We start from the raw sequence: 139305 nt of genomic DNA on the forward strand, positions 1-139305 counted from the left end.
ATGAAAGAGGAGAGTGGAAAAGTTGGCTTAAAGCTCAACATTCAGAAAATGAAGATCATGGCATCTGGTCCCATCACTTCATGGGAAATAGATGGGGAAACAGTGGAAACAGTGTCGGACTTTATTTTGGGGGGGCTCCAAAATCACTGCGCATGGTGATTGCAGCCATGAAATTAAAAGATGCTTACTCCTTGAAAGGAAAGTTATGACCAACCTAGACAGCATATTCAAAAGCAGAGACATTACTTTGCCAACAAAGGTCCGTCTAGTCAAGGCTATGGTTTTTCCAGTGGTCATGTATGGATGTGAGAGTTGGACTGTGAAGAAAGCTGAGCACTGAAGACTTGATTTTGAACTGTGGTGTTGGAGAAGACTCTTGAGAGTCCCTTGGACTGCAAGGAGATCCAACCAGTCCATTCTAAAGGAGGTCAGTCCTGGTGTTCTTTGGAAGGACTGATGCTAAAGCTGAAACTCCAGTACTTTGGCCACCTCATGTGAAGAGTTGACTCATTGGAAAAGACTCTGATGCTGGGAGGGATTGGGGGGCAGGAGGAGAAGGGGACGACAGAGGATGAGATGGCTGGATGGCATCACTGACTCGATGGACATGAGTTTGAGTGAACTCCGGGAGTTGGTGATGGACAGGGAGGCCTGGCATGCTGCAATTCATGGGGTCGCAAAGAGTCAGACACGATTGAGCACTTGAACTGAACTGAGCCACAGGTAAGTGACTGGGAGGGGAAGAGGAAACAGACAGTGAAGATAAACTGAGTCTGTAGAGCACACTTCCTCTAATTTTACCGCACTTAAGAATTAACCAGGGAGACTGCTTAAATTCTTGATTCCCAACCTCTACCACCAAAAACTGATTTAATAGGGTAGAGCCTGATTTGGGGTAGAGCCAAAGAATACTGCATTTTTATCAAGCAATCCCATCACCACCACCCCCAAAAGGCTTCCCAAGGTGATGAGCACAGCTTTAAAAATCTAGAAACTCTGAAATTATAGGCAAAACACTCTGTGTGTGTGTGTGTGTGTGTGTGTGTGTGTGTGTGTGTGTGTGTGTGTGTGTGTGTGTGTGTGTGTGCGCGCGCGCGCGCGCACACGCGCACGCGCACACACACTTTTCTGAAGAAAGTTCATCACTATCATCAGATTCTCATGGAGTCATGCAATTCAAGATGGCTAAGACCTGTCTTGAGGAGCACAAAAAGAATTAGGGAAGCTTCATTCAGGTGTTAAGTCGGAGGGACAAGGGCAACATTAAAAAAAAAAAAAAGAACAAAAACCGTCGAACTCTTAGAAACACAGCAAAACCAAGGACTAGGGAAGTCAAAGTCAGTGAGGTGGAGGAGACTGAGGATGAACCGAAATCACTTTCACCTGTGAATCTGGATGGTTAGCAGCTTGCGTTTATTAGCCCCAGGACCGTGGTGGGTGGATGTGTGGCTTCAGGGGGTCAGGGGGACCTCAGCTACAGGGGACAGTAACGGGAGGGAAGGTCAGTGCGTTTGCCTCAGCGGAGACCCCAAGGTTGTGGAGAGCGGGGAAGAAAAGGTGGTTACCTGCTGGGTTTTACAGCCTGCAGTTCGGCTGCTGCGAGAAGCTAGAGTCCCTGCAGCAGCAGGTGTGGGGGGCACACTGAGGCAGCTCAGCCGCGAAGGGGCAGGAATGACGGAAGAGGCCGCCGTCCCCGACCCCCCGACACCATCCGTCACGGCGCACAGAGGGCCAGACCAGAGGCTGTGAGGGGAGACTTCAGCAAGGAGGCCTCCTGGAGCCCTGCTGAGAGCGGGGTCGCAGAGGGGGCCGGGGTTCCAGCCCGCACTCTAGAAGATGCTCAGAGACACCGGCTCGGTTACAAGAGGGAGCATCGTTTCCACACCCTCTTCGTGGCCCTTGGCGGCCTGGGAAATGACTATCACAAATTATTATCATAAACAGTTTGGCTCCTGGGAATCTGGGGGAGAAGGGAAACACGATGTGTGGCTGAGTCCTTTTGCTGTCCACTGAAACTATCGCAGCGTGGTTAATCGGTTATACTCCAGTATAGAATAAAAAGTTCAAAAAAAGTTTACCTCCTGGATCAAATCCTCATTAACTAAATTCCCCTGAAAACAAACTTCTCATTCCGTTTGTGATATCACAGCAGTTTCATAGCTTATTTCCCTACTTCCAGTCTTTTGCCCTAGAGCTCAAGGGATAGTCTTTAATTGTTCCCCTAATAGAGATTTTTTAAGCTTTAGAACCCTGTTTTTTTTTTTCTAATTTTATTTTATTTTTAAACTTTACATAATTGTATTAGTTTTGCCAAATATCAAAATGAATCCGCCACAGGTATACATGTGTTCCCCATGTTTTTAAAGAACCCTGTTTTTAAATGAAATTTATTAAATTGGAAGCCCCATTTAGTAAAAGTTAGAAGCAAATGTTCTTATTAAAATGCATTGGTGAGCCGATGTCCCCTCTGTTGGGCACCACTCTGCCATCCCTATAGCTACTCTGGAGGCGACACCACAGAACCCTAGGTGTCCCGGGTGGTTTGAAACCCACTGGCCCGCTTCCAGCAGCAAAAGTCCTTATAACCCAAGCATTACAGCTGTGCCTCCACCCCTCTTCCTAGTACCATTTCCTGATACCCTCTCTGCACCCCTGTGCCACAAATACCTAGAACACTTAGCTCCCAAATGGATTTTCACTACTTGTCAAAACTTCTGATTACAGGGAGTTTCAAACGTACATAAAACCCCAATCTACTATTGTAATAAACTTCCATCTACGCATAACCCAGTTTTAATGGTTATCAGCTCACAGCCAATCTTGTTTCGTTTCTACCTCCCTATCACAGCAATTAAACAATATCCACTCTTACCCCACACGACTTGGAAGTAAATTTCCTCCTCACGTTCCCTTCACTAGAACTTCATGACATCGCTTGGTTTGACAAGGAATTAATTATAACCAACAATACCAGTGTCACATCTAAAAAATAATCCCTTAGTAAAAATCAAGTGTCTAAAGTTCAAATAACACTAGATTTGAACTAGTGTTCCAGTTTCCTCATAAAAAGTTTTCATATCATGATCCAAATAAGTTTCATGCATTGTGATCGATGTGTTTTAATCTAGAGATTGTTATCTTTCAGTCTGCAGGTATGCATGCTTCTATCTTTTTCCTTCTTGCAATTAACTTATTTTAAAAATTAGGTTGTTTTGTGATTCTTACCCCATTTTGCTAATTGCATCCCCATGGTGTAGTTTTAACATTTCCCACATCCTCTGTATTTCCTATAAAATAGTAATCAGATAAAGATGGAGAAGGCAACGGCAACCCACTCCAGTGTTCTTGCCTGGAGAATCCCAGGGACAGGGAAGCTGGTGGGCTGTCGTCTATGGGGTCGCAGAGTCGGACACAACTTAAGTGACTTAGCAGCAGCAGCAGCAGCATGTAAAGAGGTTTGATTTGACTTTGGTTTTGAAAAACCACTTTGTAATACTATCTGATTCTCCTTTTGTGATGTTAGCCACGGCTGATCCTCAGTGCTCAAGATCTGTTTATTCAGGATTGCAAAAGGGCAATATCTCAATCACTCTGTTTGTTAGATGAAATGTTTTTATAAAATAAACTTCCCCTTACCTACAAAGATGCCCACACCTCAATACTTGTGCACATTATTCTGTCGGCCCGGCATGACACATCTCCTCCAGCTGACGGAATGCTAGCTGTCCTTTCAGACCGACCTAAACATCGCCTCAGTGAAGGCTTGCCTCCCTGCCAGCAGAGTTCACCCTTCTTCTAATGCTGGAAACATATCATTATAACACTTATCTCACTGACTCACAGATTTAATGCCTCTATCCCTGGGACTCAAAACAGAAACAGCCTTTGGCTCTAGCATCTGAGTATTTACTGAACAAATATGTGCAGGGTTTCACTTTAGAAAGTCATTACATAGGTGACATTATATGAAATGCAAGTCACAGAGCAGCTCACAATGAGATGACCATCACTAGAATGGGGAGCCTGGGGGGCTGCCGTCCGTGGGTCGCACAGAGTCGGACGCGACTGAAGCGACTTAGCAGCAGCAGCAGAATAAGAGCAGAATTCAAGACACATTACAAGTAAAGGCGGAGTAGAGCTGAGATACCAAGTGGCCACCATCAAACTTTAACCTGACTGCGGGGAGACCTTGGGGCCTACCTTTTAAAAAATACAAAGAAGATATGGCGAGAATCAGGTTGAACTGGGTTTCTTCCTGGGAATTCCATCAGCAACAAGTCAGAAGCAAGCTAAATCTGAACCCTGGTGGTACATCAGTATTTAAAAAGGGAAAGTAGTCCTGAAAGTGGACAAGAAGAACTAGAGAATTCATTTCCTAGCATGCTGGTGATGAAACTAGAGAACTCTCTGGCTGGTAAGCATTTTTTTTTTTTTTTAAGAAGCTGCATGGTTTCTTAAGGCAAAGAGAAATAACGAGCCTCAGAGAGTAGGCTTTGCCTTGATGTTTCATTTTTGGATTTATTTTTTCCTTCTGATCCTCTATGCTATTTATTTGAGTCTTGCTCTGGGGTTTGGAAACACGGAGGGTACAGATTCAATTTTCTTTTTTTTTTTTTTTAATTCCAATTCATTTTAACTGTTCTTCCTTTGATGTAAAACTAAGGTTCCAAATCCTGAAGAACTCCAGGAGTCAGCAGTTCAGTCAGCAAGGTATAAAAATATTCTGTCCTCAACTTCTTGTCTTTAAATCAGGTTGACCAATCTACACACAAGACAGCAAATAATTTTTATTTAAATTTTAACTTTGCTTTGTTGGAGATTTCTCGGCCCTGATCTCTGCCTCTTCTTCCACGTCATTGGCTGTTCTTGTTCTGAACACGCTCTGTCCCAGAACTGTTCTAGAGGAAGGCTCCTCACCGCCCCTGACCTGTATTATAGAGAAGGCTCCTCACCGCCCCTGAACTGTATTATAGAGAAGGCTCCTCACCTCCCCTGAACTGTATTATAGAGAAGACTCCTCACCACCCCTAACCTGTATTATAGAGAAGACTCCTCACCGCCCCTGAACTGTATTATAGAGAAGACTCCTCACCGCCCCTGAACTGTATTATAGAGAAGACTCCTCACCACCCCTAACCTGTATTATAGAGAAGACTCCTCACCGCCCCTGAACTGTATTATAGAGAAGACTCCTCACCACCCCTGAACTGTATTATAGAGAAGACTCCTCACCACCCCTAACCTGTATTATAGAGAAGACTCCTCACCGCCCCTGAACTGTATTATAGAGAAGACTCCTCACCGCCCCTGAACTGTATTATAGAGAAGACTCCTCACCGCCCCTGAACTGTATTATAGAGAAGACTCCTCACCACCCCTAACCTGTATTATAGAGAAGACTCCTCACCGCCCCTGAACTGTATTATAGAGAAGACTCCTCACCACCCCAACCTGTATTATAGAGAAGACTCCTCACCACCCCTAACCTGTATTATAGAGAAGACTCCTCACCGCCCCTGAACTGTATTATAGAGAAGACTCCTCACCGCCCCTGAACTGTATTATAGAGAAGACTCCTCACCGCCCCTGAACTGTATTATAGAGAAGACTCACCGCCCCTGAACTGTATTATAGAGAAGACTCCTCACCACCCCTGACCTGTATTATAGAGAAGACTCCTCACCGCCCCTAACCTGTATTATAGAGAAGACATAGAGAAGACTCCTCACCGCCCCTGAACTGTATTATAGAGAAGACTCCTCACCACCCCTAACCTGTATTATAGAGAAGACTCCTCACCACCCCTGAACTGTATTATAGAGAAGACTCCTCACCACCCCTAACCTGTATTATAGAGAAGACTCCTCACCACCCCTGAACTGTATTATAGAGAAGACTCCTCACCACCCCTAACCTGTATTATAGAGAAGACTCCTCACCGCCCCTAACCTGTATTATAGAGGAAGGCTCCTCACCGCCCCTAACCTGTATTATAGAGAAGACTCCTCACCACCCCTGAACTGTATTATAGAGAAGACTCCTCACCACCCCTAACCTGTATTATAGAGAAGACTCCTCACCGCCCCTAACCTGTATTATAGAGGAAGGCTCCTCACCGCCCCTAACCTGTATTATAGAGAAGACTCCTCACCACCCCTGAACTGTATTATAGAGAAGACTCCTCACCACCCCTAACCTGTATTATAGAGAAGGCTCCTCACCGCCCCTGAACTCTATTATAGAGGAAGGGTCCTTACCGCCCCTGAACTCTATTATAGAGGAAGGGTCCTCACCGCCCCTGAACTCTATTACAGAGAAGGCTCCTCACCGCCCCTGAGCTGTACTGTAGAGGAATGCTCTTCTCCCCTCCCTGTATCCCCTTCCCTGGAAGCTGAGATTGTTCTATCAGAGGAAGGGCCAGATCTGAAACCCCATCTGCTTCTTGCCTTCTTCCTTCTCTACTTGTTTTAAGGTGATAATCTCTATTTTTTTAGTGGTTATTCTAGCTAATACATGTTTCACAAAAGTCGTAGTTACTCAGTACCCTCATTTTCCTCCTGAATATGAAAACATGGAAATTAGTTTCTGGTATCCCCAAGTTACGTGCTATTGTCCAGTACTTTAATCTTGTCCATATATCCCTTCCACAAACTATATATATTTTTTTAGTTAATGGTAACTTACCAACGTTATTCACCACTTTCTGTGTTCCTTTTTGCCTCTAATTTTCCACATAAGATCATTTTCCTCTGCCTCCTGAATCCTGTATTATTACCACCTGTGCAAACTCTGCTTTTGTCTGAAAACGTTTCTAATTAGCCCTCTTAAAAAATAAAAAGTTTTAATAAGTGTCAGCTTCCGTGATAACCATTCTTTTGTTAATAGGATGCAGTGTAAGAACTCCAGTGTTTTCCGGCATTTACTGTTGATGTTAGCAAGTCACCCAGCTGGGCTGCTTTCTAATGTCTATCTGCATTTTACCTCTAGCTGCTCAAGAGAGAATTTCACCTCAGTCTCTAGATATGAGTTGCTTTATATCTTGCTTGGAATTCACTGGGATTCCGTGCTTTTCATCAAACCTGAAAATGTACCAACGGTTACCTCCTTGGATATCACCTCGTCTCCTCCTGGAGCTCCAGATACCACACTAGATCTTATTCTTGTCTGCTTCTCAACGTTGTCGCCGTTTCCCGTGCTTCCTTTCCGTCTCTTTGGACAGCGTTCTGTATAATTTCTTGAGATCTTCCAATTCAGTAGAACCCCAACTGCTCCAATCAACTTAATCTTCATCTTTATTTCAAATTTGTCACTTCTCCTGCAGAACAACTTTTCCCAAAAACATCTGCTGGGTTGTCTTTCGCCATTTCTTACCGTCAGACTTTAGTTCATGAGTCAAAAAGTTTTCTTTGGCCCCTTGTCCACTCATGGTGTCTTACTTCTTATGCACCTTATAATTTTTAAGCAGGGCCATTCGTGTGTTTTGGGAGTTTATATACAGGATTTGAGGCCTTCAAGGGATTGCATCTGCTTCTGAAAATCACCTGAAGGCACAAGCAACTGTAAGATAGAGTCGGGGCGGCGGCGGCAGGGTCCAGAAAAGAACCAGATATAGCTTTTGGACATTAAAGAAGCCATTTCAGGCCTAAGCCATTTGGTGACCCACGCCTGGCCACTATGCTTACCCTTAAACAGGCCACAGTAATAAAGGTCTAAAGGGAACAGACGAACAAATTGTTACCCTGCAAGAGAAGTAACAGTAACAAAAGTAATTCATCCGTTGTAGAGACTTCCCAGTTCTAATAGTCTGAAGCTCTTTCTTGAGCTGTTTTTCAGAATTTAGCCCTCCTCCCCTTTCAGGGTACTCAACTACCAGAGCAACTGGAAACCAAAGGATGATGAAGTTGACTTTAACTGGCTTCAATCAACTAAAGCTTGGACTCTGTCGATCCTAGCCCCAATCCTAGGAATCCTCATGCTCAAACCCCTTCGTGAAGATGTACCCTTAGCTTAAAACTTCCCCAGTTTTGCTGTTCAGAGAGGCATTACTTTGGGAAAGATCTCTGGTGTTCTCCTCCCTTTTCTGATCTTTAACTTGGCTGTGTCTTTTGGCCGGGCTCCCACCAAGAGGCGAGTCCAGTTTTAGGGTAATACCATCAAGGTTGAGACAAATTCAGTTCCTTGCTGCCTTCTATATCTTGTTCACCTTTACACTGAGGGTATCCGTTTTACCTGGAGTCACCTTCTAGATTCATTTCCTGTTTCCCATACTCTCCACTGTTATTGTTCACAGGTGGTACTAGTGGTAAAGAATCTGTCTGCCAATGCAGGAGATGCAAGAGACACGGGTCTGACCCCTGGGTCGGGAAGATTCCCTGGAGTAGGAAATGGCAACCCAGTCCAGTAGTCTCGACTGGAAAATTTCATGGACAGAGTCTGGTGGTCTACAGTCCACAGGGTCACAAAGAGTCAGACATGACTGACTGAGCACAATACAGTATTTTGTCCATAGTAACTAAAATGGGTAGTAAAACCTGCTGAGCTTGGCAAAAGCTAGCTCCAGTTGTCACGTACTTCCTACAGTTTCCCCTGCATTTTGGAGATCTATGAATTTCTTACTTTTGTGCTTATTCAGCAATGTTTATAATTATTTTTTTTTAACAAATACATTTTACCCAGTATCTTGTTTTTGCTGAAAGTCTTCCCAGGGTATTCAGTCCACAATGCCAAAAAACAGAAGCCTGAATTGGTTCCAGCTATACACGGAGAAGGCAGTGGCACCCCACTCCAGTACTCTTGCCTGGAAAATCCCATGGACAGAGGAGCCTGGTGGGCTGCAGTCCATGGGGTCGCTAAGAGTCGGACACAACTGAGCGACTTCACTTTCACTTTTCAGTTTCATGCATTGGAGAAGGAAATGGAAACCCATTCCAGTGTTCTTGCCTGGAAAATCCCAGGGGCGGGGGGGGGGGGCGCGGGGGGGGGGGGCCTGGTGGGCTGCCGTCTATGGGGTCGCACAGAGTCAGACGTGACTGAAGTGACTTAGCAGCATACACACTACATTCTCCTGACCCTTGAGTCTGACAAGAGTGGGCTGTAAAAAGGCCCAGAGTGCCAAGTTCGCAAAAGGCCAGTGCTAACTTTGCCTTAAAGATGGAGCAAAGGAAGAAGACTAGAGCAGTGAGGTGCCCAGCACATTACCATGAATATCTCGTATTTCTCTTTCTCGGGCACAAATGCCTATGGCATTCAAACTACTGTCCATTAACACTAGAAATACCTGGGGAGAGACAGCAAGATAGTAACCCTTCTGTATCCTAAATAAAACTGGAAGCAGCTGTCTTTTCAAACAATAAAGACAGAAACATACACGGTGAGAAGCATGGCATTTTGCCTCAGCTAAGTAGCTAGTTGCCACATGCTCACACTATTGGTGGCTCCCGCAACTGCACTGACACTCGCAAGGCTCTTGACTCAACCCACTCGTGGGTAGTGGGCCCTGATCGTTTCTAGAGGTCAGGAGTCCAGTCTTTCACCGTCACTGACTGGGTTAAATTCTCTGCGGAACTAAGATTCCGAGAGTCACGTGGTGCAGCCAAAAACACTTTGCTCCTACAATGTTTTTTCTGTTTTCTTTAGATAGGTTGTCCTTGGGAGTGATTTTCTTTGGATAGGTTGTCCTTAGAAGTGATCTAAATTTCCAGACACATCTCCCTGGTTTTGGTCAATGGGGCCACTTGCTCCCCAGTTGGGATACTCTATTTGTAGCCAAAAATGACATTTTTGTTAAAATTTGTTAGGGAATTCTCTACTGCTCTGGAGGGCTCCATATCAAGGGAGAAGTTCATCTCCCATCCACAGAGATGGCATGATTTTGCAAAAGACGTTTCTCCTACCTACATGCCTGTCACCAGTATCTTAAATTCTACAGTCAATTCATACCTTTGAGACAAACGTTGTTTCCTCAATGAACTCTTTTTTTGTGTGGCTGTCACCACACCCACCATGAAACTAGTATTACTGCCAGTGGTGCTGAAGCCAGTCATCCTGGATTCTATTATAGCCTGAGGCTGAAATCTTAAGCAAGTCTTCAGATCAGTGTCTCAAGTTGCAATTAACTCACCACAGGTATTTGAATAACCTAGGTTACTTAAGATTTCAGGATTCCTGAGTCCCACCTATTGAAGCAATTTTTGGAAAAGCAGCATGGAAATCTGCATTTTTAACAAGCTTCCCAGGTAATTCCTGTGTACTTGCTCCAATCTGTAAGACTACCTGTAGGTGGTCTACAACTATCTATGAAAATACCAAGATGAATCTTTACTATCCAGTACTTCAGAAATAAACAGTGAAAAATAATGGTCTAGATGGTCTAGAATAACTGGTTCTTAGCTCTTCCTGGCAGAGAAGGCAATGGCACCCCACTCCAGTACTCTTGCCTGGAAAATCCCAGGGACAGGGGAGCCTGGTGGGCTGCCGTCTATGGGGTCGCACAGAGTCGGACACGACTGAAGCGACTTAGCAGCAGCAGCAGCAGCTCTTCCTGGGTGAGCTATTTCTAATTTGTAACAAAGCACATTAGTTCAGGAAGAAACCAGTGGCTAAGTGAGGTCACAGCTCTGAGCTCAGTCACACAGTATGTCACAGTGAGACTCACTGCAGCTACTACTTCACAAACATGCTCACAAAAAAAGCATCACTGAGGCAGAAGAGTGGCTGGGCATAACCTATTACCACCTCTGCTGGGAGTGGGGAATAAAAACTCAGGCTGTAAAGATCAGGGAATAAGTTGGCAAATCTTGACAAAATACACAGGATTCCTAAAGCTGGTGTTGAGAGACACCAAGAGGCTTCAAAAGTGTTACTAAATCAGTACCAAGAAACAAGATATATGGACTCTGTAGATCCTTCTTTCTAACACCTTGTTTTAGTTAAGGGCGGAGGAATGTTTTAAAAAGAGCACATTGCTATCGATATGAGAAAGGGTCCATCCGTTTCATTCTCTCATCTAAACCTCATGTACACAACAATGCCTGATACCTGGAAGATGCTGAGGAAATATTTATTGAATGAGATAAAACAAATGGACCAATCCAGGGAGAGGAGAGTAACGTTTGTGTGTAGCTCAATGCCAGCGGATAATAAATTTAACAGAAATGAAGGCTATTCACCAATAGCCAGCATTTTCTACATTTAAAAAAGACACTCAAGCAGGGCTACCGAATCTCTCTATAAAGCAAACTCTAAGAGCTTTCCGGCTCTGCGCTTCACCTTTCTAAAACTACAACTGCCGGACACAAATCAAGCTTTGAAAGGTATCAGCTACAATGCTAAGATGTCCTGGTCTTACTAGTCCAAGAAAGTTTTCATACCTGAGACCTAGTTCAACAAAATTGAGATGTGAGCATCACCAGCAATAGCTATACATCTTTAATCTAAAGACTAGGCATACAAGAAGCGTTTTACATCCGTTCTCGTCTTAACAAGCTAACAAGGCCCCTTTCCAGAGGTCTTAATCCTTGGCCTCTACACTGTAGACAACCCCTGGTAATCTGAGTACTTGCTACCCACCCATGCTACTTGGTAGGACACGGAGGAAGCGATGGGCCTGCCCCTTACCGTCTTACTAAAGGATGGCAGACAGCCTGAGAAGCAACCTCATGGCCCAGTGAGCCTTTTAATTCTTCATTTCCGTACTTATTAGGATGACAGCTGGAGTCGGTAGCTTCTAATCTACTCATAAATATGTTCAAGAGGGTCATGTATTGCAGAGCTCTACTCAATGTTAGTTTTGACAGATGTCACAAAAGAATCCCAGTGACTAAGAAATTTATTAATTCTTTATACTTCAGTTTCCTATCTAAGTTAAGCAATAAGCTTCCCATGCTCTACATTTGATTTTTAAGAATCTTCAGAGGAAAAGTGTTTCATATATAATTAAAAGAATGTTCCTTGTTAAGAGCTGGCATTGGGCTCAAAATTAATCCATGCTGGTACAATCCCCTTCTGGGTGCTCTGGAGAGAAAAAGGACACTGATATATAATGAAGTAATCGAGATGAAAAGGAGAGAAGAGATACAAGCTTAAAGTGAAGAAATGACACAGACCCCCCACATACACACTTTAAAAACTTTATTTGTATAAAAACTCATTTGTTTTTAAAGCATTAACAAGAGAGAAAGAAAAACAGGAAAGGCCTGGCGCAGAAGACACGCCCCTCAGTGTTCGGTGGGAAGCTGGGATTTTTGGTTCTCTGAAATTGAATGTTTAGTGTTTTAATAAATGAAAATAACAGTTAAAGGTCCCCAAAAGCCTATGGCTGTTCTATTACCCACACCCCACCGACAAAAAGAGCACCAGGAAAAGAGCAGAAAAAGACGAGAGAAACCAAGAGTGGAGCCAGGGCTGGACGGGCCGTCTCCCCTGTGCAGTACGCTTAGTCAGAGAGGAAGAGGCTCCTTTTTGCCAGAAAAGGAGTGGGAAGCAATGTGAGGAGGCAAAGGGGTAAATAAGGAACTTTAATGCATAGGAGAAGGGGGGTTGGGGGGTGGGTTGTGCACTTTTCTCCTACCCCAAAGCCTCAATATATTAGGGAAGGGGGAGGGAGGAGAATAAAGATTTCCAGTTGCATTTGAACAGCGCTTTTAGATTGAGGGGAGGAGTAAAAAGTAAATAAGGGACAGGGTTTAAAAAAAAAAAAAATCAACCGCATAGCAGCCGATTCCTCTAGCCCAACCTGCAAATATACACTAACAGGAGGAGGGAAGGGGCGGGGCAGGCAGGGCGGGGCGGGAGGCGGGGATGGACACGCCTTCCCTGTCACCCCTTCAGAGGTGATGGTGATCCTGGGCAACCAACCTCATCTGGAGACTCATCAGAACAGGACTTTTGCAAAACCCCAACATATACAGTTGAGCAAAAACCTTCTATGGCTGAAGTCAGAGGCTGTTCCAATTCCCAGTGGAGAGACAGAGGGTCTCTAGGTCCCTTCTCTTCTTTCTGCTATTTGGGGCCAACAGTAGGTCAAAAAGCAACAAAGTATAATTTGCAAAATCATGAGAAATGAGACTGCAGAGGCAAAGAAAGGCACATGGAAGGGAAGGAGGAGATGCACCCCAGGCCAAAGGCACAAAGACGAGGCAGAGCCAGGGGCAAACCCCACCTTTTCAGGGTAGAGGGGGCAGGAGTATGTACATCAAGTCCTTTAGTCAGCCAGCCAGTCCAGGGTGGGGCGGGGGCAGGACGGGGCTGCAGGGGTGAGGACAGGAGACAGCAGGGCAGGGGGAGCCAGCTGGGAAGCTTCCTGCCAGTTTCGGACTAAGTGAAACATGTACATTCCTACTAGCTCCTCCCAGAGGCTCTTCTCCTCCCGGAAGACATCCTTCTGCTCCTTTGCACCCAAAAAAGTCTTCCTTGACACGTTCTCCTCTTTCTACAGCCTCTTGCAAACAGCCAGGCCGAGTCAGCAGACATTACCACGGACTGGGGGAGGAGGGTTCGGGACAGCCTCAGGGGGGCAGACGCGGCAGCCAGGGTTGGCAGGAGGCTTGGGAAAGAGATTCGGGGTGCAGGTCCTTGGGTGGTCCCGCCCCACAGAGGATCAGGGCAAGGTCTCTTACTCTCCGCTCTAGGAAACCTTCACTTAGTCAAGGGCCCTTGCCAAGTGGGATGTGCCAATGTTGCCGGCCTTCTTTGCTTCAGAAATAGTCATTAGGAATAAAAGAAGAGCTCACACTTTCCATTCTCAAAAAAAAAAAAAAAAAAAAAAGTCCCTTCCCCACCAGGAAAAGAAAAATCTTGATTAAGAATCATCAGTTTATCAGATTGCTGGACACGGCATGTATAGCATGTAACTTCCGGTTCTTTCCAAGGTTTCCAGTGAAGGTTCCCACTCTCTCCCTCCCTCCACCAAGGCCAAGAGTTCCAGGGAGAGCTGGCAAAAAGAGCTAATCTGCAGCAGTTTCTCAAGATATGTCTATAACTGAGTCAGGCTTCTCGGGAGTGACTGGAGGGGTCTGGAGGGGGGAAGAGGGACAATTAAGCTTCACTGGAAGCAGTTAGGGAGTTGATGGAAAGAAGGCAGCCACTTCAGGGCCATCAAGGCAGGAGGCAGCCTGGCAGTTGGCACAACAGTCCAGCGAAGAAAGGGAAAATCATCAGTCCATTTCACCACCAAAAAATAAAAGTACATATATTATAAGCCCGGATGTAGCGGAGAGAGTGGTGCTAAATCTTCTGCTGTAGGGGAAAAAAAAGAGAAAGACATGTTAGTAAGGTTGGCAATAAGGAGAACCAAAAGACAGAGGAACAAATCTGGAGGGAAGGAAGTGGCATAAATGGAAAATCAGATCACCAGCGGCCTCCTAAGAGGTGACAATCACAGAAGCAGCGCCCCTACACCCCACGTGGCCGAGAGCAATCAGATCCGCATGATTGGCAAACCGCTGGCACACAGAGCCTCGTTCCTCGAGGACCATCTTGGGGGTGGCTAGGACATACCATGGCAGGGCAAGACATGGGCTCCCCCTCATCCAAAAACAACACATCCAACTCCTCCTCCAGAGACTCCTGCCCCTCGTCCTGCTGTGAAACATGCCATGTGTTAGTAGGAGAGCAAGGAAACAGGAACCTCACGAATGAGTGCAGACCCAGGGAAAACCCCCACATCTGTGAGGTCAAACAGGAGGAGGCAGCAGTAGTGAGGGAACGGCAAGATAGTCCAGAAAAGTCAGGAGGAGAAAGCGAGTGCTGTGAGGGAAAATCAGCTGGCGTTAGTCACACACGCAACACATTCACAACCTTGCTTCTCCCATCTCGACCATCACAGAATTAACGGCCCAAGAAATCTCAACATGAATCAAAAGTCCTACTTTTTCCCTAAAAAAAAAAAAATGCCTCAAGAAAAGGATGCCATCTTCCACTATACCCTCTTCTCCGAATTCACAGAACATGCAGGCTTCAAAACAGAAGTGGCCTGAGAGGGCCAACAGTACATAAAGAGGATTTACCATCAGGGGTGCTCCCTTCAGTGGCTCCATTTCGCCTAGGTCTCCGGGTCGGTCCAGTGTTCTGTTGTGGTCCCCTCTTTCATTGAGTGTGGAATAGTTGTTATCTAGTTTAAAAAAAGAAAAGGAAAACTGTACACAGAGAGACGGTGTCCCCTCCAGAAGGGCATTACGGTCTGGCAGGCCTGGACATAAAAAACGTACATCTCCCTGGGAGGGCAATACATGCCGCATGTGATAATGAAGCTAAACTGAAGAGACCTGTCTATGCAGAGAACTGGGCTTAGGAGAAGACATGAGGTGAGGCGAGCTGCAATGGTAAGGCAAGACCTAACGAAGTAGCCAGGACTTCAACCAAGCCTTTGGGGAGAAGACAGCTTAGAGAGCAGTTGGGAAGGGCATTCCAACAGGAGACATCACAAGAGCAAAATAAAGAGAGTACGGAGTGAAGAGACAGGCCAGCAAGTAGACCAGGCGGGCTGCAGCAGGGAGAGCGGGCCGGCCAGCCGCTGCAGCAGGCTGTGAAGGGACACAAACGAACTTCTGCGGTGACGCAGAGGCACAGAGTGGTTTCTTTTTAGCCTCTGAACATTTGGAAATGTGGCGAAAGGTAGACAGATCAGGTTTTACTAAATCTCTTCGAACCCCTCCAGTGAACATGCAGCCAGCGCTCTTGAGGACGGCAAACAGCCAGGCTGCTGGAGAGAAGTGCGGTGCTGGACAGTCCTCGTCCCAGTGACCTGCTCCTCCACATGCTTAGGCACGGATTAATCACCTACCTAACGATTTCGTATTTGATCCCATACTGCTCATCTGAATTTCTTCCCGATCAGGTTTCTTATCTATAGGGAGTCAGAAAGTTATCCAGGTCAAAAACCGACTCTTCAAACTTTACACTCATCATAAAATCACTCTCGGTCTGTCTCTCCTTCCCCTCCCTCTCATCAAAGTTTTACTGAGCACCACCCACAACTGCCAAGCTCTAGATAAAAGAGATCCCTCTCCTACAGACTCTAATATAAGAAACCATTCACTCTATGCCAGGGGGCTTCAAACCATTAGGTCTCAAAGCTCCTTTATATTCTTAGAAATTACGAGGCTCCGAAGAGCGCTCACGGGTGCAGGTTACTTGTATTAACAGTTATGGCACTAAGAAATTTTAAATACTCATTTCATTTAAAAATAACAGTAAACCTATTCCATGTTAACATAAATCATACTTTTAATTTTTTAAAAAAGCATTATTTTACATTTTTGCACATCTTTGGAGTTGGCTTAAGAGAAGGTAGCTAGACTCCCATATTTGCCTTTGTAATTCAATCTGTTGGGATGTTATTTAGGAGAAGGCAATGGAACCCCACTCCAGTACTCTTGCCTGGAAAATCCCATGGACGTAGGAGCCTGGTAGGCTGCAGTCCATGGGGTCGCTAAGAGTCGGACATGACTGAGCGACTTCACTTTCATGCATTGGAGAAGGAAATGGCAACCCACTCCAGTGTTCTTGCCTGGAGAATCCCAGGGACGGGGGAGCCTGGTGGGCTGCCGTCTATGGGGTCGCACAGAGTTGGACACGACTGAAGCGACTTAGCAGCAGTAGCAGCAGGGATGTTATTTTGGATGAACCGTATGAAGAAAATCCAGCCTCACACAGATAAGAAGTTGGAAAAGGGAGGAGAATTTTAACAGTCCTTCAGATGATGGTGACCATTCTTTATAGGATACTAATACTCAACAAGTAGAGTTTTCTTTAAGGTCAGCACAATGTGGAATCTGAATCCAAACCAACGCTCTCTTCATCTTCTGTTAAATTAAAACCCATTTGTCTGTTTTGCACTTTGAATGGATCAATTAACCCTGTATGATTTTGAAAATCATGCATTGGTCACCTGGAAAATATACTGGTTCACAGTTATGCAGATCTTCTAAAGTTAACACATTTCATGATATATTAAAAAAAAAAAATCACACTCACTAAAATCATCAATGAGTTTATCAAAAAGTACATTAAATACTGGGATTTTACCAGGCTCACAGTGGCAGATACAAGTCTTCCAAAATTAAAATTTTCACTTGAAAATTCAGGCAGCAAGTACTTGTCAGTTACTTTTTCCCAGACTGACAAGCTCTCTGCATTCATTTTCAAGAAAAAGTCTGTCATTTTTAAGTAAAAATGGTGTTTCCAAAAAAAAAAAAAAAGGTGGCTTAGTTCACCTAGTAACTCAAACAGCACAATTCTCCCCCTCAAGATAACCGTCAGGCTCTGGTGCGCTGCGGGCGCCGTGTGAGCACTCCCTACAGCATCTACGCAGAACATCAAGGAATCCTCAAGAGTAGAACCCATAAAATCAGTAACTGTTACAGTTCATCAAGTACGGTCTGAAGTGAGACTGGCTCGTTTCCCGCCCCCCTGCCCAAACTGGCTCCTCTTGTAACAGCAAGTAAGTGGCAACAAAGACTCCAACAGCTGGCCTGGTTTGGGATCACTGCCTGGTTTGCGCTCCGCCCCCAGCAATAGAGCAAGCACCCCCCATGCTTCTGTACCGCCAGTACCATGTCAACAGATTTGATGATCCTCAGACCACATTTCAGGCAAAACCCCAGTGTCGTTAAGACAATAAGGACTATAAAAGACACAAGTGACAATCACGTCACAAAACAAGATATGTCATTTGTCTTTTGAAGAAAGTGTTTGCTCACATGGCAGTATTTAAAAGACAGAACCCAGAAGAACAGAGCTATGTCTGGAAACAAGTCGTTTTTGTTGTCCCTTTCCTGGTTTGCCTGTACTTTCTAATTTTTCAACAGTAAACGTACACTACTTGGTATTATATGAAAATTTAAAAGGGAAGAACAATCCTTTTGCAATATTCAGATCTCCCTTAGACTGATGGTAGGGTTATGTCCTGATAACCTAAGCAGAGAAACCAGAGCAGGGCTCACTATCAGCCATCTGTAGTCCACAGGCAGAGTCGGGGGTCACACCCAGGCCAACCGCCTGTCTTATCTTCTGATGCTCTCCTATTTTGTAAAGGCCCGTGCTATAATCCCAAGGTGAAGTATAACCTCCTCCACCAAAAGACAAGCTTGTTCAGAAGTAAATGCATATCTTATTCAGTTAGATGGCAGGCCCACTAGAGAACAGCAGAGGTGGAGTGAAAACAGAGAGGCGTCCCCTCACCCTTTACCTGATCTCTGGCTCCGGTCAATGAGAGGGAGCGTGCTGTCATCATAGGAGTGGCTGCTCTGGCTCCGAGAAGCATTGTTCAGGCTCACCTGGGGGCACACGCGAAACGCAGTCACGTCGCAGAGTACCGAATTCACCCACGCCCTGCTCCTCAATGGGCCCAGACTTTAGGGCCTTATTCCCAAGTACACTCCTTACCAAAAGGTGACCTGCACGGGTTAAACAAACACCTATATACTGAGACAAAGTAGGATGCGATGGCTTTGATCTGTGTTTCTGAACCAATTACAAAGGCACCAAACGCTCACACTATCCAAAGGAAATACAGTCTCAGAAAATGGCAAACTCCTTCAAAGGGCCACCGGTCAACACTGCCAGCAGCACTCACACTGCGCTATGACAGCGCAAGACCAGGACTGCTTCCGGCACCATTTGGGGGGGAAAGTAAATAAATGATTTCTTTACACAGAGACGTGGGTCAAAAGTAGACTCAGTGTGACAGAGAAACAGAAGCAGCAAAGAAAGAAGCATTACCTGAAACCAAGGGGAAGAGAGGGGAAAGCCTCAGTCCCAAGAGTCACTCTACCTGAAAGTCTGACTTCTTCCAGCCTTCCTTCTCCAGTGGCTTCCGCAGCTCCTTATACCCCCAGATCGTCTGTAACACAAGCGCGGCTGCTCGAACTTCTTTTTCTGAGCGGTTCCTTTTAGGGAAATAAAACCAGATGGAATGTGGATGTAAGACCAGGAAAGAAGCTGAGAGCATGTCCTCTCTAATACAATGTAACATAAGAATATAAGTCCCCAAATAGGCAAGACCAGGTTTTCACCAACTCCAGTATTTTAACTCAAACAGTAACAAAAAAATGTCTGACGGAAGAGTCTTATCAATTTATGGGTCAACATTAAGACAGAAAAGAGAGCAATATCTCCTTCATTCTTTACAGGTAAAAAAGGGAAAACAGCCTGCAGAATCGACAGGGCAGAGCCCCTCCCCAGCACCCTCTCCCACACTCACGTGCCCCAGCTGTGACCGTTAAGTGTTACTCTCACCCTGATTTGTTGATCAAAACCAGCTTCTCAATACCCTGGGTCTCCCGGAGCTTTTTGGCAGCCTCCAAGTTCTCAGCGATAACTTCGTTGATGGTGTTCAGAATAGAGACCACAGTGTCCTCAGAGAAATTCTGCGAAGAGCTCTGCTGCCCTCCTGGCAGATTCTTGACCAAGTTAGGAATGGCATGTTTACCTACAGCGGTAAGACGGGAGGCATGTACACAGGGAGAGCCAGCAGAGCCAGGCTCTGAGGAGCCCAACACTCACTGCACTGACCATATCAAGAGCGGGGACCACCCATGAGAATCAGCTTCATGCTCCTGTAGGACTGTCACTTCAGAAGGGCAAAGGACCAGGAACAGCCATGAATGCACTGTCCTTCCTGTCTGTCTACTTATTCTCCCCCTTCAGTCACATTAAAACAATCTGGATACTTTATGTCAAATACGCTACACGGTCCCGGCAGGTCTCTTGGTGAGAACAGCACATTGAATACTACAGTAGTTTAATACAACAATCACTGTGAATTTGAAAAAAAACAAAAACTGGGCTCTGCTTTATTAACTCTGGAGAAATTACTTAACGTCCTGACCCTCAGTTTTCTTTTTCCATTTAAAAAAAAAAGAAAAAGTACCTTTGTAAAACAGTGACATTTAAATGAGAACATACAGATATGCTTAACAATCCCTAGAAACAAAGTACATGCTCAACAAATAAGGTATGATTTTTCAACTTTTAAAGAGTCATCACCTCTTCTCTTTCCAAGAACCATTAGAATATAATCCTCTCTAATGCCCCAGATTCACAAACTATGGAGGACTAGGATTCTTCCTCAGCTGTTTCAACAAATAAACTCAGCACCTGCTGAATAGAAGGTGCGGTAGCAGATGCTGAGGTGGCGGCTAACAGCCAGCTCCTTACCAATCAACTCTTTGTTGCGCGCATCCACAGCCAGGTTTCTCAGGGCTCCAGATGCAGCTTTCACAACCCGCTCGTGTTCATTGGTCAGGAGGTCAGCAATGGTGGAAAGAGCTTTCTCTTGACGCAGAGCTGAGCGGATGTATCGACCATACTACAAGGAGCACATGGAAAGAAGCAGAACAGATTACAAACGATAGCAAAAGAGTAAGCTAAGTCCTTCCATCCCCAAATGCATCTTATACAAGGGTCTCACCGTCCAGCGCCCAGCACACAAGTTCTGGATGGCCCCAGCTGACGCTTCTAGGATGGCGGGATTCTTGCTCTCTTTGAGGAGTGAGATGTATATCCGAACCACCTCCGGCTGAAATAAAAGCTCATAACCTGCACAAGAAAGGGCAAGAAAGCAGAGGGTGCTTAGCAGTGCCTACAGAGCAGGCTCTGGCTGACTACAGACCAGTGTTAGGGTTGACTCTGGGTTGATGGGTTTATGTCCCTATACAAGCAGGCTCTCTAAACACCTTCCCCCAACCCAAGAGCAAAGTCAGATTTGACTACATGCCTCCTCAAGAATAATTCGTCCATGTCAAAAGCAGGACATGTATCAACTCATATGCAATTCCTCTCTCTCCTTCCTAGTCTCTTTTCTAGCCACAGTTTACTCTGGCCATGCCCAGCTCTCAAGGGCTTCACTTACTCATCAACGGCACTGAAGAGTTAAAGATTTCTCATCTCAAATGATGGAGAAGGAAATGGCAACCCACTCCAGTGTTATTGCCTGGAGAATCTCAGGGATGGCGGAGCCTGGTGGGCTGCCATCTATGGGGTGGCACAGAGTCAGACACAACTGAAGCGACTTAGCAGCAGCAGCATCTCAAATGAATTATCTCTAACTTAAGTGAGTCATCCTGCTCACCCTAACTATGATTAAGCCAAAGGGTCTCTCATAGATTTAACAACATCTAAATTTTAATATCCACGGAGAGCTGTGAATTTTGGACTCACCATATTGATGAACATAAAAAGTTCCTGGTCTAGACTACCATCAAGTCCTTACCCTCAAGTAATCTGAATAACTGCCATGACAAGAAGTCCTTTGAAAGTCAGTTATAATATTTCAAATTTCCAAATACTTTAATCACCACTTCAAATTCCTTAAGTCGGGGGGACAGGACAGTGAACACACTGTATAACCTAGTGGTAGGCTGCCAAACAGTTCATGCGTGGACGATGTTTACGAGAACCATGGAGCCTGAGAAGAGTAAGATAACGTACCTCGAGCAGGACTAGTTCTTTTAGGGAAGTCCACTGTATCGTTTGTTGGATCCTCTGTGGGTTTTTTCCCTTTGGAAATTTAAAAAAGAAAGTGGGGGGAGAAGGAAGTTTAAGAAAGGAAGAGTCCACTCAGTATATTCTTTATTCTTCAGTCAGAATGTTCCCATCAGAGATGCATCAAGAGGGGCATAAGACAAAACAACAAAGAAACCAAGACAGGATCCCCAAGAGCAGAACACGCGCAGCAGCCGGGTGAGCTAAGGATGGCAGCTAGTGCTGCTGCTGTCCTCCGTGCCGGGAACAGGGGCTGCTGCCCAGAAACAGGTGCCGGGAGCCGCTCGCTCAGAAGAGCGCGACCAGGCTCAGCGGCCTTCCTCCAATGAATTTTCCTACATGCATCCACAGGGAAGGGTTAGGCAAGGAAATGCCAAGAACGCTAAAACCCAAACATGCAAATTAGAGGTAGGTAAGCCGCTTAAAAGATTCCACTCACCTCTGGAGAACCACTCATCTTCCAGCGCGTCACCCAAGGTGGAAAGGAGAGGAGAGAAATGAAGGAAGAAAAACGCAGGAGAGAGTTGTCAACAGGATCACGGGAAAACAAGCAGGGAAGCACAGAGGAAAAGACAAACACAGGAAACAGAGGAGGAGGGGGAGAAGGCCCCGGGTCAGCTGGCTCTCAGCCTTCACTGCCCAACTATCGATCCTGACACCACCACCAGCACCAGCACCAGCGTGAAGCACACGGCACAGGGGACATCCCCGACTGGGCAGACTCCAGCACTGCTCAGCACGCGTTCCACACGCACAGCCAGACACCTTCCTCTCCCCGTCCTGCACGAACGAGCGGGGGAGCGGGAAGCAAGCCTCACCTTTGCCTTTCTTGGCCCCAAAGCAGCTGGCAGCATGCGGCCCGGTGCTGTTGGCGACGCTGGGAGGCGCCTCCTGGTAGCGCTCTGCTTGCGGGATCTCCCGGTGAACTTGATAGGACAGGTTCCGAAGGAGGCAGACGCAGTTCTCGACAAGCTTGGGGTCACAAAGAAAAGGCCCAGTGAGAGAGAACGACGGGGGACCTTCCAGCACGCACAGGTTTCCACGATGAGCCTCAAAAGCACAGCCCCACTCATTATCTCCCATAATGCCTCTTAAGTGCCCCCAAGCTTCTCAGATTCTTTCAGCCTCAGGCTAATAAAGGTTTATGCTACCATTTGGTGTGCAACATAAAACTCAACGTCACATTGACTTTTTCCTAATTAGAAAAAAATGGAAGTATGGCTAAACAGCTCTAAAATATGCAGGTAGAGGAAATTCCAAAGCAAACAGTTTTCCTCTAAGGTGGGGGCCGGTACAGGTATCTAACGTTATTTGAAAGCCTGAGATGATAGGTCTGTCTTACGGGTACCTGACCTACCTTGCTATCCGAATCTTTCTGTCCAATCTCAGCCTGGACAATGAAAATGAGAGCATCCACCAACCCATCGCACTCCCGAAGTTTCCGGCGTGCTTCACTCCTCTCCGAGCTGACATTCCTGAGGGGAAAGGGGAAGCTTCGAGATGCCTGAACTCCAGAAAGCCTCTCTTAGTACCCCTAGGCCCTGCAAGCCTCCTTACTGCCTTTCCGCGGTCACAAACAAAGAGTATCTGTTAGGGGAGGCACTAAAGCTGACGGAGAGCGGACGTTCCTGCTTTCAGGACACGTATGACCAGGCCAGGGGTGGGCACATAGATGGAGTAGACCAACAGCAACAACGTCAGACAGAACAGACGCTGCTCGTGGGCAAGCGCAGATGTCGAGTGGTGGCAGGGCACACAGGCACATGTCCCGAAGAGAGAACACACTGCAGCTTATAGGACACAAGACAGAGAACTCGGGAGAACGTTCTGGAAGACAAACACCTGAGTCTGGCCTCAAAACAGAAACAAGCAGCTGCGCCCTGCAGACAGGGAAGGGCTCTGCCCACTCTGTCCTTCCAGTATGCTGCACCCATGTGCTGCATGTATCGCAGTTTGACTTGAAACACAATTAAAGGCACAGACACACACAAGCCCAGGACTAGACAACAGCCTTACACCGTTGGTTTTGAACAAATTATATTAACAAAGTCAAAGAGGCACAGAAGTGAGGAAGATGTGTGGGAACCGCAAGTAAAGCATACAGTATGCCAGGGGGTAGCAATGGGCAGACGCACAGGACAGGGTCATGGACGCAACACAGACCGGCATGGAGCCTAAACGACAGACTACGGGATTTAACGTGCTTCCAAAGCAGTTTCAGTCTTTAGAAGCCCAGTCCTCCCACGCTCCCAGCCCCTCTGTTACCTGAGGCAGCCGGCGGTATTGGTGAGCACGGACTCCCACTCGACGTGGCGTGGCTTACAGTCTTCGCTAGGTTCCCGCTCCCACCCCGAATGGGGAATGATCACTTCATCCGTTAAGGCGTGCAGCGCGTGGTCCACGATCTCCATTTTTATGGAGTCATGGGATGAGAGATTCCACAGGGTTCCTGGCAGAGACCACTCATCAGACAGTTCTCCAGCACCAAGACAGTACGTCTGAAGAATGCCAAAGAGAAGCCCCTTTCCCAGCATTTCTCAGTCTTCCCCAATGACCAAATACCTTGTAACAATATTCAAGCTTTAGTTTGTTACTCATGACAACGTGTTTTACATTATGGCTCAATACAAACATACACATCATGAAGTAAGGTTTCTAAAACAATAATTACTATAAGCAATACTTTCTGGGCCCGCTATACCCATTTGTTAATCTCACCAGCACTGACATTTTGGGCCAGATAATTTTTGTTGTGGAGAGCTATCCCGCCCATCATTAAATGAGTAAATGTCAGGAGAAGGCAATGGCACCCCACTCCAGTACTCTCGCCTGGAAAATCCCATGGACGGAGGAGCCTGGTAGGCTGCAGTCCATGGGGTCGCTAGGAGTTGGACACGACTGAGCGACTTCACCTTCACTTTTCACTTTCATGCATTGGAGACGGAAATGGCAACCCACTCCAGTGTTCTTGCCTGGAGAATCCCAGGGACGGGGGAGCCTGGTGTGCCGCCGTCTATGGGGTCGCACAGAGTTGGACACGACTGATGCGACTTAGCAGCAGCACAGCAGCAGCAGGCCTTCACTCATCAGACACCGATGGCACTCTGTCCCAACCCCCAAAGCCCCAGGTTCTGACAATGCACACACTGCACACACTGCAATGTCCTCTGGGGGCAAGCTCGCCCCGACTGAGAATGATCATCTGTGCTGTTTCTCTTCCTTTCTTTCTCCTGGGCTGCTGACTGTGATCCACACAGGCTAGCGGAACACGCCCCAGTCACCTCAGAACGACTACTGGGCAGTGACACAGGTCCGCCGTCACCAGCTCCTGTGAGTTTAAAACAGGAGCCAAGGATCTGGAATTTTAAGGGAAGTCTTCTGCGTTTAACACATTAGCAAACAATGCTTTAAAATCAGACTTCCCTGGTGGCTCAGACAGTAAAGAATCTGCCTGCAGTATAGGAGACCCAAGTTCAATCCCTGGGTCAGGAAGATCACCTGGAGAAACGAATGGCAACCCACTCTGGCGTTTAAAATCTGGAAAACCTTGCACAATCTCCGACCCTAAACCTAGAGGCTCCCCCTCGGGCCTGGAACTCACCAGTAATCACTTCAGTGAGGTCCATGTCACGGGCCTTTCGGAGCAATCGCACGAGAGCAGGAACACCGTCACAGTTTTTTATAGCGATCTTGTTATCCTGGTCACGCCCAAAAGAGATATTCTTGAGAGCGCCACAGGCTCCAAGGTGCACTTCCTTTTTGGGGTGGTCTAACAATCCCACCAGCACTGGGATGCCCTTGAGCTTCCGGACGTCCGTCTTCACCTTGTCGTTGCGGTAGCACAAGTGCTGCAGGTACGCAGCCGCGTTGGACTTGACGGCGTCCAGGCGGAACCCCAGCATGGCGATCACCTCGGGCAGCTCCGGCTGTCTCCAGTTGGGGGGCGGGGGCCCGCCCTTGCGCAGGCTGTCCAAGCTTGCCAGACTCCCTCGTTCGTGCTGGGCCAGAGGCGCCCAGTAGTACTGGTCTGATGGCACCTCCTCACCAATCATGTCTTCATAGCTCCTGCGGTGTCAGAAGGACCAAGAGAGAAAAAAGAATACACCGAGGTGTCATGCATGGTTCTTTGGAGAGCTCCCATTACCCCTCATCTTCAAGGAAGGAAGAACCCCAGCTCTAGTATACTAGATCTCATGTCTCCTTTGCATAAAGAATATACTGATCGATTTTTCTTAAAGAGATAAGACAATAATTTTACAGGCATCTGCGATTAGATTAAAGCTATCATTTTTTTCTGTGACGTTTACTAGCAACAAACATTTGGACAGTTGATCACAAAAAAGAACCAAATCCTGACTGCTTAGTGCTTGAATGGTACCTGATACCTAGTAAGTTCTCCAGATAGAGACTGAAATAAACCTTCAGACAGCAGAGTTAATGAAACCAACGAACTTGGCAGCAGAGAAATCAGGGAACAACGTTTGACACCAGCTCTCGTGAGGCATTTACACACAGGAAACAGCTGATGGGATAAGGCTCTTAAACACATTTCACCTGTAAGCCTGTCCTTACCCTATTTTGGGAATTATTTTTTAAAGCGAGAAAGCGAGATTCTTACAGAGTCTCTCTTTTTTTGCAAGTAACAGCAGTAGAGGACACGAAGGACTTAGCTTTGGTACTGACGAGCTGTAAGCTTGAACGTGAGTTTGCACAGTTCATCCCAAGGTCATCTCTGCTACTCAACAAATGGGTTTGAGACAGGATTTCTAGTCTCCAATTTCTAAAGACAACACTTCCAGTTCTGCCAAAATACACTCTAATGGCCACCATCACATTTGGGATACCCAGCCACTGAGAAAAGAGCCAGAGCCAGAGCCACCGAAGGTGAAGAAGAATCTAACCCGGGACAGGCTTCCTCCTCGGTGCTACCGACCACCACTAGAGGGTGAGTCTGTCACACTGTTATTTACTCCTAACAGCCAGGAAGGAAGAGACCCATCATCTTCGAGCTCATCTCACTCAGTGGCTCCCGCAGGAGAGGGGAGAATCCATTGTGCGGAGCACTCCAAAGAAGCCTCTCGTTTACTCCACAAAACCACTGCCCCTGTCAGCAAACCCTCGAGGTTAGCCTGAGCAGAGGGCCGGCCTCAGAGCTGCCAAAGTTACGCTCAAATACAGTTCAAATGGACAAAGCAGTCAGTCAAAAAAAAAAAAAAATCACTATTTTTTAGTATCACTGAAACAAAACACACAGGTTATATAGCTAAGTGTTAAGAGTCGGCTGCTAAACAGCACATCAAGTGAGATTCCATTTCAGAAGGGAAAAATAAGGTCAGAGTGTGTTTACTTGTGTAAGGAAAAGAACACAAAAGAAAAGCATAACAATGTTAAGGGAAGTGCTTTATCAGTGGATGGTTTGATGGTTTTACTCTTATTATTATTTTAATATAAAGCAATTGCAGAACAATCACCATAACGATTTTGGTCACTTTTACAAGTGGGTCATGACATTCTTTCCTTTGTCTTACAAATAACAAAGCTGTGCCCAGAAGGATCAGATGACTCGCCTTCGGCTACGTGGCTAACGGCAAAGGCCCGGCTAGAACCCAGGCCTCAGGTCCAGAGCCTCCTCCACTCATCTCTCGGCCCCGCGGTTTTCACTTGACCTTGCAGTGCTCTCCGAGGCCGAGAACAGGAAGGAGCAAATGTTCTTGGCTAGTCGAGCAGGTTTCTAAGTCCAGTACCACCCTGAGATAAACCCAAGAACCAAGCCAAACCCTCTTTATGTCAACTGCTCCAACCAGGGACAAGTGAATGACCTAGCCACCAGCACTCACTCAACCCACTCAGTCCACTAATGAGGAAGTCAGGAAAAGCACGCCTGTCGCCAGGAGAAGGTGCCGCCACCCGAGGACGCCTCCTTTGGTGATGGCTGTACCTGGTGTGCCCCCCAGCCCCACCCCGGGAATAAAACATGAGTCACATGGGAGCTGGATTTGCTGTCCAAAAGATTCCTGAAAGGTGAGTGACTCAGGCTTAGATAATGGGGCCTCTAGCCTGGGCCCAGCCCCGTCTGCTGTTAACCAAAGCTACCTAATATGAGTAAAATGAGCACCAAGGCATCTGCTTTAGAAAGTCATGACCTCACACAGAAATTCAGCAACAGCTGGTAGGATATTCTTACCATTAAGACATCCGTAAATCTTCTCCTAGAATTCTTCTTATTTCTCTTTGCTCAGAAAACACTGCTCTCTGATTTATTCTAAAACAAGGTTGGCAGCCCATGGGCCACATCAGCCCTGAAACTAAGAACGGTTTTCACATTTTTTTGTGGTTTTTGCTCAGTCACTAAGTCATGATCGACTCTTGTTGACCCCATGGACTGCAGCATGCCAGGCTCCCCTGTCCTCCACTATTTCCCAGAGTTTGCTCAAATTCATGCCCACTGAGTTGGTCATGCTATCTAACCATATCATTTCATATTTTTAAAAGGTTGTAAAATGAACAATGACATACAACAAAAACAATATATCATTTGCAAAGCCTAAATCAGTTCCATGGTCCTTTATAAGGTTTAGGGCTTTCCTGATAGCTCAAATGGCAAAGATTCTGCCTTCAATGCAGAAGACCTGGGTTCAATCCCTAGGTCAGGAAGATCCCCTGGAGAAGGGAATGGCAACCCACTCCAGCATTCTTGCCTGGAGAATTCCATGGACAGAGGAGCCTGGTGGGCTACAGTCCATGGAGTCCTCCCACACGACTGAGCGACTAACACTTTCACTTTCAACTGTCCATCCGGCTCCTGAAAGCCTAAAATCCTTAACCTTGTTCTTAACACCAAACAAGAAGTGGAAGAAATTCACAAGAACAAGTATTCAATAGCTTCAGATATCAGGTTCCAAACGGGGGCGTCAAATCTTAGGCAGAAAATAAACCAACTCTTGACACAGAACCAAAGGCCTCTCCTCAGGACACAGACCAATTAACTGTCACAGGTTGTTTTCTATAATTAGAATATATGATATTTATAATGAAAAGGAGACCAAAAAAGTCAAGTCAGCATTTAGTAAAATCAGAAGAGGGACGATGAGGATGGTCTCCTACAGACACAGGCCGGGGAGGGGCCCAACTGCCTGCGCTCCCCGCGAGGAAGCGCGCCCCTTCCGTCTGCCAGAGGCGCCCCGCCGCCCTCCTCCCTGCCCACCTGAGGCGCCGCCGCGGGTCAGAGGGCGTCCCCGTCCGCCGGCCCGTGCCGTAATCGGACATCATGCCGTAATCCACGTCATCGTAGCCCATGCTTCGCTGGTCGTCCTCCAGCCCGTAGGGCTCCGGATGGAAGCGGTGCAGGTCCACACTGCTCCCGCCCACCCGGACCTGGGGCTGCGGCCCGTAGACGTCCTGCCGGCTGGGCGCCCGGTAACCTTCCATGCTGGGCCGGTACCGCTCCTCGATGCGGGTCACCCGCGACAGGCTGCCGTAGTTGTCGCCGCTCCCGGGATACCCGTCCTCGTAGTGGCGGCTGTATCCGTCGGGAGGGTAGTGGAAGTTCCTGGGGAGGGTGGCCGTGCCTGCTTGCCCCACGTAGGGACCAGGGCCCCCGTTGCCGTTCTTGCGGAAGTCACGCCCCAGAGTCTGGATGTAGCTGTTCGACACCGCCGAGGCGTCTACAGGCAGCCCGTCGGGCCCCATAGGGACTGGCTGCACCGTCCGCGTCGTCACCGTCTTCACCACTTTCTTGACCTTCGAGTAAGGAAACAGAAAACGAACGTTAATGACGTGAACAAATTAAGCGTAAACTCTAGACCCCTCTAAGAAATAACCCTGTGTCCCCAGCTTGCTTTCCCTAGAAATGCGGAGCAATCTCACCGCCTCCCCGTCGATCTTCCGGGAAGTCTGCCGGGAACAACACCGCACTGGCAGTCACAGTGCCTCAAGGAAAGCTGCTGAGACTCCCTTCCTCATTCCATCAGGTTTTCTCATATCTCTTCCAGCTTCCCTGTGCAGCCCGGGAGCACTTTCTCTACGCTTCACTACAGATCACTGGCACTTCTGCCACCCTAGTGAACTGCCCAGCCCTTCCCCCTGATAAAGGCCACAGGAAGACCTCCGCCCTCACCCCAGACCTCACACAAGGCTCAGCTTACTGTGGTCTCTGTGCGCCGAGTGGTTCCGTCGTCCGAGGTCTCCACGGAGACCACAGACATGGCACCCTCGGGGTCCTCTTCCGTGTAGGTCTCCACAATCTGCCCCGGCTCCTGCATCCTGGGGACAGTGCTGTACAGAAGGTGGCTGTGATCCTACACGGCAGAGAGAAGAAGGAAAGAGCCACTCCTAAGCCATATACACTAATGATCCATCCCAAGGGGCAGCACAGTCTCCCTGAAGACAACACATCTTCTGTGGGCCCAGAATTTTTAGGAGTGACTGTTCCCACTTTCCCAACTTGTACAAAAGGGCAGAAGATATAAGTTCCCAGTCCCATTCACCTAACAAACAGGAACTGAGTTAACTACAGCTACATCAGCACCCCCAGTGGCAGAGGCAGCAGACAGCACCCCAGGTCTAGTCATCCAAGTGAGCATGAACTGTGTAAAAAGCAGCTGTATCTGTATCTGAGTGATCCTTCAAATAAAACAAAGTTTACCCAATAAGAACCTTTAAGATGAACCAGAAAACCTCAGTAAGAGCCATCTTCTGAATGGCTCAATGTGATTTTTCAGATATGCCTAAGGCTCAAGACCAGCTAGATTTCAGGTAGGGATTTCTGCAAAGTAGAACCACACCCACTCTAGAAAAGGGATGCAGTAATGGAGGGATCAAACACTAAATCAATGGCCAATATAAGTCCAAAATAAAACCATATATATACTTTGAAGCTCCACTTTTTTTCATTTTTTTCCACTAAATGAAACTAATTAACGAGAGTTTACAACGTGCCAGGTAATTTAGAAGACACCAATATGCTCTCAAGCTGGGAAAGTAAAAAAGATATGAACAAGCAACCCAGACCTTGAACCAAAAGAGGTACCTGGGGTCCGTTGAGGCTTAGATCTGAAAATTTCTGTCGCTCAAGGTCAGCATCGCCCACAAAGCGGCCGTTCTGAAACAGAGCCCACAAGAAGACAATTCACTTTGTGGCCTTCTTCTGCTCCATCAAACACAAACGACCTTTTTCCAAACAGGAAAAGGGCTTTCAAGAAGGCATTTGTGGCCCAGAGTCCGTCTGTCAGTACAGATAAAAGAACCACATCGTGCCTTAGACTCAGCACCTCAGACGCGCAACTGGGCCTGGAGCTCAGGTGGCCTGGGCCTCTGGAACTTACGATGGTGAGGGCTCTGAGGCAGAGGTGTTTGTGCACGTTGGTCAGTTTTGTTCAGCGCCTCCCTAGCACCCTCAACAGTGCCTGCACATACTAGGCACTCAAAACTCTTTTCTGAATAAGGTAAGTTCCCTGTGAAATCTTTTTGGAAAGCCATAAGAACATAGGAAAGTTGGAAAAGCTAGGGTGGGGGGTTTCCAAAAGCCTTTACTGTTTCATGCATCTTCATGCTCTACAACCATGGGAAACGCCCACACCAGGCGGCTTTCTACAGAAAGAAGCAAGAGGTACGAGTTTCTCTTTTCAAGCAGGAAGAAAATAAGCATCTCAGCCCCCTTCAAGCAAACAAATGTCTCAGTATCTTCATCACCAATTATAAGATCCACAGAACACATTCAAAAATGCCATTCTTAAGTTGCTCCATCTGAAGCAGCAGGAAATAATCTAACGACCGTATACTATGTAAAAACACATTTGACTACTCCCCTTCACAAAGCCTACAGTGAGATCAGCCACCTTGAGAGACTCTTCCCCTACCCTACTCGCATTACGTAGGTCATGTAATGCTGTAGGGAAAGGAAGTTAAACATTATTTTCAGGAAGAAGGAAGGGTGTGGTTTCACTGCTGAGCAGAAGTTAAAAATAAAAGAGAGAGACTCCATGTACTAAATCCTGGAATTCCCCACCACCTCCAAGGCTGAGCGCTCCTGCTCTCCTTTGCAATATATACCCCTCCAACCCTCAGCCTCTATTCTTGTTCCTGTAAAAATCCTAGAAGCCCTGCAAACACATGGCTTCCAAATTCCTGATCGTCCCCAATTGAAATTACATCCTCTCACTCAACAAGCTCCGTAGCCTGAGGGACCTTCTCCATTTCAAACATTAATAAGCAATCGTGAGCATGAGCGTTGCTCTTGATTCCCATCAGGATCTCCTAAGATGAACTCTATCAGGCAATGCCTATTACACACGCACACACACACGCACACACACAGACAAAACCTCAGACAGATTACATCACAGCAAAGTCAGACTACAGAAACCATAGGAAACACAAGATACTTCTCGTTTCGAACACCAACTCACTTCAGAGTCACATCCGAGTCAGCCAACCCAGAGACCACTGGCTCCTGCGGTCATCTGGCTTAAATAGCAGCATGATGCTCCCTCGCCAACTCTAACCAAAAGAATTAACAATGACCCCCTTCTCCAAAAAATGACTTGAACAGCCAACAAAAAAAGTGTGGAGCGGGAATACACAATTTACCAACACTGCCACGCCTCTGAGCAAACTGCTCTGTGAGGGAGAATGAGAATGCAAGATGTCCAACTTCCCCAACCACGAAGCAGGCATTTAATATCCTGAATTTTTGATATGGAGGAAGAGGGAAACCAGGGGGAAAAAAAAGAAGTTAACTTGAGCACAGCTTCAAATTATATGATCTGCCACTACCAGAACGGCATCCCGACCCAGAAACCCCACTGCAGCCGACAGGAAGTCAGATGGATGCTTCGAGAGAGATGTCCACGTAACTCGGCAGAGCAGCAATGTCCTGTCTCAATCAGTACCGAGCACCCTGCGAAGGTGATCACTAGGCAGGGGCACGGGATGCCCGCCGTGCGGAGAGCAGCCTCCCCGAGGGGTCCGTGTCTGCGGGCAGGCCTGGCGGACGGAGGGTTACCTGGTGCCGGCGGGTGAGCGTGCCGTTGGCCAGGAGCGGGCTGGCGTCCTGCGGGGAGACGCGGACGCGCTCCAGCTGCGCCGAGACGTGGCGCCGCTCCTCCTCCAGCGCCCGGGTCAGCTTCTCAAATTGCGCCTCCTGCTCCTTCACGGAGGCCAGGATGCTGGCGGGCGACTCCACCTCCGAGTCGTCCATGGAGGTGAGGGCAGGGCAAGAGAAGATGGCCCACTGAGGGAGGGGGGGAGGGAGGAGGCCCCTCACTGCACACTACCGGGGAGGCGAGAGAGGGAAGAGAAGGGCACAGGTCAGAGAGGACAGGTGCACGATTCACCCCAGAGCCAGAGATGCCCCTCGCGGTCTGCCTGCAGCGCAGAGAGAGAGCCGCCACCAAGCCTGGGCCCGCCACCGGCGCCTGCACAAGCAGGGTCCTCTGCCCACGACCCTCTGTAACAGCGCCTGGGACCGCCGCTGAAAGCGAAGGTGCGACCAGCCCCGTGCCCTGCACGGTCAGTAAGAGAGGACGGGGCTCAGGACTGCTCACACAGGAGATTCAAGTCAGGCTCCTTTTCTCAGCGAAGCTGCAACTCCGCACCACAGACAAGCATTCAGGGTCCGGCGGGACAAGCCGCCTCTCGAGACAGAGGGGCAGGACAGATCTTAGTTCACGTCTCCCAGATCCGAACACCGAAACTGCGGCAGTGGTGACAAAACATACTAAAGGAACTTGCCAAGTCATAATACCAAGAAGGGGGAGAAGTGAAAAAATATTCCCACCGTCAAAGGCAGGAAATACAACTAAGGCCCTCAAATTGAGTACATACATAAAGGGGCTTTTCTACTCTTCAAAACTGTACTACAATATTGAAGGCAGAATGTGTGCCTTGGCTAATGGACAAGAAAGCAGCAGAATAAAAAAGACTACGTGCAAACAGGAGCCATTTTCAGTTGCCTCCACATCTCTTTGTGGAGTAGGAAAAGGAGCCATCATATGAAACTATAATCAAGTTATCCCTTCTAGCAGTTCGTAGACTAACCTTTAGTCGATGGCTGGGACTTCCTACATCCCTGTCATCCTGAAGAAAGCTCTAAATAGGCTCCATTTTTACATCTTTACTTATTCCAACTAAAGGCAAACATCCAAGCACCTAGAGAGGATTTGTGTGTAACTACCACCACAAATGACAGTTACTCAGAACTGAAGAGTGCCCCATACCCTGTGACGTGAACTACCGAGTTGGCTAATAGGTGGAGGGGCACCGCAGTTACACTGTTGGATTGATTAGGGATTCTCTCTTACAAGTTGGCAGTGGGAGACTTTCTGGGGGAGTCCCAGATGTACTATGTTGAAAGGTGGGTTTCAGAATAAACCCTCTATTTCCCACCCTCTCATCAACACCTCCAGAAAAAAAGCACTTAATTTTTTATTGTTAATAAACATATTTATATACACACCTGTTAAGAGAAGGTCGCAACTGATTGGTTTAACAGAAAACAGCCCAGGCTAGATCCAAAGTGTCATGGGAGAAGCATCCCAGCCACCACAGCAAGGAGGAAGCAGGAAGGAGAGAGCTGTAGGAATACGTGGAGGAAAAACAGGAGTGAGAGGAAAATAAAATATATCTAATGTATTAAAAAAAAAAAAAACGAGCAAGGGCAGATATGGGGGGAAAAACAATCTAGGAATGGGGGTAATTTAAAACATGACCTAGAATTGCTTAATGTGACAGATGCCCTTTGGACTTTACTGTTTTCAAATACACGGACCCTGAATGTAGTTTTCAATAAAACTGGATTCTGCGGTCATGTCAGAGTTTCCCCACCTGTACTTCTGCAGAGCACTAGGAGCAGGTTATAATACGGATAGAAATTCATTTACCCCCTGTTCCCAGCAACCAAATTGGGAAGAAAGAGAAAACTGCTTTTGGAACGCCCTTCCGCCTCCTCCCCACCCCTGAGGCAGAAACGTCCAGAGCCCAGTCCCAGCATGCCCACAAAGACGTTGGGAAACCAGTGCAATAGTCGTGCTGGGGAAGGCGTGTGGGGACTAGCCAGGCTCAGCCTTCGGCTTCAGTTCCCTTTCCCACGCTCCCCAGGGCCCTACCAAGCACAGACGCGCAGGCCTGTCTGCTTCAGTGTGCACGCAGCGTTCAGCAAGCACGAGTATCCAGAGGAACTGACAAGCAGGCGCCCAACAAACTCCTTGGGCTTCCCCGGTGGCTCAGCTGGTAAAGAATCCGCCTGCAATGCAGGAGACCTAGGTTTGATCCCTGGGTTGGGAAGATGCCCTGGAGAAGGGAACGCCTACCCACTCCAGTACTCTGGACTGGAGAAGTCCATGGACTGTATAGTCCATGGGGTCAGGAAGGGTCGGACAGGCTGAACAACTTTCACTTTTCAGACGCCTTAATTAATTCTCCATCACCCAGACTCCTCCCAGTGGACCAGGCCCTCAGTCCAGGAACGCGGTCCTCCGGCCTCTGGGCTCCCACAGCCACTTACCAACCCCGTTCTTCCTCCAAGTTCAAAGGCCGCTGTCGCTTTCTCAATCCCCTACAGAGCAACAGGCCATTCAAAAGTCTTTTTTTTTTTTAAATATTCCTCCCTTTCATTTTTATTACTTAATTTTAAATACTTGTGCTTACCCACTACATCAATGACCTACGAACCTTCCATACTGAAAGGACTCAGCTCGAGAGCTTCTCCCAGGTCGGTCTGAACTGTAGTTACTACTCGGGCAGTCTCCACCCTGTAATTTTCTTTGCTAATAAAAGACCAAACTACCACTACTATCGAGCATACAATGACAACATTCCCTGTTGCAAAGAGAAACTGTCAGTCTGCCATAAAATCGCTGCCTTTTGCCCCCATGACTTTAGGAAGGGTAAGGGGGCTCTACCCAGGGCTCCAACTTGGGAAGCAGGATCTGGAGACCCAGCCCTAACTTGGAGAAGGTGAAAACATGAAGAAAGAGAAGATCAGATTCCTAGGACTAAAAGCATGGGGGAGGCTTATCTGCCCAGAACAGAGCAGAAGCAGAGCTTTGCAGGACAGAACTGGACTCAGAAGACACACCCCGTCCCGGCTCCGCCACTAGCCACCGACGGCAGCAAGGCCTGCCACGTTCTCGTCTCTAAGGCGCCAACACCACCAGCCCAGCCTAGCCCAGAGCCGCAGCGAGGAGCAGCTGCGACGAGGTCCATTATATAAATGTGACGTATTAAGTTGTTTCAAGAGTTAGTTTTTATCTTCCAATTACATTACTTAATGATAATGCCTCAGCCTAAAACTATTTTGTGAACTAGAAGATGAAATTAACTGAGTCAAAGGCATACCTGGGTTCTAAGGAATGGATGAGCTGGTTTTCCTTCTCCAGAACTATTTACTAGGAGGTCCTACCTACACCAGTGTTTCTGGGACGTAGGGGGCTTCTCTTCAGCGCCTGGCAGCCATCACAGAATTACACATCTGCTATAATCAACTCTCAATTCCCTACTTGAGGCTTTAGCAGTTTATTAACAAGGAGAAAGGGAAGGTGAAAAGAACTAACAATCACTGAGTGTTTTAGATTTATTATCCTGGCAATCCTTCCAAGGACTCTAAGGTAAAGTTTTACTGCAAATGAGAAAAAGGGCTACAGGTGAAGAAATTACCCAAGGTCTCAGTTAATAGCAAATTTGAACTTAACTCCAATATAAAATGATAGTCCAACACCTCTCTCCTGTAACTCTTAAGAGGTTTATTCCCAAATATCAAAAGAAAGGGGGAAAAGAAAAAGTTTCTACTTATCTTTAGGTTAACGGGTTACCCATAATGTCTCCATATAAGAAATAAGTGGGAAAAAAATAAATAAATGGAAGGAAAAGGAAAGCTTATGTGGGGGAAGAGAATGAAGCAGTTAGGTAAGCTATAGAGGACAGTTTTCATTCCAATCCCAAAGAAAGGCAATGCCAAAGAATGCTCAAACTACCGCACAATTGCACTCATCTCACACACGTAAAGTAATGTTCAAAATTCTCCAAGCCAGGCTTCAGCAATATGTGAATGGTGAACTTCCTGATGTTCAAGCTGGTTTTAGAAAAGGCAGAGGAACCAGAGATCAAATTGCCAACATCCGCTGGATCATCGAAAAAGCAAGAGAGTTCCAGAAAAACATCTATTTCTGCTTTATTGACTATGCCAAAGCCTTTGACTGTGTGGATCACAATCAACTGTGGAAAATTCTGAAAGACATGGGAATACCAGACCACCTGATCTGCCTCTTTAGAAATTTGTATGTAGGTCAGGAAGCAACAGTTAGAACTGGACATGGAACAACAGACTGGTTCCAAATAGGAAAAGGAGTACGTCAAGGCTGTATATTGTCACCCTGTTTATTTAACTGCTATGCAGAGTACATCATGAGAAACACTGGGCTGGAAGAAGCACAAGCTGGAATCAAGATTGCTGGGAGAAATATCAATAACCTCAGATATGCAGATGACACCACCCTTATGGCAGAAAGTGAAGAGGAACTAAAAAGCCTCTTGATGAAAGTGAAAGTGGAGAGTGAAAAAGTTGGCTTAAAGCTCAACATTCAGAAAACGAAGATCATGGCATCCGGTCCCATCACTTCATGGGAAATAGATGGGGAAACAGTGGAAACAGTGTCAGACTTTATTTTTTTGGGCTCCAAAATCACTGCAGATGGTGACTGCAGCCATGAAATGAAAAGACGCTTACTCCTTGGAAGCAAAGTTATGACCAACCTAGATAGCATATTCAAAAGCAGAGACATTACTTTGCCAACAAAGGTCCGTCTATTCAAGGCTATGGTTTTTCCAGCGGTCATGTATGGATGTGAGAGTTGGACTATAAAGAAATCTGAGCACTGAAGAACTGATGCTTTTGAACTGTGGTGTTGGAGAAGACTCTTGAGAGTCCCTTGGACTGCAAGGACCCAACCAGTCCATTCTGAAGGAGATCAGCCCTGGGATTTCTTTGGAAGGAATGATGCTAAAGCTGAAACTCCAGTACTTTGGCCACCTCATGCGAAGAGTTGACTCATTGGAAAAGACTCTGATGCTGGGAGGGGTTGGGGGCAGGAGGAGAAGGGGACGACAGAGGATGAGATGGCTGGATGGCATCACTGACTCGATGGACGTGAGTCTGAGTGAACTCCGGGAGTTGGTGATGGACAGGGAGGCCTGGCGTGCTGCGATTCATGGGGTGGCAAAGAGTCGGACACGACTGAGCGACTGATCTGATCTGATATGATATAGGACATCACCTCACAACTTTGAGACCTGAGTCTCATGGCAAACATACACAGCATAAAAAACAAATTATCCTAGAGACCAGAATCTGCAAACCATTAACTAATTTTGGCAGTTAAGAGTCAGGAAAGCCTCAAGACTATAGGCCAACACCTTTACCGGTTTGCTACTTTTATTTTCAATAGATTACACTTGTCCTCACTAAAAAAAGATCACTGGGAATTCCCTGGTGGCCCAGTGCCAAGGCCCTGGGGCTTCACTGTCACAGCCCCACGTTCAGTCCTTGGTCAGGGAACCAAGACCCTGCAAGACATGCAGTAAACACCCCCCAAAAAAAGATCACTAAGGAATTCCCAGGGTGGGGGAGGGAAGCAAAGTGAACAGGTGAAACGTGCAACTCACCGATCACTAGACTTGCTGAGAATACCCTCTTTATTCTTAACAAGCCAAGACCTATAGACCCTGAATCTACAAGGTTCCCATATTCAAGTACGGACAACAGTAAATATCCAATCTCTTCTATAAGAATTCTAAACCAAAAAAAAAAGTTGAATTAAATCAGATACCCAGAAAGACCAAACAGTTCAACAATGTCAACCAGGTAACAGGGCAAAAAGTCACTTGCCTACAGCACAATCCCCACGATGATGTTCTACTGTAAACAGGCTGCAGAAACAGTTTGGAATTAGAATTCTTAAAGGTTAAGAATATCAACTTTGGAATCACACTGACTGTGTTCAAATCTCAACCCTGTTGCTTCTTAGCTATGTGACTTTGGGCAAATCTCTCTAATCCTCAGGTTTCTTTTCTGTAAAATGGAGAAGCAGGGAGAAACAAGACACACGGGACAGCTGCAAGGATGAAATGAGAGGCTCCATGGCAAGCACTCAGCAAACGCCCAACGCACAGAGGCCCAACACTGCTGCGAGGAGGCCAGTCCTGAAGACTCACTAGGAGGACTGATGCTGAAGCTGAAAGTCCGGTAGTTTGGCCACCTCATGTGAAGAGCTGACTCACTGGAAAAGACCCTGATGCTGGGAGGGACTGGGGGCAGGAGGAGAAGGGGACGACAGAGGATGAGATGGCTAGATGGCATCACGAACTCGACGGACATGACTTTGAGGAAACTCCGGGAGTTGGTGATGGACACGACTAACACTACTACAAACAGCTAACAGACAGGACTAAGGTTTTGGAGGTGTTGGGTTTGGGGAGGTGTTGGTTTGGGCAGGTGTTGGGTTTGGGGAGGTGTTGGGTTTGGGGAGATGTTGGTTTGGGGAGGTGTTGGGTTTGGGGAGGTGTTGGTTTGGGGAGGTGTTGGGTTTGGGGAGGTGTTGGTTTGGGGAGGTGTTGGGTTTGGGGAGATGTTGGTTTGGGAGGTGTTGGTTTGGGGAGGTGTTGGTTTGGGAGGTGTTGGTTTGGGGAGGTGCTGGTTGGGGAGGTGCTGGTTGGGGAGGTGCTGGTTTGGAGGTGTTGGTAAGGCATTTGAAGAAACCACTCGTCTCCGCAGGCTCCCCTTTGCCACTAGCTGTAGTTCTATAAACTACAGGCTACAGGAATTCTTCACACTCTTAAGGGTCGTGAAGTCACTCAGTCGTGTCCGACTCTTTGTGACCCCATGGACTGTGGCCCACCAGGCTCCTCCATCCATGGAATTTTCTAGGCAAGAGTACTGGAGTGGGTTGCCATTTCATGCTCCAGAGGTCAAAAGACCTGGAGTTCAAGACCTGGCTTTGCCAGAAACAGACTGTGAGACCTTGGAGAAGTTATAAATAACCCCACGTAAGCTTTACTTTTTGTTACTTTTCAGAGTTTAGCTTTATAAGATATGTAAAACTGAAGACAGGGTGACTCTGAACCTCTCTCCCACCTCCACACAATTCAGCGAAGTATATCCAAAAAGATGACCAAAATTAGGCACATAAATCTCTGTGGAAAGAGGAAGATTATTTGTCTTCAGATGGAAAACTCTAAACCCCACAAAACAGTCTTTGGGCTCTGGAAGAAACCAAGAAAAAAGAAATGTTATCTTCTGTAGCCAGGTTCAAAGGCAGCGCTGTTCCCTTCTATTTCTTCAGTACAGAATCAAAGATAAAGTTATGTCCTCCCTCTAAACGCAATGATTAGCAAAAACTTCATCATCCTAGGGATTCCAAACTGCTTTTTTAAAAGGTACAGACTGAGCCATCTACTGAAGAATACACCTGTATAAAACATAGCACCTGTAACACTACAGAACATAATCAAACCAAAAAGCATAGGCATTCTAAACATGTAAAGGTATTTATTTGCCTTGACTGGTATTTGCCAAGTTCAAACCAAAACAGTCCAGTTCAACCACACAAAGAGAAAATCCACACTTAATTTTTAAATCAAAAGGAATATATTTTGTCGATAGTTTTCCAGGGCTTCTTATCACAGAGTGCTTATACCAAAGTCCAAAGTCTAAGCACCCCACCCACCACTTGAAGTTCCACCATCTGAACTGAGAACAATTGAAAGCTCAGTCAGAACAATTCTAGTATTTCTCCCTGCTGGATAGACTTGCTCCTACACTAACCCAAACCCTGGACAAGATCTGCAATAAGACGGAAAGACGACTATGTTCACTTCCCAACCTCCTGCCAACTGGGCACTTCTCAGAATTACGTGGCCTGCTTTATGACCGGCCCAGCTTCTCCACTTAAGAGCACCCAGAAGGCTGACGGAAGGAGTCTCTGCAATGAAGGACTAGGTCTCACCGTGTCCACCACTGCGTGCACGCGAAGTCCCTTCAGTCATATCTAACTCTTTGCGACCCCGTGGACTGTAGCCCGCCAGGCTCCTCTGGCCATGGGATTCTCCAGGCAAGAACACTGGAGTGGGCTGCCATTTCCTCCTCCGGGGCGTCTTCCTGACCCAGGGATGGAGCCTAGTCTCCTGCCGTGGCAAGCGGGGTGGGGGTGGGGGGTTGTTACCACTAGCGCCACCTAAATCTAATGAATTAAGGGAGTCTCTGGTAAATCACCCTCCTCTTGGAAAAGAGTGATCATGCTATCTCATTGGAGTTTCTGAGGAAAAAAAAAAGGAAAATACATGAAACTTTTGGGCTTTTTGGTTTTTTTTTGTTTGTTTTTAAAGAAATACTCCTTGTTAAAAGGCAGCTGAGCTAGCAATCCCTATAGATCACTTAGGACACCTTAAATATTCTAGTTACCTGTTCCAGGATTTAAATGTTTTTTGCTGTGACTTTAAAAGAAAAAAAAAAAACAAAACACCTCCACCATCTTGACCCTAAATTCAGAAACCAGATGGAACATTCTTATTGCTCTTTTCCCCTCCCAAGTATCCTGGGAACCCCCCAAACCGTAATATACTAAAATGGCTAAATGCTAGGCTGGCTTTGAAGCAAAGTAAGGGTGCGGCTCTCGTCTACAGAGGGGGCCCAGGACTGAAATGGTATGGAAGGAAACAAAACCTGCTTCTCTGGAGGGCGTGTGACACACAGGCAGGACTGGTCTAACAAGTCCTCCCGATCTCTCAGGCCAGGCTGCCTCCTCCTCCTCCCCCACTAACCACGTGCCTCTCCAAGGCCTTCCACCGGACAGATAGCACTGAATTTTCTCTCAATCCAGAGAGTCTGAGACACACTGAGCTACTTACCTGTATCCCTGTTGCAACCCTGCCAGAGGCACCTTAGCCAGCCTTATAAGGAGAAAGCAGAGCTTCAGGGAGAGGCCGATAAGAAAACAAAGATAAGAAGGAGGGGCCAAAAAAAAAATACAGAGGGAGGTGTCAGACTGGAGGAAGGGGAGAGGCCAAATGCCTTTCTCCATTCTACAAAAAGTGGGAGAACAAGAGGGAGGTCAGCATACAAAGGGAAATTAGGAAAAGTCTACTCAAAACGGAACTTCACTTCTGTCTCATAAAAGACAAATCCTAAAATTAACTAGGACACCTTACACTCTTCACTACCACAGGCTAGGGAAAAAAAAATCCACGGGAAAAAAGCTTAACCTTAAGGTTTACTAGAGGTCACCCAACTGTTTGAGCTCACATTCCTTTTTTAAAGTGGCAGCTTCTCACCGACCCGCCTAACTTTCTATCTCTGGTATTCCCACCGACTCTTTTGCCCATTATTTGAAGATGACCTGGAAAAGCTGAAAGCATGTAACTGAATCACATCTACAGTCCAGCTTCCTCAGAAAGCCCTGAGCCCTAAAATGAGCAACAAGACACCGGTTCCATTAGGTTTAGGGTACGCCTTTTTTGACACAAGCAACAGAGAGACAAGTGTGAGTCTATGAAGACATCATGAGGTGTGAAGGTCCTATTTCAGCCACAGGGCAGATGGCTGAAGGAAATGTTTCGCTCTAAAAGAAGAAAATCTGACCTTATAGGGGGAGAGTATTTGTGAGTTATTAATTACTGACCTCTGCCTATAAATAAACACACACACTCTTCCCAACAACCTGAGGTAGCGTTGGCCCCTTCTGTAGACGAATAAACTTGCACATCAGAAGGATTCCGTCTCCTGCCCAAGATCAACACAACTAGTGAGTGGCAGAAACTTGAAAGACTGAGTGAATATGAACTTTCTATGTTTCTTGTGGTTAAAAGTCATTCTAATTCAAATACAGAAGGTGACCAAAAGTAACTTTTGGGTGGGGGGATGGAGGGGTGGTGACAGAGGATGAGGCGGAAGCATCTAGACCTTTGGGCACTACCTTCATTTTAAAGAGCAAGACTTTACTCAGTTCTGGAGAAGAATAGCCAGAATTGAAATACCTTAGATTTCTCATTTTAAAAGGAACAAGAACTCAAGAGAAAAGCTAAAAGAAACAAAAGAAGTATTACTTTGCACAAAATCACCTACTTTTCCCCTGAAAGGCCTGCTATTGAAATCTGGCTACTTGCCACATTCTCTAAGCAGAGCGCAAGAAAGAAAATCTAATCACAAATATCCCTACTACCATTTTTAATGTGACACCTCACTAAACCAATAGCAGAGATCGGAGGTGGGATAGAAAACAGAAGGAACTAGAAGCAGGGAAGACTGTGCTAGCCAGCATCAGAACAGAGGGGAGGGATTGTTCTAGTGGTATGTCAGCAATCTGCCTCTAGGGCAGCTGTCCTCCAGGGTAATCAAAGGCCGCTTGTGTGTGTCCTTAGGGACGAGCCAGCTCCGCAAGAAGTTGAAGACTCAGCCACCCAATCCACAAGTTGAGAAGAGATGCCTGATTCACAGCTAGAATGGAGGGCAGGGAAAACACAAAACAAGGGGAGCTGGGGGTGGGGAGGGGTGGGGGCGCTCCAGGTGCTGGTTAAGTCTAGACGGAGGGGGAATCCCTGACATCGACCAACCGCAGCCCACTGGAGCGCAGGGAACTGCCAGTACCTCTCCATACTGAGAAACGGGGGCGCGGGCGGGTACCTCTCCATACTGAGAAACGGGGGCGCGGGCGGGTGCTTCCCTTGGTGATCCAATGCTAAAGGCCTCACGCTACTGAAGCAGGCAGCCCAGGTTCCAGCCCTGGTCAGGGGAAACGGATCCCCCATTCACTGGCGCAGTGAAATGAATAAATACAAAGATTTTTTTTTTTTTTAAGAAGTGGGTTTCTCCAGCTCCGTATGGACTAAGGCATCAATTGGAATTGCCCCTTTCTACGATGCATGAGACACGGTGCTCGGGACTGGTGCACTGGGATGACCCAGAGGGATGGGATGGGGACGGGGGTAGGAGGGGGGTTCAGGATGGGGGACACATGTACACCCATGGCTGACTCATGTCAATGTATGGCAAAACCACTAAGTAATTAGCCTCCAATTAAGATAAATAAATTTATATTTTAAAAAAGGAATTGCCTGTTTCTATCCTTTTCACAGACTCAACAGATCTGCAATATATACCGTGAATAACATAAAATAAACATCTACCTCCTTCTAATATTCCTTCCTTAATTAAATCCGAGAGATCTATAAATAGTAGCAGCGCACATTAAAAAGTCAGTGAGATCCCAATATAAGAGACGGTAGCCATTTACTTAACTCGAGTGCTAAACGCAAAAGGCCACAGTCACAACTCGCACTCCCCGGCCCTCGGAGAAGCTCGCTGCCCCAAGACCCACTAGACACACAAAGGCTCTCTCTTCTCAGTAGAGCCCGGCAGCGGAGGGGCTCTCCAGGGACAAAGAGATTTCACAGGAGAACCACAAAGACATCGCCCCTTTCGGCTCCCCCACTCCCAGCTTTCTCACTTCCTGTCACAGTAGCACCAGACCACAGTCTCCCAGAAACAAACAAATACAAAGTGCTGGATTCTGGGCTGCAAGCCAACCGCATTCCAGGGCATCCTGTCTACCAATCGCCAGCCCGAGCTCCCACTCTGCCCCGCGCAGCTCCTTATCATGTTCAGGGAAAACAACCCTCCTCCCTGCCCCAAGCTACAGGGGACAAAGCTCGGGCCTTTCAGCATCGGCGGAGATATCCTGTGTGAGGACCTAAGGGCTCAGAGGGCCTGGGGCGATTTTCAAGGCTCCTTCTTGGCTAGTTTCTTCACCTGGGGGACTGGGGATTTTAAAGCTGCTGCTGGTGTTATACTCAGCTCAGCTGTGTGTGATATATCCCACAGAAAGCTTCATCATGGCAACCTGATCACCAATCCGCATTCAGTCAAGAGAATACTCACGCCTGGGAAAACAACTTCGGACACATCCTCTATCCTGCTCTCTATCACCCATTTCTACTGTTTAAAGTCTTTCAAACTCTTCGCCACAAGCTAAAACTGCTTTCTAAAAGGCCCCACAGAGAACAAACAAAAGGCAGCAGACTCCACCCTGTGTAGAGGCGGAACAGGCACCAGCAGATGCCAGAAGCAAAGTTCTCCCTTTCCCCAGGGAGTGAAGGGAGGTCTCCTAGGGGTTGCACAGTAGTTCTTGCAGCAAGAAAGGTCGACACTACAGCAGCTTCCCTGCTCACTGCTGCCCCTGGAGTGGGTCAGGGGCTGTATGCAGGTTTGGCACCTCATCAGGAAGGAAAATCTCCCTCCCTATAAGAGCCCTCAGCTCATACCAAGAATGGGATATATGATACATTTTTTTATTGTCTTATACAAGCCCATTGGGTGTTAGCCCTAAACTCCAGAAGCAAAGACGTAGAAAGAAGTCAAGCCCTATTAACCAGATTCTTGAAATCCAAAGTAACACCCTTTGCCCCCAGGGCTCAATTCCCCTGGCGTAAAGCACAGCACAAGGTTTAGGGCGCAGAGCTCTCAAACCAGGGGGATATTCCAGGCAATTAACGAGTGAGTAATACACAGTTATTTCTCATCTTCTCCCCTTCCTTTCTCCTTCTTGGCTCTGCTAGAAGCTCCCTATGCAGAAACCTGATTTGGATGGTACATGTTGATGCAAAAAGAGATAAGTCTAAAACAGCACAATTAGAATGAATTATTCCATATCTGGCTATGATATAACCAGATACAAGGAGGTGGAGCAGGTATAGACACAATAATCAAGTCATTCTAGGACTGGACAGAAAAAAGAATATTTAGCCGTATTCACCCTGTATTTCAGACCAGACAGAGCCTTGCCACTGCAAGCTCTATCACTGAGGCACACGCAGTTTGAAATCTCTTACACAGCGCTGAATCAAACCAACTCAGGAATAACTTTAAACGTTCGTATTAATTTAAAAGTTAGTATTCTTACCCAATTCTCCTTCATTCATACTCCAGGCCAAATACATTAGTGGGAGATGGTTATATCAAAAGCAGATAAAACAGCACAGTAGGAGAGTTTAAGATATCTTTTTTTAAAGATACTTAAAAAAACACACACCCCAGACAGAGAACCGGACACACCAGTATCTATGCTGCTGTTACTCCAAAGGGATACTCAGCAAGTTCTCTGCCTCAAATTGAGCAGGTGAGACAGAAAATGCATGCTGACTCAGAAAGACAGTCACCCCACAACGTGAGGGAAGGAAGCAGACCAGTACAGCCAACTGATCGCAGTTTAGCACAACTTCACGCTTCTACTCCTGTCCTATCTCTGGCTGTTTGCAGACAGTCAGAAAACCCAACCAAAGAAATAACAAAGAAGTAAGGAGAAAGTCAATGGAAGGGACCAAGACTTAAGCTGAATACTAAATGGTTGGGAAAGTATGAATCTGTTTTGCTATATAACTTCACACATACCCCTTTTCTCCCCGTCAGCCCAAAGCTGAAAGAATTGGAAGGAGGTGAAGCAGAGGAAAGAATGTGATTGGGAAAAGGTTTTGCTACATTCCAACTAGCCAACATCCCACATAGCATTAAAAGTGCCCAAGGATCCAATCCCACTACTGAGAGTTGCTAGGACTCAGCTAACACACACCCAATTCCTCTACCACCCTCCCCCTAACACCCTGAAAAGAAGCATAATGGAGATAGCTTGATGAAGGCACCAGCTGTTTCCCCCACCCTCCCTCCCCCCAGCCCCAGAGACCACAGTTCAAACTCACATCAAACACTTAATACAATTGACTGGCCAGTAGGAAGGAGAAGCCAGAACTAAAATAGCAGGAAGAGTGCCAACTGGCCCCACTTAGAAGGAATGCTTTCTTGGCTCAATTTAAAAATAAGAAACTTCTGTCATCCACTCCCCTCTGCCCATTTATGCTCTCCTTTCCACAACCTACCCCTCAGTATCAAATGGATTTCAGTTTCTTCCCTCCTTGATCTATTTTCAAATGTCAGGGAATACAGGGGAGGTATAAGGTTTAATGTAAAATAATGTCTTGGAGACTGGAAGGCTTCCTGGACTGCAACAGCAAGCGCAGCACAAAGCTATTAGATAATGTCAAGTAGAAAGCAGTCCACGCAGCATCCATCTCCGGGTTTTAAGAAGGGAACAAATGCTTCTGCTCCTCCACACTGATATGACCTGACCTCCCCAGGCATAATAGCCAGTTAAAGCACTACTGTGACCAGCCCCTCCCCCAGCCATTTCTAAGTGGGCCAGCATTAGCCAAGGAGGAAGGGAAGGAAGCCGGCACTTCCTTTTCAGACAGGAAGTAACATTGGCCCTTCCTGCTGAGTTTTAAACAAATTGTCCAGCTGAGTTTCAATGTTAACATCCTCTCCTGAAGTCGTTCCACAATTTCAAAATGGAGAAGGGAAATGGAGATGTGGTCTAAGTTTCCCTTCCCCCTAAGAGGCAAGTCCTCCATCCCATACTAAGCACTGGCAGAATCCCCAAATCCGACAGTGACATCAGTCATTTATTTCAAAACAACACAGGATACAGAGGTAGAAAGCTTCCAACTACCCACTGACACCATGAACTAGTCTCCTCTATTTCTCATACTAAGTCACCACCCATCTGAGAAATCATACAGATCTGTAGCTTAACTCAAAAGTTCCAATTTTGTGGTCCTCAAACCTGAGTGATCAGAATCACCTGGGAAGCTGTTTTTAGAAATATCTCCCAAATCTACATCCCCAGTCCTCACACCTTACTATCTAGGTGCCTCAGAATTCATCTTCGTAAAAAGCTCTCAAAGCGGTTCTGACAGCTGCTGGGAACCACCATCCTGGCCTATCCTGACAACCCTCTGCCCACCACATTCCTCTCCCAAAAAGGACACTGGTTGTAAAATACATTATTCGGACCTGCTTTACTGTTCATTAGACAGCTCGTTATTCAGTTTGGATTAAAGTTTCTTTGAAAGTATGGAATTAAATATATAGATGGCCAGAATGATACAATACTAAATGCTATATTCCAGGCTCAGAACCTAAAAGGAAGAACTATCTCACTACTTTGGAATCCTGAGTTGCTACAGTGGAGGATATCCCTATTTACACTGCAGATTGGAAAACCCAATTATTGTTTCAAATGACTCAGTTTAACTTTCCTCCAAGGAACAAAGAGCTATACCACATTTCCTAAGATTGGTTCCACATTCCATCCCAAAAGAAGTCTGAAGTCTTAAATCTAACATTCAAGACCCTAGATAATTTTAGCCCAGTTGACAATATAATAGAAACACCAGAAACTCTAGATTCACGTGTTACCTCTGACACTTATCCAAGTAAGTCACTTTAACTTCTGCTTTGAATAGCAAGTGAATAGTAAGATGTTTTTAGAAGGAGCATAAAGAGGAGTATTTCCACAAGGAAGCATGTCACCAGAGACTTAGGAAAGAAGAATGGCATCAAAAGACTGACTTTCAAGACAACTATAAACATCTGTAAAGCAGTGATTTAAAGCAACTCCAGAATTTGGGGAATCTGATTGCCGAGAGTATTTCCTGCAAAATGATACAGTTATCTGACCAAAGGAGAAGGGGACAGGAGGGAAAAAAAGTTTTCTGATCGAGGGCATCTCCCAAGGATGATATTAGGTAACAGAATGACAACTAGATAGGTATAATTAAAGGGAAAAGTAGATGGTAACCAGGTCAAGCTACAGGGTTAAACCCCAAACTGAGAGAGAGACCCAGAAAGAGACAGAGACAGTCTTTCACTGAAGGACAGACTAGCAAAACAAGAAATCTTGCAAGAGAAAGAAAGAATGGGTGATTCGAGACAGATTCCTCTGGGAATCACTATGCTTTTACTTTCCATTATGGGGGTGCCACAGAACACTGATGACTGCACGCTAGTGCTTCTTCAATCCCACCAAAGCCAACCAGGCCAAGGGGTTCAGCCTATGTTTTAACACCATTACTGCTTAAACATATTAATACATAAAAAGGGAAAACAGACATACAGTTAGTTATCAGGATTGATCACACCCCCTGATGTGCAAGACAGTAATATGGATACGGTGACCTATAAAATGGACCCTGAAGCTATTTAATCTCAATGATGAGGGCTGTGAGGAAGCAGGAACTTTTGGTCCAATGAGCAAAACAAAAAGCAGCAAATAAGTGGGGTAGGCATAATATTTGGTCATAAGCCAAATCAACAAATGTACTAAAAAAAAAAAAAAAAACTCAATGTACTCAAATGTACTCAAAAAGAAGGCTGTCACTTCTACTGTTCATAGAAATTTGACTCTGTAGATCAGTTGGTGGAGAAACAGATTTCTCTAGGGAAGAAAAATTTGATCTCAGTTTCCACACACACACAAGCTTGTTCAAAATAGCTGCATTACTTTTATCATTCTCCAAGACAAGGGTCATCCACCTATGCAGATTCTGCTACTTTGCGATTTCGTGCTGACTATTCTGCAATGGGACAAAGATGGAGGCTGGGCCAGGTGTTGCCTCAGCTCCTTGTAAAGCACACACAAAAACTCTCTCTCAGCTGTCGTCTTTGGGGTCTGCGGCGAGGAGACTGCCGGCGCTGCACAGTGCGGGAGTCCACACGGCCTCCCCTGACATGCGCACACTCATGGGCCTCTGAACGCGTCTGCCACCCCATCTCTCTTGCCTGCTAGTAACAACCAGTCTGTTAGGGCCTTTGCACTTTGTACCCTTATCTGTGTGACTTCATTCCGATTTCTTTTAAGTCTCTTTCAAACATTATTTGTAAGCGAGGCCCTCCCTAACTGCTCCATATTAAAACAAGCTCACTCCTGCCCTTGCACTTGCTATTCACCACTCCACATATTTGGCTTTATTTTGTTCCTCAATAGTGCTATCATACTCTGACTTACTGTGTATTTACTTGCTCACTTAATGCCTATCTTCCTCCAGCTGGAATGTGAGCTCCGTGAGTCCCAGTGGGTGCACAGCAGGCTCTCGGATCTCTTTCAAACAAAGATGTTTCACTTTTTCAGTGAACGCAAAAAATTAAACTTTGGAAAAGTAAATCAACATTATTTCATTTTTCTTTCTACAAATTTCTTTCTAATTGTGACGTTAGGCCCATCAATGGGGGTCTCAAGTAGTCTTACCTGCAGATTTGGCTGACCTTCAGCAGGGCAGACATTCAATGGTCAATTCTTCCCTGGTTTACAAAGCAGCCAACAGAGAACTAAACAGAAGAGAGGTTACAGAACTTCCCCCGTCCCAACAAAGAAACAGTGAAAAGAAATCAGATTGGCACCAATTTCTCCTTTAAAATAGATCACTCTATTTTAAAAGTGTACTGAATATACACCAGCTACTTTATTTCAATGAGATTTACTTCATTTGCAATAAAATGGAACCTGTAGGTGCTTTGATAAAAGTACTGAAAAGTTGACCTAGTTTCTATAACAATGCCTTATATCCTCAACCACCAGAATACATTTTGGGTTTTTCAAATATAAGCTCCCTAAAACAAATATCTTTACTCCACAAAGACACCTCTCAATACACGGCCGCATTCAGTACTGAACAACATGGGAAACACACACAGAACCGATAAATACCCCGTAAGTGACTTCCTTTTACTCCAGGAAAGTAAGTATCTTCTGCTCTACTGAATAAAAATGAGCAATTAATTAGTAAATGTGGGTGATATTTGAAAATGGGGGGGAAAAAACCTTAATCTGAATTAGAACTCAGTCTTCTTGAATCATAACAATTAATCCTAATATAGACCTAACTGAAATAACCAAATTCAGTATCCTAATACTCGAACCTTCACCACATGAGTACAATTTATTCTATTTTAAGAATTAGAAATTTCTTTCATATTAAGTGTTAGTGAGGCAAAGTGATGCCCATGAAGACCACCAACCTAAGGGGAAAAAGATAGGGGAGGCAAAAAGGTAAAGGAGACACCAAATAAAAAGAGGAAAGCGAACGAAAAGGAGAAACAGGAGAATCAGTAGAGGGAAATGTGGGTTTAAAAAACCACAGAGGACTTCTCTGGTGCGCAGTGAGTAAGAATCTATCTGCCAACGCAGGGGACACAGGTCTGTCTGATCCCTAGTCCGGGAAGGTCCCACAGGCTGAGGGGCAACTAAGCCACAACTACGGAGCCCATGGGCTCCATGGTCCCAAAAGAGAAGCCACATACTGAGAAGTCCACACACCGCAACTAGAGCAGCCCCCAGTTCGCTCTGTCGCAAGCAGAGAAGCCCATACGCTGCAGCAAAGACCCAGCACAGTCACAAATGAACACCTATGGGGTTAGGAGAAGTCATGATAGGAAGCTATAGAGAGCCAACAGAAACGAAGTGTAAAGGCTTTCCAGAACACTAGTTTCATGGGTTATTTGGTATGAGGGAAGGAAAAACTTAGGCTGGAAGAAACCAAAAGCTTCCAGACAAGGCTGCAGTTAACACATATGTATTTCCCACAGGCCACAGTTTAGTTTTCCACATATAAGAGCAGACAGACCACTTTGACAGAAGCACACTTCTCACAGGAAGCACTGATGAACTCAAAATCTCTATGTGTCTCAGTTTTGCAAATGTCCCATAAATAAGGGTTGGAAATAGAAAATGATGTTTCCTTAACATTAAAAAGTGAGGTTTATTTCAAGAGAAGACAGTAAAAAAACCACCTTCATCGCTGTGCAATTGCTTCCTGTACATTCAAAACTAACGTTATCCTACAAAATCCCGGTTGGACAAGTGAGACATCAAGGGAAAGAAACTGGTCCGAAATTAAGAATAATAAACCCAAACAAAGCTTTTTCAATCCACTCTCTACCAAAATTAAAGGAAGTTTACCCTTGGATGCTAGATTTCTGTCTCCTGTAGATACAAAAAGATGGGAGAAATTGTATTGCTGTTTTTTCCCCCTAAAGTATCCAAATCTCCTAAGAAATTTGCAGCTTTGGCTGCCACCAGCTTCTCTTCTCTCACTCACGCCTCAATTTATTAAGAGCTATCCATTCCCACAGCACCCGTACTTTGGACTACCCTGCCTCCACAACTTAAACTTGCCTATCGCTAAAGGCACTTTTTGTCTATTTAAAAAAAAGAAAGAAAAGCCTATTCATCCAGGATACCCATTTATTCTGTAATAAAAGCATCTATATCCACCACAGAGTCTCAGGTCTTAAGACACCTTAAAGGAAACTTAGTCAGACAAATGATGTTTGAATTCATTCAAAGTATTCATTCTAATAGCAAAAACGAGGTGTTCCCATGAGCCAGACAACAGCCTATGAATTTCGCATGTATTAAGTCACTTCATCATCACAACAATCCTATGCGACAGTTAATATCATTGTCCTCATTTCACATACAAGGAGATCGAGGCATAGAGCAATTAAACAATCTTCCCAGGGCTACTTCGCTAGTTAAGTGGTAGAAGATTTGAACACAGGTACCCGTCTATGGTCAGACACGACTGAAGCGACTTAGCAGCAGCAGCAGCAGCAGTCCAGCTCCAGCATCCACGCTCTTAGCATGCAGAGCTGCCCTGCTTCTATATTTGTGGCACATTTAGATTGGAAATTCCCTGTTTGGTCAGCATATTGATCAAAAAATACAGAATAATAAAGCATTTATGGCAAAATTTTAACAACTGGTGTTAAGGTGAATGAAGGATATACAGGAGTTATTGTACTCCTATTCCAATTTTTCTGAAAGTCTGAAATGTTTTCAAAATAAGTTTTATCATCCAAAATGGGGCATGTTTTGTGACCAAATTACCTGTAGGCCATCAGAGAAGACTTTGAGAAAAGAAAACTCTCGATCTTTATAATGTCCCCACTACATGCCTAATCTAAATGCCCACATCATTCCAATCAGGTTTAAGGACTCACTGGAGAGGAAAATGGCCTTAAAATGGAAAATACTGTCCCTGCACCAGAATAATAAATATTAAGTATTGAGAACAGGGTCCACATTTAATAATCAATAACATGCAATTCCAAGTAGAATGGGGGGTGGGGGGCGGTTACTTCCAAAAATACATTATACAATAAAACTAAATACAAATCAATCCATACCTTCATATCCCACTGGATAGTTCTAACTGAACAGTCGTTCTTCCCCGCCTTTACAATCTCCCTGCCAGGAGATATCAATGCCCTCTATTACAAACCTTGGAGGCAGCTGCGTTTAGGCAGAGCAATCCCTATTTCAGCGTCTCATAGCATTTAACCCCTTTTGCAAGGAAAGAGAACATGAAATCACATAGTAATAAGCTATGGCTCATTCCTTTAGGCAAATTTCTTGTTACTATTATTCCTAATTTCCCAGAAAATTAATTTGGGTTCTTAAACTCATAAACTTTCCAATACACTTTGTGAACAAAATCTCCTAGTTTCATAGCGAAAGCAGTGACAAAAAATGTATATATATAATGATGTCCAAACATACTTTATTTGAAGCACTAATGTTCAAACTATCATTTCAAGCTTTTTATGTTTTTATTAACGAGTATAAAAACCATTTACTTCCAACACAGCTGAAAGCAATACTTCCCTGCTGCTGCCCTAATATGTTCTGGGTAACCAGTTCCTCCCCTCTAGAAAATGGTTACATATAAGGTTTCAGTGGCTGAAGTTAACAGCTGCCTATAATATGAGATGAACTGCCTAGGATTCTTAACTATTTACACTATTATTTGTACTGCTTGCCCAGAAAAGAAACAGGATTAAAGAAAAATTCAAATTTTAAACCTTCAATTCTTTCTAAAAACTGTATTTAAAAATGGAAGGTAGGCAATGTATAAAAAGTTAAAACTACAGACTAAATTTCAAAATCACATAGCAATTTTATTCATCTTTGTTGAATTTCTTCCCATCTCAACTTCCTTTCAGCCTTCCCCACAAAAGTCCCTCACTGATTCCCATCGTGCCTTATTTAACCAAGATTTACTGAGCACCTCAATATATCACCAGGGCTTCCCTGGTGGCTCAGATGTTAAAGCGTCTGCCTGGAATGCGGGAGACCTGGGTTCGATCCCTGGGTCGGGAAGATCCTCTGGAGAAGGAAATGGCAACCCACTCCAGTAATCTTGCCTGGAGAATCCCATGGAGGGAGAGCCCTGATAGGCTACAGTCCGTGGGGTCGCAGAGTAGGACATGACTGAGCGACTTCACTTCACTCGATATATCCCAGACACTAAGACAGGCGCTAAGGGGATACAGAGATAAGACAGTATCTACACTCAAGCAGGTCAGTATAGGGGAAAAGACAAAAAAAAAAACAAACAGACAATTGTAATACAGTGTGATAAACATTATTTGAACTACCTGCTACAAACCTCTCCCTGCAAATTAGCAATTCATTCCAAACCCAAGTCAGAAAATTCTCTGGAAGAAATTTCACTGACAATCAAATAAAGTTTGAGGCATTTCCAGTAGGTTTAAGAATTACAGGACAATAATGAAAAAAAAAAAAAGAATTACAGGACAATAATGGTGTGCATATGGAAAGATCCCTGTAATAAAGTTGAGATAATATCCATTCTAACATATCTAGCTCCTTACAGCTTTATGGAAAATGGATTTTTTACATACACTACTCTACCTCGGAGCATGCAGGAACTCTAAGCAAGCACTGACCTTCCTCAGGATGAAGCACTCCTGCCTCTCAAAAGGGCTCAGTTTAGTTCTGGCTCTTGTTTCTATTCTCTCTGGAGAACGGCAGTGTTTTAGCGGTTAAATCCACTAACTTTATATAGTCAGAACAGGGTTTAATCCTGGCCTTGGTCACTTACAAGCACTGAAATTTTCAGCAAACCTCAGGTTCTCTGAGGCTCAAATTCCTTAAAAAACAAAAAAATAAACCAAAAAACAACAAACAGAAAGTTACTGTAGGAAATTAAATAAATAGTTCAGGCAAAATGGTTAGCACTCACTGAGTAAACAAGGTGGGGGCGGGAGAGGGAGGGCTGGCACTTAGGAACAGGGGCACCAGGTACCAGAGCAGAAAGCAGTGAATTACACCGAGCTAATCACTTTGGTATTCCAACTGAATAATGATCTACGCTTAATTTATTTGCATCCATCCTCTCTCACTCATCTCTAGAGATCATCTACCTCATAAACCCAAGGCTGAAATTGCAATTACTCAGAGCTTGTTTTTAAGATTTCCAACAGTCCCCATTTTTATCCTAGCTGAAAGAACGTGTTCTAACCCCTTTGACTCTCCATAAGTGAACCCTAAGAAAGGAATTAAGACTCTAGACACCCAAAGGAGGCCCCTACCTAGAACACAGACCATACCTTAGTCATATAACAAAGAAACCAACAGCATAGAGGAGTCAAACAAGGAAAGGAAAATCTGCAGGACTCATACTTACTTGTCATTTTCTACCCCCAAACCAAAATGAGGAGCAAAACAAAAAATAAAAGATCTACTTATTCACACTCTTCCTCTATTTCCTGGAAGAACTAGCAGAGGTGAGGTAAAAGACGAATCTTCCATCTTATCATTCAAAAGGCTCTAATAGCACACACCAGTCAAAACAATGCCTCAGTTCGTGGAAATAGTCCTGGACGCTTTACAACCAGGATGCTCACTGCAGTGATACAAAGCCCAGTGTTTAAAGCTGGACCCAAACCACCACCACTCAGCCACCCAGAACCTGTTTTCAAACTGCCTTTGTACTCGCTCCGACTCCCTCATCCCTCCCCCTAAAGGCTGAGTGGGAAACGGACACCCTGGCAGCAGCACGACCGATCCTCCAGAGATCCACCAAGAAACCCCCCAGGCTGCAGTCGAGGCTGAAGGGAGCTTTCGAAAATTTGGAAATGATGTGACTACAGCCCAGGAAACACACACGTCGTCCTTTCTCCTTCTTTTTAACTGCACTTGCTATAATCAGATGATCCAGACATTAAAACCTTACTGTAGCCCTTGCATAAATTAGATTAAAAGGGACAAAGTTCAGTTTCCTCTGAAGCTACAACCTCACAAGAATGAGATTATCTTTCAAGAAACAGTCTTGTCCTGGAAAAGAAATTCAAGGAAGTGTTCTAGTCTAAAAAGAATTAAGGGGCGGGGTGGCGTGGGGTGGGGGGTTCAAAATCAGAGGATTAGTATAGATACATACCAGTTTAAATCTAATAGCAGCTTACATATTAAGGACCATCCTGCTACAATTAGAGCAATGTCTATTGCAGTTATAATTTTGCAGATGATTCGCATTTTCAAAGGGAGAAGGTAGGGAACATCCAGTTTTCAGCTACCGAGGAGCCGGCTATATGCTTATCTAGTATTTTTGCAAGAATGTATGTGCAAAACAAAAACAAATCTTAAGATTAAACGTAAGATACGAAAGCACAGCCATGGGCCTTCAGTTCTTAAAAGATTTCTGATTTCACAGCAAGTTAACCAAATCAAAAATGCACCTCCAAAAAAACAACTTTCAGATTGGTTTAAAAATAAGAATTACCCCTGTTCTTTCGCAAACGCACCCTACACACTAGAGTCTATATTAAGTGTTTCAGCCTGACCTTTTTTGAATCCCAGCCTCTTTCAGAGAGCACAAAGCTGAAAATGTCTCTTGTGTGCTACTTTAACTCAGGTGAGCTAAAAGGCATGGCTAGAGGTTCCTTATCCCTTTAAGCACGGACACCAGACATCATGGTACGTGCAGACTGAACATATAATACCGCCACAAATCTTTGCCATCAAAGGTAGTTTTAGAAGGAAGGGGATGGCAATCCAGTTACCAAGGATCTATCTGTTTTCTTTTACAAGGCAAAGCAGGGAGGCTAAGTCTAGAAGGCGAAAGAGGCTCCCACCCACCACACCTGAAAAAGTAAAAGAGGGATCCACCCAGGAACAGCAGGGCTGAAACCGATCTGGGCGGTTCAAACTCTCCAGGGGGAAATATCACTATTTAAGCTGCAAAGCTCCCTGCAACTTTCTGCTTTCACAAATTTAATGACAAAAGGGAGAAAAAAAACTTTTGAAACATATTTAGAACCATCTGTATAACTAGCTTCCGACCCGGACAAATTCCTTTCCCAACCCACACACAACATGCCAAAAAAAACCAACTTTTGGTTTGGGCTCTGAAAACAGAAGTTTGTTAGCCTAACCTAGAAAAAAACACATACAATCAAAGACCACACCAAAATGTAAATTTATGGAACAGCTCTCACCCCTCTGAATCTATTCATCTCCCTATATTAGACCTAGAAGTTTGTTTCTGGGTCTTGAATATCTTCCTTTGCTTTAAATACGATAAAATACCAAAATTCCCCCAAACAAGTAGAAAGAAAAATTAATAATTGTTTAAAAGTCACTCGTCAGCATAACAGACCCTCTCGTTTTCAAATTCCCTCGGTTACCATAAGACAAAAATTCAACTTGGCTTATCCTGCTTTACCCGTCTATACACATATTTTTTAAAAAGGCACACACCTCAAATGTGGACTTCTGAAAACCACTTCTTTAAGAGAGAAAACCAAGGCTCCGTCAATGTGCTGAGAAAGACAAATCCAGCAAGGTAGTTGCTTTTTCGCCACCTCTTCCTCCTTTCAGGATCTTTCCTGCTCTTCTTTCTCTCTCTCCCCTTTTTTTTTCTCTCAGATCCAACACCTAAAATGGAAGTTGCACCCAGCCAAAGGCTAGGGAGCCTGGGTGGTGACAAACTGATCTGGCAGCCCTACCCCCTCGCTTTCCTAAGTGATGTCAGCCCCTGAGAACTTCCAATAGGAGCTGGGCATAAATCAGGGAGCTGATTTTATCCAATAGGAAACTTTATTATAGGAAACAGGGGAAAAAAAGCAAGAGGAGGAGAAAAAGAGACAGGGGGAAGTTTTATATATATATTTATGTTTAAAGTGGAGACTATATAATCTCTAAGGAATTACTGCAGAGCTGGGAGGAGTCGGGGAAGGGGGCTGAAGGAACAAGGGCTTTCTAGAATGGCATGCCTAAGAACCACGGTTCTCTTTGATGGTGGAGTTCTTGCTCCCTCCTTCCTTTCCGGGTAGGGGAGAAAAAAAGCTGATTTTATTTGCCTGCTGTGATTTGGTTTGTTGCTTTCTACCCCAGAGCATTTCCCACAGGAAGACAGGATGGGAAGGAGCAAGAAACACTAGAAACAGGGCTACAGCGTGCTGGCTGGGGTAGTAGGGGATATCTGAGGTGAATTCTCAATTTTATTTTGGTTTAAATGCATTAGAGTTAATTAGAAAAACAAATACTTCGACTTAACATTTTTAGTGTCTAACCTTTCAACTGGGCTTCCCTGGTGGCTCAGCTGGTAAGGAATCCGGCTGCAATGCCGGAGACCTGGGTTTGATCCCTGGGTTGGGAAGATCCCCTGAAGAAGGGAAAGGCTACCCACTCCAGTATTCTGGCCTGGAGAATTCCATGGACTGTGTATCCATAGGGTCGCAAAGAGCTGGACACAGCTGAGGTACTTTCACATACACACATACTTTCAACTAGAAGGAAGCTGAATCCACTAGGCTGTTGAAGAAAATCAGTCTTCTCATTTGCCCCAAATCAAAATAACGTGGGCTTGAGGGGCATAGTAAATGATATCCCATAAACAAGTGATATATTTGGAGACAACAGCACGTGCAAGGAAAACAAACTCTCACATCAAGAAAATTCAATTCATTTGTGAAGTTCAGGCTTAAGAAGGTCTAGTTCATACATTCTCTTTACGCTTGACCTAAACAAAGGATTATAACAGGTATTCTTTTTCTCATTAAGAGTTATCTTTAATATGTTCTCAGACTATTAGGCCATGAAGGGCAGAGATTGAAAATTTTTTATGCTTACAAAGACTATTATATTATGGTCATTAACTATATGAAAATGATAATGATGAACTGAAAATTTCCTTTTTCGTTCTTACTGAAAAATCTAAAAATCTGAAGGCTGCTACCAAATGAATCTTCATAAAGTTTTCACAATTTAAAACAGTGGTTAAGAGCACAGGCTCCGCAGTGAGGCTGACTGGCTCCAACCGCCTCTCCTAAGTATACCTAATCAAGTAAGTGTGCTGCATACGCTGTGGCTCTCCAGGTGGCGCAGTGTAGAGAATCTGCCTGCCGATGCAAGAGACTCAGGAGAATGGGTTGAGGAAGATCCCCTGGAGAAGGAAATGGCACCCCACTCCAGTGTGCTTGCCTGGAGAATCCCATGGACAGAGGAGCCTGGGGCGGGCTACAGTCCACGGGGTCACAAAGAGTTGGACACGACTGAGCGAGCAGCACACACATGCTACACACTGTGCAACCCTGGAAAAGTTATATAATTTCTCTGTGACTCAGTTTCTTAACTATGAATGGAGATAATAACTATATCTCTCTCATAGGACTGTTGAGAGAATTAAAATACATATAAAGTTCTTAAAATAATACATGGCATACAGTGTAAACTCAATAAGTTATGATTATCAATATCTACCCTGCCAAAAAATTTTCAATAGCTCACCATTGCCCCAAAATAGCAACCAATGATGAGGCATCCATCATGTAAGGGCACTTTGCACTCAATATCCCTAACTTCTAAAATACCACCATGGAGACAGTATTACTACCATTTTACAGATGAGAAAATCAAGGCTCAGCAAGGTTAAGAAACTTGCCTGAGCTCAACCAGCTAAGGAGTAAACCCTTATCAGTCTAACTCCAAACCCATGCTATTTCCATCCCTTACACTGTGGTCAGGATAAAGGCCAAGCTCCTCGTCTGTTTTCAAGATCCATATTTATTCATCCAATACATTATAGTAACATTTATTAACCATAATCTGACCCTCCTTATCTATCTAAACTGGAATTCCACTCCTCAGCATGAAAGTGCCCTTCCAATCAGGTTTAGACCCTCTCATTTGGTCTAATGTGGCCAAAAAGAACTTCTCTCAGAAGTGCTGGAAGACCAAACAGACATCACAGCACCTGTCTGATGGGCTTTAAACAAACTAGAATGGGAAATGAACACATTTGACAAAGAAACAAACAGGCTTTAACTCTCATTGCCTAAGAATCTTTTCCAATTACCTTATCACATCGTTTACCTCTGCTGCTGCTGCTGCTAAGTTGCTTCAGTCGTGTCTGACTCTGTGCGACCCCATAAACGGCAGCCCACCAGGCTTCCCCGTCCCTGGGATTCTCCAAGCAAGGACACTGGAGTGGGTTACCATTTCCTTCTCCAATGCATGAAAGTGAAAAGTGAAAGTGAAGCTGCTCAGTCGGGCCGACTCTTAGCGACCCCATGGACTGCAGCCCACCAGGCTCCTCCGTCCATGAGATTTTCCAGGCAAGAGTACTGGAGTCGGGTGCCATCGCCTTCTCCCTCTTTTACCTCTACTGTCCATCTATTCCTAGTCCTGTACAGCAAGTTTAAAAGCCAAAGATGATTGTCAAGGAAAACAACACCAGAAATCAACCAGTTTGTTGATTCACTGGTTCCTAGATGACAGCCATTATCTAGAATAAGCTATGATTTTCTAGAGATGGATTAGTCTCATTTTCTTCACACCACCACTAACAGATTGCAAATATTTTGACTTCCTTCCTTCATGCATGTGTGTCTGTGCGTTTTCCTGTCTCCCCCACCAGAAGATAAGCTCCATGAAGGCATTAAAAATTCTCTTTCTAGTGTATCCCCAGAGCTCAGCCTTGTATATCAAATTTAGCAACACATGAATAATGAAATGAAGTCTGTTGTCTTACTAGTTAAATAATCCTGGACAAGTCATTTAGCATTAATGAATTTGTAGATAACATTCAAAATAAAATTATATACAAATTTTTGAGGTTTGACAGAAAACAGCAAAATCCTGTAAAGCAATTATCCTTCAATAAAAAATAAATTTAAAAAAATTATATACAAATTTAAACAGTTAACTCAGTGATGAAAAGTTGTTAAATTTATCTGAAACAGCCATCTTCGAATAAAGAATCATAAGGATTAACACTCACTGAGGGAAAACCTGTTTATACTCAGTGAATAGAAAATAAAATTAAAAGACGTGTTCCTTTTGGGTTATTTTGAACACCTACTGTAAGCCATGCGCCCTTCTAGAGGTCAAGGATAATGAGACAGACAAGTACCCTGCTCTCAATAAGTTTACAGTCTAGCTGGGTCAGGGGAAATTGCAGGTGAACAAATAAGATGTCAGATGGAACACTATGCAGAGATCAAACAGACTGACGAGAAGGACTTGCGGCTTGTTCTAGATTGGATGTCAGGGACAAACTCTCTGCACAAGTGACATTTAAGGGAAAATCTGAATGGTAAGAAGCAGCCAACCTTGAGAAAATATGAACAATGGTAATTACTAATGCCAAAGCCCTAAAGTGTGGGGCTGAAATATACTGGATCCAGCAGAACATGCTGGAAATGAGGGAGGTATAGGTGGGAATCAGAGTATAAAGGCATCTATAGGTTAGAGAAAGGAGTTTTGATTTTATTCTAGGTGAAAGAAAGCCTGTGGAAATTTTAAACAGCAGAATGACATAATCCAACCAACATTTTGAAAAGGTCTGGCTGCTTATGTGACAAATGGATTAAAGTAGAGGGAAGAGGGAAAGCAAGGAAATCCGTTTGAAAGTCAAGTTGCAGGGATATGCAGCTGACTGCAGAAGTAGCAGTAAAAATGGAGAGAAATCAGTGGCTGTGTTCAGAGAAAAAGGGCTGTTTTTATTGGAGCCTTTTCTCCCCCTTTCTTTTTTTCTTTCTGTTCTTCATTTTGTTTTTAATGCATGGAAGACTACATTCAGTACGCATTTTACAACTCTCAAAGTTTAACTTCTCCACCCACAACCATCATCACATACACACAAAGAAAAGATATCATAAACTGAACTATGAAATAAAACTGTACTTAAAAAAGAAATGTTAAAATTATTATATAGAGCAGAGCATTGTGCTGTGATGACTTTACTTCTAAAACAGCCAAAAACTATAAATGCCAAAGAGAAGAAATTTTTTAAAATCCAACTCCAAAAAAAAAAAAAAAAAAAAGTCTACTCATACAAAGGAAAACAAAACATTTTTACTTCTTTCTCTGCTCTGATGGCAACACATTACCATCCTAAGTTTGCCATTTTTGAAGCCTTGGGTAGGATGGCCATTTTTCATTCCCTTTATAAAATCGACTAACACAAGATTTAACTAAACTGTTGTTGCATTTAAAACAAACAAACAAAGAAGTGAGTCCTCTCTACCTCTTGAAAATTAGTCTAGTCCTGATAACAATATATTTCTGAGAGGACGCAATATTTATATTTTCTTGACAAACGCTATAGATTCACCTAGGGCGGCACTGCACCTGACGAGTCAAGGCTCCATTTCCACAGTAACAGATGCTGCAAACAAGTATTCCGTCTTTTTCCCTTGCTTGCTTTCGTGTGTATGTGTATGCGTGTGTGTATGTGTGTGTGCTGGAGAAGGAAATGGCAACCCACTCCAGTGTTCTTGCCTGGAGAATCCCGGGGACGCCAGAGCCTGGTGGGCTGCCGTCTATGGGGTCGCACAGAGTCGGACACGACTGAAGCAACTTAGCAGCAGCAGCAGCAGCAGCAGCATGTGTGTGTGTGTGCGCGTGCGTGTGTGTGTGTGTGTGTGTGTGTGTGACGCGCTGGCAGCATCTAAAATTCTGTCCTCCTTCTGCTAAGTTTTATGTCCTTTGACGAACTGCTACCTCTTCAAAGTCTGACAGCAACCCCAAATGTCATTCTGTTCCTTGCTTCTTTCTTCATCTCAAGGGCAGGGAGCTCAAACTAGGGAAAATATTACCTGACTTGGCAATCCATGCCCCGCCCCATATTTCAACCACCTCAGATCCTTTTGAAAAGATATAAGATAGCAATCAAGGCACACTTGAGCGCCCAGTACTATTCACCGCTCTCCGCTTTGTCCCTGGACAGGTTCCCCGTCTCTCAGGTACCGTCCTTCCTGCCTCCGGCCGGGTGACTGCACCACACTTTGTCCCCGGTGGCGTTGGATTTGGCCGGCTCCGTCCAGCGCAGGACGACACCGGGCAGCTACCTGAAGCCGGGACCCAGGTCCTAACACGCACGGGGCAGAGAACTGCTGTGCGGTTCCGACGCGGCTTGGCGTGCTCTCAGAATGTGTGGTCTCTAGATCATTTATTTTTTGTCTCACCCCTGAAAACAGCTTGTTTCTGACCAGGAAGTGCGCTAAAGACCTCAACACTCGAGATCCCTCCGGATGGAGAGTTCTGCCCCCACCTCGGGTCATCAGGTCTCCCAGATGTGGGTCTGGGGTGGAGTCTATGACAAACCTGAAATCAGGAGTTAGCCCAGGAACCTTGTTCCAGAACATTCCTGGCCTCAGGAGCCACCTAGTGTGAGAGACATGTGGGACCAGGTGCGACTGGCGCCATCTGTAAGCCTTCGCCTCCATTACGTCTGGGGCGCTCTTAGCAGGACCAAGGCCATTACCAGCCTCCTCCACGGGAAGCCGGAGGTGTCCTCCCACCTCCTTGGAGCCTCTTTTCCATTTGTTTTCATCGGGTGCCAAGGATGAGGCCTGCTCCTACAGAATCCCTCCCCGGCGGGCCCTTCCCCCTGTCTCGCGCCGTGGGAGCCCTCTTGTCCCCAGCCCCCAAGTCCCTCGAGACTTAGCTTCCCGCCCAAAGCGCCCCTCGCCCTGTGATTGGCTGTCTGAGGGGCCTTGGCCAATGCGGGGGGATGACGTATTCGCCCGGCGTCAACCCGCGAGGCTGGGGGAGGAGGAAGCACGTTGGGTCCGCGACGTGCGTGCGTGTGGTGCGCGAGGACGGTGGCGCGAGGTGTGTGGTGCGAGGTGTGTGGTGCTGGCTGCGTGGCCTCAGGCTTTCGCTGTCAGCGCCCCCCACCACCACCGCCCTGGTGCACGCGTGTGCCGGGGCCCGCGCCAGGACAAGGGCATTGTGGGGGCGGCTGCAAAGCCCGTGCGGCCGGAGGCGACAGTGAGGGCGAGCTTTGGATTCGGGCCTCCGGGACCCCCACGCTCCATTCCCAGAAACCTTCGCGCCGAGAGGTCTCTCTTCAAAGGAGTTGGGCCCGGGGCGCCCGGAGCTTGCGGAGCGCCCCGTTTTGCAGGGCCTTCCCTGAAGCCCTGCGTTCCCCGCTCCGCCAACCCCGATTCCTTTGGTTCTGGACAGGGAAGGAGACCTCGGGACGTTGTGCAGCTTTGCTAAGCCTCCCCGCGCCAGGCTGGAGTGTGGGAGGAAGCAAGGCAGTCTGGATCGAGGACCCAAGCACCGAGACGACCGCAGGAGCATCTCCTCCCGCAGAGCTATTCCAGGTTGGGTCTGGGGGCGAGGCCCAGTGCTGGTGGGTCGGGAAGTCTCCCCCAGGGCCTATGTTTGGGCCCTTGCAACCGCTGCCATCCTCCACTTCCGTGTCTCTGGCTGGGATGGAATTGAACCTACGGTTTCTTAATTTACCTTTTCCACTCGTTTCTTTCCCGATAGTTTGACGTGAACCGTTTGGAGCCCCAGTGCCACCTGACGGAAACCTGCATGCCGGGAAAGGAACGCCACCTGTGCAGCGTGTGGGGATCTCGGTGCAGAAAACTGGAAACGTAGTAAGCCCGGAGTCCAAATACCCAGCTTGTGCTTGGGAAGGGATAGAATCTAGCATAATCATCCTTGCTTCACTGTTAGCCAGATAGTTAACCAGATTGACAAACCTAAAGGCTAAATTCTGTACCAATTTCCAGGCGGAAACAGGCTTCCTCTGGACAAGAACATCTGAACCAAGGGTGGCAGTCTTGTTATTTCGGTTGGAGACCTCACCAAGCCCAGCAGCTTCTCTTCTCTGCTGTGCACCCTCTGCTGGTTAGTGTGATAGAGTGAGCTTGGAGAAAATAAGGCGTGTGTGACTTCTTAGAGATCATTTAATACTCAATAGGTGTTTTGTTAAAATGTGTTACATGTGGGAAGTATACCCATGAAGCTCAGAAACGTGGTGCTCAGGAAGAATATGAGCAGTCAGCACCACGGGAGTTGAGTCCCTGGTGATATGAACGAGGAAGGCTTAAGGAAAACAGAAATTCCACTCGTGTAGTGCCAGTTCTGTGCCGGGCACTCACACTGCTAAGCGGTTTGGTAGAAAGTGACTCATTAAATCTCTCAAACAGCCTTATGAGGTTAGTACAGGACTATTATACTTCTCATTTCCTAGCTAGATCAGAAAATAAGACTCAGAGAAGTTAGATAATTTGCCTGAAATTATATAGCTCAGCTAATAAGTAACAGAGCTGAGATTCAAATCTAAAGCTATCAATGAGCTCCCATCTGTAACCACTAGGATATTCTTAAGATACACTTGGGGGCACAATCCCTGGATTTATGGTTCCTCAATTCATGCTTTTGTCTCTTACTTTCAAAATTTCTCTGTCATTTTAAACATAAAGAGAAAAAAATTAGGTATAACCATGCCTCTGAAAGGTGTTCTTTCACCCACAGGAATCTGATCCATGAAAACCCAGAAAGGTTGTTAAGAGATCAACATGTGCTCTCCTGCCAGTCCCAAAATCCTGTACAGGAATCCCCGGTTCCTCCGATTAGCTTTTCTGCAGCTTTATCACCAGCAAAAGAGTGGTGTGTTCTGTGATGTCCTTCTGCAGGCAGAAGGTAAGAGACTAGTAGGGACTCAATTGAAAACTCACCATAGACTAAGAGAAAATGATTTTAGGGCCAGGCAGTGAAGAACAAAACCAGGAAAGTGTGTAATGATTGCCTTTGAGTCCTGTTTGGTAAAGAGCTTTTTCTAGGACGGGTACATTTCTCAAAAGTGAAAGTGAGATTATACTCCTTTTAAAAAAAAATGAATTAATTATAAAGCTTCGTAAGTGTAGAAATTCTATAAAATGTGGATAATACGGTAATGGGATGATTGTGAAGATTGAGTTTAACATATGTAAAACACTTAGGTACTTTTAATGTTGTACTAAGCAGAATGTAAGTATTAATGGTCCTATTATGTACTTTTCTGCTTTTTTTTTTATTTATCGTTTTGGGCTGCGCTAGGTCTTTATCGCTGCGCCGGCTTTTCTCTAGTGGCAGTGAGTGGGGACTCTTCATCGAAGTGCGCAGGCTGCTCCTTGCAGTGGCTTCTCTTGTTGCGGCGCATGGGCTCTAGAGTGCACGGGCTTCAGTAGACGGGGCCCTGGGCTCGAGAGCACAGGCTTAATAGTATGGCTTACTTGCTTCTCAGCATGTGGGATCTTCCCAGACCAGGGACTGAACCTGTGTCTCCTGCATTGGCTGGCAAATTTTTTACCACTGAGCCACCAGGGAAGCCCTGTGTTCCTATTGTCTTGCCAAGCAAGTCACTTCGTCTCTTGGCAGTTCACTTTCTTCATTACCAACATTGTATAACACCCTCCAGTTTACCAAGTACATACAGTATAGTTTAGTTTCTCATCTTGATTTTCACGACAGCCTTGTGATATAAAGAACGTTGTTGTATGGTTCCAGTTCTATACAGATGTGCAAGTTGAGACAGTGATTTAAGTGACTTGTCTGTTGGTTCTCTTAGAAGAGTGGCGTTTCACTCCTTTATTCAAAGTAAACCAAAAAAGTATACTGTACTAGCATGGGCACATAGTATATATGAAGATAAAGCCCATCCTTGTAAGGAGACCATATAAGGGGGAGATATTCCGGTAACCAATGCATTCAGATAACGAGGCAGTGTAATAAATAATATTGGGGTAGATATAGGCTGATACAGGAGTGCAAAAGAGGCACCTACTTAACAGACCTGAGGAGGTTGGGAGATGGGGTTAGGGAGATTTTCTTGGAGGAAATAACCTCTTAGATGAGTTGTGAAGGACAAATAGACGTAGGAAGAAGTGGGGAAGGATTTTTCCAGGCAGAGAAAACAGCATGTACCGAGATTGAGAGATATGGGCCAGAGGTTTGCAAGTGGTTCATTATGGCTACAGCACAGATTGTAAGAAGTGTATTGATCAGAGCTGTGGCTAAAGAAATTAGCAGGTCTGAAGTGTTATACCAAAGAAGATGCTCTTGTCCTCAGAACACTGGAATTATACTTGTAGATTTTAAAGAAGAAGGTCATAACTTGTTTAGAAATAGCACTCAGGCAATGAGGGGAATTATTAGATTGTTATTAAGTCCAGATAGGAGGCCGTTTCGGGATCCAGGAAAAAGGGAATTGTGGCCTGAACTAAGGCATTGAGAATAGAAAGAAATATATGGTTTATGAGCTATTAAAGATAAGTATTAAAGAGGTATACGAATGTGAAAGTTGGACCACAAAGAAGGCAGAGTACTGAAGAATTGATGCTTTCAAATTGTGGTGCTGGAGAAGACTCTTGAGAGTCCCTTGGACATCAGGGAGATCAAACCAGTGAGTGCTAAAGGAGATAAACCCTGAATTCATTGGAAGGACTGATGCTGAAGCTGAAACTCCAATACTTTGGCCACCTGATGCAAAGAGCTGACTCATCGGAAAAGACCCTAATGCTGGGAAAGATTGAGGGCAAGAGGAGAAGGGAACGACAGAGGATGAGATGGTTGGATAGCATCACTGACTCAATGAACATGAGTTTGAGCAAGCTCCAGGAGATAGTGAAGGACAGGGAAGCCTGATGTGCTACAGTCCATGGGATGAAGAGAGTCAGACACAAATTAGCGATTGAACAACAGTAACAAAAAGAATTACAAAATTTGCTGCAGTTAAGAACATAGACTGAGGTAGTCTTGGGTTCAAATCTTGTCCCTGCTCCTTCAGTTCAGTCGCTCAGTCATATCCGACTCTGCGACCCCATGAACCGTAGCACGCCAGGCCTCCCTGTCCATCACCAACTCGGAGTTCACCCAAACTCATGTCCATTGAGTCAGTGATGCCATCCAACCATCTCATCCTCTGTTGTCCCTTTCTCCTCCTGCCCTCAATTTTTCCCAGCCTCAGGGTCTCTTCAAATGAGTCAGCTCTTCACATCAGGTGGCCAAAGTATTGGAGTCTCAGCTTCAACATCAGTCCTTCTAATGAACACTCAGGACTGATCTCCTTTAGGGTGGACTGGTTGGATCTCCTTGCAGTCCAAGGGACTCTCAAGAGTCTTCTCCAACACCACAGTTCAAAAGACTCAAGCTTTCTTTGCAGTCCAACTCTCACATCCATACATGACTACTGGAAAAACCATAGCCTTGACTAGATGGACCTTTGTTGATAAAGTAATGTCTCTGCTTTTTAATATGCTGTCTAGGTTGGTCATAACTTTGCTTCCAAGGAGTAAACGTCTTTTAATTTCATGGCTGCAGTCACCATCTGCAGTGATTTTGGAGCCCAAAAAAGTAAAGTCAGGCACCGTTTCCCCATCTATTTGCCATGAAGTGATGGGACTGTATGCTTAACTAACTGTAATTTTGCACATTACTAGACTATGCCGTCTATGGGGTCACAGAGTCAGACACGACTGAAGTGACTTAGTAGTAGTAGACTATGCCAGTTTACTCATCTGTAATAACAACTACCTCACAAGGTTGCAGTGAAGATTAAAATTAATTCTGGTAAGAGCCTTAGGTGCCTGGCACCTAATAAGGACTCAAGAGTTATTAGGTTTTTTTTTTTTTTAAAGAAAACTTAATATTTGATTAGATGCAGTGAGTAAGAGAAAAGGAAGAATCAAATATGACTTCTAGTTTTCAGGCCTGGGCCATTGGGTGAATGTGTTCTTATTTTGAAGTAAAAATCAGGAAGTTTTGGAGTGTGGGGAATGGTGAGTTTACTTTCTAGAAAGCTTGCATTGGAGGTACTTGTGGGACATCCCTGTTGTCTTGCAGGCTGTGGCATGCTTAGTATTTCAGAAGAGGTATCTGGGCAGGGTTGCATCTGGGAATCATCAGCAAGCCTTTGCTAACGGAAGCCATGAGAGAGGGAAAAATTTCTCCAGAAGTGCCCATAAAATGAGAAGGTGGCTCAGGACAGTGGATACCACGCAGTGGAGAGATTTCAGGAGAGAACTGAGCCCTAACTGAAAAGTGAAAGTCACTCAGTCGTGTCCGACTCTCAGCCCTGCGCCAATCTCTGCCAGGGTGGTGGCTTCCAACCGGCGGCCTCGAGCCCCCCATGGACTATAGCCCACCAGGCTCCTCTGTTCATGGAATTCTCCAGGCAAGAATCCTGGAGTGGGTAGCCATGCCCTCCTCCAGGGGATGTTCGTGACCCAGGGATGGAACCTGGGTCTCCTGCGTTGCAGGCAGATTTCTTACTGTCTGAGCCACCAGGGAAGCAAGCTTCCCTGATTATCCTGATTATCCATATCCAAAGCTCATGATCTTTTGATTAGGTCACAAGCAGCTTCTGTACAAATTTTTAAGCTCTTGGGTGAGTCAGAAACATTTATTCAGCAAGTGTTTGAGCCCCTACTTTGTGTCAAGTACTGGGTATTCTTCAGTGAGTCAGACAGGCACCGTTCCTGTCCTTGGAGCTTAGAAGTTTCGTGAAGGAGATGGACAGTTCCAATGCAGATAGCTGAATGCTGTGATAGCTAGCTAACCCAGACGGGATGGCGGAGGAGGGGTGGGGAAGGCTTTCTGAAAGCCTAAAATAAACCTGTAAAGATAAAAACTGACTTAGCTGGGTAATGGCAGGATGTTCCAGGTAGGCAGAAGAAACAGATTTCTCCTACTTGAACTTCCATGAGGGCAACAGAAGGGACAGCACATTCAGGCATAGTGTCTGTGTTTAACCCGCGAGCGTGCCGCCGGCCTGAGGTAAATACTTGGGTTTCCCTGCAGGTGAGGCAGTCCCAGCTCACTGCTGCATCCTGTCAGCCTGCAGCCCCTTCTTCACAGAGCGCCTGGAGCGGGAGAAGCCAGCCCAGGGTCGGAAGGTGGTGCTTGAGCTCGGGGGCCTGAAGATCAGGACCCTGAGGAAGCTGGTGGACTTCCTGTACACCTCCGAGATGGAATTATCTGGGGAAGAAGTCCAGGACGTGCTTTCCGCAGCCCGCCAGCTCCAAGTGTCTGAGCTCGAATCCCTTCAGCTAGAGGGTGGGAAGCTGGTGAAGGTCCCTCAGGGTCGAAGGCTGAACAGGGAGTGCCTGCAGCCTCCCAGCCCCGCGCCAATCTCTGCCAGGGTGGTGGCTTCCAGCCGGCGGCCTCGAGCCCCCCTGCCTGTCACCCAGGCGCCCTGTCCTCTCAGGGCAGCGAGACTGAAGTCCTTGGGGAAGGAGGAGGGGCCCCCAGAGAAGAACCACCAAGAGAACCCGGAGAACTCGTCTGGCGCTCTCCTACTCAAGAGGAAGGCCAGGGCCTGCCCAGCTCCACAAGAACCAAGTGCTTCACCATCGAGCCACAGTCAGGGACCCAAAGAGAACAGGAGTGACCCTGCCCTCGGTCCTATCTCACTCTCCCCACCCAGCTTGTACCCCTGCGTAGACGAGCGACTCCTGCCCAGAAAGATCAAGCTGAGCCGCTCAAAGCCGTCTCCCGATGTCTGCACATCCAAGCCTGCCAGCCTCCTCAGTGGAGCCAGCTCAGTGCCCACAGCCCCTGGCCGGCGTCTGTGGCGGCAGAAGAGTACAAATAAAGAAGCACCAGAGGACAAGCAGAAAACGGGGCGAGCTAGTCCCCTCAGGAGCAGCCCAAGTGCATCGGGTCTTGGGAAGACGGCTGGGAACAAGAAGTGGAGCCCCGAAGCCAGGACTCCTCACCCAGACTCAGCAGAGGAGGGGCAGGTTGGGAGAGTGAAGCTTCGAAAGATAGTCAACGGGACCTGCTGGGAAGTCGTTCAGGAGCCTCCCCTCAGAATCTCTCAAGATAGCCCTCAAATCCCAGAACTCAAAGACTCAGGAGAGCCTCTGGGGACACAGCCATCCTCAGGTAAGGAGCAGGACCTGTCTTCCGCGAGAACAAACTTGTGTGAGGACTCACCTGTGTGCTCCAGGCTACAAGACGTTTTGCTCTCTGCCGGCAGCTCCCCAGAGCACCCAGTGGAGAAGTCCGAGTTTGGGTCCAGCCCAGAGCTGGTAGGAAAGGAACCTAGACTGGACATGGGCTGCAGAGAGTCCTACACATTCAACCCAGCCCTGCTTGGGCAGCCCTGCGAAGCTGAGGAGTACCGCATCACCAGTGCTGCCGCCACCAGCGAGCTGGAGGAGATCCTGGATTTCATGCTCTGCGGCTCCGACATTGAGCCGCCCATGGAGTCTCTGGAGAGTCCCCGGGCTGAGGGCTGCAGGACCCCGAGTTACCACCTGACAGAAACAGGCAAGACCTGGATCGAAGGGGAAGAATGGTGTTTGCCAGACGTGGAGCTCTGGCCCAGGGAGCTCACAGGACTGGAAAAGGAACCTCTTAGTGAGAACAAAGAGCCAGCTGAGCCCTTCAGCCCCCTAGTCCTGCCCTCTGAAAACAAAGAGCCAGCTGAGCCCTTCAGCCCCCTTGTCATGCCCTCCGAGGTAAGTGAGGGGGAGGTGTTTTCAGTGGGAGGCTCTTGGACTCCAGACCTGGAAATTAGCAGCTCCCAGCCACTGGAAGGTCAGAGAGACAAACTTCTCCAAATGGACTCCCTTGACCCTCCCCAAAAGTCCTATGGAGACCTCTCGCCTCCCTGTTCAAACTGGGTGGACGCTGGCCTGGAAGTGTCCCTATCAATGGATGAGGTATTATACCCAGCTCCAGAGGCAGGCAAAGAGGGATCTGGCAACTCTGAGTGGGTGGGTCCACTTCCTGCCAGCCCTGAAGAGGAGATTGATGTAGACTCACTGTCAGAGGGGATTCTACCCATGGGTATTCTCTCCGTGTGGCCTGACCCTTCCTCAGAGTCAGAAACAGAGGTAGATATACTAACGTAGTGGCAAAGCGGGGAGGGCGGGCCACAGGGACTGGGAGGGAGGGACATGCTGGCTAAGAGGCCGCCAACAGGCCAGCATGTGTCCCTGTGCTCTCAGCACCAGAGGCAGGCACACCTGAAGCGCTCCTTCCCTCCCCAGGCTTTTGGAGCCAGGCAAAAGTCATTCCATAGATAGAAGATTATGAACTCGAATCCCCTTCTTTTATAATCTTGTCTTCCAGTTAGTGACAAGTGAAACAATAAACTCTGTGGTCACCAACTCTAGTGAGTCATAGGTGACAGCCAAAGCCAGTCTCCCCGATCAGCAGGCATCTGATCCCTAGTACCTGGTATGTATGGCTTAGTCACTGCCGGCATGGGAAGTGTAGCCAAAGCTCCACGGGGCTGGGAAGATGTCCTGCACCATCACTTCTGAGAAGTGAGGTGAGAAAAATAGTTCCTTTTATTTCCTTTTCCCCCATAGTTTTTACAAGTGTTTCTCATGCTCTGTTAAGGACCATAGGAGACCCAAGTTAATTGGTGACCTCAGGCTATGAGGAACACGAGGACCAATCCCATAAGACTGGCTTAGGGCACCCCTTCCCATATTAATAAATTTACTTCAGGACTCAGGCTTTATGTAAACTCAAATCCTTTAATTTTTATTAAACCAAATCCAAGAACTTTTCAATGTCTTACTAGAGGACTGCCTCACAACTGAACCCTCATTTCTGGAGGGGAGGAAACCACAGCTTCAGGGACATGACTGAAGTTTGGCCATGTCCCGTCATAAATGCTCCAACATCACCAGGGACAGAGGCTGTGAAAAGGAGAAAGGAAAAGAGTTAGAGAAGGGATCCAGGTAATCCTAGCCAGCCCTCCACCACTGGACACAGCTCAAGGGGTGTACACACACACCGCCCCCATCTCACTCAACATCAAGTGCCTGACAACATGCCAAAGCCCTGTCTGCAGCACTCGGACAAAGACAGGGTCGGGTTCTGTGCCCAGGAGTGCCGGCATCACCACGCAGGGCTGGCAGCATATGCTAACACAAGAGGCAGTAGGCATACCTGAAACTACACAGAGATTTGGCCAGGGAGAATCAACACACACACAAATGAGGGCATCGGTGGGTCTACAGGAAAGTGAGCTGTTTTTTTAGAAAACAGAAAATCGGCCCATACTCCAAGGGACACAGTTCTCTGCATCCTTTAAGGTCACAATTTGCATTCTCATAGTCATTTACATTACCAACGGCATTCCACGACTTAGCGCAGAGACACTGGAATGAAACATAAAGGGAGCAAAGGGCACACTGAATAGGAAATTTTTTTTAGGGGGGGTGGGGCGACTTTCAATTTTCCACCAGGAAAAAGGGGAAGAGGTATTCCCACTAGAGGAAAGCCCGAGAGCAGAAGCGAGTCATGGAGAACCTACGTCCTGTGTGAAATCGGGGATCGGGGGTTTAACAGGAAGGGCTGCTTCGCCAGCAGCCGCACGAAGATCAGCCCCACTCCCCGCCATTCGCCATCTCGAACCTCAGCGAGACGCCTTCTGCCCCACCTCCCTACGAAAGGTACTTCTTCAGCTCCTCCAGCACCACGTGAGGCTCCGGAAACTTGAGTTTGCGTGGGGGCCCCTTCTTAAGACCCGTCCAGAGCTCCGCGCCTGGGAAGAAAGGCCACGTGAAGCGCAACGGCTATGGAACCCTGCAGCCGTTCCCCGAAGCCACCGGGAGGCGGCGGTCTGGAGGCCCCCGCGCCCGGCCCGCACTCACTGCTGCCGTCGGCGCGCAGCAACGTCACCTCGAAGCTGCCCCTCCGCGGCCTGGCGGGGTTCACCTTCACCGTCAGCTCGGGGGCCTGCAGGCGCAGCGCCTGGCTCAGGGCCGCGGCGTTGCGCCCGTAGACTCGTCAGCTCGTGCTGTGGGGAGAGGGGCGAGGTCAGAGCCCGGCCCAGGCCTGCGGCGCCCGCGCCCCGCCGCGCCCCGGGCCGCTCACCAGTGCTCGATGACGACGCTCGGCCCCTCCACTCCCCCTTCCTGGCCGCCGGCCGGCTTCTCCCGCTTCTCGGCCGCAGCGGCCAGCGCCGCCTCGGCCTTCCGCTTCCTCCCGCGGGACGCCATGGCGCCTGGGGCCCGGCTGGGGACAGGGCACAGCCGCGGGCACAGGCCAGCCCGGCTCCGAGCGCCGAACCGCAGCCCAGGAACTCAGCTCCCGACGTGAAACCTCTTAAGCTGCGGCAAGCGTGGCGCAGGGCGCACACGTGGTCTGGAGGCGGGGCCGCGGGCGAACCCGCGCTGCGCGCAGACGCGGGGAGGTGCGGAGCGCCGCGCCCAACCACCTGGCTGGGGGCCGGGTCGCTGTGAAAACAAGTCTTCACGCAGGCGTTTCTGTAACCGCGGCGCCAGCTTGAACGGTGTCCATCAGGACTGCTACCCAAAACTTCGCTCCTGGGACCCACGGATCAGTCCCAGACCGAGTGTACAGCTTAATTCTGGGGTTAAGTAAACTTTGTTACGGGTGCAAGGTTTTGATTTGAAGCTTGGATTGTTTCCTAGTCTTTAAAGCCAAGCCAATATTATATCTCCAATTCATTTTGAGCTTCTTCCAAGTTAATTGCTTAGATCTAACGTCGGTAATCATTCAGGATCCTTCATTAATATGAATAAAAGTAAATTTACTATTTTGTTTACATCATTGATTTTCAAGTGGGATGTTAGTAGGGTGTTAGTAATATCACCACCATTTGAGGAACATTTTTAAATGCATGCAAAGGTCCTGAGATTTTGACAAGCCTATCTATGTCTATTTTGAAAAGATGCCCAGGGATTTCTTAAGTCCTACTCATCCCTCATTTCCTCCCCCTTCTCTCATTAAGGTCTGTATTGTCATCATCATAATCTAGTAGATTCTTCAGTTCTGTTGGATAGCTACTCTTCAAAAGGGCTTCCCAGGTGGTAAGTGGTAGAATCCACTTGCCAATGCAGGAAACATGGGTGTGCTCCTGGGTTGGGAAGATCCCCTGGAGAAAGGAAATGGCAACCCACTCCAGTATTCTTGCCAAGGAAATGCCATGGATGGAGGAGCCTGGCAGACTAGTCCATAGGATGACTGAGCGACTAAACACCAACAGAGGGAAGACCCAAACCTGCAGCTGTCCACAGTGTGGGGACCTGTGTGCAGCATCTGATGAGCTAATCAGGATGGCCTTTGAAATGAAGAACATGGCAGAGTCCTCTGCAATTGCCTGGCTTTTCTAATGCAGGAGCGACCAACACTTCCACTTGTAATGCATGAATCACACACAAAGGCAAAATAAAGTAATTCTCAGTCTCTTTATTGTGCAAAACCATCAACTGGGTGTGGGGAGGATGCAGGAGGGTTAAATGAGCCATCGTCCAGGGCCCACCACACAAAGGAAGTCTCCAACTTCTATTCCCCTTCTTCCCAATCTTCATAAAATACGTAGATTATTCAGTAATCTTCAAAGAGAAAAGTCTGTGGTTGAAGGTTTTTCCTTGGGACCGGTCACAGGCTTACACTTTTTTAAGTACAGGCCAGACTAAGCCAGAAGGGCCTAAAGGAGTAAGATTCCTTGAGGGGAAAATCTCAGCACTAACTCTGCACCTTGGCCTGTTTGTTAGGGTTTAATCTAGGCTAAGTAGGCTGCATGGCGCCACCGTGAGGAATGAGACCAGAGCCTGATGGAGACGTCGGGCAGCACATGGTGGTTGACGCACTGGCCCCGCTTGGAGGGCAAGCCTTCTCCCTCCACCAGACAAGATCTTTCCCTCCCTCCAGTGAAACAGCGGGCCGCAACAGTGGGGGCCTTCCGAGAGGGTGCCTGTCATTGCCCTGGATGCCTCTTAAAAGTCAGAAGCGATACCCTCCCCATCTAGGCATAGCCAAACAGGGGAAACATAAATAAAAGGCCCGGGTCTCAGGCAAGGCTTGTGGTTACACAAGGGCAGGGCCCCTGAGGTGCCGGGGACTGACAGGAGAGGAAGCACTGGAGCAGGGGTCCTATTTGTCCTTCTTGCTCTCCTCATCTGGCACGGCAGCAGGCACAGCGGCCACAGGCTGCTCCTCGGGGATCTTATCTCCAGCCTTTGACAGCTTCTTGGCCCGCTGATAGAGCTCATTCAAGTTGAATTCTCGGATCACATTCTCCTGTGCAAAAGGGACACACGCATCAGGTTCAAGCTGGAAGGGAGAGTCGTGTCTGGGAAGAAGTACAGTTGACCGTCGAACAGGGGTGTGGTTGGGGCACCGACCCTTTTGCAGTCAAAAATCCATGTATAACTATAGTCAGCCTTCTGCAACCACAGTCCGGCTCCAGCCGACCACGCAGGCTGCGCAGCACTGTAGTTTTTACTATTGAACAACATCCACACGAGCAGACCGACACAGTTCTGACTCGTTTGTGCAAAGGCCAACTGTATTTACACAGTCTAGGAAGGGAGGAAGCAAAGGACAGGAATCTAACCCAGATCTCTTTTTTGGGGGTACCTGAAAAAGTCAATTAATATTCACCTATTATGTGCCAGTCACTGTGCCAAGAATTATAGCTACATTATTTAATGTAATCTGCAAAACAAAACCTGTAAGCAAATGTTACCCTCTCCAATTTACTGCCAAGGAAACAGACTGTAAGAGCCACCGAGACTGAGTCTTAACTAATAACCGTTCCTTACTGCTATAATGTCTGGCACGTGGTAGGATAATTTGCTGAGTGAATCCATGAATGAGACCTAATAAACAGTCCACACTCTCAAAGCTTGTGGGCAAGTAGCAGAACTAGGAATCAAACCCAGGGTGCGCTCCAAACTGACCTCCTGTTCTACACCCTCCTGCGAACCACCTGCCCGCTCATGTACCTCCGAGAACGTCCAAGAGACAGCCCGGCCCTTCTTGTCGATCTGCGGCCGCCGCATAACCTCCTTCCCACCTTGGAACAGGATCAGGGTAGGCAGCTGCTTGGTGAGGGGTGACGTGCTCACCTTGTACCTGCAGGATCCAGAAGGTTCTCTGTAAGTGCATCTGCGTGTATCGCCCCAGGGGAGCCCCTGCCCAGGCCCTCACATACCGTGTACTAACGTCAGTGTAGCGTCCAACGTCCACCTTCCCAAAATTCAGCCCCGTACAGTTGTATCTGGGAGGAATGTATTGTTTCACAAGATGAGAGAGAAGGAATCAATGAAACAGAGGCACAGATACCTGAGGGTGGGGCAGGAGTGCCTTTGGTTGCAGTGTGCAAAAACCAAGGCCAAACCAACGAGAGGGAAGGGACAATTTCTACCGCCCCTCCCTCTGTCCCACTCACTTGAGCGAGAGGTCAGCGTAGATAGGGGCAAATGACTGGCAGTCACTAGACCAGTTGGCGAAGAACTCCACGATCCAAGTGACCCTCTTGTCCCGCTCCAGCTCCTCCTGCCACACACAGAGAGGAAACGGTGAACTGAATTACACCGGCTCCTGGAAGATTCAGACTTTAGCACCTAACTCCTCATCTCGGCTTCCCCATACCTCTGTAGACCCCACAATGAACCAGTGCCCTTGACTTCCATCCTGAAGCATGGCTGTTCCTCTGAGTAGGGAGCGCAATGACAAAATCACCCCCAAGGCACCCAGGAACGGGGAAGAAGAGTACTCACATCAATGGTTTTGTCACTGAAGTACTTGATGTACTCAGGGCCCATATACAGGGGGGGTTTGCAGGTCATCAGGAACACTAAACACAGAAAAAGGGTGTCACAGGTGTTAACTGCAAAGTGGCACTCGCCATCTACCTCTGTAAGGATTAAGTCACACGCGCCCGCAGCTGCCGACCTTCAACACCCTCTGAAGGAGCTCAGGGTGCAGAGCAGAAACGAGGCGCCCTGCGCTCAGGGAAAAACTGGCAGTACGGGTCTTCCGATAGTTAAATATTCTCAGGAGCCAATTTTATGAGCTCAATTCGTGCATCTCCTCACATCTAGAAAAGCACCAAGATTCTTTATGGTGACAACGGTTTCTCGTGACTGGCAGAAAGCTTCATGAGACTAGCACACACTTTCTATAAAAACATATGCTGACTGCATGTACTCCCCCCTTCGCCAAAATCAAATACACACTGTCCTTTCCTCCCACCTCTCTGGACCAGTTCCTCAGAGCTAACTGAGGTGCTGCCTCCCAGCCTGCAGACCTCGTTTTCCCCCAATTAAAACTTACCTTGCAGCTCTCATGTTGTGCATGTTAAGTCAGCACAGAAAACATATAAGGCCTTGAGTAGGGGATTTACTTTCAAACCAACCCAAAGATTCCAAGTACCAAAGACTGCGTTTTGTAGACATACACAGACACATTCCCTTCCTCTTAAAATACAATCTCTGTAGGTTCTCACCATCTGAGTCTCACAGTTAATTGGTTATAAGCTATGGAAGACAGGTATGGAGAAACTGGTTTGGTGCTGGAATTTGGTTCCCACAACCAAGTCTTACACTCTCCTTACCTATGCAGAGTGTGATATAAAGCAGGCCCATACGGATATCCAGGCGGAAGAAAAGAATCGCATTGGCCACCTTACTAAACATGAAGATGTTGCCTACATGCTGTTCCACGGTGACTGAAACACAAAGATGTCAGAGGTCAGGCTGGGCTGCGTGCTCCCATGTTCTATTATTTGTCCCTCTCCTTGGAATACTTTGAAACGGGAGAGGGGGGAGAGGATAAAAGTCTAAGGTCAAATTCAGCCTTGGCAGAGAATGAGGGACAAGTTCACCAAGTTATGCCCCTCTCATAACATGAGGGGAAGACTCCGGAGGTCCTTGGTCTGAACTGCGGGAAACCACACTTACTGGACCTGCGGTTCTTCATCATCACGATGGCGCTGAGAAACATCAGGATCTCCACTTCTCTCTGGAACAGAATCAGAGCGTCAGGAATGGCATGAATGGAAACGATTTGGGTGACCAAGGGAGCCAAATATGTGATACAAACCAACAGAGAAAAAATGAACGAAGATCCAAACTGGGAATGCTAACAGTAGAGAAATGACAGGACTCAGCTAAGCAGCAGTGCTGGCTTCCCAGGTGCGCTAGTGGTACAGAACTCACCTGCCAACGCAGGAGACACAGAGGGGCGGGTTTAATCCTGGGTTGGGACAATCCCCTGGAGAAGGGCATGGCAACTCCAGTATTCTTGCCTGGAGAATCCCATGAACAGAGGAGCCTAGAGGGCTACCGTCCACGGGGTCGAAAAGAGTCAGACACAACTGAAGTGACTTAGCACGCACAAGGGGTAGTGGGGAAAACACCAGTCAGAAGATCCAGGCTCCAATTCTACCACTACCACAAACTGCCTGTTGCCTTTCAGCAAAGTACTTCACCTGGGAGCACGGGCTTCCCTAACTGAGGATTAAAGAAGATAAGAAGTATGAAACAGTTATATAAAGTATATGGTGTAAAACTGTAAGATACTACAATCAACTCAGCATGACTCTGGTATAATATAACTTTCCCCGGTAAACTTTCTCAATCATTCCCATCAGTACAACAGATGGTTATTCCATTTGTTTGGTTTTAAGGTAAAACATTCCTCTCCACCTAATATTCAGTGATAATCCATGCACCTTGAATATAACCTGAGAGCTGAAGGAGGCCCTTCAAACCTCTCAGAGGGACTTTCAGTACCACTAGTGTGCTGTTCGTCCTCACCTTCCAGAAGGTAAGTTGCATGTGAGTTAAGTGAGACAGACAATGAAAATGACAAAGACGCAAACTTCAAAGAGTAAAGACTGCAGTGAAGAGTAACAAGGACTTTGTGAGAGATTGCACACGGGGAGGGCCTTCTGTAGACTGGAGGGTTTGAGGTGTTCCATACCTTTCTGTTAGTCATACAGGATCCAAATCATTATTTCAGACAGAACCAATTAACTGTGATTTACGGCTGGCAATCAGGGACCTAGGTTTTTAGCCTCAATCTCCAACAAAAAGCAACTGACTGGATTTAGAAATGGACATTGAATGTGTGGGGCGGGGGGTGTAGGTAGGAAATATGACAGACCTTAATAAATATTCCACCCGAGTAGAAATTAGGAAGAGTTTTCAAGAATGAAACTGGCTTTAAATTTATAATAGCCAGGACATGGAAGCAACCTAGATGTCCATCAGCAGATGAATGGATAAGAAAGCAGTGGTACATATACACAATGGAGTATTACTCAGCCATTAAAAAGAATACATTTGAATCAGTTCTAATGAGGTGGATGAAACTGGAGCCTATTATACAGAGTGAAGTAAGCCAGAAGGAAAAACACCAATACAGTATACTAACGCATATATATGGAATTTAGAAAGATGATAACAATAACCCTGTGTACGAGACAGCAAAAGTGACGCTGATGTATGGAACAGTCTTATGGACTCTGTGGGAGAGGGAGAGGGTGGGAAGATTTGGGAGAATGGCATTGAAACATGTAAAATATCACGTATGAAACGAGATGCCAGTCCAGGTTCAATGCACGATACTGGATGCTTGGGGCTGGTGCACTGGGACGACCTGGAGGGATGGTATGGGGAGGGAGGAGGGAGGAGGGTTCAGGAGGGGGAGCACATGTATACCTGTGATGGATTCATTTTGATGTTTGGCAAAACTAATACAATTACGTAAAGTTTAAAAATAAAATAAAATTTTTTTAAAAAAGTGGCTTTTATAATTATGCAAAGATTTAAAAGAGAATTATGCCCAATCAGGAGACCAAAGACAGGACTAAAAGGAATATACTCTAAAGACAGAATGCGTCTGTGGTAAAGACCAGCCATGTATACTCCAAACCTTACTTCCTTCTTCTCCTGGACATACTGCATCTAGGGAGAACTGTGTGACCAGCACTCCTAAACGCACTGTGAGCAGAAGTGACGCACCACTTCTGTGCCCAGGCAGTTAAGAAAGGGGATGCACATCCTTGCAGGACAGCTTTCTTTCTCCACCTGCTGGCATGGTGCTGGGATGATCTTAAGGCCATCAGTAGGAGACAGGACGAGACTGGGTTCCAGAATAACTGCATAAACAAGAGCTCCCTTGGTTGTTTGCTTGTTTATTCACCGTTTTAAACTTTTTTTTAAAGCTAATTTTATCTTTACTTGTTTTTGGCTGTGCCGGGCCTTTGTTGCTAGGCGGGCTTTTCCCTCATGGGGGTGAGCAGGCTTCTCACTGGGGTGGCCCCCTCATTGCAGAGCAGGAGTTCTAGGGCACGTGGGCTTCAGGAAAGCAGTGCGGCTCCCGGGCTCCAGAGCACAGGCTCAGTAGCTATGCGCACCAGCTGAGCTGCGCCACACCACGTGGAATCCTTCCTGACTGGGGATCAAACCTGTGTCTCTTGCATTGACAGGTGGATTCTTTACCACTGAGTAACCAGCGTAGCCCTGTTTCAAACTTTTTATTAAGGAAATTCTCAAACACACACCAAATCAGAGAGGATACTGAAGGGTGGCAGAATACGCCACTCCCAAGTACGCCATTTTGGCATAAGGATTATTTTGAGTCTAAAGGCAACTGATGAGAAGTAAAATAAAGAAAAGCTCCATGCCCTTCCCTTACGTGTCTAAGAGTAGGACAAAAATTTACCTTCTTTACCAAGGACAAAACTAATCAGGGGAGATAACTTTAGATGCTATCAGCCTGGAGATAGCGCCAGAGGGATCTACTGTAACAAACTCGCCTTTATCTACCATCAGTTTACCTTTCCAATTTTCAGCTCCTGCAAACCTAAAACTCCTTCCTTCTTCATCCTGTCATTTCTCCACAAATCTATTGTTCTTTGTTGAAGATGCCATATAAGCTGGAATTCTAAGCCTCTTTGTCACTGATTTTTCCCTGGGTATCTCCCTTGTACATAAGTTACACATGTTAATAAATGTGTTTGTATTTTAATTGACTTCAATCTGTCTTTTATTACAGTAGTCTCAGGCAAGACCTCAGAAGGGCAAAGGGAAAATTATCTTCCGCCTCCTACAATACCTTAGTAAACCCCTAATACTCAGTTTCAATAGTAATATTTTGCCAATATGGCAAAATATTTCATCTACACTACCCATTTCTTTTGCTGAAGAAACTTAAAAGCAAATTGCAACTGTATCATTTTGACTATAAAGATTTCAGTACATACTGCTTACAGATAAGAACTTCTTTCTTAAACTAAAATACCATTATCATATCTAACAAAATTAATACTACTTCCTTGTTGTTATCTAATACTTGGCCCTTATTCAAATTCAAAGGTTGTGGGTGTATGTGCTTACACACTCAGTCCTGTCTGACTCTTTGCAGCCCCATGTACTGAAGCCTGCCAGGCTCCTCTGTCCATGAGATTTCCCAGGCAAGAATACTGGAGTGGGTTGCCATTTCCTTCTGCAGAGGATCTTCCCAACCCAGGGATCAAACCCTAGTCTCTGCACTGGCAAGTAGATTCTTCACTGCTGAGCCACCAGGGAAGTCACATCCTTGCTAACACTATCTACCTTAATACTGTAACTTCCAAATCACCAGGCTAAATGAGTAAAACACAGATTTTCCAGGAAGACAAACAGTTATGAGTACTATATAGTTAAAAAAAATAACAGAGTAAAAAGAAAACATAACACCTTCCAGTATTTTGCATATAATTAGGGAAGAGTATTCAGAGAAATTAATTGCATAAAAAGTCCCTTTTATAAAAATCTTTATTTCCATCCACTTACATGTTTGAGTCTTATTTTGGTTAAAGTGGGATAGATAAAAATAGGATCTTTTGAAGAAGATGGCTACATCTGAGCTAATTAATAACACTGGGAAAGGATAGAGTATGAAAAAGTGTGAAGAATAAAAAGTAAGGAAGCAGGTTCTGTTAAAGTTCAAGACTCATTTGGGCCTTTGGGAAAAAAAGACAAAAACTCAGGTGACTGTCTTTCCTCAGTACATGTATGTGGCTATTCAGCAGAGGGCAGAAAGCTTCAACTTATTTTACACTTTTTTTTTCCCCCTTAAAACATGCAGAATCTTAGTTCCCTGACCAGCGATGGAACCCAGGCCCCCTGCAAGTTAAGTACAGAGTCTTAACCCCTGGACTACCAGGGAAGCCCCTCAAGTTATTTTTCTGAGTGGTCCCTCCATTCCAGTTCAGGGAAGACTGCAAGAGGCTTGAGACGGATTTCTTTACGTTTTTGTTTTTTTTTTTTACAATTCCATTTCCATAGGCCTAACAATTTTATTTATTTTTACATCCGGCAGTATGCGGCACAGAGCCCAGCACACAGTCCGCCCTGTGAGACTGTTAACTTAATTTTAAGAAACGGCTGTGTGCTGTTACCATGGCTGAAGACTGGTTGCAAATCCTCGTCGCTCACTAGTTGTGTGACCTTGGACGAATCTCCTAACCACGCCAAGATCCGTTTCTTCATCAATGAAACGAGAATACCAGAGATACTACTTGCCTTGTACAACTCACTGGTTCCTCAACAGGCTTTACTAACGAGCAACACTGGAGGAGAGTGCGAGTGCCCAGTTTGGGGAGGACTCTGGTCGAGCATGGACTGGGCGGTGGGAAGGAGCTTGGACTCAAAAGGCAGAAGGCTTAGACTGTTGGGCGAGCTAACCGGCTGCTTTCCCACCCTAAACCAGAGGAGGTTTAGGCTGGGTAACAATCCACGCCCTACACTCTTAGTAGTCTGTCAAGTCCGCTAAGAGGCCCGGAACCTGAGGCGTTCTCAAAACGGCCAGCCTCGGGGCTCCCGGCTGCGACCACCAGGGCGGGGACAGTCAAGGTCGTGGGGTCCCGAGGAGGGGGTCGCTCACCCAGTCAAAGTCACACGGGTTGCCGTCTTCGCGTTGCGTGGGGAGACTTTCACAGACAGGGGGCAGCTTCCTCACGAGTAGGAAGGCAGCAGAGAGCAGGGCTGACAAAAAGTAGTAAGGTCGGGCCAGCCATCGTGAAAGTCGCGGGACCGAATACACGAGAGCAATCAAAGGCGCTAGGACCGCCATCTTTCCGGCCCCCTGAGGCGCCGGCCGCTCTCTTCGGCTTCCGTAGGTCTGGTCCCGCCTCTCTCACCATTGAAGGTTTCCATTGGGCCAAGTGTCAGATGCCCCGCCTCTGGACCCGGAACTAGATCTCTGATTGGCCCCTACGGCAGGTAAGGAAGGTGAGAAAGGGGTTTGATATGTTATTGGCTAACCTAACTGTCGCTTTTTCTACCTAAGTCATTTCATTGGTTTCAAGCGATTGCTGCGAGCGGAGGCCTCGGAAAATTTAATAAAGTTAAGGAGTATTTCCGGAACGTTCTCAGAAGGCGACGGAAGTCGTTGCCGGAAGAAGGTAGGCAGGGCCAGAGGCAGTCCAATGGTAAACGGCTCCTGGAGGAAAAGGGCAGTACCCGGTGAAAAGATTAACCAATGAGAATCATTAACGCCAGACACCGGGACGGCGCCGGGGCGGAGGGGACGATGGAGAATTTCACGGCGCTGTTCGGGGCCCAGGCTGACCCGCCACCTCCCCCAGCGGCACTCGGCTTCGGACCCGGGAAGCCGCCCCCTCCGCCGCCGCCGCCTCCGGGCGGGGGGCCTGGTCCGGCCCCGCCCCCGACCGCCGCCTCGGCCCCTCCCGGGAGCGACAAGTCGGCGGCAGGCTGCGGCCCCTTCTACCTAATGAGGGAGCTGCCAGGTGAGTCCGAGGCGCGGCCGAAGCCGGCCAATCTGATCGCCGCGAGGTGGGGCTGGGCGTGGCTCCTAGACGCCGAGGGAGGTGAGGGGTAGCCCGGGCGGCGGGTTCGGAGATTTCGGAACTCCGTGTCGGAAAGGACTGCGAATTCACGGCCAAAGGCACGACAGGAATTCTCGGGATGGACTGGGAATGGGAAGAATGGGGCTCTGTGGCCGCCTTTCACGCTCCGCCCTGCCTCTGACCCTGACGGTGGTTTTATGACTCCCTAAAAATTACTCTGGTGGTTCAGATGGTAAAGAATTCGCCTGCAATGCGGGAGACCGGGGTTTGAGCCCTCAGGCGGGAAGATCCCCTGGAGAAGGGAAAGGCTACCCACTCCAGTATCCCTGCTTGGAAAATTCCATGGACGGAACAGCCTGGCGGGCTACAGTCAATGGGGTCTCAGAGAGTTGGACACGACTGAGCGGCTAACTCTGAAAAAGCACCCAGGGTTCGACTTTGGAATTTGAGAGTCCTGATTTAACATCCTTGCAGACCTAGTCCCACATCTGCTTCCGACTTCCTGTTGGTTTGTTGCCTTTTTTCTCTGGGCCTGGAAACAAGTGAATAGAACTGGACCAGATTCTTTCCTCATCTGTTGGAACAAGTGAATAGAATTGGACCAGATTCTTTCATTCAAAAAATATTTCGTTGAGCACCTATTCTGTGTACCAAGGGGTATTGTACACTGAAGATACAGCTGTGAACAAGGCTGACAATATCCTTGCCTGTTTGGGAGTTTACGTGCCCATGGAGGAGGCAAAAGGTACAGGGTGAAATCGCATAGCAGTTATGGCTGTAGGAAAAAAAAATGTAATAAAGATTTAAGGGAGCGGAACTGAGAAGGCAATGGCACCCCACACCAATACTCTTGCCTGGAAAATCCCATGGACGGAGGAGCGTGGAAGGCTGCAGTCCATGGGGTCGCTGAGGGTAGGACAGGACTGAGCGACTTCACTTTCACTTTTCACTTTCATGCATTGGAGAAGGAAATGGCAACCCAGTCCAGTGTTCTTGCCTGGAGAATCCCAGGGACGGGGAAGCCTGGTGGGGCTGCCGTCTATGGGGTCGCACAGAGTCGGACACGACTGAAGCGACTTAGCAGCAGCAGCAGCTGCTTTAGCTAGAGTGATCAGAGAAGCTCTCTCTGAGTAGGTTACTTTAGAGTTAAAATGTAAGCGCAGAGAAAGAGCTAGCCATTCATGAGTGGGAGAAGGGATAACTGGATACAAAAAAAAAATTGAAATCAACAGCCCCAATGTGAGAAAAATCTTGTAATGTTTGAGGGACAGAAGATCAGCTGGACTCCAGTAAAGTGAACAGAGGAGTGATAGGAGATAAAGTGAGAGTGGTAGGCAGAGGCCTGTATTACACATTTAGATTTTAACGTAGTATTGACCAGAAACATGTCAATACATTTTTTAGAGAGTGAAACCATTAACATCACTGTGGGAAGTTGTTAACGCTTAAAATTGATCAAGGATTCATTATACAACTTATCATTGACATTATCATTTGCATTTTGCTCTGTTAGGTTTTTATTCCAGCCTTGTGCACCTTATAAACACAAGTTTATTTTCATAAAATTTTAAAAAGTGACACATCATGAAATTTTGAGTGAAGAAAATTTTTTCAGTGAATTTTATGCAGATACTTTCTCTTATTGTCCAAGCAACATATTTACTAGTGTTTCAGAAGATGATAGTTGTTCCGAATATAGTTCTGATTCAGACGATGTAACTATTAGACCAACAAAGAGACAAAAACCTTAGTGATTGTTTTCTGATACGGAAAGTGCAAATGAAACTCATGGTGCTGGAGAAGACTTTACAGGTGTGTCAGCTGTAATTATTGAATGTAATAATGCAAAGGACTTCCCTGGTGGCTCAGACGGTAAAACGTCTGTCTACAATGCAGGAGACCCGGGTTCAATCTCTGGGTTGGGAAGATCCCCTGGAGAAGGAAATGGCAATCCACTCCAGTACTATTGCTTGGAAAATCCCATGGTCAGAGGAGCCTGGTAAGCTATAGTCCATGGGGTCGAAAAGTGGTGGTGAAATAGCTGAATTAATTATCGCGTTAGTTTGTGCAAAAATCCCCCTTTCAGTAATGTTACTGCTTAGTGGTCCAGGAAAGAGATGGTTTGGACTAGGCGATAGCAATGGAGGAAAGAAGTAAATGGATGCAGGATAAATGTTAGAGGTAGAACTGACAGGAATGAAGGATTGAATATAGAAGTGGAGGAGAGAGGAATTGAGGATGATTTCGAATTTTTGGCTTGAATAACAGGGTTGATGGTAGTGCTGAGGTCAGGAAAGAACAAGTTTGAGGAGGTGGAGATCAGGTCATTTTAGACGTTAGTCTCGGGGACGTCTTTCAGTTCATCCCACGTCCATAGCTTTGTACGGACCTTTATCAGCAAAATGTCTCTGCTTTTTTAGAATGCTGTCTAGGTTTATCATAGCTTTCCGTTCAAGAAGTAAGCGTCTTTTAATTTCATGGCTGCAGTCACCATCTGCAGTGATTTTGGAGCCCAAGAAAATAAGTCTGTCACTGTTTGCGTTGTTTCTCCATCTATTTGCCATGAAGTGATGGGACCTGATGCCATGATCTTAGTTTTTTCAGTGTTGAGTTTTAAGCCAACTTTTTCACTCTCTTTCACCCTCATCAAGAGGCTCTGTAGTTCCTCTTCACTTTCTGTCATTAGAGTGGTGTCATCTATCTGAGGTTGTTGCTCTTTATCCTAGCAGTCTTGATTCCAGCTAGTGATGTTTCAGTAAGATGTTTATACATTCAACCACGAATGTAAGTCGAAGGAATTTGAGCTTTTTCCTGAGGGAATGGGAAACCATTAAGATTTTTGAACTGAGTACAGCTTCTAAAGGTATCTGGAGAATATGGGTGCCATGTACTAAAATAAAGGAACCATGAGTGAGGTGGGGAAGATTCGGAGGTAAAAAAATCGAGGGAATCCCCTGACAGTCCTGTGGTCAGGGTGCCGTGCTTCTGCAAGGGGTTTGATCCACGGTCAGGGAGCTACAATCCCATAAGCCTCCTGGTGCAGCCAAAAAAAAAAAAACTGAATCTGCAATGAATTAAGAGAATGTTGGAAATGGAAGATTAGTTTTCAGGAGTGGAATCAGGACTGAGGAGAGAGATTTATAAATCATCTTCATAGAACTGATGGGCAAAACAGAACATCGGATGGACTCTTTTAGGTTAAAGAATTTAGAAAAAGCACAGAGTGGGGAAACGGAAGGAGGCAGTGCTGATATGAGAAGCACTGGGCCCCTGAGCTCCCTGCCATTACGCGGCCCATTCTTCAGCGACAGCTGGCGCAGAAGACAGCGCAACAGAATAGGGTAAGGCCTGTCAACAGGGAGGGAAAATACCGTGTTCATTTAATGTTTATGGAGCACCGGTGACACATGAGTGAACAAGGCATTTTTCTCAGCCCTCGGTGGGCTGATAGCTCTTGAGTTTTCTCAAGTGAATGATTATAAGCAAGTCACTTCTGTCATTTGGACCCCGCGTGTTCATCATAACTAGACTATGAAGTTGTAGGTTAGATATTTCTACTCTCACCACTGGACCCTAGTTAAATTACTAAGAGGAGAGTGAAAAAGCTGGCTTGAAATGCAACATTCAAAAAAACGAAGATTGTGGCATCCAGTCCATCACTTCATGGCAAATAGAAGGGGAAAAAGTGGAAGCAGTGACAAATTTTATTTTCCTGAGCTCCAAAATCACTGCAGATGGTGACTGCAGCCATGAAATTAAAAGGCACTTGCTCCTTGGAAGGACAGCTGTGGCAAACCTAGGCAGTGTACCCAAAAGCAGAGACATCACTTTGCTGACAGAGGTCTGTCGAGTCTAGTCAAAGCTGTGGTTTTTCCAGTGGTCATGTATGGATGTGAGTTGGACATAAAGAAGGCTGAGCACCAAAGAGTTGATGCTTTTGAACTGTGGTGTTGGAGAAGATTCTTGAGAGTCCCTTGGACTGCAAGGAGATCCAACCAGTCCATCCTAAAGGAAATCAACCCTGAATATTCATTGGAAGGAGTGACGCTAAAGCTGAAGCTCCAATACTTTGGCCACCTGATGGAAAGAGCCAACTCATTGGAAAAGACCCTGATGCTGGGAAAGACTGAAGGGACAAGAGAAGAGGGCGGCAGAGGGTGAGATAGTTGGACGCATCGCTGACTCGATGGACATGAGTCTGAGCAAACTCCAGGAGACAGTGAAGCACAGGGGAGCCTGGCGTGCTGTGGTCCACAGGGTCTCAAAGAGTTGGACACGACTTAGTGACTGAACAGCAACAACAGCAATTCTTTGAAAAAAGTCAGCCATGAAATGTTTATACTGATGATGCCTTCCACTTACAGACTTTATACTTTTCAATATGTTTTCATTTGAACCTTGAAAAAACATTGTTTTTTTTTTTAAACATTAAGTTTAACATTATGATAGCTTCCATAGATAAGCAGAAACAGGCATATACAGGATTATAATTTTAGTTGCCCAACTTCTAATCAGACATTTCTTTCTTCTAGGCAGAGCTATCATATCTGGTATTATAGGAAGAATAAAGATGGTGGTAACAAAAGTTACCAGCAGTAGCTAGAAAAATCTGTTTTTCTCTGTAAAGGTGACTGGAGTTTCTTGCTAGTTTTAAAAAAAAAGGAAGCAAGACACTCACCACTGGGTAATGCTATGCTATGCTATGCTATGCTAAGTCACTTCAGTCGTGTCCGACTCTGTGCGACCCCATGGACGGCAGCCCACCAGGCTCCCCCGTCCCTGGGATTCTCCAGGCAAGAACACTGGAGTGGGTTGCCATTTCCTTCTCCAATGCATGGAAGTGAAAAGTGAAAGTGAAATCGCTCAGTCCTGTCCGACTCTTAGCGACCCCATGGATTGCAGCCTACCAGGCTCCTCCGTCCATGGGATTTTCCAAGCAAGAGTACTGTAATAGTCGGCCTTAAGCATGGTTGTAGCTGAGCTGTGAGGTTAAATTATTCTAGTCACAGCCAGAAGTATTAACTTCTCATTAGCATATTGATGAAACACAGAGCAATGTTTAGCACAGATTATAAGCACTGTATGTTATTACTCTGGTTAGACTGTCTCCTTGATTGGGTTAAAGCGGTTTCCACCACTGCCCTATTTGGATTTTTGCCTATTTTTTCTCCTCATTCCAACCTACCATTCTATAGTATAGTATTTTTAGTGTTTGTTATGTGTTATTTATTCTTGCTATTTCTTACTCAAAAATAACTTTTCTTTATTGGTAATTCTAATTTAAAGATTCCTTATTTAGGTTAAAATATAGTCTTTCACTTTCCCTTCTAGGTCAGTGAATTAAAAAAAAAAATCTTTATTTTTGGAAAAGACCCTGATGCTGGGAAAGATTGAGGGCAGGAGAAGAGGGCTACAGAGGATGAGATGGTTGGATGGCATCACCAACTGAGTGGACATCAATTTGAGCAAACTCCGGGAGATAGTGAAGGACAGGGCTCGCAGAGTCAGACGCGACTGAACAGCTACACAACAGCTCTTGGAACTGATTCTTCTCCTTTCTCTTCTCCCTGTATCCTCCAGGCAGCACGGAGCTGACAGGCAGCACTAACCTGATCACACACTACAACCTGGAGCATGCCTATAATAAATTCTGTGGGAAGAAAGTGAAGGAGAAGCTGAGTAACTTCCTGCCCGACCTACCCGGGATGATTGATCTGCCTGGTTCCCATGACAACAGCAGCCTGCGCTCCCTCATTGAGAAGCCCCCTATCCTTGGGGGCTCTTTCAATCCCATCACAGGGACCATGCTGGCTGGCTTCCGCCTGCACACCGGCCCGGTGCGTGCCCTCCTGGGGAGGAGGGGGGCAGGGGGGAGGCCCGGTGCGTGCCCTCCTGGGGAGGAAGAGGGCAGGGGGGAGGCCCGGTGCGTGCTCTCCTGGGGAGGAGAGGGGCAGAGGGGAGGCCCGGTGCGTGCCCTCCTGGGGAGGAGAGGGGCAGAGGGGAGGCCCGGTGCGTGCCCTCCTGGGGAGGAGAGGGGCAGAGGGGAGGCCCGGTGCGTGCCCTCCTGGGGAGGAGGGGGGCAGGGGGGAGGCCCAGTACGTGCCCTCCTGGGGAGGAGAGGGGCAGGGGGGAGGCCAGTGCGTGCCCTCCTGGGGAGGAGAGGGGCAGAGCGGAGGCCCGGTGCGTGCCCTCCTGGGGAGGAGAGGGGCAGAGGGGAGGCCCGGTGCATGCCCTCCTGGGGAGGAGAGGGGCAGCGGGGAGGCCAGTGCGTGCCCTCCTGGGGAGGTGGGGCTAGGGACGGAGGCCCGAAGGCTTCACGATGGTGGTCCTCCCCGCGTCTGTACCTAACATACTGCGCAGAGCAGGTGATGGGAGCAGAGCAGATGACGGGAAGGGGGTTTCCGCCCGCTGGTCACTCAGCCCTTCCTTCGGCTCCTTCAGTTGCCGGAGCAGTGCCGCCTGATGCATATTCAGCCGCCTAAGAAGAAGAATAAGCAGAAGCACAAGCAGAGCCGCACCCAGGACCCCGTCCCCCCAGGTAAGAAGCTGTTGTCTTCCAAGCTGGAAAGCCACATGCTCTGAGTCTGGTTTGACCTTCCTCAGTTAAAAGCTCAGTTAAGTTCCTCATGAGCCCTGGACTCCCAGCTTCTCCTTAGAGAAAAAGCTGACATAATGCAGCCCCCCGGGCAGGCGGGAACTCGGGCCGGGGCTTCAGCGGAGCCTCTGAACGCGTCCTGGTTGCGCGGAGAGAAGCAGCGCCCTGGACTAGGGGTTTTCCTCACATCCCAGAGCTCTAGCGGTGCAGAATTTGGGGCCCGACCCGTGACGGGCACCTCGTATCCCCCCCAGAGACGCCGTCTGATTCAGATCACAAGAAGAAGAAAAAGAAAAAAGAAGAGGACCCTGAGCGGAAGAGGAAGAAGAAAGAAAAGAAGAAGAAGAAGGTGCGGTAGGAGCCTGTGGCGGCGGCCCGTGAGTCCCTGTCGGGCCCTCGGTAGAGGTCCCTCCTCTTCCTCTGCCCTCCTTTCCTTCCAGAACCGACACAGCCCGGAGCACCCTGGGATGGGCAGCTCTCAGGCCAGCAGCAGCAGCAGCCTCCGCTAAGGGCCGGCGGACCCTGCCAGGAGGACTTCCCTGCTGGGCTGGAGGCGGCCCGGGTCAGCGCCGGGTGCAGGGATGGAAGCCGGTCAGCCGGAGGAGCCTACAGGGACAGGCTGGGCTCCCGGCGGCCTCCACCCGCCTCGCTTTCTCGCGGACACCTCTTCCCCTCCCAGGAAGCTTTCTGTTCACCTCTTGTGTGCAGTTTGTCTGATGTAGGACTTGGTCTGATTTGTTAGGATTTTTATTCTCTTAAAATTGCATTTATCAAACTGGCTGAAGCGTGGCTGCCTGTCAGGAGGTAAGTGCCTTTCCGTGGGAGTCAGGGTATAAGCCAAGGTGTGCTGAGGTCTGAGGGGGCTCGGACCTTGCATGGGATGGTCTCCTCAGCAGGTGGGGCAGCCGCCCGAGACCGGGGAGCAGGGTCCAGAAGCGGAGTGCGCCGACGCCTTCCTGCCCCAGGCTCGTTACCTCCCTGTCTCTAAGGTTGCCAGCTAGTGCCTGGGTGACCTTCCTGCTTAAGGCCGGCTGTGTCCTAGGTCAGTTCATGTGGCAACTCGGTAGTTGATGGAGCGAGCACCCAAGAAGTGAATTTCAGCAAGGTTGCTTCTTGGTCAACCCTGTGGTTTTTTTAAAAAAAATAAATTTCTTGCAAGCAAAGGTAAATGATTCTCTTTATAATAAGAACTACTTTTGATTTTTGTCACTCCTTAAGACAGTGAAATTATTTGGCTGATGTGAATGCCTATCTAAGCTTCTAAGACAACAAAAGGCAGCCTAAACTAGCGAGCTCCCAAATCTTTGGCTACCTGATGCAAAGAGCCAACTCAGTGGAAAAGATGCTGATGCTAGGAAAGATTGAGGGCAAGAGAAGGGACCAGCAGAGGACGAGAGGGTTGGTTGGGTGGCATCACTGACTCATGGACGTGACTTTGAGTGAACTTGGAGAGACAGTGGAGGACAGGGAAGTATGGCATGCTGCAGTTCAAGGGGTCGAAGAGAGTCCGATGCGACCAAGTGACTGAACAAGGTAAAGTAAATCCCTTCAGTGTTTGCAGCAGGCCAGGCAAGCAGAAGCTACCACGAGAGCCCCAGCCGATGTCGTCTTGACCTAAGCCCAGCGTGGCATGGCTGAAGTCCACTGGGATGAGCCCCAGGGTTGATCCTAGAGTAGCAGATGGAAAACCACTCATTCTGCTCATGTTACCCTAGGATTTCAGAGCGAGGGTTTACAGACTTCAGTTATAGACATGAAAATAAAGGGTTCTGGCTGGCTTTTTGAGATGAGTGTCTAAGGGTGTCTTATTTAAATGAGGACACAGCCTTCTGCTTTCCACAGAAGAGACGGCCCGTGTGTCCCTGTGGTCTGCCTTTCACAATCAATCAGCCACTGGCTCGCCTCTGGCTGCATCCAAAGGAGCTTTACCATCCAGAGAAGATTCTGTTAAGGGACTGCAGGCAAAAGTCAGAGCTCTCTAAACTCTGAAATTACAAGTTTTGGTCGTTACAAGACTTTTTTTCTGAAACATCCAATTAAATCACTGAAATAAAAACAGGATCTGTCTTAAGTGGTTCTCTTCACCACAGCCCTACTTAAGGATGGGCCCGGACCAGAAACACTTAGAAGGTCGTCCTTGTAACTTCCCATCAGAGGTCAGTCACCCTGCCTTAAGCGCACAAAACAACGCAAGTCGGCGGGGCTGGTTAGATCAGGATTTCTTTTTATTCCTTGTTGGTTTAAAATGGCTAATCAGAATAAAAAATAAAAGGGCCTCTGTCTGGAGGCTGGGGTCGCCCCTGTTTTTGAAGGTGAGAACCCAGGTATCCCCTCTACCCAGCACCATACTGAGGTGGGCAGGGGGGACCCCCAAGGGACAGCTGGAGGGGCCTAGGCCTGCCGCTCCTTCTCTCCATCCCGTTTTTGGCATGTGATGAGAAATATTGCTTTTTGGATTCTTCTTTCCCGGCCTTGGGTTTAAAAATGACGTTAACCATGTGAACGGGGGAGGGGGGCTTTGAGGGGCCCGCTAAAGAAGCCTGCTCTGCTGCTCCCTCTCCCCCAAGAAGGGGGGCTACCCCAGTATTGTTGCTGGAGCTCCGCCAAGCCCTTCTGACCACCCCACCACCACCACCAGTCAAGGGGCTGAGGCGCCCTCCTCCTCTGACAGACCCTGCCCTGCCTCTCCTCTCCCTGGGTCTCTCTCCTGAGCACCAGCACAGGGTGCTGTGTCCTTGGACGGGAGCTGGGACCAAGAGCGGGAGCCGTGGGGAAGAGGAAGACCTCAGGACGTCTCCCCTCTTCCGGCTGGTCTGAGGAACAGGAAGAGTAAGGGGCCCCGCACACACCTCCCTCCCTCATCTGCCCATCCCAGGATAGATATATAATTTCTTTGATATTTATAATATATATATATATATATATATATATGTACACACACACCTGGTAACGCAGAAGAGGAAAAAAATAGAATCCGTAACAATAATAAAAAAAATTATTTCTGGTTTAAAAATGATCTGGTTCCCTCCAGGGCGAGCAATTGCACAAATGTCCACTGAGTCTGGTCCAGGGGGTGGGGGAGGGGGGGGTCTAGAAAGGTGAAGGGGGGTCGCCACCCCAGTCTCGGGGCCCCCACGCTCTGACACCCCAGCCCCCGCATCTTATGAAACGCCCCTCTTCCTCTCGGAATCGGCGGTTTACACATGTCCGTGCCGGGGAGGGGGCCCTTTGGTGCAGGTGCAGAGGAGGGGGCCGGGCTCACACCGAGATCTCGTACGTGGTGCCCCCCACCCCCGACACCTTCTTGACGCCTCCCCTCGTGGGGCTGCTGAGAGGTGGCTGGCCCGGGCCGGGGGGGGCTGAGCCTATGCTCTTGGGCTGTCCGTTGGATTTGCTGTAGGCGGTCTTGAGCTGTACTTCATCTCTGGGAAGTAAAGGAGAGCGGGGTCAGCGTACAACACGACACAGCAAAGGGATGCACTTTGAAACAGGTTGAGAGAAAACGCAGTGCTCTCTACATACACCTCGCTGACCCAAACACCCCCTTTCATTTTATTGCCCCGTTGACAAGCTCTCCCCTAATTATTCCTCCTCCCCAGGAGCAGCCACACTGCTCACTTCCTCTCCGGCAAACAAACTGCTTTTTAGGGAGATGAAACTAAGGGAAACGTCCTCTCCTCGGCCTTTCGAGAGGCGAGGCCCAGGGAGGAAGCAAGAGGAACGGGAAGGCAGGGCTCTCCCCAGGCAGGCCGAGCCGGGTCCGCGAGCTTCAGGAACCCCGAGGCCGCCTGCAGGCAGCGTACTGGAGCCAGGCCGAGGACACTTACTTGGGCGTCAGTAACGGCTGCAGGGCCACTTCCTCCGTCTCCGGGACGCCAGGGGGGGCCTTCTGGCTGCTGTAAGACACGGAGCGGCCCAGGTAGGGGGCGGGCAGGCCTGGTTCAGGGGAGGCGAGTCCCCGGCCCCTCAGCCCATCCGGCTTGCCGAACCGGGGGGCCACTGGGCGTGCCAGTGGCGTCTTGCCCAGGGGTGAGCGCTTGGAGTCGTCAGAGGAGGAACTGGTGCGCGGCGCGTGGCCCGAGCCGGGCGTGCACTGGACGCCCGAGTCCCCCAGGCCCGGCTCCTCCTCGCGGCCCGGCGGCGGTGACTGGCGCAGCAGCTTCTCACGTTCCTGCAGGGAGGCCACGATGTGGCGCGACAGGTTGTCGTAGCGGACGGGCGAGGGCTCGCGGGGCGCCGGGCCACCGGGCGCCAGGCGGGGGTGCCGCTCGGCCTCCCGCTGCTGGGCCAGCCGGGCCGACAGGAAGGGAGATGTGTAGCCCAGAGGCGGCTCTGGCTCCGGGCCCGCCTGCACAGACTCGAAATCGGGGCTGTCGGAGGGTGTGAGCAGGCTGTCGTAAGACAGGCTCCCGTTTCGCGTCTGGTTGGCCAGGCTCTTGTAGGAGGTGGAGGTCGTGCCCTCGGAGCGGATGGACTGCAGTGGGCCCAGCTCGAAGCCCGTGCCCTGGGCGGACTTGAGGCTGGAGGAGCGCGAGCCACTGGACAGCGGGTCAAAGGGGAAGCCTTTGCCCAAGGTGGGCGAGCGGAAGCTCTCAGGCTCCAGGCTTGGCTCCGAGCGGTAGCTGGGCTGGCGGCTGCTCTCTGCGATGGAGGGCGGCTCCTTCAGGCTGTCCCCGCGACTCAGCTGAGGGAGAAAGCAGAGCTGGCTCTAGCCACCCTTCCCGCCAGACGCAAGGCCCCGGAGCCCAAGGAGTCGTCAAAATCAGTGTGTGTCACGCACCAGCAACATGCTTAGAGTTCACCTGCATTCCCATGTTTAACCCCCGAGGCTCATCTCTGATTAGGAACAGCAGGAAGTGAGGCGCAGACAGGTTAAGGAGCGTCTGCAGCGGCGGAGCTGGGCTTTGAGCTCAGCTGAGGCTGTCCTCAGGGCCTCATGGATGGGGCCACAGGGGCCCCTCTGGGGTGAAGGACAGGCAGCAAGGAGACTCAGCACCACCAGTGCCGACAAGGAGCAATACGCCTTTGCTTCTCTTCTCTCCCTTTTGGTGCTTCCTCCCCTTCGCCCGTCCCCGTTTTCCCAGAATGGGTGGCCTACATTCCAGCCCTACTTCCTCGCGAGCACTCAGTACCTTGGCGCTGGATGAATGAGGCATGGCGGCTGATGCGCTGCTGCTGCTGTAGCCCGGCCGGTACTTGTACATGGTGGGTGTAGGGGGGCTGTCCTTGCCCAAGAGGCTGCTCTCTGCAGGAAAAGAGGCCCAGGGACATACACGAGTGTGCTGAAACCAAGACTACAGACTCAGCCAGCCCAGAACCAGAGTGAGTGAGTGCACACACACAGCTGGGCGTGCACTCTGGCGGCACACGCACGCAGCAGCCCCACCACGGCCCAAGCTCCGTGGGACCCCTCTCCCACTGTCTGCAGAAGTGGTTCAAGCACCGCCTTCTGGGTTTTCTCAGTCACAGCGCAGCGGCCTCCCCCAGCCCTCGCCCGTGCCATCTCTGGAGTGATCTCACTCCTGCGGCCACACTCACCCTCATTAGTGGCCAAACTGAGGTGTGTCCGTAGCCCCGTGTAACGGCTCAGGTCCGGCTTAGGAGGTGGGGGCGGTTCTGCATCTGCTGACTGGCTTTCTGTTACCTCCAGGCTGCCTTTAGACTGGAGAAATGAGGCAGAAGGGAGGGTCAGGGCGACTCGAAGTACAAAATGGGGGGAAGGAGGGCGGGGGGCATCATCATGTGCTTCTCAACTAGGAAAGGAGAAACCAGTCACTCTGGGGACGGTGCTGGAGAGAGAGGTTTTCCTCAACAAGGGTTTCATTCTGGCATTATTTCCACCAACTACTTGTTGAGCTCCTGCCACCCGTAAGCTCTATGTTAAGTCCTAGAAAGGCTTGCGGAGGAATGGACTCAGTTTCTGTTAATGAACTTAAAATGCAATGGGAAAAGTAGTTACGTATTTAAGTAACTCCAAAACAAACCAGAAAGTGATAAATATGGTAAGAGATTTAAACAAAGCAAGCTTCCACCTCTGCCGTGGAGGCAGCTCCCCGAGGTGCCCGGCGTTACCCCCTGCTCCCCTACCTTAGTCCTCCTCAGCTCCCCCTGGATGCCATTGTCCATGATCTTCACGGTTATCTGACCGTCTGACACTTCGGGCCGAAGGAAGGGCGGTCTGATGACAATTGTCTTCTCTTTCTTTGGTCTCCCCAAATACCTGAGTGTTAGGAGTGAGAGGGCTTTTATTCAGTCATTTAAAAATATCTACTGGCTGCCGACCCTATGGAAAGCACTTTTACAGATACAAGAAGGAGTCCTAGCCGGCCAGGGGAAAGACCAGAATTGAACTGGTTTCTCTGATTCTATGGAGTACAAGACCGACAGCAAGACCAGGCCTCTGGGCTGACACAACCAGCTCGAGGCACGCTGGAGTAAATCTCATTCTCACCTCTCCAAAGGGAGTACCATCTAAAGAACGCACCAGACTCACAGGGTCTGAAGGTCGGCACTTCAGCACTTCCCGTTCTAGGAGAACCTACCCTAAAAGGCAGACCCCCACACCAGAGCCAACCCAAAGACAACGGACGTGTGTGACCGAGGGTGAGCACTGGAGCACGGGGCAAGTGTACCTGGGCGCTGGCGAGCTGCAGAGAACACGGCTGACGTTGTTACAGCAGCCATTGGTGAAGGGGTTCACGCCTCCCCGGAACTTACCCGTGACCTGGACGGAGGAGAAAGGACCAGGTCAGTCAGACAAGGGCACCGTGACCTCCAGAAGCCAACACACCGTCGGCGACAACTTACTGTGCACCCACTACTGGGAGACATAAGAATGAGTAACATACAATCCTGCGTGTATGTTACAAAGAAGCGCGTCTTTGTGGTGACTGCGAATGGGAACTCTAGTCGGGGTCGTCAGTTCAATTTCTAGGTCCATCTCACAGTAGCTACCTGACCCTAAACATCAGTTTCTTTACGGAAAGTGGGGATCTCTACGTACGAGTAAGCAAGTCCCATTAGCTACTACCACGTGCAGGGAAGGAACTACAAGCTTCCTGAGGGCCGGCCCAGGTCTTCACCGTTTCTACTGGCTCAGAGCCCAAAGCGTCCAGTACCGAGGACACAGTCTATAAATGCTTATTAACTAAGACATGGCTTGTTCCCATGCTTACATGAGGAACGTGGACACCTCATCACAAAAAGTATACGCTAATCCCTGGGCTGAGACACAAGCCTGCTTTCCCATCACGGCCTCCCATCACGTCTCCTCCTACCTGTTCATTGGTGGTGCGTCCCCTGGCCACCAGCACCACATGGAACCCCGTGAGGCCAGCGACCGGGATGAAGAACAAGCCAGCTACACACATCACGGCCATCCTGAAGCCAGCGGTCAAGGAGAGCAGAGCCCCATGGTCTGGCCCGCCCCGGGCCCTGCTGTGGCCGCCGTCCCTAGGACCCCCGCCACCGCAGACCCCCGCCCCGAGCAGTCCAGCGACCCACAGGCCTCAAAGGATACGTGACGGCCGTGCGGACCCCGGAGAGCTCCTCCATGTGGTAGAGGACGTAGAGGAGGCCGAAGCCAAACACGCCCGTGATGTGGGCCGTCAGGGAGAGGAGGAAGAGGAAGAAGTAACGGTAGTTCCGGCGGCCGATGCAGTTGTTCACCCAGGGGCAGTGGTGGTCGAACTCCTGCGGGTGGACAAGGCAGGCTGGGGCCACGGCAGACAGAACTAAACGCTGCTCTGAGCGATGTGTGGTCACGTTCACCATTTAGTTGCAAAATGTAAAAACAGGCCCCTGCAGCTTGTCTATCACTCCGTAGGGCTTCCCAGGTGGGAGAGAATAGTAAAGGACCCGCCGGCCAAGGCAGCAGGCCTGAGAGACACACGTTCCACCCGGGGTCGGGAAGGCCCCCTGGAGAAGGAAATGGCAGTCCACTCCAGCGTTCTTGCCTGGATCATCCCATGGACAGAGGAGCCTGGGAGGCTACAGTCCAAAGGGCTGTACAGAATTGGAACGACTGAAGTGACTTAACACATCAATCTGTAACCAAGACCCTCCAGAGGTTGATCAAAGGCCAAGGCCATCTCTCACAGTTTATCCTATGGGACCAAGGAACTCTGACAGGCACAAATGTCAGAGGCTTGCAAATCCATTAAGATTTTTCTTTTCTTTTTTTTTTAAAAAAAAAAGGCTCAGAAAAAAAATCTAGTAGGCAACTGCTTATAGCCAAGTAAAAATGGACTGGGAAAAGGGTTAAAAATAAAAGACAAGGAATGCAGAAGGACAGAAAGAGAAATATAATTGTATAATTTGTTTTGTGTGTTTTTAACTTGAAAATTGCACATTTCTTTTTAAATTTTTATCTGAGTATAGCCGCTTTACCGTGCTGTCAGCTCCTGCTGTACAGCAAGCGCATCAGCCATGTGTAGCCATGGACCCCTTTGTGTGGACCCCTGCCCGCTGAGGTCACCACAGGGCACTGAGCTCCTTGTGCTGGATGGTGGGTTCTCATCAGTTACCTACTGTAAAAGGTGAACGCAGCAGCATGATGGCGTGGGAGACAGAGCGAACACGGAGCCAGGACAAAGAAGCGAGAAGCTGGGCCAGGGACGGAAGGCCAGAGCTCTGACTGGGGGTGGGAGAGCCTGTGCCTGCCCACTGGGGTACCGCCCGCAACAGGCCGCGCACAGGGCGCCTCTCACACGTATGTGGCTGCCAGCACTCTGGCAGAGCGAGAACAGCCCCAGGAGCCGCCCTGGGCCAGAGCCCACAGGACCCACCCCGATTCTTCGGGCAGGCCGCAGATGGCCTGGGCGTCCCGCCGGCGCTCACCTCCACGCAGTTGTCGCAGACGCTGCAGTGGGAACAGCGGGGAGGCCGGTAGAAGCGGCAGGTGGCGCACCATTTCATGCGCACCTGGATGCCCTTGATCTCCACGGTTTTGTAAAGCGGCGCCCGGAAGTCGTCTTCTTTGTCTTCATCCTCTTCAGCTGTAGAGAGGAAACGTTCCTGAAAACACGGCTGTGCCGCAACTGTACTAGGCACTGGGGACGCAGTGACACTGCCTTCAAGGAATGCAGTCTAATGAGAGGGAGGCCAGGGACCGGCAGCTTGACGCTTCGAGATCAGCTCTACATACACCACCGCGGAAATGAGGAAGTAATTTACACTGGGGAAAGCGGTTAAGAGGATGACTCAGAGGCGGCTCCGATATGGATAGGCTGGGATTCTTAGTTTACATATTATGAATATACTTCAAAAGAAATATATGACTTACATATCAAAGTACATATATAATGAGTCTGCATAAAAGCTCAATATTTACAAGTACACGACTGAACTACAGCAATCCAAACGGGGGAGGAACGAACTAGCATGAGCCTTCTCTCCATGCACAGCCCCTTGTCAAAGGCCTTCCCCTGATTCCCCATACATGTCTGTACTGTTCTTGGTTCTAGACACTGTCTTTCCCTGAACGCCCTTTCAATTCTCAGCTATCAGAAACTCATACAGCAGAAAGCAATACAACACTGTGAATCAACTGTGACAATAAAAAACTCACCACCCCACTTCAAAACTGAAACATTATTTGCCTTCATCTACAGTAGGCAATTTTCATTAAATTATTAATCTAAAAAAAAAAAATACCTGTGGGAAAGAAAAATTAAATAAGTGATGGTGTAGTGATTATTAAAGTTTTCAAATTTACTGACTAAGGGAAATGCTAACAATGTAACTAAGTGAAAAAGGACAAGGTAAATTACTGTACAAACTAAAAGATCCCATTTTGAAAACAAAAATAGACACGCATGTATGTGCTACAGGTGTATGGTATGTATAAACATTATATGTGTAAGTCTTCAAAATGCTGACTGAAGGAAAACGTATGACAATGTAACAGTAGTTATCCCTGGGCTGTGAAATTACAGGTGACATTTATCTATTTGATGGGCTTCCCTTATGACTCAGCCGGTAAAGAATCCACCTGCAATGAGGGAGACCTGGGTTCGATCCCTGGGTCAGGAGGATCCCCTGGAGAAGGGAAAGGCTCCCCACTCCAGTGTTCTGGCCTGGAGAGTTCCGTGGAGTCAGACACGACGGAGCGACTTTCACCATCTATTTTATACTTTCTACATTATGAAGGTTCTACTTGTTTAAAGGAAAAAATTCAAACGCTACTTATTTTGAAATAACTGATTCTTCCACACCGTCGTCTATCAGAAGTGAGCTCTTTCTCTTCTTACAGTTCTACAGTTTTTTGATTACTCTTAAAAGTCACCAGTGTATGTATCTATGTAAATGTCTTCCCTATCTTCCCTTCTAGACAGAGCTACTTGAAAGCAAGGATCTTAAAAAAAAAAATCGCAAATGACCATAATCATCAGTAAATATTTGCTAAATGACCATTAAACACTTGGTACAGCAGCCTTCCTTGGCGTTAGGATCTCAAAGCACCTCCTGGTACGCTCGCCTTTGACACAGAAGCCGCAGAGCACGGCGACACGGGCTTTGTGAGCGGTGAGTCTTAGACACGCCTCCCCACGCTGCAGCTGCTGCCCAACCCCAGCGTCTCTCATGAGGCAACCGCAAGTGTGAGAGAAAGTTAGACGCCATCAGCAAAAACCGCCAGCAGCCACTCCTCCTACCTCATCCCAGCCATGCTGGGCCTCACTCTCGCCTCCTGTTCCAGAAACAGCCCAGCTCTGTGAGCAGCACCCTTCCGCCAGGAGAGGGGAAACGCTCTTCCTCCCGGTCACTCTTCAATTACCCACTTCCCTCAACTTCAGTCTCTCTCTCTTCTCTGGCTCCACCTCCTCATACTGCTGCTGCTGCTGCTAAGTCACTTCAGTCGTGTCCGACTCTGTGTGACCCCACAGACGGCAGCCCACCAGGCTCTCCCATCCCTGGGATTCTCCAGGCAAGGACACTGGAGTGGGTTGCCATTTCCTTCTCCACCTCCTCATGCTACCAGCATGCTAATGCCTTCTGTATCACAAAACAAACGAGACCCTTCCCTCTCACCGAAGACACTCCACCTTCTGCCTTCTCTGCTCAACTTCCTGAAAGAATAACCTTAATCCTCGAGGACGATGCTCCCTCATGTTCCATTCCCTGGCTTACGAACCACTGCAGTTTCGGTAACTTCACTGTCTCTCTCCCACATGCATAAACACACGATTAAAACTATTCTTGTTGGGAATTCCCTGGTGGTTCAGTGGTCAGGACTCGGCGCTTTCGCTGCTGGGGCTTGGGTTCAATCCCTGGTCAGGGAACTAAGATCCCCTAAGCTGCACAGCAGGACCAGAAAGTAAAGATTCCTGTGTGTGTGCTGTATCTTTTTGGCCATGCCATGAAGCTCTGCAATCTTGGTTTCCCAACCAGGGACCGACCCTGTGCCCCCTGCAGCGGACACGCAGAGTCTTAACTACTGAACAACAGGGGTGTCTCAAGCAATTCTTACTAAGATCACCAATTTCTTAATTACTAAAACAACGGGCAACTTGGAGTTCCCACACCGCTCAACTTCACTTCTGGTAACGCCAACCGTCAGCTGTGTCGTTAGCTCCCTGGGCTCCCACTTTGTGCATTTCTCCTCCTGCCTTCTCTTCTTGCCCAGCTCTCCTCAATGGCTCCTTCTCCTCTGCTCATTATTAATCGAGGCTGGTCAGGCTGACACGCGCTCCTTCCTAACCTCATTCTACTTTCTCTAGACAGCCTCACTCCTGCTGCTGACAGATCTACGAGACTGAGGACTCTGCCACGAGCCTCACTCCTCAGATGCGACCGGGTAAACTGCACCTGACGATCCACTGAAGTGAAGTGGAATGGAGTGAAAGTCGCTCAATCGTGTCTGACTCTTTGCAATGCCACGGACTATATAGTCCATGGAATTCTCCAGGCCAGAATACTGGAGCGGGTAGCCTGTCCCTTCTCCAGGGGATCTTCCCGACCTAGCAATTAAACTGGGGTCTCCTGCATTGCAGGTGGATTCTTTACCAACTGAGCTATGAGGGAAGCCAGAACGATCCATTAAGTATCCCAACGTGTCTAAGATGCTCTGTCTTCCCTCCAAAACTGCTCAACGTTCCTGTAACTTGGATCTGAGTTCATGAAAACCAGCATCCAACCTATCTTTCAAGTTAGGAATGGTGGAACCACCCTAGACAATTCCTTTACCCTCTCACTCTCACCTAATAAGTGATTAGTCGTGAAAAATTCTCCTGGGTCTAAATCTGTAAATCCAGCTTTGAATTCAAGTTCATCTGGTTTGCATTATTGCAGTAGCCTCCCAAAAGGTATCTATTTGTTCTTAAGAATTACTTTTGTGAAAGGAAATCTGATCCCATGATTCCTCTTGTTCAAGACCTCTTGCTGTCCAAAGGAAGAACTGTCATCTGTGCGACATACAGTCTTCCACCCTGGGCTCTGGTTTACCTCTGCCCCCTGGCCTGACCCTGCACTGTCTTCCACCCACCACATTCTGTGTTTCCCGGTCACAGTTCAGTCACACGCTGCTTCCTCTGCCTAAGTGCCCTTCCCTCCCATCCTCCACGTGGTAAGATCTTCTCTCCCCACCTCCAACAGCATTTCCCCAGTTTACCTGGGCAGGATAAGTGCACCCTTTCCAAGGTCCCACAGAACCTTGTTCATGCTTCCGTTACAGGTTGTATCACAGTGTTACTCTCTGATTTATCTTAGATATTATCAAAGCTAGCAATAATGCCCAACCCATACGCCTGAAATAAATTTCTGCTGAATGAGTAACTGAAAACCAGAGTTGACCCAAAGTGGATCACAGGCCTAGAAGTTATAAAACCTTGACATGCTTTTCACCATTAAACTACAGGAGTATCCCAAAACGCAAGACCCCGAAGGCCCCAGACCAATCGTGTACGCCAAAACTCATTTTTCTCAAAGGCAGTTCCGAGAGAGAAGAGGGAGATCTTACCTCGAGGGAAGACCCCTGGGTCCATGAAGGTGGCCATGCTGAAATTGGCCAGCACAAAGAGAAACACCACCGCATTGTAGACGGGCACTGCAGGCGACACGGACAGGCTCAGCCCTGGACAGCTGCACAGATAATAAACAGAATGAGGGGCTGCCTCGACACTCAGGACAGCGGCTGTATAAAAAAACATAGGTGTGTGCGCCCCACACCTATATACACATCTCGTGTGGCTCACCTTCGCTGTCTCAAATTATCTTCATCCTCCCCAACAAGTGGGTCTAGTTTCCCAGGGAAATGCTCATTTTAGATCAAGGTACAAGACTCATAAGCCCTTGCACTGAAGTCTGTGTTCTTCAAATTCATTCCTAACCTGTGGATCGCCCACGTGTCATGGCCTCTGTCCTGACCTCCTCTTAACCAGGCCCAGGAGCAGGGACTAAGAATGTAACCGACACCAGCTGCAGTCCTGCTCTGGGACACCCCGAGGCCCCTGGCCCCCAGCCATGCCCCACTGACCCGCACGCTGGCCCAGAGCAGGGACCACCACCTGCCTCGCTGGCTCCAAATCACTCGCCACTGCTTAAAGTTTCTTCAGATCCATTATAGATACAAATCTGTATCAGATACTTCAGAGAATTCTATTCAACTAGAGGCTAGTTCTCAGGGTAAACAAAAGGAAACCACTCATAGATAAGGAAGGATACCAAGACCCTGAGATCAACAAATGAAGCAGAAGAGTGGAGGAGAAAAGAGAGAGAGAGAGAGAAGGTATCAGACCAAAGTGGCCCTAAATCCTGCAAGGAAAAGCAGCAGGCCACATGCATCGAGTACTCCAAGTTCAAACCACAAGAAGGCTTTAGGGAACTTCTCCTTGACACCAAGAGTGAGCTGGGCCCTCAGCTTCCGTCAGGACAGAAGCCTCCGGAATGCAGCCCGCTCACCCTTCCCCAAGGGCGGTTCCTGCAAGTGTCAGGACAGCTGATGAGCTGCCTGCTGGGTCCCTGGTATCAAACGCCCTCTCTCCGGCTCAGCTCAGAAGAACTTCCCACTACAAGACAGTGGCTGAACACCCTAATCTGCTCTGTGGCTGGGAACTTAATCTCCAGAATTAGGCCAGCATCTGTCCCTGTCCCCCTTCACCCAGAGCAGCCGGAAGGAGAGGAAGAGTTCGCTGAAGGAAAGGAAGAGGCGCCAGCAGGACAAGACTCCGGAGACTTAATCCACGGCAGGCCTGGATTCTGCGGAGAGCGGATCTGTCTCCATCCGAACAACAAGCACAGCCCTGAGTGGTGATTCAGGACGTTCAAACGAACGGAGCTCCTCGGTGAGGAATAAACCAACGACAGGGCTTCCCTGGTGGCTCGGCAGTACAGAGTCCGCCGCAGACGCGAGAGACGTGGGTTCCATCCCTGGCTGGCAACATCCCCTGAAGGACGACATGGCAAACCATTCCAGGATGCCTGCCTGGGGAATCCCGTGGACAGAGGGGCCTGGCGAGCTACAGCCCACGAGGCTGCAAAAGACTCGGATGCGACTGAGCAACAACACAACATGACAGCAAGCTAACAATAAGAGGCCACGCTGGCAGTCACAGAGCCCCTCGCAAGCCTCCACCACCACCATTGACTCAAACTCTATTTAGCCAATCATTAAAAAAGACTGAAGCAAACATTCACGATGTGCCAGGGTGTCTTAGGTAGTAACTACCAGTTAACTCTGCCTCTCTTGATGGGCCAGTACCTACTTGGGAGACAAAACCATGAAGCTAGAGCCAGGGCAGTGATTTCAAGGAAAAACAGACCTCCAGTAACGGCTCTAGTTTTATTCTGCCAAAGTCTCCTAGGAAGCCTCTTCCTCTGGGGGCTGATTCAAAAAAGTTGACCCCACACCTTGGCAGGGTTTGGGGTGGAACACAAGCAAGAAGGCAGAGTCTTCACACAGCCCCACCCAAAGCACGACCTCCTAGGCTCCTCTGAGGGAGGGAGAGAAACTGAAAACCAGTCATCCAGGTCAGAGCCCCTCCCTGCTTCTTAGCTGTCACTTCAATTTCCACCCAGGGAAGAGGAGAAAGGGTGACTCACTTGACTCCTACAGCCTGGGAAGATAATTAGAAGGGGAAAAGGAATTAAATCCTTAGAACACTGAGGTCTCTGTGATTTAAAAGTCTCATTCCTAGAACTGGCTACTGTGGCCTCTGGAGCTTCGGAAACAGTAAGGGTCCTTCCGTCTCTGAGTGAAACTACAGTGGACAGGGACACGCCGGCCCCTGACAGAGGTCAGTCTTTCTGAGCCCATTCTTTCCTCAGTTTCTGCATTTCCAAACAAAGCAAATCGCTCCATTCCTAGGACATCCTGCCAACCACCAGCCCCTGGATAATGAACTTCGCCCCTTACAACCTTCTGGATATCAACCCCTCCCAGCTGAAGTGTATGACCCTAGAATCAAGTTCCCATCTCTGTTCCAAAATAAAAAACAAAAGTTCCAAAATAAAGCCGATCCCCACTGTGGCAAGGATCTAGAAAGGGCGCAAATAGCTGCACGGCACGGGCGAGCCCTGCTCCTAGATTCAAGTCAAAGACTACTGCTTCCAGCCTGAGCACTCCAAGTCAGGCACCTCCCACCAAGGAGAGGCCTTGCGAGCAGCGCCTGCTCCTGCCATATCCCACATCCTGCCTGGCTCCAGGAGGGGCTTGCCACTGCTACAGTACTTTGCCAGATTCCTAGGTGACCCCCTCAAGTGGCCTGTCTCAATCTGCTGCCTTTGATGGGAGGAGGTGAGACCTGAGCTGAGGAGCTGTTGGGGCTCGTCCTCCGCCGAAGGCGGTAATCACAGAGCTCCGAGCGCAGGGAGTGGCGTCACTCAGAAGGCTGGCTGACTCACGGGTGAGACTCCCAGACCTACACCACCCCAGGGAGAACAGGTTCTTCTGCCCGCCGCTCCAGCACTCCTGTTTCCAAGGCCAAATAAAATTGGAGCTGCTGCTGCTGCTAAGTCACTTCAGTCATGTCCGACTCTGTGCGACCCCATGGACAGCAGCCCACCAGGCTCCCCTGTCCCTGGGAATTCTCCAGGCAAGAACACTGGAGTGGCTTGCCATTGCCTTCTCCAAAATTGGGAGGATGGGTTTCAATACTCACAGTACTGAAAATCTGTTCCCCAGCCCTAACTCTTCCATATATATATATAATTAAATTCCTGGTGAAAAAACTAAAGTAGGAGTCAAGAAGCTTTGGATTTCAATCCTGTCTTCATCAATGCTTTGCTATTGTAGCCTTAGGTAATTTACAGGAAACTCTGCAAGCTTGTTACATCAGCTACATCATACAGATACGAGAATGAAAGAGACAACGTCTGAGAAGAGCTTCCAATTCCTTTTAAACTAGCTGGCTTAGTATGAGGATTCACAAGATAGAAGCAGCAAACAAAACACATTATTAACCATCTCCATCATCATCAATTATCATTCCAGCCCCACCTCCCTCCCTAACTGCACTTCCTCGGTCTGGATATCAGATTCAAGAACACCACAGAGGTATTTGCTCCTAAAGCACAGGTCTATGCATTCCTGCCATGCCTAGCACCTACTCCGAGCGTATGCGGAGTGTTCCTTGGTGATGAGGCAAGCCTAGAAATAACATCCCACTTCTTGCCCGGGGGATCCTCAAGATTCCACGGAAAACAATCCCTTCCCTTCTAGGTGGGTAAATTTCTCAGGAAACACTGGATTTGTCCTGTCTTCTCCAGACTGTCAAGCAGCCGAGTACAAGATGCAGGACTTGGGCATGTATTCCTGGATGAGAAAACAACGTGGGAAGGAAAAGAACCACCACTGCTCAATTAATGCCCTACATCACGAGGCTGCTCCCACTCAAATCAGGTGCCAGCACCTCTGCAGTCATGAGAAAGAAACCCGGAGGGAGTCACCAAGCTTGCCCAGCTCAGCCGGTGAGACGCTGGAGGGGCGAGACGCAGAGACGGGAAAGGCGGAAGCTCCTCCACGGCTAGGGCCTTGGTAGGACTGGCACGGGTTTCTGGACAACCCTGACTTCCCTTCCTGCAGAGGATGACTCTCGGCCCAGACTTTACCCCCATGCCCGCCCCACCGGTTTTAGAAACAGACACCTCGGACACTGGCTGACATCCCACCACAGCTCAAGGAGGCTTTAGAGGATGCGATTCAGGGACTTATTTCTAATGGTATTGCTAGGAGCCCTAAGGAGGTCTCGGGGTCCCCAGGAAGGCAAAGAGGAGATACCCAGGGTCTGGGGCTCTATGCGCCAGCCTCTCTTGAACCAGAGCGGTCCTACCCTTACACTTTATATACTGGGTTCCACAGAAGAGCTCAGTGGGGAAAAAAAAAAAAGGGCATATTGCTTAAATAAACTCTCTAGGTCAACTTCCTCATTATACAGAGAAGACGGAGGCCCGCAGCAGCTAACCGACTTTACCAGAACCAGCTTCCCCAAACAGGGCTTATTCCTCTCCCCTGGAATTGCCCGCTGCCCATCACAAAAGCCAGCAAAGCCAGGTGGGGTCCAGGCCGGTGACCTTAAATGCAGGGTCTATTACCTAACCGGGACCGGGAGGTTCCTTTAGCAGGCCCCCGACTTCCCAAACAGTTGCAAGAGTAAAGAACCACAGGGTCCCCGATAGCTCCTGCTTGGTTTCAGTGCTGGACAAAGGCTGTAAACGAGAGGTCACGGGGGAGACCTCAGCAGTTCCAGGCGAGCTCCTCTGGAGCAGAACATCACGTCTTGCTGACCACACCCAACTGCTAATTTCTGCTCAACGCTTTCCCTGCTTGACAAAGAAACACGGAGGGTGAACTGTGCCTAGTTCTCCACAAACTACACCTGCCAATCAAGAGGGCTCCTCCTCCTCCTCCCAGGCCTGTAGGCCCCAGAGGAGCTCTCACCTGGGGCCTGCCCTGATGTGAGAACAGCCATCGGCAGCCGGGTGGGGGAGTAGGGTGGTGGCAGGGGCCAACTCGAGGCCCAGCAGGAGCTGGTTCCAGAAGAGCCTTCCTCCAGCCTATCTGAAAGCAGTCTTTTTCAGGTGTGTATGTTTTAAATGGAGCACTGAACCTCAGAAGGGCTGGGGCAGTTTGGGAGAAGAGTGCTACCTCGAGCCAGGCACCCGCGTGCGCAGGCGCTGCGACGATCAGATGCAGAGGAGGAGAAGAGCACTGCAGAGGCCACGAGCACCAGGGCCCTGAGACAGACAGGGTGTCCATCACGTCCCCATGAGGCAGGCAGGGGCGAACCCGGAGCGCAAAGGCCAGCCAGACCCGCGTCCCGAGGAGACTGCCGGCGGAACTCGAGTGAAGTCTTAACGTGCTTCTCACTTAGGGTTAGAGGCAACAATGCAAGTAAGAGTCAAGCCTGTCCTCCAAAACCCTTTCTCCTGGAGCTGAGAGCGCAGGGAGTAAGGAGGGCCCCTGACTTTTCTGGCACCAGGCAACAGGAAAGTAGGTTAAACAGCTTCAACTATCAGTTGAGAAAATGCCTATGTCAGGACAACTCTTTGTGGCAAAACTGGTAGAACCAGCCAAACACTTCAATGGCTCCAGAGGAGCAAATTAAGACCGAAGATTCTGCTTGCCCCAACTCAGGAATGGATGGGTTGAAAGAGAAACCACAGAGCCAGTCCCCAATCTCTTCGCTTCCCAAAGGCTTTGCCTCTTAAAGGAAACGACTCCCTCTCCCATCAGGTGGGTGGAAGGGTGTCAGATTAGTCTTGAACCTGCCCCTCCTAGCAGCGCCACAGCTGCAGCAAAGACACCGAGACCTCGTGTAAACACCCTCGGTAAAAACACCGACTCCACGCAGTGGCCGCGACGGCAGAACCCAAGCAAGCCTGACACCGAAGACTCAGCCCTCCTTTTTGGAAGGCAGGGTTGAACCCGAGGGACTCCACAGGTGTGCTCAGGCCGAAGGGCCAGGCCCAAAGACTCTGTGACCTGTCTGCTCTGCCAAGGGTGAGGTGGGAGGCGGGATGATGCTCAGACCTTAGATAACAGGTTCATCCTTCCCTTGTTTAAAAACCAAACAGAAAAACACTGCATTTACTTTACTTCTGCATTATTACTCTTTTGGCCAAACAACCCAGTTTTGAGAATTCCTTTTGGCATCAGAAGCTCTATTTGGAGGGAGGTGGTTCCTTCCCTCCTATCACAGACTTTAATTTCTGTTCTACTTTCTCCCCATAACAGTAACTGCCCGCTTCAGTCATCCTTCAATGAGTCCAAACTGCTTTTATTCCCGATCACTCCAATTCATCTTCTTCTTGCCAGCCACCTCACACTGGCTCTAACCAGCACCCCACAATTAGGTTTGAGCCTGAATCACAGCAGAGTCAACACCCCAGAAAATCTAGCATGCTCTGATTGTTTCAAGAGCTACAACTAGAACACTAACTCAATGACTCAACAGTTTAAGGCTCAGAAGCCTGGTGTATGTTAAATTATAAACAGGTAACAGCAAATACGCTTGCCAGGTAGTCGGCAGCTGAAGTAACAGGGAAAAGAATGAAGACAAATCACTCAGATCCCCTCCAGTAACAAGCAGATGAACAAAGGCTGAATATCCTAAGTGGGAAGTCTTTCAACGCCAACTGCTTTTCCTAAAAGGACCATGGAATGGGAGAAATGCCTGCCATCCCCTTCAGCAGGAGCCGAAGTAAAGGAAGCCTTCTAGGACTCTCTTCTTGACCTGCTCTTTCCCAGTGGCCTTCACTTCTCCAGCTTCGACCCTAAGAAAACCAGGGCTTCCCCGGGGGCCGAGGGCCGAGGATTCAGTGCCTGTACCATGGGGCCTGGGTTCGATCCCGGGCGAGGGAAACATCTTGCACGTCACACAGCACAGTTAAAACCACACCCACACCACAACGGAAACCATCTGAGCAACACTAAAGGCCAAAACCGTCTCAACTGCAGACCCTCTAAATCAAGTCTGAGATTATCCAGGACTCTGAGTCCCCACAATCGCAGGTCTGAGCTTCAGTGAACCTGGGGAAAAGCCACGACTACTTGACGAACCTTCCGTCGAGTCCAGTTCTCTCACAGAACCGACTGCTGAGGCTGCTTCATCCTCTCTGGTGACTCCCTCCCACCTCCTTTCTAGTTCAGAATCGTCTAATGATGAAAATGGGTAGGAAAAGAGGAAGACATCTGTGACTCCAGAGGAAGGGAGGCGGGGAAGGCAGAGGACCGAGCAGAGAGCCTTAACGCTTCTCACCACACCTCTGGGTTTCCCTTTACCTGTGTTAGACCTCAAACAGTCCCAGTCACTCAGCGTTGCGAGTAAGGAGCCCAACTCAAGAGGAAACATACCCCCTCCCCTCCCCACCCCACACCACTGCTGGGAGGAAACTCACGTAAAGGCAAAGAAGAGGGTTGTGGCTCCCACTAAGAAGATGGCAGCTGCCGAGACGGGAACATACTTGCTGGGTTTGAACCTCTTTGCAGACTCTGCGGGCATGTTGGAGCTCTGCTGGGAGATCTGCCCTGCCGCATAGCACAGGCCCACACAGCGGCAGAACAGACCAGAACACGGGACAAGGGGAGGCCACGGAGAGCGGAGGACCGAGGAAACCAGGGACACAGAAAGCTTGGAACCACCACCCTTCCCCCTCCCAAATCAAAGCAAAGGTCAAGAGATCTCCAAGGAGGGAAAGCACATGGGAGGGGGAAAGGTGACTCCAGATGACGAGGAACCAGCTCCCCAGAGCAAGGCGGGAGGAGCGATTAAGAAGCACAAGCGGTACAGCTTGAGACCCGGAGACACACAGGAGGCCGCACACATGCAGAGGGCCGCAGGTAGAGAGCACGGGCGGCTGGGCAGGCCGGGCAACAGCGCATGGAGGGAGGCAGGTCCTCCGCAGGGAAGGAGGGGAGGAGGCGGGGGAGCACGGAACACCTCTCGCGAGGAAAAGTCTTCCGAGGAGACACCAGGACCACCTCACTCCCACCGGAGGGTGAGCGGCCCCCGAGAGAGGTGCCCTGTGTTTCTACTTCAATCCAAGAAGGGACCTGGGGCCCCTTCCAGCTTTAAAGAGAACTGTCGTCACTGCAGTCCTTGTCCCTCTCAGGCGGTTTTCTCCACGCCACCACTCCCACACCTTGACTTCAGGGCTTGTCGTCTGGCAGTGGCAGTCGTGGTTTAATTTTATTTACTTTCTCTTGATGGCTAAAGCTGGGCAGCAGCTGTTACAAGGTTGAGTTGTAAATCCTTTTCTTTGAAGGGGGGAGGGAAAACAGAGCCGAGGGTGTGCACAGGCACAAGCCTGTCCGTCTTCAGTCTCTTCTCGTTACTCCCAAACCCTTCAAGGGCTCCGTTTCCTGCAGAGTTCATGCAAAACTGAAGGGAAACACAAAATTCCCGAAGCCATGTTCTTCCCAATAAGCAAAATAAAATGAAGAAAATCAATTCCACTTGATGATATGTTTGGAAGGTCACTGTGGATGAAAGCAAAATTCCCAAGAGGTCCCTGTTTCCAGGTTAGTCAGTGTCTCTGATCTTCTTTAATCTTGGGCTTTCTGGATACAGAGTTCAACTAGGTTATGGTGCCTCACCTGGAGAAAAACAAATACCTTGATCAGAGAAATGTTTTCACGGCATTTCTTAGGAACACTGAGGCTAAAACCCCATAAGGTATCCTATTAAAATGTGCCCTCTGAAAGAAGATGATTTTCTACTTCACTATGTTTATGTGGGAAGGACTCCGAACTGGGAGGACAGTGGGCTCGAATTCTTCCCTCTTCCAAGCGCTCTTCATTTTGAAGAAAGAAAACCATGGCTTCACCTGGCCTAAGAGCATCAGAGAACTAGCTCTCGGCACAGAGGGGGCCCGTCCCACCTGACACCAATGGCAGTAACAAATACCAAGAATATCAAAATCGGAAAACAAACAACAGCACAGCAGAGAAGGGCGGTCCTAGAAAAGAGACTGCCCTTTGAACAAAGAGAATATTTATTGCTACAATGAAAAAAGTAGGACAAAATTAGGACAGTCAGGCTCATTTCCTTTCTATGTCTCTCTCGCTCTTATCCTTCTATGATTTTAGTCACAACCTTAAGAGAGGCAAAAGCTGAATTTCTGGTCTTCTGAAATAACTCACGAAAGGACCTGGATGAGAAATGTCCCTGCACTGAAAGGTGAGATGCCCTCTAGGAGAAACTGAGGCAACCAGAGGGGCTGGTCTTTCTCTTCCCAAGTCAACAGTTTTCTGCTCCTATACTGGCCTAATAGGAAGTCAAGGGACCCCACCTTCCCTGATATGATTAAGAATAGCAATTATTTCTGTTGATGGTAGTAGCAAAATAACACTTTGCATTGTATGGGATGCTTTTCATCTAGTGATGTCAAAGCACTTAACTCACATTATCTGATGACACAGTTCCTTATCCCACTCCATAAAACTGAAGGTTAGAGAATGCCTGAAGCCGTCTACTAAGCAGTCAGGTTCAGAACTCACAGTTCACAGGCCCCCTCTGCCAAAGCAAACCTTTCCTACCTTTCTCATCTACTACACCACCTGTCTGCTGAAGACAACTTGGAATCTGCAGACCAAACATTTTACTTAAGGTTTGTTTTTTTTTCCCCCCATCCAAGAGGTGTGGTATCTCCCTAATACCAAAGACAGAGATGAAAATATCAGAAGTTTTGAATAGTGAAATATGAATGTACCCTGGAATCCATCACTTCCTCCTTTCTATGGCATAGGAGACAAATCTTCCTTCAAGATGCGCTCATGCGCTTTCTCACTCACACACATAAAATGTTGTTTTAGAGGGCCACACAGCATTATTAGAATAGAATAATTCCTACAGGAATCAAAGCCAAACTTTCTGAATTTAGGCCTCAGTAACTTTGTTAACAGCAAGGAGCAAATTCTTAGTTTGCACACAGTACTATTAAACTTTTCCCTCAAAGCCTCAAAGATTGGAGAAGATAGAAAATTGCACTGCTTATATTTTATCTAGGGTAGGATATCATTTAGATACCATATGTTATTTCAGATTATATTTTTCTGACAGGAAAAAAGTCAAGTGGGCTAGTATTGCCAAAGTAATTCAGAGTCATAAAAGGCCAGGCCATTTGGGGAGGACAGTACTGGGAAACAAAAGTGATCAGCCTAAGATATTTAGAGGATATATATTAGAAGTGACAAGACAAAACCTAAGGAGACACTGGGTCTACTAAAGACACACCAGGTCAGAGCAGAAGGATGTTCTGTGAGTAACCGAGATGAGACTGCAGCGTGAGTGTGGTTCAGCAGAACCAGCAGTCTGGACCCACACTAGTATGACCAAGGTGGACAGGCACGTGTGTGACACCGCCAGGCAGAGTACTCTACGGAAGGCGACCACGTATACTGTGCTGTTTCAAGGCTTTAGCGAAGTTTTAACACAAGTACCTCCTTAAAGGGGTGAATGGACAGGACAGCAAGACTGAGGGCACAAGTCCTGTTTGTTAAGATAAAGTGGTGTAACAGTATAATACTGCAAATACGAATACAAAGTTATCAGTACGTCTGGAATAATCCACACGTCAAGATACCCGCTGAACAGCCAAAGAGGGGTTTAATATGGGTGTGATCTTTATAAACCGAGGTAGCAAGGTACCTGGCCATACTAATCTTGTATTAGGTGGGTTTTAACGACTAGGTGATACTGACTACTCTGAAGAGATTTAATATTGTACAAAGGGATCCCGGGATTAAAAAATAATAGGGGAGGCGAATATAAGGTCAACCTAGACAAGATGGCAATACCCAAGAAGCGAAAACGCCAAGGCAGAGACGCTGTCTAGAGGATAACATATATCTGATCCCAAACCTCCTTCCAGAACTTTTACTTCTCATTTCGACGTCTCCATTTGGCCAGGTCGGTAAACACTTTCAACCTTCCTGCCCCACAGGATTCCTATAGGCAAAATAATGGCCAGCGCAGTGGAGCTCCCACTTGTGAAAAGTACAAAGTACTGGGAGCAGGGAGCTCCAGGCTGGTGGGGGTAGGGATGGAAGCGGGCGGATGCGAGGGGACAGGTAACAGGATGAGGCTTGGACCACAACAAGGGTCGGTAGAGCGGGGAGAGGGACTCGAGCCGCAGGGAGAGAGCGGAGCCCAGTCCCCACCCCGGGGCCGGGACGCCGAGGGTCGCCGTCCGGGGCAGGATCGGCCCACAAGGAGGACCGGGTCGGCGGCCGCAGGGGCCCGGGTCCCCTCACGACCCGGCCCTGAGGGAAGCCCCGGCCTCTGCCGGTCGCTCTTCTCCGGGGCCCGAGGGTCCGGCCGCGGCCGGAGGACCCGGCCCGGACACGGAGCGGGGACTCCCACCGCCTCCCCTCCTCGGTCCCCCTTCCCTAGAGGTCATGCTCCCCTCCCACCCCCGGACCCCGCACTTCCGCTTCCGCAGAGGCCAGCGGCCCCGGCACTCACCCGCGGCCAGCTCCGCGTCGCCGCCGCCGCCGCCGCCTCCCGGCAGTGCCGTCCGGCCTCTGAGAGGCAGCGCGCGGCCCCCGCACGCTCCGCGCCCGCCCCGCGACGCGCGCGCCCGCCCGGCGACGCTCGCCTTCCAGCCGGCGCGCGGCCGTTGCCCTCAGGGCCGGGTCGCCCGCCCTCTCCGCGCTCCCATTGGCTCCAGGCGCCGGGCGCGCGCGTTGCGTCTCGCGCGGGGCGCGTTTCTCTCATTCATGCGGCTCACGCCGCCGCGCCCGCCCCCGCGCGCGCTCCCATTCACCGTGCGGCCCCCACCCCCACGCCTCCCTAGGGCGTGCGCGCTCACCCCGGCGACCGCGGCGACCTCGCGGCCTGATTGGCTGCGGGAGCAGAGCGCCGCGCCACGCGAGAACACACGAGAGCGCGCGCGCGCAGGGCCGTCGGGCTTCGCCGGCGACTGCCCGGGGAGGGTCGGCGTACTGCGCGGGAGTCAGAAATGGGGGAATGGTCGGGCAAGTAGGTCCCCTTTTCCTGCGTCCCGCTTTCCGCCCCTCCCGTATAGACGCAGAAAGCCTCAGAAGCAAAATATAGTTATATGTGTCTTCTGAAAGTTCTCAAGAACAAGCCGCCACCCTCCCGTATTCCCCAAACCCCCCCACCTCAATAACTGTGGTACCAGCCAGACAGGCTTCTGAGGTAACCAATCACCCTCGGGCCCTGGCGTCTTCCTGTTTCAGCCCCTCCGTGCATTGGCCAACCCCCGGCCACCCCGCCCCTTTTCGATGGCGAAAACTTTATTTAAAAAATCGATGTCACCGTCCCCAGTCCGCGAGTTCCCCGGTACCAGCAGAGGTGCAGGATGATGGCAAGACCTGGGCTGTCGCTTGTGCCTGGAGGGTCTGCCGCGACTGGAAGACTCAGTTTAGAGGACGAGTTAGTTAGTGTTAGTCACTCAGTCCTGTCCGACTCTTTGTGACCCCCATGGACCCCTCCAGGCTCCCCTGTCCATGGGATTCTCCAGGCCAGAATACTGGAGTGGGCAGCCGTTCCCTTCCCCAGGGGATTTTCCCTTCCCAGGGATCGAACCCAGGACTCCCAAGGATTCTTTACCAGCTAAGCCACCAGGGAAACCCATGAATACTGGAGTGGGTAACCTATCCCTTCTCCAACGGCTCTTCTGACCCAGCAATCGAACCGGGGTCTCGTGCATTGCAGGCGGATTCTTCACCAGCTGAGCTACCAAGAAGGGCGAAGCTCCAGCCAAAGATCCGGAGAGAAGAGAGAGGAGAGCGGGCAACAGCCTTGGGGCCCCAGGGCCACCCGTGGGAGGGGACGCCGGGAGTGCGCGCGGAGGCAGCAGCGGTCCCTGGAGTAAGAGTTTCAGTTCAGTTCATTCACTCAGTCGTGTCCAACTCTTTGCGACCCCATGGACTGTAGCCCACTAGGCTCCTCTGTCCATGGAATTCTCCAGGCAAGAATACTGGAGTGAGTAAGCCCTTCCCTTCTCCAGGGGATCTTCCTGACCCAGGAATCAAACCGAGGTCTCCCACATTGCAGGCACATTCTTTACCATCTGAGCCACCAGAGATATGTGTATATGTATAACTCACTTTGCTGTACACCTGAAACTCGGTTCAGTTCAGTTCAGTCTCTCAGTCATGTTAGACACTGCCCCAATGGATGGCAGCACACCAGGCCTCCCTGTCCATCACCAACTCCCGGAGTCCACCCAAACCCATGTCCATTGAGTCGGTGATGCCATCCAACCATTTCATCCTCTGTCGTCCCCTTCTCCTCCTGCCCTCAATCTTTCCCAGCATCAGGGTCTTTTCCAATGAATCAGTTCTTCACATCAGGTGGCCAGAGTATTGGAGTTTCAGCTTCAGCATCAGTCCTTCCAATGAACACCCAGGACTGATCTCCTTTAGGATGGACTGGTTGGGCCTCGCTTAATTGCCTTAGTGTTTCGCTGTAGCACAGGGGCTGGACGACCCCACGCCTAACCTTGGGCAGTCCGGAAATACAGGCCAAAGGAAGGAAAAGGTTCTCCAGAAGGTGCTGCCCATGGCAAGCTGCTGGCCAGTTCTGCCTAGATCTCAGCACCATGGTTTGCCCTATTTACTCCTACACAGCTGTGAACCCAAGAGCAAGGCCCAGTGTTCTCTCCTGATTTAGCTCAAGGCCATTTTCTGCTCTGGCTATTACATAATAGTCTTTCAAAAAAGTGTTCCACCAGCCAGTTCTCTGAAGCCAAGGTTTCTCACCTGTGAAGTGTGATTCTAAATCCTGCTGTCTGTCCTCGGCTTTGGTGTCACATGTTGCTGCTTTAACTGCTCTGATGTTTAGAAGCTGAGCGGCAAGGGAAGGAGAAGGCCTGCCTTCTGTTTTCTGAGGTCTAGCCTAGTTCCTTTTCTGGCATGGCATGTGTCAACAGGCTGTAGTTCATTCTGGCTAAAGGCTTCATCTACCATTTCTTGCAACACACTGGAGAGTTCTCTTAATGACTGTGTACTTTTTAAAAATGCAAAGTTTTTAAACTTTCTACCTTAGGGTAGGTAAAGTTAAGGTGTTATTAGAGATAAAATATTTATTTGTAGAGGCTTTCCTGTTTGTAAAACAGCTTAATTTGTTTCCTTAGGGAAAGATAAAATTTCATTTATCTGTATTTTTCTTGGGTTTGTTGTCATTATTTTTTGGCTGTGTGGCACACCTTGCAGAATTCTGGTTCCCCAGTCAGGGACCGGGCCTGTGCCCCCTGCACTGGAAGTACAGGGTCTTGACCACTGAACGGTCAGGGAAGTCCCTTTTCTTGGACTTTTAAGACTTCATTTCTCCAAGTTCACAAATTAGGCATTTTCCTTTTCCCACTTTCAACAGTCTAAGAACCTATAAATTGTTTTGTCTCTTGGCTAGACAGTGCTAAATGGGAATGAGCATTGGACAGCCCACTGACCAGCCACATACACTGAACTCCCCTAGGACACTGGATTACTGAACACCAAGCTCTTAGCTGGATGAGTACTGACAGTGGCATAAACTATCCCAGGGTTTAGAGAGAGATTCCATTTTCTTTTCCAATTTTCCTTAGAATTGTGCAAGATATTTCCTGGAAAGGATGTTTAATAGAACACAAGATTTAAATTGATAGCCACTTCTGAAAAGTATTGCAAAATCTAGACTAAAACAATGAGATATCCAGACCACCAAACTTCACGTAAATTACTTTGCTATGTATGTCAAGCAATACCTCATAGTTTCTCCTGGTGTAGTTTATCGGTATTTTCAAAGTATCTGTACTTTTTTATCCTCTCTCCCAAAGTGTCCTCAACCTCAGATCCAATCTAGATGCCCAAGTAAAAAATGTGGGTATCATTTTTGATATCCACAATCATATCACCTTTGATTCCACGTGCTTTTCCGTACCACCCCCATCAGCAAGTCCTGTCAGTTTTACCTCTGAAATCTCCCGAGGCAATCTACTCAACTCTCTCTGCTGCCCTCTTCTGAATCATTAATTCTCACGCTGACCCTACCTCAAAAGTCCAACTTGTGTTCTTGCTTCTTTTCTTGCCTCTATAATCCATTTTCTGCCCAGCAGAAATCTTTTCAATGTAAATTAAAACATGCCATTCCTGTGTTCAACCACCTGCAATGGTATGAATTTTTGTGCCCCGCCTCCCCGCAATTATGTTGAAATCCCCAATATTAGATGAAACCTTTGAAAGACGCTTAGATCATGAATGTAGACCTTCATGAATGGGATTAGTGCTTTTATAAACAAGGCTCCAGAGAGTTCCCTGCCCCTCTCACTCTGTGAGGACACAGTTGAAGCAGGTAATCTGCAACTTGGAAGAGAGCCCTTGGCAGAATGTGACTATGCTTGGTTCCTTGATTTTGGCCTTTCCAGCCTTCAGAAATCTGACCATTTTCAGATGTTTGTAAGCTACCCAGTCCGTGTTTTTGTTGTTGTTCAGTCCCTAAATCATGTCTGATTCTCACAATCCCATGGGCTGCAGCACACCAGGCTCCTCTGTCCTTGACTATCTCCCAAGAGCATGCTCAATTTCATGTCCATTGAGTGAGTGGGTAGGTGATGGTATCTGACCATCTCATCCTCTGCCACCCTCTTCTTCCTTTTCCTTCAATGTTTTCCAGCATCAGGGTCCTTCCAATGAGTCAACTCTTCGCATCAGATGGCCAAAGTATTGGAGCTTCTTACCTCTCTCCCATCGTTTCCCACTCTTCTTGGATTACAAAAGCCCTACACTATCTGGTCTTTGCTGCCTCCCACCCCAGCCTGAGTTTTTCCCTCTCCCCTTGATTTGCTATGTCACTCCCACCATGCTGGCCTTTCCCTTCATCCAACACGCTCAGCTTGCTCCTTTTAGGGTTTTACACTGCTTCCTCCACCAGGAAGATTCTGTCCCCATTGCACACAGCCATTCAGGTCTTAACTCAAAACGTGTGCTCAGAAGAGGCCTTTCCTGACCACCTGATTTAAAAAGCCTCCGGGCCGCTCCGCCTCCTATGGCCCAATCTTAAGCCTCTCTGCACAGCACCTCACTTTTTATGTTTACTGTAAGCTCTGCAAGACTCTGTCCATCTCATTCCCCCATCTAGAAAGGTCCCTGTCACACAGTAGGTGCATGATAAAAATTTGTGAAAAGAATCAATGGATAAGGTCATCATGATACTTATTCAATAATACAAGTCCAAACTAGGGAAACCAATTGTTTGCAAGAGATCAAAGAGATGGGCTGTCCCGGCTTATCACCTGGAAGCTCAAATGTATTTTTTGACTTGGGATCTGATTCCAATTAAACAGACAACAGGACAGAGAGCAGAGAGCTGAGGCTGAGAGAAAACGAGCTATCTCTGGATAATATCCAATCTGAAATCTCACCCCAAGTTTACCACCGTCTGTTTAGTTCCTTATATTAAACCCATCACTGACAACAGATTTAGGATCTATTCACCCAAGTGCAGAGGAAAAGGAAACCCATCATAAATATTCACCTGCTTAGCTCACAGGTGGGCTCTTGGCTTTCTTCTTCTCTAGGCATTCAGTAATACATCATTCCAATAATATTTCTACAATGCTTAGGGGGAAAAAACCCAAGCTTTAAAAAATGATACCAACTCCTGTGCTATGGCAAAAATATTTATTAAAATAGTTTTTTCTTTTTTTCCAAGTATGAACTTTATTGGGAGGAGTCCTTTGAATTCACTCTTTGCAGACAAATGAGATAACAAGTAGTATATGCAGAAGATAAAATGGTAATAAATGAGTCCACGTGGTAGCACAGTGAAAGAAAGGGGGCTTCTCTGGTGGCACCTTCGGTGACCTAAGAAACCTTTGGTTCACAACTGGAAGAGTTAGGTGACCACCACCTGTTTTTAAGAGGTAGAACGTATGCTTTCTGGTAGTCCACCATTTACCCAGCAGCCTGGCCGCAAGAGGTGCTCATCCCTCAGCCCGTATGCCCTTGGTGATGGCCGGAAGGCCTCCAGGCCCCAGGCAGCAAGGCTGCCTGCGGATCGCTACTTAAGATCCATGAACCGGATATCCATGATGAGAAGGAAGTTCTTGGGCAGTGGGCGGGGGGCCGGAGAGAGAACGGTGAACACCTGGTGCTCCAGGTCCACACTGGTCACCACGATGAAGCCCGCCACGCTGGTCTCGGAGAGGTTCTCCTCTGTGCCCTCCGCCGTGCTGACGCTCAGCAGGTGGTGCACCATATCTCGGCCGGGGGTAACAGGCACCAGCTTGAGCTGATTGTCTTCCTGAGACATGCCCAGAGGCAGGCAAGAGTCTGGGATGGTGGGTGCCCCGACTTTGTAGATTTTCACATCTGAAAATTTGACGTTGAAGGCATGGGGATAGAAACAGCCCCGGAACCCATAGAAATACTCACGGATGCGCTCATCCCGGCATTCCCGCCGGAAGTCCTTGGAGCGCTCCACCACACCCCCCGACTTGGGGAGCAGCACCGTGCGGACGAAGTGAGGCAGGTCCCGTTTCAGTTCGTTGTAGAGCCGTTCTTGATCCAGAACCACAACGACATCCACCTCAAAGGCTGAGGCTGCATGGACCAGGGCCTGGTAACCAGAGCCCTTGACCCAGCCACAGGTGTTAATGACACAGCCGCTCACCGAGGCCCTGCGGTTCACTTCACACCTCTGGTTGAACACATCGGCTAAACGAGATGTAATCTGCAGAAGAAAGGGTCCACGTGAGGGAGAAAAGGCACAAAACGAACCCTCGGCCACACGATCCTTCCTTAGCCTAAGTGGTATCAGGTTCAAGAAAAAGGACATTCCTGATGGCGGTGGTTTTAACCACATAACATGGAGTTAGTTTTCATTTTATGTTGTTTTTTCTGTCTCTGGTATTTCATGTCCCAAGTTGAAATGTAATAAATTACTTAAGAATGAAGTGAAGTCGCTCAGTCGTGTCTCACTCTTTGCGACCCCATGGACTGTAGCCTGCCAGCTTCCTCCGTCCATGGGATTCTCCAGGCAAGAGTACTGGAGTGGGTTGCCATGCCCTCCACCAGGGGATCTTCTCAACCCAGGGACTGAACCCGGACCTCCCTCATTGTAGGCAGACGCCTTACCGTCTGAGCCACCAGGGAAGAATAGGACCTACTTAAGAATAGGTCCCTAGAAATGTTTAACCATCTGAGGTTGAACTATTTTTGAAACTGTCTTTTCCAAAACCCATCACCCTGGAAGTGATGGCCACTGAGAGGGGGCAGAGAGTTTTACCTGGCAAACGCCGGCCCCCTCCCTCCAACCGCCTTGCCCTGGGCTCTGACCTTATTATAAAGCTTGATGTTGGTGCCAGGCGTGGTGGAGCCGAAGTGGTACACCAGCGGGGCCTGGATGGAGAACCCCTCCTCAACGTCCGCTGGCCGCTCAATGTACAGGGCCCCCATGGTGCCGGGGATGGACACAGAGCCCTGGCCCACATCCAGCTCCACGTACGTGGGCCGGCGGCCCAAACGCACCGCGTAGTTGAGCAGCAGACGGCACACGGTGGACTTGCCCACGTCCGTGGGGCCCACGACCATCACCCGGGGGCCTCGCTCCTCCTCCTTCTCTGCCTGCCTCCGCATCTGCTCCAAGGCCGTATGCGTGTTGAGATAAAGCAACATTGGGGTATCCTTGGAGACGTAAGCCACCTCGGTGCGGCCACTGAGCTGCAGCGAACAGCCGTGCCAAGTGAAGACAGCCACCTTGGCGCCGGCATCAAAGGTGAACTTCTTGTTTCGGGTCAGCTCTGTGCCGAAGATTTCTGCCATGCCAGCCAGCAGCTCCAACTGAACTGACTGCGACGCCTCCACCTCAAAGCGAAGCTCTGTCTCCCGCTCCAGTTCAAATTTAGTTGTTGGCTTCTTGTCATCATTGGCCTCCTCTCCCATCTTTCCTGTGTGGCTGCTTTGTCTGGAACGCCAAAATCAGATCTAAACAGAAGTTAGGACTCGGTTCAAAATCCTCCAGAGGATGTTTCTCCTTTGCTTTATTCTTCCCCCTTATCTCTCATCACCACCTGTCCCACTATATATCTGATTACTGTCTATCTACCCTTACTAGAAGGTAAGGGTTGGGCATTTTGGTTTGGTGCTGTAACTCCAGTACCTAAAATAGAGCTTGACAACCAAAAGGCACCTCTGTAAAAACACCGAGTGGATAACTAACTCAGACGTCGGCGGAAAAAAAGATACCTACATACTGACAGACTTGATTACAGCACGTTTGTTGCTCCCTTCATCACTATCACTCTTTCGGGTACTCCAGACTTGAAAAAGCTACAGATGCCCAGTCCCTAATCCTTGGGTCAAAAAAAAAGGGAGTCAGCAATCTGGAGGCAGAGCAGAGAATACCCAGTTGGGACTCAGAAGCAAACAGCATCAAGGAAACCGTTCAGCAACCACCAGCAGTGTCTTTTTCACTTAGCTCCTCTCAACCTTTTCCTCCGCTGTCAACTGGAGGCGCTTACAGTTCCCCACACAAAGTTCTGTTCTGGGGATTAACCGGGATGGTCGGAGGGAAAGAAAAATTTTAGTAAACTAGAAAGCGCCGAGGAACAGCAAAGAATTATCTCCGATCTAGATCGCAGCTCCAGGTCTAGCATTCGTCCCAGCCTCCCCAGGCACCGAAATCTGCGCAGGCTCTAAGCAGGCGGCGGCTGCGATCCTGAACTTACTACCTCACCTGTACAGCCACGAGCTCAAACCTCGAAACCAAGAAGACAGGACCTAAGCCCAGAAGAGAGACGGGCTCACCGAGACCCACGCCGAAAACAAGCATTTCCACACTTGCGCAGTGGGGAAGGAGCGGCCGCGCGGGGCCCCCTGGGAGATGTAGTTGTACCAGAGCTGTCGCGAGCGGTCGCGCTCTCGCCGCCGCTCGGCCCTCTGGGACTTGTAGTCAATTTTTTTTGACCGTGACGTCAAAGGTGGGCGGGGCGGCTGCCGTCTTTGTTCGTCAAGCAGCTGGAGAAGGAAGCAGGAGGCGGGGTGGTTACGCCCCCGTGCGCGGCGGGGACTGGCAGCTGAGGGGACGGTGGCCGCTGAGGCGCCGTGGCTGCGGGCCCTCTCCCCGTCGCTCCTGCTCACCTGCGGCCCGAGAAGGGGAAGGGAGGCGGGCAGGGGAGGGGGCTCACCATGTAGGCCCCACAGCCGCCTGGAAGCGGGGCGCGGAGCCCTGTGTGGATACGAGGAGACCTAGGGATAGAGAGAGGTCAGCCAAGCAGCTCATCAGAGACTAACTGAACTGCCATCCCCGTCCTGACACAGCGTTTGACCCCTGGAGAGCATTACAGAGCATTTTACTTAAATAAGAGAATAAAAAATAAATTTCTTCCAGTTACTCTGCAAGGCAGTCATTACCCAACAACCCCTCTCCTGTTAAGCGGAGAGCTTTGCTGGGGACTCTTTCCCTCCCCAAATCTCTGCCGGTTATACAAGGGCAATCATTCACCCCACAAGCAACAGGTTGGGCCACATCTATACGTTCAGACGGTAAAGGTAAAGCATCTCTGCAAGGTGGGAGACCCAGGTTCGATCCCTAGGTCGGGAAGATCCCCTGGAGACGGGAAAGGCTACCCACTCCAGTATTCTGGCCTGGAGAATTCCATGGACAGAGGAGCCTGGAGGGCTGCAGTCCATGGGGTCACAAGAGTTGGACACGACTGAGCGACTTCACTTTCACTTTATACACTTCTGATGCGTTTGGACTTGGGAATATTCTTTGCCACTTGCTTGCTGTGTGACTTTGGGTATATCACAGGTTTAGACCCATGTGTTGTTTGGGTTTTTTTGACTGTATAATAGAGATAACAATTTATCTTCAAGTTGTTTTGAAGCATGAATAGGATAATGCATGCTGCTGCTTCTAAGTTGCTTCAGTCGTGTCCGACTCTGTGCAACCCCATAGGTGACAGCCCACCAGGCTCCTCCGTCCCTGGGATTCTCCAGGCAAGAATACTGGAGTGGGTTGCCATTTCCTTCTCCAAGGATAATGCATATATAGCACTAAACCCAATGCCTGTAACATAGAAAGCATCGGATGTGAGCTCTTAAGGCTTTATTATAGATTGAGGATGAGAGCTATAATGAAGCCATCTGTTTGTAGTTTACATTTTTCAAAGCCCTTTCAGGTGTCCTCTTTCACAGCCACCTGTAAAGTCAGCTTTATTAAATTTCAGGTGAGAGAGGAGACTAAGACAGGTGGAGGGATTTGCCCAAGCTAGTATTCAAACCCTGGAGAAGGCAATGGTACCCCACTCCAGCACTCTTGCCTGGAAAATCCCATGGATGGAGGAGCCTGGTGGGCTGCAGTCCATGGGGTCGCTAAGAGTCGGACATGACTGAGCGACTTCACTTTCACGCATTGGAGAAGGAAATGGCAACCCACTCCAGTGTTCTTGCCTGGAGAATCCCAGGGACGGGGGAGCCTGGTGGGCTACGGTCTATGGGGTCGCACAGAGTCGGACATGACTGAAGCAACTTAGCAGCAGTAGCAGCAGTATTAAAACCCAAGATTTTGGAGTATGAGTTCAGTTATTACATAGTGAATGCATAGTACTAGATGCCACATCGTGCTCTATGGGCTTTAAGGGTATAAATCCATTTAATCCTCACAAGAATCCTGTGAAGGACATGCTGTAACTGTCATCCGTTCGTTAGAGATGAATACTTTCTTCAGTCCAGCTCACAGAGTTAATCCGGGTGGAAAAGCCTAGGAAGATTTTCTGGGTTGCCTTTTTCCAGCTGGCCCCACCTTAGCCCTCACTTTCTAAGAGTGCCATCCTTACTTCTCACGTTTCTCTCTTGGATGCGTGTGTGTGGTGTGCTGAGCTGCTTCAGTCCTGTCTGACTCTTTGCAACTCTATGGACGGTAGCCCGCCAGGCCCCTCTGTCCATGGAATTCTCCAGGCAAGAATACTGCAATAGGTTGCCATGCCCTCCTTCAGGGGATCTTCCCAACCCAGGGATCAAACCCACATCATGGTTCTTTACCACGAGTACCACCTGGGAAGCCCGTCTGTCTCCGATGGTTTGCTTTAATTATTTAATGCACTCACCGTGCAGGTATTAGTTCTCCCGTGAACTACCAGGTATCCTCTAATTGCTCACCATTCTGCAAAAATCCAGTTCTAGGGCTTCCCTTGTGGCTGGTAAAGAATCCGTCTGCAATGCAGGAGACCTGGGTTCAATCCCTGAGTTGAGAAGATCCCCTGGAGAAGGGAACGGCTACCTACTCCAGTATTCTGGCCTAGAAAATTCCATGGACTGTATAGTCCATGGATTGCAATGAGTTGGACATGACTGAGCAACTTTCACACACACAGAAAAAGAGTCCAGTTCTAGTCTTTCATTTGCAAAATCCTCTATGAGCTCATCCTCTCCTGTTCACACGCAGTCCACTTCCCAGATCTGTTTCTTTGCCTCCACATTCTCTCCCTTGAGGCAGTTTCTCCCAGTTATTTCAAGTCATCATTCTTTTTTCTGTTTCTTTCATTTTCCTTGGCCATGCCACGCAGTTCCCCAACCAGGGATAGAACCCATGTCCCCTGCCTTGGGAGTGTGGCGTTTTAACCACTGGACCGCCAGGTAAGTCCCAAGGTCATCTTAATTTGGATATTAAATAGCCATCTCAAGCTGAGTTTAGGGAGAAAAAACCCCTCCCCCTCCTTTAGGGCCTGCTCTCCATTTTGCTTCTTAAACACAGAAAGGCTCAGGGTGCAACATTGAAAGCATCTGTGCTTGCCCACACTCTTTCCTCACGTTCAGTCTTTCACCAAGCACTCCTCTCCTCTCCACCCCACCCTCAGATAACACTGCCCTCACATGCCTTTTTCATTCTCCTCTCCAGCTAAATTCGTGATCATCTTCCTGAGTTCATTTAATTTTTTGCTTCTACACTTTCAAACCTTGCCCTAAAAAACTACTCACTTTCCTTTTTCACACTTCCTTCTATTTTCCTCAACAAATTCTTCCTCCACTTACATTTCCTTCCTCATCTCTGTCCAGATGAGAACATTTCCCTCTTCTTTCTTTACTCAGTGCTACCTGTCAATTCCAAACCTCTGGTAACATCACTCAAGATACCGACTTTGTGTTTTCAGAATCTACCTTAAACTGAAGGATATTCTCGGATGGTTTGCTTTAATTAATTCATTCACCGTGTTGTGTATTAGTTCTCCAAAGAACTACCAGGTATCCTGAAGAAATATTCAGAATTCCTTTCACTTTTCATACCCAGTTAGCATTGCCTCCCATTAACCTCATTTCCCTACCTTAACTTTTCACTCCCCCCTTTACTTGTGAAAAAGTACTTTTTCTGAACGTTCACCTCGGTTAGAAATCTAGGTTTTTACCTTAGAGGGTATGTTCTGTGTCTACATACTTCAGCAACTTGCAGAGGGCAAAAGTTTATGAGAAATATTTTGGCTCACATGAAGTATAACTGGAAACTGACAGAAAAACAGCACGAAAGATGTTAAGTTCTTCATAAGACACAAATTTGGCATGTGCCTCTTGAGCTATCAGAATTTAAGAGTAACTCCACGCGGGGTTGAGGGGTATTCAAGTTGAGAACACTGTTTTGAAATGCCAGTAACTACTGTTTACTAGCTGCCTATCAGGTGCCAAGCTTTTTTTTTTTTTTTTAGATGTTTACATATTATCTCACTTTACTTCACATGTCCCTGTGGTAAACATCAGCTTCATTTAGCAGAAGGAGAAAACAGGGGCACACAAGTTATCAGTAACTGGCCCAGTGGTTCCTGGTAAGTGTATTGGCAGAGCTGCGATTCCAACTCACGTCTCTTCCGAGACCAAAGCCAGACACTTGGACAACGTCTGAAGATATTTGCAACTCAACTACTGTTTTTTGAGCATCTTCTGTAGGCAAAGCTCTGCACTTGGCATTGCAGTCCTGGGATGCAGAGAGGAGTTTCCTTTTTCCCTCAAAGTTTAGAGCCCAGCAGAGAATCTTATGTAACATGGGTGTCTCCGTGCGTGAAGCACAGTTCATTTGGAAGTAGTCGATAAGAGGTTTGCCTGTCAGAGGTCATTTTTGGTTTGTGACTCCTTCGGGGGCGGGTGGAGGGGGGGGGCGGTGTACTGAACCGGAGGCTTTGAGGCTTGGAAGCGCCTGGTACAAGCTTGGGGGCGTCCCATGCCATCCGTGACCATTAAAATGGCTTGCTTTCCCCCGCGTCAGCATCAGAGCTGAAATGGGAAATGTAGCATCTTGACTGAGCGCACGGTGGGTCCTGACTGTGCATCCGGCTCTCAGCCTCTCGTCTTTGGTCCAGCCCCGCCACCCGTACCGCGGGCTCCATCCTTGCCCAGCCCTGTCCTCCCCCCAGCTTCTGGCGGTCTCCTTGGCCACGGGGCCCTCCTCCCCAGCACCCCGGCTCCCCTCCCTGCCCGCCCCTGGCTCGCGCCCCCGCCCCCCGGGCATCGCTGCCCCAGCCCCAGCCCTCGACGCCTGCCCGCTGCCTGCCTCCCAGCCCGCCTCCTGTGTCTCCCAGCCCCGCTCTGACGTGGGAGGTGAGGGGGGTGGGGGCCCGGATGACTCACAGTGTTATGATGCAGTCCCACAACACACAGCTACATTCACCCACAGACCGGGGTACCGGCGGGAGGCCGCCTCTGGCCGCCCCCCCGCCCCCCGCAGCTGGGCCAGTTTGGCAGCCCGGGTCTGGAGCCCCTCACCACCACCCTCCCCGCCCCCCGCCCCTTCCCCACTGAAGGAGCGGAAGGAGCCGCGAAGAGAGCGCAGAGAGATTGAGAGAGAGAGGGGGAGATAGACGGAGATCTCTGGAGCCGGCCTCAAGGTGAGGGGGCAGCCCTTCTCCAAGCACACCTTTCCCCGTCTGTGCGTCTCCCCCTCGGGCTGCGCGTGGCTTTCCTCCCTCGCCAAAGCATTTTCCATCCACCCTTTGTCCTCCCTTCCCCCTCCCCGCCTCATCCCTCTGCGAGCTCTTCCCGGCAACTTTGGCCGCAGCCTCAGGCACCCCTGTTTGATCAAGCAGCCCTGTTTATATTGTTTGGCCGCTGGGGTGCAGACCCCCCCCTCCCCCGCCACCAAGCCCGCCCCGGGAGCCTGCTGCGCGGCTCATCACTGGGACCGTACCGTACCGAGGATGCCAGGCCTTCGGGGGGGCTCGCGGCCTCCGAGCAGATGCGAGCATCCATTGTGAGCAGGTGTCCCCCTCCCTTTTTCCCTTTTCCTTTTTTTCCCCCCTAAGAGGCACGGGATTCGCACCTGGCTCCGCCAGCCTCCGCCTCTGCCGTCAGCGCCGCTTGCTCAGCAACCCCTCCCTCCCACCCCCTCCCCGCGCCTCCCACGGTCCAGCCGCGGCTCACTCGGGGGGCCGTCAGCACCCCGGCGCGCTTCTGCCCCCGTCATTGGCTCCCCTTGCTTCTCCCGGTCATCTGAGATGGGGAGAGAAGTGACCCCGACGCACCCTGCCCCCGCTCCCCCGAGAGGGGCTCTCTGTGCAGCCTCCCCTGGGCGGGATGGGGAAGCAGGGAAGACAGGCGGGGTGAGGCTGGGGGTCCTTGCCCCCTCCCCGGGCCCCGGGAAAGTGGAGGCGGGGGGGGGGGGGGGCGCCAGGTGGAGCTTGCCGCCGGGAACTCACTGGCGGGCAAAGTTGAAGGCAGACGTGTCCAGCGGAGGCTGGCCGGTGTTCTGCTGGTGAGGACCCCAATGTCACCCTGAACTCAGCCCAGGGTGCTCTTCCTGAGTCCCACCAGGGGCCGAGGGCCTGAAACGGCCGATGCCCTCTGCCGGGAGGCTTTGCAGAGAGCCGACCTGGCGGCCCCAGGCAATGCTGGAACAGCTGGGGTGCTGGTGGTCCCCGCGGAGGGCAGGACGGAGCCTGCGCACCCCGGCTCCTCTGCCTACTGTTGCCAGGGCACCCGGCTGGCATCCCCGAAACAGACCGGCGCTAAGCCACACAGAGCCGGCCAGCAGGCTCCACCGAGGAGCGGGCCGAGGCTCCCTGGCTTATCAGGGCCGGCAGAGGACACCTCCCGCCTTATCCCTGCCTCCAGCACCCGCGGCCACTGTGGGGCTGAAGCCTGCGAATCCTCCTCAAGATTCTTAATCAGAACCAGGCAATTCTTTTTATCTCGCGTCACCCAGAGTCCCTGCCCCTGGGAGAAGGGGGAAAGAAACATCCTGTACCTTGTGCCCCCAAACCACGGGGCTGTGACGCTGCCCATCATGAGACACCGCGCCCGCGCCGCAAACACGGCCCGGGACCGCCGGCCTCTCTGACACCGGCCCTACTTGCCATTGGCCCCCGGCGGTCAGACGCGCCCAAAGGGAAGATCATTTCTCTCCTATGCTGCGTGCTTCACTGAGAGCCAAGGCAACAGTCCTAGAGGGCAGTAGAGAGAGACAGACGAGCTCAGAAGCTGAGAAGACAAGCCCAGTGATGCTCCCGGGCCAGAATGAGCGAACCCAAGCGCAGGGCCGGGCAGCAGCCCCGTCCGAGGCCTTCGGTCCCAGCAGAGACGTCCATCAGGCTCTGGGCCCCCGCCCCCCGATAGGACTGGAGTGTGCCTGTCTGCCTACCTGCCCGCGCTCCTTCCCTTTCTCATCACGCTCCTCCCACCCACACAAATCGTGTGCTGGGGCCAATTACCTTGCAAACCGAGGTCACGGGAAGGAAGGACCGGCACGCACCCCCAACTTTTTCAAGGCTTTGAGCCCCAGAGACACAGAGCCTACCAGCGCACGTGGGACGCATCCTCACAAAAGGATGGAAAAGCGAGGGAGGAAGGAGCATTTGCCAGTGACGCGGCTCCCATGGCAGCGGGCCGCTCCCAGTGGAAAATGGTGGAGGCTGGCTCTGGCCCCAGGAGGGCGAGACACCGCCTCCCGGGCTGAGACCCCCCCCCCCCCATCCGCTGCGGGGCCGGCCCGAGCAGACGGTCAGTCCGGGTGGCAGATGCAGTGTGAGCGCGCGCGCGGAGCGGGGCTGCTGCGGATGGGTAAAGCAGGAGTGGAAGTGATCGCAGGCGCCCCGGCTCTTCCGTGCCCCCGGCAGGGCCCCCCGGCTTTCCTGGTGACCCTGCCCTCCTTCCCAGGTGACCTCCATTTCTGCCTGGCTCACGTCTGGGGGGGCCCTGGCCCGGCAGCCCCCCCGCACCGCTCCCGTCCTGAAACACGGCTCTAGCCAACCTGCTCCGCTGCTTCACCTGCGACCGTCTGTGCGGGGGCTGCACGGCGCCTGCGCCCCCCGCCCGCCAGGGCATCGTCCTCCAGCCCGTCATGCCCAGCTGCGACCCTGGCCCGGCCCCCGCCTGCCTCCCCGCCAAGACCTTCCGCAGCTACCTGCCTCGCTGCCACCGCACCTACAGCTGCGTCCACTGCCGTGCACACCTGGCCAAACACGACGAGCTCATCTCCAAGGTAACGCCCCTCCATCACTCCCACCCCCACCCTCGCCCCCCGCATCAGATTCCTCCAAACATCACCCGGGGATGACACCACGAAGCCTGGCCTCCCTCCTCCATGCCCCCGCGGGGGGTTCAGGGAGCGCGTGACCCCCGGGGTCAAGGGTTCCCCGCAGTCACCGCCCGCCCTGTGTCTCCGCAGTCCTTCCAGGGGAGCCATGGCCGAGCCTACCTGTTTAACTCCGTGTGAGTCTACCCCTCTCCCTTGTGCGTGTGTGCGGGTGTGGGTGAATAGCTTTCCTCTCTGAAGAGAGGGGCTGAGCCGACCGAGGAGGGTGCCCTGCGCCCTCTGGGTTTGCCTCTCCTTTGGCGGAAGCCCGGTCTGTTGCTCTTTTGTGGGGAGCCCGGGAGAACTGGGGTGCCAGGCGCTAGACAGCAAGGGGTGGGGTGCTGGAGGCAGGGCTCTCAGCTGGGTGAGTTGCGCTCTCTCCAGAGGCTGGGCCTTCTGGGCTGTTTTGGGGGTGCGCTGACGGAGTGACACACCGCCCCTCCCCCCCGCGTGCTGGGTCCTCCCGTCTCCCAGGGTCAACGTGGGGTGCGGGCCAGCTGAACAGCGCCTCCTGCTCACGGGGCTGCACTCGGTAGCTGATATTTTCTGCGAGAGCTGCAAAACCACCCTGGGCTGGAAATATGTAAGTACTGGGGGGGAGGGCCACCCGTCAGGTGTCTGCCTGACCCAGAGGGAGGCGGGAGCTAGGAGTGGGGGGACCGGGTAGGGGGCGGGCTTACGCTGGCGGCGGTAGGCGGACCCGTCGGCCCACATTGCCGGCCTCCCCCCGCCAGGAGCAGGCTTTTGAGACGAGCCAGAAGTACAAGGAGGGGAAGTACATCATTGAAATGTCGCACATGGTGAAGGACAACGGCTGGGACTGAGGGCTTCCGGCGGCCTCTGCCCTCCCGACGCATGCCCCACCCTCCCACACCTGCCCCCGCCCGGCCGCGCGTCCATACCAGCATGAGCACTGCCCCACCCCTGGGGGGGACCCTGCTCCCGCCGTCCCTCCCCCCGCCGCCACCCCATCACGCCCAGGCCCCCCTGGAATGGGGGTCTGCGGTACCCCAGGGGTGTTGAAGGTTCAGGCGTGGGCAGCAGTCAGGGAGAGGCAGAAACGGAGGGGAAAGGGGTGGCGTGGGGACTTGTCGCCCCCAAGGTTCTGAAAACCGAGGGGCTGGAGGGGCAGAGACGCAGGCTTAGAGGACCCTCGGGAGGAAGCCGTGTTTGCTCCACCTCTGCGAGCGAACAGAGGACCAACCTCGAGTCTTGGCACCGGGAGATCCTAGGCCACAGAATAGCAGGTGAGAAAAGGCTCGAAGTGGAGTGAAATGCTGACCTCAGACGCCGGGAGGTACCGGAGTCTCTTAAGGGTGACGTTTCCCACCCCACCCCCACCCCCCATTTGCAGCAGCCAGGATTCGTGGGGTGGGGGGCGGGCAGAAGAAAAAAAAAGTCCGGAGTCCCAGGCCCTGGGAGATCATCAAAGCATCCCAGGGGTTTGCATTTTACTCCACTTGGCAGTTTACCTTGGCACTGAAGAGGCACTTTCAGTATCTGACCTTTGCCATGGGGTGGGGTCGGGGGATGTCCCCCCTGAACAGCCCCACACCCGGCTGGCACTCTCCAGAGCGAGCAGGGTTGGTGGGCGTCTTCCGGGCCGGCTACTGCTCCCTGGGACCGAGGCCCTCGGAGGGAAGGTGGGGGATCAGTGCCATGAGGCTAGGCGTCCTCGCGGCTGCCACCAGCGAACGAAACTTTTGTATGATATATAAAGTGTTCGGGTCTATTTTTAATAAAAAGGGGAAAGCAACACGTGAGGCACTCGGTCCTCTGACTTTTCTTGGCAGGTACCATAGATTGTCCCATGCACACCCCTGCCCCAGGCCTGCCCCTCCTCCTCTGTTGTTTAGCAGCTAAGTCGACTCTTTTGCAATGCCATGGACTGCAGCCTGCCAGGCTCCTCCGTCCATGGGGTTCTCCAGGCAAGAATACTGGAGTGGGTTGCCATTTCCTTCTCCAGGGGATCTTCGGGAACCAGGGATCAAACCCAGATCTCCTGCATTGCAGGCAGATTCTTTACCATCTGAGCCACCTGGGAAGGCCGCCCTTCTACCCCTAGGGGGCAGCAATTGCTCTGTCTATGGCAAGACACCAGGGGATGGAGATTCAGGTGAGGTTTTGCTTCTGAGATGGTTTGTTGTTGTTGTTGAGTGAGATTCCAGCGGGAGCATCCTTAACAGCTTCTGTCTTTTGGAGCCCTTGACAAGGAATCCACTTTTGCCAAGTTTGAAGAGATTCATTCCAGAACAAGAGCTTTCTTGGGTCCCATTGCCTTTCAGCCTGGTTCTGGAATCTTTTGGTCAGCTCATGGCTGCTCTTAAAGCTAAAAGGAAAATCGATCAGCCAAGGTGCTGCCCTGGCAGCGGTTACAAACTGGAACAAAACAGCTCAACACTGCAGCGTCAATGCAGCCACACGACCCTCGTGCGATTGTTGGCAGTGCTGTGAAATTCTTATTGTTGTGCAGTCACCAACAACTGCAGGGAGGGTTGGATGCATCATAAAAATCTTTTTTTTTTTGTAAGCTAGGTTGTTATTTCCACATTCATTCATTGGTACTGTAAATATTTGTAAGAGCACTTCTTCCTTGCCAGGCCTTGTTTAGCACTGGCAAAGCAGTGGAGAAGAAGGCATTCATGGCTTGACTTCATGGAGCTTCCTGTCTAGTGGGAAGACAAACAAGATGCAGGCGCTTCCAGTAGAAGGGGACAGGGGAGTGAGCGCAGGGCTTGTAGTAGAAGCATCACCGAGAACTGAGGAGAGCAACCTTTGCAGAAGTGATGACTTTGAAAGCCCTTGAAAGCTGAGAGGCTGCGTGGGCAGAAAGGAAGAGTAAGGGGAGGGGGTAGTTCAGGCTGAGAGAACTGTATCAGGCGGCTCAAGTTGAGTTAATTTGAAGAGAAATAAAAGTTTCTTTCCTAAACTGGAGCGCAGATACGAGTGGGTGAGAGGTGAGCCAGCCCAGGAAAGACAGGCTGGGGCCATGAAACACTCAAGGACTTCATCCCAAGGGCACTGAGTAAACACTGAACATTTCTTGTCCTTTAACAAGTGGACTCACATCACCAAATGGCCCAAAAAGAGGCTCAAGTAGAAATGCTAAGAATGAAAAAAAAAGAGACTTGAAGCTAACTGTAGTCTCAGACACTGTTGTCAACATCAGAATGCAGAGACTGTTGGGGCAGAAGAGCTCTGGAAGACACAGGGGCTAGAAGGCAAATCAAGCCCTGAAGGAATGATGCCCAGCACCCCCTTCTGGGGGGCCTCGGGGTCTGTCCCAGCACCCCCATCTAGGGGGCCTTGGGTGCCCAGCACCTCCATCTGGGGGGCCTCGGGGTCCGCTCCAGCACCCCCATCTGGGAGGGCTCGGGGTCTGTCCCAGCACCCCCATCTAGGGGGCCTTGGGTGCCCAGAACCCCCACCTGGGAGGCCTTGGGGTCCGTCCCAGCCTGCCTGGCGATGCCCAGAGCCTTCTCTCAGGTTCCAGCAAGGGACCCAGAAACCCTGTCCTTCTCAATCCCACTTCTTGCACTAAAGTTCAGGAAGGCTTGTCCTTGAATATTTCTGACCTTGAACATCAGGCACAAACTAGCTGCCTTCTTAAAGCTCCCCAAATCTGCCTCTCTCTCAATTTACTTATTAAGCCAACTAGGAACTGTGGGAAACAGGAAAGTAAACGGCACCCATGAGTCTCGGTTCTTTGTAATCTCTCCTGGAAGAATCATTCTGCGAGTTGGGTTCAAGGGATCCTATGTAATCTTTGCGATCAGGCCATGGGGCGGGACTGTCCAAACTTCGGATGCTCAGACAGGTGTCAAGTACCCTGTGACCAAGAGGGGTAGGTGGAGAGGAGGTCTCCTTTTTCTGCCTGAGAGCCAGGGAAGGAGCTGCAGGCATGGAATGCAAGGGGCGTACAGCCCCTCCCTGGGGTGCAGTCCTTTCGGGTTAGCCTTTTTTCCTTGCCTGTGCACCCCCTTTTTCTAATGGAGGTCTACTCTGGACCAAACAGTGATTCAGTCTTCTCCACCCACCCTCCAATCCCAAGCTGAGTCTGGGAACTTCTTAGCCAACCAGTCACTCCCTCCTTTCCTCCTTAAAGCATTGAACCTTTGGAAGATACTCATCTACAACCAGCAGGTGGCACCAAAAACCCTCTACCCCTCAGCTCAACAACCTTCCTCAACCCGCTCCAAGACTGGTAAACTGTGATTTAGGACAGGATTAGATACAGGCTCTGAAACGTTAAGCACCATCAAACTCTGGCCGTGCTGCTTAAGCCTCTCCTGACTCAGTTTTTCCATCTGTAAAATGGGGATGTTACTTTTCTGTCCTGAGGACCCACCATGATGCACTTGGTGTCTGGCACACAGACTGCACACGGATGTGCTTCCGTAAGTGTGAGCTATTCGTCTGACTTACTCAGAGGGAGGCCTCCTGAGTTCCCACCAGGGTGGCTGAGGGGTGCCCAGGCCGGAGAGGAAGGTCGATGCCCGGGAGGCAGCCGGCGCTGGGTAGCGCTGCACAGCCAATGCCCTTTTAACATTGCACTGCTAGTGACAGGCGCAGACAGTAGCACAATGTGAAAAGAGCTCCGGCCCGCAGCAGAGGGGCGCCGGCCCTGCTCCCAGGCCCCTGGCTTCCCCACCCCTTCCTCACCTTCAGCACAGCTCCCCTCCTTTCTCCAGTGTCCCTTCTGTTTCCCTCCACTCCTCCTCCTGTCTTCTTCCTCACCTCCTTCCTAACATGGAGACCATCTTTCCCCGGAGGTTTCAGGGCAGAGGGAACAGAGTGCCAGGAAGCAGCCTGGCATTCCGTCTTCACGGGAAGATGACTGGGAGACACCCCCACCCCCAGATCCGGAGGTGAGGAGAAGCCGGGTTTACCTGGGTTTGTAGGTCTTGTCAGCTTCCCTCCAGAGAGGAGCTGGCTGGCCCAGACCACAGAGCTTCCTCCCCGCTCTAAAGCTCTCTCTCCTTTTTAGTTTAGATAAAGGGAAGGTCTAGGCCTTCACGGGACAGTCTCGGATGGGGGCGAACAGGCCGCACAGAGAGACCCCCAGGTCTGCAGGCGGAAGCTGTGGGTGAAGTCCCACCTCTGCAGCTCCTCTCCGAGGCCTGCAAAATCCACTGAGTGGATTCAGCGTTGAACAAAATGGTGCGGTTCATTCCCTCGCCATTAGAGACAGGCTTTCCTTGGCAGTAGGGTCAGAATCTGTTTCCTGTTTATCCAGGGACTCCGGTTAGGGGGTTTTTCAAGCTCACCGGCATCTTCAGACGTCCCCATCCTACCAGGTCTAAGGGGCTTACACCCCCGACAAACAATCCTGAGACCGACCAAAGGTTCAGAGTCGGGCAGAGATCTGGGGCAGCAGGCTCCTGGCTAGAGCTGCGGCCCTCGGGGGCCGGGCTGTGGGGTAATTCCGGGGTGCACCCATCAGAAAGGCCCCTGGGGGATGCCCTGTGCCCTCCCCGCTGGGAGCTCTTCCTGGGGGGGAGGGGGTTCCCTCCCACTAGCTCGAAAAGCAAGAGAGCCTGTCCCCTGCCTTTCCATGCAGTCTGTTCCTGTAATCGGGGCCCGGGGCCCACAGTTCTAATGGACGGAGATCCAGGCTCCGCGAGGGTCGGTCACCAGCTTCTGCTGTTGGGTTGAGCAAAGCCGTCCCCGTGGGGAACCAGACCATGTCAACAAGGGGCCGAAGGGCCAAGAGCATGGGCCAGCCAGCTTCCTGGAGGCCAGGGGGAGATGCCCCCCAGGGGGCCCAGATCGCACCCGGGGTGGGGGGCGGGGGCCGGACCCCGCGGCTCTCACGGCCCCCTCCGCCCAGAGCCGGGCCCCCCGGTTCGGCCGCCGGCGGGGCCCTCCCCCGCCCCGGGCCCGGGAGCCGCCCCCCGGCTCCTGGCAGAGGCGGGCGTGGAGGCCGAGGAGGAAACGGGGGAGGGGCGGCTCAAGTTCCCCGCGCCCCACTCCTCACCGGCCACCATCTTCCGGCCCTGGCCCCCCGGAGCAGCGGGGGATGGGGCCCAGCCCGCGGCAGGGAGAGAAAGGGCAGGTGGAGGGGCGGCGGGAGCGGCGGGGCAGGCCGGGCCCGCGGCCATGGCGACCAGAGGGGCAGCCCGGAGGGTCCCAGGAACGGGGCGCGGGGGGCGGGGTGAGGGGGGCGTGCGCTCCTTCCACACCCAGCTCGGCGCCGCCCCCCACCCCCACCGCCCCCGGGACACACACACCTGAGGCTGGACCACACACGGGCGCGCGCGCACACACTCCAGCCACACTTGCTGCACGGCTCAGCTTACTACACACTTACCCAGACGGCGTGCGTGGGGGGGAGCCCGCAGCTCGCGCTCCGAGCGCACCCCTCCAGGCCCGGCAACTCTTAAGGCAGGGGCGGGCCTCACCCCCGCGCGCAGCCCCCCGGCTCGTCCCACAACTTCTCCCGACGCACAACTCCGCGCTGGGTTCAGCCCTGCGGCCCCTGCATTCCCCCCTCAACGCCCCCGCCAAGTCCCCTGTGCCCCACAGCCCCTGCACGCACACACACAGACACACACACACCCCCTGCGCGCGCGCGCACACACACCCCTGCGCGCGCACACACGCACACACACCCTGCGCGCGCGCACGCACACACACACCCTGCACACAGACACACATACACGCACGCCCGGGCACACACAGATGGCCCAGCGGAGCCCCCCGCCCCGGCCCCACCACACCCCCACTGGAAAGGCGCAGGGAGCCACGCCAGCACGACACGCCTGCTGCTCCCCCGTCTCAGTTGCGGCGAAAGAAGAAACCAGAAGAGATGCCCGCGCGGAGGGGACGGCGGGGGCAGAGAAGACGGAGGAGGGGCCCGGCCCGCCCCCGGCCCTCGCCGAGAGGATGCGCCCCCCCAGTGCGCGGCGCTGGCCCTCGGGGCGCCCCGATACCTACACGCCAAGCCTCCTTCCGCTCCTCGGCCCGCCGCCTCCCTCTTCCCGGGCCCTTTCTCTGCCCTCCCCGCCCCGGCGCCCCCCGCCCCCCCCGCCGCCCCACGCCCCCCGCCCGCCGCCCTCCGGGGCCGGGCTCGGGCCCCGCGGCGTCCGCGGCCGAGACGGGGGCGGGGGGCGCCGGGCGCCGCGCCCGCGCCGGGCCCCCCGCGCCCCCTTCTCCTTCCACACTCCCTGCCGTCCATCTTGAATACTTGGGATTCTTGAATGGAGTGAGCAGGATCCGCTGCCCCAGGCTCCCATTGGCTGCGGGTTCACCCTTTTGAAACGAGATCCTCCCGCCCATTGGCTGCCGGGCTCCCCTCTTCGCCCCCAACCCCCATCCCCCGCGCCCCCCCACGGCCAGCGAGGTCGGGGCGCTCCCAGGCGCCCCCTCCGCGGGCCTCCCCCCACATCCCACGGGCACCCCCCCACCCCTGGAGGTCGGCCTCCCGGCTCGTTCTATCACGTCCCCCATCCGGCTGCAGGTGAGGGCGGACCCGGTTCCCGCCAAATGCGGCTCCCGAAGCCCGGCTCGCGGACGCCCCTGGTGCCGGACTCGGAGACCCTAGGAGACAAGAGGTGCGATTTCCTGCCCGCCTCCCGACGCCCCTTGAGCCGAAGTCCCTCTCCAACCGGGACCCTCCTGGCCTTTCAGCCTCAGCCCAGGCGATCAGAGCAGCGCTCCTGAACCAGCCAGCCCCCTGGGCTGGGCAGGAAGAGGGCAGCTCCGGAAAGATCTGGGCCCTTCTGAGCGGCTTCAGCCCCTGGTTGCCGCGGGGCAGGTCTGACCCTACCAGGAATGTGCAGCATCTGGAGCTTTGCTCCGTCACACACGTCCCCTGGGACCAGCCCGCCCAGCCCCGCCCGGCCCAGTACTGGGCCCACTCGGAGCTGGAAGCCCAGACCGGCACGGAGGAACTAGGGAGCCGAGCAGTGAATCAGGCCTGGACGTGGGGGTCCCTTTATTCTGGGCCCTGATTTGCTGTAACACGCTTCTCGAGGTCACGGTCTCCTCTCTGGGCCTGTTTCCTGATTTACAAAAGTTCGATCTAGAACTTCCTATAGAAGTTTCTATGTAAGGATGGAAATGATCTGTACTGTACCATCCACTGTGGTAGCCACTAGCCACGTGCAGCTACTGACCCTTTGAAATTTGCTACTGTGACAGTTGTTCAGTCGCTCAGTCCTGTCCCACTCTTCGTAACTCCATAGACTGCAGCACACCAGCCTTCCCTGTCCATCACCAACTCCCAGAGCGTACTCAAACTCATGTCCATTGAGT

General features: G+C 49.3%; 9 protein-coding genes across 27 annotated transcripts; 4 read left to right on the top strand and 5 right to left on the bottom strand.

Moving 5' to 3' along the window:
* Window positions 1-11809: 11809 nt before the first annotated feature.
* CTNND1 (catenin delta 1) lies at window positions 11810-57186 on the bottom strand. 12 transcript variants are annotated; one of them, XM_027562256.1, is made up of 22 exons: window positions 56916-57153; window positions 34587-34723; window positions 33938-34054; window positions 32486-32752; window positions 30512-30583; window positions 29628-29780; window positions 28688-29223; window positions 25085-25548; window positions 23749-23932; window positions 22841-22958; window positions 22302-22455; window positions 21923-21940; window positions 21430-21498; window positions 20411-20538; window positions 20158-20308; window positions 19237-19429; window positions 18773-18887; window positions 18188-18275; window positions 15782-15844; window positions 15006-15109; window positions 14497-14580; window positions 13839-14235 (listed from the first exon to the last, which is right to left on the bottom strand). In XM_027562256.1, exons 4-22 carry the CDS (start codon window positions 32678-32680, stop codon window positions 14224-14226), a joined length of 2901 nt encoding a protein of 966 aa, XP_027418057.1. In that variant the 5' UTR covers window positions 32681-32752; window positions 33938-34054; window positions 34587-34723; window positions 56916-57153; the 3' UTR covers window positions 13839-14223. The 12 variants fall into 12 exon arrangements, with proteins under 12 accessions (XP_027418056.1, XP_027418059.1, XP_027418060.1 ...); XM_027562255.1 differs by lacking the exon at window positions 34587-34723 and having other exon boundaries at window positions 11810-14235; XM_027562261.1 differs by lacking the exon at window positions 14497-14580 and having other exon boundaries at window positions 13795-14235; window positions 56916-57186.
* A 7769-nt stretch (window positions 57187-64955) lies between these two features.
* Window positions 64956-71838, top strand: BTBD18 (BTB domain containing 18). The gene is made up of 2 exons (XM_027562269.1): window positions 64956-65105; window positions 69243-71838. Exons 1-2 carry the CDS (start codon window positions 64982-64984, stop codon window positions 71300-71302), a joined length of 2184 nt encoding a protein of 727 aa, XP_027418070.1. The 5' UTR covers window positions 64956-64981; the 3' UTR covers window positions 71303-71838.
* Window positions 71839-71915: 77 nt separating this feature from the next.
* Window positions 71916-73554, bottom strand: SELENOH (selenoprotein H). Its single transcript, XM_027562268.1, has 4 exons — window positions 73284-73554; window positions 73061-73206; window positions 72822-72951; window positions 71916-72100 (listed from the first exon to the last, which is right to left on the bottom strand). The coding sequence occupies exons 1-3, from the start codon at window positions 73406-73408 to the stop codon at window positions 72851-72853; spliced, it is 372 nt and encodes a 123-aa protein (XP_027418069.1). The 5' UTR covers window positions 73409-73554; the 3' UTR covers window positions 71916-72100; window positions 72822-72850.
* A 1051-nt stretch (window positions 73555-74605) lies between these two features.
* TMX2 (thioredoxin related transmembrane protein 2) lies at window positions 74606-83380 on the bottom strand. Its single transcript, XM_027562273.1, has 8 exons — window positions 83097-83380; window positions 78122-78182; window positions 77776-77889; window positions 76940-77016; window positions 76609-76715; window positions 76372-76437; window positions 76163-76292; window positions 74606-75455 (listed from the first exon to the last, which is right to left on the bottom strand). Exons 1-8 carry the CDS (start codon window positions 83283-83285, stop codon window positions 75309-75311), a joined length of 891 nt encoding a protein of 296 aa, XP_027418074.1. The 5' UTR covers window positions 83286-83380; the 3' UTR covers window positions 74606-75308.
* A 169-nt stretch (window positions 83381-83549) lies between these two features.
* On the top strand, window positions 83550-92401 carry MED19 (mediator complex subunit 19). The gene is made up of 5 exons (XM_027562274.1): window positions 83550-83961; window positions 89602-89858; window positions 90463-90559; window positions 90871-90965; window positions 91057-92401. Exons 1-5 carry the CDS (start codon window positions 83694-83696, stop codon window positions 91123-91125), a joined length of 786 nt encoding a protein of 261 aa, XP_027418075.1. The 5' UTR covers window positions 83550-83693; the 3' UTR covers window positions 91126-92401.
* Window positions 92402-92818: 417 nt separating this feature from the next.
* On the bottom strand, window positions 92819-115118 carry ZDHHC5 (zinc finger DHHC-type containing 5). 3 transcript variants are annotated; one of them, XM_027562270.1, is made up of 12 exons: window positions 115015-115118; window positions 110948-112145; window positions 103572-103693; window positions 99455-99612; window positions 98136-98308; window positions 97894-97996; window positions 97249-97340; window positions 96704-96836; window positions 96155-96278; window positions 95749-95861; window positions 94444-95300; window positions 92819-94040 (listed from the first exon to the last, which is right to left on the bottom strand). In XM_027562270.1, the coding sequence occupies exons 2-12, from the start codon at window positions 111049-111051 to the stop codon at window positions 93875-93877; spliced, it is 2145 nt and encodes a 714-aa protein (XP_027418071.1). In that variant the 5' UTR covers window positions 111052-112145; window positions 115015-115118; the 3' UTR covers window positions 92819-93874. The 3 variants fall into 3 exon arrangements, with proteins under 3 accessions (XP_027418071.1, XP_027418072.1, XP_027418073.1); XM_027562271.1 differs by lacking the exon at window positions 115015-115118 and adding an exon at window positions 114412-114770; XM_027562272.1 differs by lacking the exon at window positions 92819-94040 and having other exon boundaries at window positions 94439-95300; window positions 115015-115098.
* A 5043-nt stretch (window positions 115119-120161) lies between these two features.
* Window positions 120162-130177, bottom strand: CLP1 (cleavage and polyadenylation factor I subunit 1). 6 transcript variants are annotated; one of them, XM_027562279.1, is made up of 3 exons: window positions 129724-130177; window positions 121833-122480; window positions 120162-121227 (listed from the first exon to the last, which is right to left on the bottom strand). In XM_027562279.1, exons 2-3 carry the CDS (start codon window positions 122436-122438, stop codon window positions 120556-120558), a joined length of 1278 nt encoding a protein of 425 aa, XP_027418080.1. In that variant the 5' UTR covers window positions 122439-122480; window positions 129724-130177; the 3' UTR covers window positions 120162-120555. The 6 variants fall into 6 exon arrangements, with proteins under 6 accessions (XP_027418080.1, XP_027418081.1, XP_027418082.1 ...); XM_027562280.1 differs by lacking the exon at window positions 129724-130177 and adding an exon at window positions 128673-128814; XM_027562281.1 differs by lacking the exon at window positions 129724-130177 and adding an exon at window positions 123303-124129.
* Window positions 127529-129816, top strand: LOC113906005 (translation initiation factor IF-2-like). Its single transcript, XM_027564030.1, has 5 exons — window positions 127529-127540; window positions 127844-128081; window positions 128624-128730; window positions 128783-129231; window positions 129291-129816. Exons 1-5 carry the CDS (start codon window positions 127529-127531, stop codon window positions 129814-129816), a joined length of 1332 nt encoding a protein of 443 aa, XP_027419831.1.
* YPEL4 (yippee like 4) lies at window positions 128031-132812 on the top strand. Its single transcript, XM_027562282.1, has 5 exons — window positions 128031-128368; window positions 130632-130956; window positions 131143-131186; window positions 131524-131632; window positions 131784-132812. Exons 2-5 carry the CDS (start codon window positions 130816-130818, stop codon window positions 131871-131873), a joined length of 384 nt encoding a protein of 127 aa, XP_027418083.1. The 5' UTR covers window positions 128031-128368; window positions 130632-130815; the 3' UTR covers window positions 131874-132812.
* The last annotated feature ends 6493 nt before the right edge of the window (window positions 132813-139305 follow it).

This window comes from Bos indicus x Bos taurus, chromosome 15, assembly GCF_003369695.1.
Source record: "Bos indicus x Bos taurus breed Angus x Brahman F1 hybrid chromosome 15, Bos_hybrid_MaternalHap_v2.0, whole genome shotgun sequence".
Taxonomy (NCBI): Eukaryota; Metazoa; Chordata; class Mammalia; order Artiodactyla; family Bovidae; genus Bos; species Bos indicus x Bos taurus.

Coding starts and splice junctions, on each gene's coding strand:
- CTNND1 (XM_027562255.1), bottom strand. CDS start 32,680: ATGGACGACTCGGAGGTGGAGTCGCCCGCCAGCATCCTGGCCTCCGTG. Junction 20,309..20,410: donor TGTGTGCTGGGCGCTGGACG/GTGAGACCCTTG, acceptor TGCTCCTTGTAG/TATGGTCGATACATCCGCTC. Junction 15,110..15,781: donor ATCAAATACGAAATCGTTAG/GTAGGTGATTAA, acceptor TTTTTAAACTAG/ATAACAACTATTCCACACTC.
- BTBD18 (XM_027562269.1), top strand. CDS start 64,982: ATGTGCTCTCCTGCCAGTCCCAAAATCCTGTACAGGAATCCCCGGTTC. Junction 65,106..69,242: donor TGTCCTTCTGCAGGCAGAAG/GTAAGAGACTAG, acceptor GTTTCCCTGCAG/GTGAGGCAGTCCCAGCTCAC.
- TMX2 (XM_027562273.1), bottom strand. CDS start 83,285: ATGGCGGTCCTAGCGCCTTTGATTGCTCTCGTGTATTCGGTCCCGCGA. Junction 78,183..83,096: donor ACCCGTGTGACTTTGACTGG/GTGAGCGACCCC, acceptor ATTCTGTTCCAG/AGAGAAGTGGAGATCCTGAT. Junction 76,716..76,939: donor TCAGTGACAAAACCATTGAT/GTGAGTACTCTT, acceptor TGTGTGTGGCAG/GAGGAGCTGGAGCGGGACAA.
- MED19 (XM_027562274.1), top strand. CDS start 83,694: ATGAGAATCATTAACGCCAGACACCGGGACGGCGCCGGGGCGGAGGGG. Junction 89,859..90,462: donor TCCGCCTGCACACCGGCCCG/GTGCGTGCCCTC, acceptor CGGCTCCTTCAG/TTGCCGGAGCAGTGCCGCCT. Junction 90,560..90,870: donor CCAGGACCCCGTCCCCCCAG/GTAAGAAGCTGT, acceptor TATCCCCCCCAG/AGACGCCGTCTGATTCAGAT.
- ZDHHC5 (XM_027562270.1), bottom strand. CDS start 111,051: ATGCCCGCAGAGTCTGCAAAGAGGTTCAAACCCAGCAAGTATGTTCCC. Junction 103,694..110,947: donor ACCCTCTTCTTTGCCTTTAC/GTGAGTTTCCTC, acceptor TTATCTGTGCAG/CTGTCCAGGGCTGAGCCTGT. Junction 99,613..103,571: donor CCCAGGGGTCTTCCCTCGAG/GTAAGATCTCCC, acceptor TCCTCTCTACAG/CTGAAGAGGATGAAGACAAA.
- CLP1 (XM_027562279.1), bottom strand. CDS start 122,438: ATGGGAGAGGAGGCCAATGATGACAAGAAGCCAACAACTAAATTTGAA. Junction 121,228..121,832: donor ACATCAAGCTTTATAATAAG/GTCAGAGCCCAG, acceptor TTTCTTCTGCAG/ATTACATCTCGTTTAGCCGA.
- LOC113906005 (XM_027564030.1), top strand. Junction 128,082..128,623: donor GCCCCGCTCTGACGTGGGAG/GTGAGGGGGGTG, acceptor CCCGCCACCAAG/CCCGCCCCGGGAGCCTGCTG. Junction 129,232..129,290: donor GGCTGGCCGGTGTTCTGCTG/GTGAGGACCCCA, acceptor GAGTCCCACCAG/GGGCCGAGGGCCTGAAACGG.
- YPEL4 (XM_027562282.1), top strand. CDS start 130,816: ATGCCCAGCTGCGACCCTGGCCCGGCCCCCGCCTGCCTCCCCGCCAAG. Junction 130,957..131,142: donor ACGACGAGCTCATCTCCAAG/GTAACGCCCCTC, acceptor GTGTCTCCGCAG/TCCTTCCAGGGGAGCCATGG. Junction 131,633..131,783: donor CCACCCTGGGCTGGAAATAT/GTAAGTACTGGG, acceptor TCCCCCCGCCAG/GAGCAGGCTTTTGAGACGAG.